Source organism: Phocoena sinus, chromosome 2 (genome assembly GCF_008692025.1).
Source record: "Phocoena sinus isolate mPhoSin1 chromosome 2, mPhoSin1.pri, whole genome shotgun sequence".
Classification (NCBI taxonomy): Eukaryota; Metazoa; Chordata; class Mammalia; order Artiodactyla; family Phocoenidae; genus Phocoena; species Phocoena sinus.
The window spans coordinates 42,540,982-42,685,160 of record NC_045764.1 but is presented as its reverse complement, the minus strand read 5'-3'; the positions used below and the strand labels follow the sequence as shown (position 1 = coordinate 42,685,160).

Below are 144,179 nucleotides of genomic sequence, written 5' to 3'. Positions count from 1 at the left end.
AAGCAACACAAAAGGGTCTGATACACACAGACACACATCATAACCACTGTCTGCTCCTTCCACCTCATGACTTTTGTGCAACCTCTATGGAGAGCAATTTAGTCATATCTTTCCAAATAAAAAATATACATACCACTTGACCAAGAAGCTCAGATTCTAGGGATTTGCCCCATGAATATTCTTGTTCATGTGTGAAATGTCGTATGTACAATGATGTTTACTGAAGAATTATTTGTAAGGGCAAACAATTGGGAGGAAAGATCTCAGTGTCAATCAATATGGAACCCATCAAATAAATAATGATATATCCAGAGAACAACGGAACTAGGATGATAATTAACTATATTCGATAAGTTGCATGAAAATGTCATTAACAAATCAGAATGGACACTCAATAGACAAGAAGAGCAGCCAGCTGGCATGCCCATAATGATGCATAAAATGTCAGTCATGAATGGCAAACCTTGTAGCAGTTAAAAAATGAAACTTCCCTATAGTCATAGATATAATTCCCTTTAGATCATCGTTCTGTTAAGAAATTCTAGCTGAAAGTTCAAACATCGTGCCCTCAATTCCCTTGGCTAAATTCTTCTGCCTTTGATGCTTATTTGAAGGGTGAATGGAAGGATATATTTAATATATTAGGCTTATTATGCAGTTATTAGTAGAGTGGTTTTTCTCCTGTCCAAATCTCCATTTTATTCTAGATATCTAAGCCCTTGATTGAATTAAAAGCAGGAGTCCTGTGTGTGAACAGCCAGACCTCACAGAGTTAAACTACTTCCACAGCAGGATCACTTCATCAAGCAAACTGATAAATCACACTCAGCGGGGTTTTTCCTTCTTCCTGATAGCTTTCTTCTCAACTTCAGTATGCAAACAAAATTGTATTAGCCTTAAGAAAAAGTATCCAGAATCTTGAGTCTTCCCCATGGAAACCAAGATCCTGGAGAGGTATGTCCAGACCCATGTAAAACAAACCTCCCCATCCAGCCTCCTGCATTCTCTGTCTTTAAAGGCAGAGAAAACTCACGAACCCAAACCACATCATGTTTTTTAAATCTCAAAAGGGGCTCACCTAGGATCCTATGCCTAGAATCATGGCTTAAATTCAAAGTGGAAAAAAAGCAATTCCTGGATTGGAGCTTCCTGGGGAGTTGGTTATCCCTGTAGGGTCTCTCCTGCACCTATTCAAGCAGCCATCCCGTCCTCTGGCCTCAACATGTGTTCAGCGAAGTGTAGGATATAAACATAGTACAATACACCCAAAGCAACCATCATAATTTAGACTGTCAAGGAAGCAAAAAGCAGTCCCTACCCAGAGTTCTGTCTGGCATTCTGCTTTCTTTGCCAGTAGGGAGATATCCCTGGGGATAAAAGGAAAACCTCCTATATCAGGGTTAATTCCAAGAGTGGTAAGGATTCAGCACAGTGTAGGAGTTAAACCTCTGTTCATTAAAACCATCGTTCTTCGACTGGATGTTTTATGAAGGACTGTGAACAATCCCATAAAACAAAAGCACTTGCCCTTCTCTTTTCCAACCTTGGAGATTACAGTTTGGATCCACAGTAGCTTAAAACAAAGCACATGGTGAGAAGGCTAGTTCATCACAATGACAAGGACTGCAGTAAAATTTCAAGGAGTTGAGCGCCATTCAGCTCTGTTGACAGGCTGAATCTGATGATAAAACTTGTTGATTCCCTAGTCTTCACTAGGGATTGTGGAGCCAAAGGGGCCATGGGGAGTTCTGGGGCTTAAGGGGGAAGCAAAGGGGCTTGTGGGGAAGTGAGTTCTCACAGCAAACAGGACAGGTGTGTGTGCTGACATCTCTTTGGAACATCGGTCTCCAGACAGGCTTGTCCTATTTCCCTGTCATGTCACTGAACCTTGCCCATAACTGAAACAGGGATGCTAAGTTCTCTTCATGAACTCTGGAAAGTCCAAAGTGTAGAAACACAGGTTAGTAATTTCCTGTCTAGATTTTGTAGTTAATGGAAGGGAAAACATGAGACAAGCGTTTTTTAAATTTTCTTTTATAAATAAAATACTATTTAAATTAGTAGCATCAAATTTCTCTTCCATTAGGACCCTTATTTTCCATTTGTCATTTAAAAAAAAATTTCAGGGCTTCCCTGGTGGCGCAGTGGTTGAGAGTCCGCCTGCTGATGCAGGGGACGCGGGTTCGTGCTCCGGTCCGGGAAGATCCCACGTGCCGCAGAGCAGCTGGGCCCGTGAGCCATGGCCGCTGAGCCTGCGCGTCCGGAGCCTGTGCTCCGCAACGGGAGAGGCCACAACAGTGAGAGGCCAGCGTACCAAAAAAAAAAAAAAAATTCAGATAAATAAAACACCTTTACCCCCACTCATTTCATTCCCTTCCCTTTACACATGCCCCATGACAATTACTCAAGTTTGGTATTTATTTTTCTCACATATGTCTCTACAATTGTATATGTATATACTACTGAACAATAACTAGTATTACTTTGCATGCTTTTAACTTTTAAAAAGTATATGTATTTCATTCGCGTTTGGTACTTACCCATACTGGTATGACTGCTCCAGTTTAACCTGGCACCATTTAATAATGCATTATATGAATCTACCACAATTATTGATCCCTTCTCCTGCTGGTGTGTAGTTAAGTTGTTTCCAACTTTTCACTATTACAATACTGCTACAATAAACATCAATGAACACCTTTGTGCTTGTCTCTGGCACATGTGAAATGGTTGTGGCATGTTTTGAATAAAACGGCACATTTTGGAGATCTTTTTGTGCCTGTGCATGTTGTTATCCCTCATCTTTTTAATGCTTAAACAGCATCCTAGCAAATGAACTCACTAAAATATATTTAAATGTGGATTGCTGAACATTTAGATTGCCCTTCCCTTTACTTTGAGATATTAACAACAATGCTACATGTCTCTATGAGCTCACGTGAGAGTTTCTCTATTGTATGGACCTATATTTGTGATTGCTTGGTCAAGAAGTGTGTGCTTTCAATTTTGCCACCTACTGCCAAATTGCTCTCCAAAATAGCTTTACTGATTTGCACCACAACCAGCAGTGCATGAGGATATCAACTACTCTACCACCTTACCGTCTCTTAGTACCATCATTCCTACAGGTTTTTGCAAGTTGATAGATTTGAAGTGACATCTCAAAATGTTTATTTTCATTTACATGATTACTTGTCAAGTTGAGCATCTTCTCATGTATTTCATCATCTGCTGATTGTGGGTCCATATCATTTGTTCCCTTTTCTTCTGGGGTGACCGTTATAAAAGTCTATTTCCGATAATCCCTATAGTCTAATAACTTTAGGAGAGGATAGTCCATTGAAAACTTAATTGAGAAAAGTCGAAGTAAATAACAAATAAAATGGCTAACAAGTAAAATAATCCTAAAATCTAGTAAGTAAATGAAATTAATGCATATCTGGTTCTCAGAGCTTTGGAAACTCGACAACGATGGCTGTTCTATAAGTGAGAGATATCTGCTCAGAAGCATGTAAGTCTCTGCTAGCAGTGGAAACCCAACGCTGCTTCATGCCCGCTTTGCATGAATAGGGGAATAGGGAAGGAACTAACATTGTCGAATATTGACTCTGTACACAGTGCTTAACAGATATCATCTCATTTAACCCTCACAAAAAAACTGTGAAAGAAGTATTATTTCCCCCCTTCGAGGATGAGGAAATAGAGACTCAGAGAGAATTAAAATGTTTACCTTGAGGTCATAAAGCTTGTAATCAGCAGAGCCAGCATTCGAACCCAGGTTTGTCTGCCTCCAAACCACATGCACTTTCCACTGTACCAGAGATTCATAATCCTTATGGATACTGTAGTTTGAAAAGAAGGATGGCATTTGGAATGGTAGCCATCCTTTCAGAAATAATTATTTAGGGAGCTTAACAATGCCCCAATTTTTCTGAATCTAGCCATCAGGGACCTTCAGAGGCACACTTTCCCCACCACACTTTCCCTAAAAGGAAACAGTGGCCATCACATTATTGTTCAAATATTGTACCCTCTGTGGGGAATTGATATGCATTCTCTTCTGTTTGCCTTACACTACTTGTCCTCCTGCTAGGAAAGGAGTGGTTAGTTTTTCAGGAAGCAATATTACCTGCTTCCTCAAGGGGGTTGATGACTTGACAAGGCATGCTAAGGAGGAGAGATGAATCAGGTTTGAAAGAATATAAAACAAGGTTTTTTTTCAGTGAGCACTAGAATTTATGCTAAAAATTTTTGAATTAAACACATACCCATAGAATATATTACACATTTTTTAAACTAGTGGTTTATTTCCCAACTACAGCTGTTGGGTGATTACAGAAGGAAGCCAAATTGAGCCCTGACAGTATGCAATTTGGGGAATCTTACAGGAATTTGTGAAGTAGTTTTCATAGCTCTTAAAATGTCTTGAACTCTGACAGACTTCCCAGGAGTTTTAGGGCAAAGCATTTTTTAAACTCCCAGTGGGGAGATGGCCAAGGTCCTCTGCATTGTACATCATCACCTGGATGTGATTTCAGCCAAAGCTCTGCTGGACAGTTCCCACTGCATCCTCCCACTTCCCACAAACACTTTTCCACTTTCTGCCTTCAGATTCTTTTGAAGTCAAGGAAGCTTGTTCAGTCTTTATACAGAGCCAGAAATTCAAGAGAGTTAATGCCTCTGGAGGCATTAACTCCAGAGGAGTTAATGGAGATTAACTCACCCAATAGGAGATAAAATCAGTAAGTAAATGTCCCACCTCTGGCCCTACAAAATGAAATTCTAAAGCATATTCTACATACCCATTTACCCATACCCATCGATTCAATAATGAATGCACTCTCTCTTGAATTTCCTTCCTTCCCTCTCTCATTCTCCGTACTTTCCCCATCCCCCCTCCCCGGAGCACTTCCCAAATAAACTACTTACACTCAAGTCCTTTTCTCAGGTTCTGCTTTTGAGGGTACCTAAAACAAGACCCCCAAATTCTCACATATATCTATGTATCATTTTAGATATAACCTCCTCCTCTAAGAAGCCTTCCCTGATTTCTTCTAAGTATTAAAAAAAAAAAGCATAGCTAAACTTCCATTTTATCACACCATATTTTAATTAGCTACTTATTTTTCCATGTCCCTCACTAGACAGTGAGCTTCCTGCAGATAGAGACTATATACAATTGCATGCTGAATCCCTAGCACAATATCTGGCACATAGTAGGCACTCAGTAAATATCTGATGGATAGATAGAGACAATAATGTGTAGGTACTGGGCAAAGTACTAGACAGTCATATACCAAGATGAACAATATTCAACATTCCCTTTGATCAAGAGGATTCAGTGCACTGGAAGTGACAGGTGTGTAAACAGATAAATTGCAAAGCATCATGTTTTGCTCTCCAGTGCAGATGTGAAACAAGCATTGCTTAAGCTCTACCTTGAAAGGCAGAGAAAGGCTCTCAGAAAGATATTTGAGCAAGGACTTGGAGAAACTTGGTGTGTCTTTATTAAATTAATAAAGACGGTTAAAATAAAATGACTCACATGTGTTGAGACTTTATTGGGTACCTGCTACTTGTACAAAGGCCTTTTCTGGCAGTATCTCATTTAACCTCCAGAGATAGATATTGAACAGTTCCATTTCCCAATTAAAGAGACTGGAGTTTGTGAGGTTAAGAATTTGTCTCAATTTGCACAAATAGCAAAAGGTAAAGCCAGGATTCTGGTTTATTTAATATCCAACATTTATTATAACAAAACTTGCTACTCTGGGGGTTACAATTCAAGATGGTGCTATAAGAGGATCCTGAACTCATCTCCTTCCCTAAATACACTGAGTCTACAGCCTCATATGAACCAACTTTCTCTGGAGAAAAAAAAACAACTAAAAACTGACTGAGCAACTCCTACACCTCAGGTGAATGAGAGAAGACCCACACTGAAGCAGGTGGAAGAGGCTGGGACACAATCTTGTCATAAACCCCAACACCAGTGCTTCCACCTACAGTTGGGAGAGAACCCAAAACCTGGAGCTTCTCCCTGAGGAGCAAAATTTGAACCTCACATAGGGCACCACCAACATTTAAGACCTGCCCCTTAGAGATGAGCCCCCGAAACATCTAGCTTTGAAAACAAACAAGGCTTGCATCCATAAGACTCACATGGCTACAGCAATCCGAGAAACAGCTCTTAAAGGACTCAAATGCTCAGACTCACCCACCTCAGGGCCTATTGCAGAAGTGGTTGATACAGGGCACCCAAATTTCTGTGGGAGAGGCTCACTGGCTTGTCTTAGAGTTCTGGCTAGGGGGCAGGCACCTGATCGGACACACATTTGGGGGCATGCTCTTCAGACAGAGACTGACGGGTGCCATCTCTATGCGCTCTCTCTGCCTTGCTCCCGCTGGAGAGAATCATCTTCTTTTTTATAACTCGAAGACTTTTTTCTCTCTTGCTCTTTCTCTTTTTACCCCCAGCAAGCACCATTTATATTCCTGTCCTCCCTCTGCCTTGCTCCATCCAGTGGATGCCATTTCTTTTTCTTCTTTTAAATTCTAGACATCTTTTTTTTTCTTTATTTCTTTCTTCCTCTCTTTTTCCTTTCTTCTGTCCCAGTGGGAGCCATTTCTACTCTCTCCCTCTACCTCACACTCCCTCTGCCATTCTCCAGACTACCCATATCTCTAGGAAAGGAGCTTTTACACACATCTGGTTCCCTGGTTTTACATCTGGTGACTGGGTTTTTGTGGCTGATGCCAGGGGACACTTTTACATCACCTGGCTCTGGTAGCCAGTAGGGCTTATGCTCATGGGCTCCACAAGACTGTAACCAATGGAGAAAGAGTTCTTAAATGGTTACCACCCCCAGGGCACAGCAAGAGGCAACAGACCTAGGAGTTTGGTCTTTCTATGGATAAAGCTTATTAGCTAATCATCATAGCTGCAGCCTGAGGGGCAGGCTTCCAATTAAACACACATCTAAAGGCTTACTGTAATCCCTTCCAGAGACTTTGGATGGTGAGCATTATCTTTATGCTCTTCCTCTGCCATGCTCCAGAGCATGAGAATCTCTCAAAGTGAGGTTTTACATGCATCTGGTGCCCCGGTTTTTACTCTAGTGCCCTTGTCTTTGAGGCTTCTGCTCAGGGGATGCTCCTTGATCATCTGACTCTGGTGGCCAGGGGAACTTGTGTTCCTGGGTCCTACAGGACTGTAACAATCAGAGAGATAGTTCTTGGGAGGCCACCACTTCCAGGGCACTGCACAGACAGCAGACTGAAACACCCCCAGTCTTTCTGTGAAGGAAGACTATTTGCTTGTCCTGGAGCTTCAGCCTAAGGGACAGGCTTCAGGTTTGGCAGACATCTAGGGACTAGAGACGTGCTCTCAGAGAACACAGGCTGGGGATGCCATCTTTGGGCTCTACAAGAATGTTGCTTATACAGTCATCTGGAGCCCCAACTTTTGCTACTTCTATCCAGGGGATACCTCAAGGTCACTCGGCTCTGGTGGGCAGTGGAGCTTATGCTTGTAAGTCCCACAAGACTGTATATATTGCATAGTTTGAAAGCTGCTACCTAAGGCTCTGGCTTCAAGGCAGTATGAATCTAGGTGTTGACTGAGCTCCTACCCTTTGGGACACTGCCAGGTCTTGGCATGCCCTCAACTACTCTGAGCCATTAAAAATGAAATAGGCTGCTTGGATAATCACAAAGGTTTGAGAGACAACCAAGACCTAGTGCGGAGTTGAATGATGTTTCATCTCCTACATGAGGCCACTCTTTCAAGACTGGGAGAAGTGGCTGTCTTATCTAACGCATAGAAATCAATACAGAGAATCAAGCAAAATGAAGGAACAAAGGAATATGTTCCAAAAGAAAAAGCAAGAGAAAACCTCAGAAAAAAAAATTTAATGAAACAGAAATTAGTAATTTATCTGATAAAGAGTTCAAAATAATGGTCATAAAGATGCTCACCGAATTTGGTAGAAGAATGGTGAACACAGTGAATGGTGAACATCTTCAAAAGAGATGGAAGATATAAGAAAGTACCAAATGGCAGTTACAGAGATGAATAATACAATAATTGAACTGAAAACTAAACTAAAAGGATTCAAGAGCAGATTAGAGGAAGCAGAAGAAAGGATCAGTGAACTTGAAGACAGAACAGTGGAACTCACCCAATAAAACTTGCTACTCTAGTGGGATAAAAGTCAAAAGATGGGTTATTCCCTATGTGCCAAGGACTTTCATGTGAATCCAGGCATGGGAAAAAACAAACAAACAAAGCCTCAGGGAAAAGGGGTGTGATGTCATTTTTGAAGAATGACAGGGCTTCCCTGGTGACGCAGTGGTTGAGGGTCCACCTGCCGATGCAGGGGACACGGGTTCATGCCCTGGTCCAGGAAGATCTCACATGCCGCGGAGCGGCTGGGCCCGTGGGCCATGGCCACTGAGCCTGCACGTCCGGAGCCTGTGTTCCACAACAGGAGAGGCCACAACAGTGAGAGGCCCACGTACAGAAAAAAAAAAAAAAAAAGAATGACAAACACTACCACATACCCCCACATAGCCTCAGCCACATGCTTACTCCACACCAAAGCTCACGTTTATCCTTCTGCAGTTGAAGAGTTACAGGTTCTGCCTCTCTATCTAGTTAGAATGGTGTGTACCAGCCTCTTTCCTCTCCCTCCTTTGATTCAACTTTTCTTGAAAAAAAAATGTATACACACACACACACACACACACACACACATACAGACACACACACACACATATATATATGTATGTGTATATATATGTGTGTATGTATGTGTGTATATATGATTCTACTTGGAATCACTTGTCATTTCTTCAAGCACTTCTCAATTGTTTTAAATCAATCCTCAGAACCTCCCAAAAGGTGCATCTGTGCACATCTCTCTCTCTCTCTCTCTCTCTCTCTCTCTCTCTCTCTCTGACACACACACACATGTGCCAAGGAAAGATCACCAACGATCACCTGAATTATATACATAAGGGTGATTTGGGGATATTACTCAGTAATTAGTAGATAATGTTAAAATTTTAAGGCTAAACTCTCAAGACTTCAAATTTCCTCTCAAAATGTGATCAACTCTACCATAGAAACAAATTATTTCAGTGCTTTCATTCTCAGTAGAGTCATAGTACTATTTTGGCAACTTCATACAGGTGAAATATGCTTAACATGATCTATTATAGAAGTCATTTCATAAAGGTGGGAAAGAGAGAAAGGGAGAAGAAGAAAGGAAGAAAGAAAGAGAGAGAGAAAGAAAGGGAGGAAGGGAGGAAGGAAGGAAGAAAAAGTAAGAAAGAAAGAGAAAAAGAGAGAGAGAGAGAGAAAGGAAGGGAGGAAGGGAGGAAGGGAGGAAGGAAGGAAGAAAAAGTAAGAAAGAAAGAGAAAAAGAGAGAGAGAGAGAGAGAAAGGAAGGAAGGAAGGAAGGGAGGGAAAGAGAGAAAGGGAAGAAGGGAGAGAGGGACAGAAATGGACAGAAGGAGGAAAGGGGGAAAGGGAAGGGGAAGGAGAGGTGAGGAAGCTACTTTTCTTCTAATGGGAATAAGTGTAGCTGCTGAATAAAGAAAAATAAATGGTAGGGAAATAAAATCCACTTTCCAGGTTTCTTTTCCATTAAAAGAAAACAGGAAGCTTCTTCCATTGCCTCTGTTGTGCAGTACACCAGGCAGGAGGGGAAATTCTGGAGGAGAAAAAATATCTTTGCTCTTATTTGAAATGCAGCATGGATAGATGAAGAAATTAAGATCTTCTAATGGCTCAGAAATAGCATAACTGATTAAGCAAGGATCCTGGGATGAAATGAGTAACTCCACTTTATATTATTTAAAGGAACTGACTCAGAAGAAGGGAGAGAGACTAATGACAGAGTGATGGGCAGTTATCAGTACCATATCAAAGGTCTGTTAATGGGATCTTGGAATGAGAATTGGGCTGTGAGTTGGTTTAGCTGAAGACCGTTAAGAACCTCTTCCAGTAAGACTCTAATCCCCACAGGACTGAAGAAAGTGACTGCACTGCATAAAACATGACCATGGTTTATGGCACACTTTCTTGCAAAGATCTCAGGCAGCCTCTGAGGAATTGACAAAGCTGTGATTCCATGTTAATTGATACAAAAGGCACTGCTTTCCAGATGACCTCACACCTAATTGAATAAGGCAGACACACTTACCACATGTGATCATGTTTATTGCATGCATTATCATCATTTAGCATTTATCACCCTTTACCAGTAGCCTGTAACAGTTAAGAGGGCTGATTCTAAGATCTGATAGACACAACCCTTAACAAAAAATTAGCTCTGTGAGTTTAATCATCTTTAAAATAGTGACGAAAAAACCAGTACCTTCCTCAAAAGGTTGTTGTGGGTGAGGAAGACTAATGCATGAAAAATAAAATATCTGGCACACAGTGAACATTTGTAAATATCAATATTATTTACATTTTCTGAAAGCAGTGTGGGTGGATTTATTAGCTAGACTCTGCTCCTTGGGCAAAATCAACTAATAATTTTCAAGCACCTATTTTGTACACAATACTTTCATATATGCTTTTTATTCCTCATAGCACTTCAGTGAGGTATGCATTATTATTCCTACTTAAAAGCTGAGAAAATCAATGCTCAGGTAAGATAAAATAATGTGCTGTTCATCACTTGACAATAAAGGCGTTTGACTTGAGCTCAGGTCTTCTGACTCCACAGCATGGACACTTATACTATATTATACATTACGGTGGTATGACTTCTTACGTACGTGAATTTTTATAGCCCATATCCATTCGTGTTTTAATAAGCCAGTTCTCCCAAAACCAAGCCCAGTTTTATCACATTTGCCAATTTCTGTGGTGTAAATACTTCCACTAAGGCCATTGTCAACAATAAGCTTGGAAAAATCTTCTATACTTAACAATCTGCTCTTACTAGCCATTATAAGCCAGCTCCAGCCCAAAATTGACCTTATTCTTTTATATAAAACTCATAGAAACAGAGAGTTGGAAAAGTGGTTTCCAGGGGCTAGTGAGAGGGGAGTAGACAGGAATAAGGAGAGGTTGGTAAAAGGGTACAAACTTTCAGTTGTAAGACAAATAAGGCACAAACTTTCAGTTATAAGATAAATAAGGTCTGAGGAGTTAATATATAATATGGTGACTATAATTGTTAACACTGTGTTGTATAATTGAAATTTGCTAAGAAAGTAGGATTTAAATATTCCCACAAAAAAGGGGGGGTAAATATGTGAAGTGATGGATGTGTTAATTAACTTGATGGAGGGAATCCTCTTGCAATGTATACATATATCAAATCATCACGATGTACACTTTAAATATCTTATAATTTCAATTGTCAGCTATACCTCATAAGGACCTACTATATAGCACAGGGAACTCTACTCAATACTTTGTAATGACCTATGCAGGAGTCAAAAAAGAGTGGACATACATATAATTGATTCACTTTGCTGTACACCTGAAACTAACACAACATTGTAAATCAACTATACTCCAATAAAAATTTTTTAAAACTGTACCTCAATAAAGCTAAAAAAATGGGGTAATAATTAAATATTATTAAATGTATGTGTGTGTGTATATCCATATCCAGTTAGCACTAAAATAAAACTTCAGACTAGTGGTTCTCATCCTTGACTCTACATTGTAGTCACCTGGCAAGCTTTTTCAAAGTCTTGATTGCCTAGGCTATACCCTGGCCTAGCTCTATCAAAATCTCTGGAGATGATAGGACAAAGTGCCCACAACTGAGGGAAGTTAAAGCTTGATCCTGTGCCTCTTTCTGCCTATTGCTGGCTGTGTTCTTTTGCTCTCAGGCTCCTGACTTTCTCAGACCTTGTGGGTGCAACCTTGGAGCCTACCTTGGAGAGGCAGAGTGTGTTAGAGGGGCCAAGCCCAGACTAGGGCAGAGCCAGCCTGTAAATCAGAGCCAGGAAACAGCAGGGAACAAGGCAGTATAACACAAGCAATGGCTCAGAAACAGGACTGGCAGCCGAGAGCAAAGGAGAAGTCCAATTCCAGACCAAGAAGAGGACCTAAGGAACTGAAGGGACACAGAAGCTAAGTAACAGACAATCAAATGGGAGTTGCCAAGGCTCAGGGTGGGAATCACACCAATTGGTTCTACCCTCTGCCCAGCCACTGCTCACAGTGTACCTGTGGGCAGCTCATTTAAATTCTCTTTGCCTCAGTTTCCTCTCCTATGAATGGGAGCGATGGTATCTTCATATAACGGAAGCTAACTCTGCCTCAACCAGAAAAGACTTTTTAAATTTTACTTTATCCTATTTTTCGAGCTCAGGTACACAGATTTGATCACCCACTTAAATACATGGCACACTTTTATCATTAGTCCATCTGTGGGTCTCTTTTTAATTTGTTTCTCACTTTATTTCTTGTTCTAATCCCATTCTCTTACCCTCATAAGCACCTTCCCTCCAGTATTTAGTATACATACTTCTAATCTACACCTATGTATATTGTGTTCCCTTTCTATCTATGGAAATTATAGCTTATGAGTGAACCCTTTAAATTTACGTAAGTAGTATCATAATAGTTTACTTGGGCTGCCGTAACAAAATACCACAGGTGCAGTGGCTTAAACAACAGACATTTCTCACAGTTCTGGAGGCTAGAAGTCCAAGATCAAGGTACCAGTGGGACTGGTTTCTTCGGAGGTCTCCTTGGCTTACAAATGGCTGCCTCTCACTGTGTCCTCACATGGTCTTTCCTCTGTGTGAGTACATATCTGGTATCTAAATTTCCTCTTCATAAAAGGACACCAGTCAGATTATATTGGGGCCTAACCCAAAAACTTCATTTTAACTTACCTCTTTTAAGACCTTGTCTTTAAATATGGTTACGTTCTGAGATCCTGGAGGTTAGGGCTTCAACATATGAATTTGGGAGGACAAACAAATTCAGTTTGTTATCAGTCCATAACAATTATTGTTTTATTATAGTAGATTTTTGCAGTCCTGGCACCCAATGAGCTACACACCTCCTCGGAACCATGTTCTGACTCCAGACTTGGCACATAACTTACTCTGGCTAATGGGACATTAGCCAACATGATCAAACAAAGGCTTGATAACTGTTTGTGCATTAGGGCTCGCCTTCTCTTGCTGCTGGCAAGTCCTCTGCTACCATGTGAGAAAGCCCAAGCCAGCCCACAAGTTGTTGCTGACGTGAGGCCCTCCCAGACATAAGGAGCCAACATCGGTGGCTAGATGGGCAGGTGAAGCCATCGCAGACAACCTAGTAACAATTCTTCCAATTGCCAACCAACTGCAGGGGAATGAGTGAGCCCAGAAGAGACCAGCAAAACTGCCCTGCTCATCCCAACCCCAAATGTTGACTCACAGCCTCCTGAGCTAATAAATAGTGGTTATAAGCCAATAAATTTGACATGGTTTATTAAGCAGCAACAGATCTCATAGCAGCTATGGATCTTATTCTATTTCTTACTTTTTTTCATTTAACATTATGTATTTGAGACGTTGCTATTTGTAGATCTGTTTCACTCCTTCTGGCTGCTATGTGGCATTCTGTCATATGCACATGTCATATTTTACATATCCATTCTCCTAGGGAGGAACAGTTGAGCTGCCTCCAATTTTTTACTCCACACACATTCTTGGAGATATCTCATTATCTGCCTGTGTGACAGTTTCTGTGGACACACTACTCAGAAGTGAAATTTCTGTGTTGCAAGGCATATGAATACTTAATTGCACTAAATATTGTTGCATTGGTCTTCAGAATAGCTATAGCAATTTACATTCCTTCCAGAAGTGAAGGAGGGTCAGCCAGGGGACTTTTATGTTTCATATTGGAGCAGGAATCATTCCCTGATGGCAGCTAGCTTTCAGCCTGCAAGAGAAAGTAAGTATAAGTCCTGAGCTGGAACAGAAAGGAATGGTCTAGAAACCAAAGCCCAGCTTCTACCATAGGCAGATCTTAACACTCTTCATACAATTTATAAAGTCTGTAAACTATAGACTTTAGTTAATAATAATGTTTCAATATTTGTTTATTCATTGTAATGGATGTTACAATTAATGTATAGTTTAGGGATACATGTAAAATTGTAAAACTATACAGACAAGCTAAAAATATATAGTGATTATTTAAAGGGAAGATTAGAGGTTGTGATCACAAGGGCCATGTAGGTATTTTCTGGGATGCCTATAATGCTGTATTTCCTGGCCTTATTGAATAAGGGGTAAGTGTGCGTTAAAAGAGATGTTTGGTTTAGTAATATTCATTAAGCTTTATTACTATATGTTAACATATACATGTACATTTTATGTACATTTATCACCATAAAAATATTTTTAAAGTAGAAATACACTGCAGTAACAAAGGAGATTTTCTCTGCCTGGTGAGATTATGGATATTTTTTCTTTTTCCTACATTTAAAAATATTTTCTAATTTTTTTGCAATGCACATGAATGCTATTCATTATGTAAGAAGCGTAAACTCTACTTATTAAAGAAGGAAAGAAAAGCAGACTGTTAAAGAGCATCTGGCCAGAAATAGCCTTTTTCTTTCCATTTACAGCTTTATGTTGTGCTAAAAGTTGACTAGAAATATACCAGTTAGGGTCATCCAATTGCATGCCAAATGGAAACGTAAGGTAGAGTATAATGCACAAAAAAACTAGAACTGCTACAATATAGTTTTCCATAAGTCATTCTAATGATGTAAAAGATCATTTTTTCATAATTCCCAGTTTGGAAATAGGCTCACAAATAACAAAACTACGATGACTTTGGAGAAAACACAATGACCCACAGAAAAGATGGCAAAAAATTTCTTACCGTTTCACAGCTTCCATTTAGAAGCAATTAAACATCTGGGCTGGTGCTTTCATTTGTGATGTCAAATACCACAGGGGAAGTTATAAGTGAAATAGACAACAGCCTAAGCTTGATTATGGACAGGCATTTCAAGGGAGCCACTCACAAGATGTTTATCCTTAGATAAGTCCAACATATGATTGTATGTGAACTTATGCAAGTCATATAAGCCTCCCTGGACCTCAGTGTCCTTATCTGTAAAATGAAGGCTTGGAAGAAATGACCTCTGAGGACCTGCTAGTATTAAAATGTTATGACTGAGTCTATCCAACATGCAGGAGGACAGGTCTTATGATAAAATCAATGCTGAAGATAATAGCATTGAATGTTCTATAACATTTTAATCTATAACAATACTTTTCAATCTATGTTCATTTTATCCTCAACAACTTCTCTTTTAAGTAGAAATAGATATATCATTACACCTACCTTGGAAATGAGAAAATTGAAACAAATATTGACATAATGCAATAGACAGCAAAAAATTTCAGTGTCTTCTGAAAATGTAGGAGCTGGTATTATACAGCTGTGGACTCTTGAGCATTCTGGTTCTCAAGCTTTGGGTGTTTTGTTTCTTTTTTATTCTCATCTGTAAAATGAGAGGTTGAACCAGACTAGATGATATCTATGATTCTTTTATTTTATGACTACAACAAATTCACATTCTAGTAAGTAGACGAGGTCCTGATTATGAAAATAGCCTTCCCCCAATCAATGGTCACCTTATATAGCTCAGAAAACTTCGATGTGTGTGGAAATGGCCTGGAAGTCACTTACTTGGATACTCTTCATGGCCCCTAACAACCAATATAGTGCACACCAGTCTCTTCTCTGTCACTGAACTGAGTCAACAGAGACCCACGCTCTGATTCCAACTCAAGATCGCTGAACCTCAGTTTTGTAATCTATAAACTTAAGGGCTTTATCAACAAATTGTGATTCTGGCAGTTTTTGATTCTGTGGCCTGGCCTTCATGACAGTGGGTCTCAAACTTTAAGGGGCATCAGAACCACATGCAGGGCTTGTTAAAACAGAGGGCTGGACGGCAACCCCAGAGTTTCTGATTCAGCACACCTGGGATGGGGCCCTAGAATTTGTATTTCTAACAAGTTCCCATGTGACGTTGATGCTGTTGGCCCAGGGACCACGTTTCGGGATGTTCATTGCTCTGAAAGGGATACAGCTCCAAGAGTAGGTGGACATAATAGTCAGCAAGTTTTTCATACTAAACGCTCCCTTTACTTTTCATCCATTGAAGAAGGCTGCCCTTCGTCCATGTGACTGTGCTTCAAATATTTGGAGATAATTTTCCTGCCCAGCTCCACCCTCTTATGGTCGTTTTCAAGCAGGCCATCATAAAAAGTTGTCTGGTAAAATTTAAACTATTTTCTCTAGCTTGGTGGAGCAGTAGTGATTGACCATGTCAGCAATAGCAATGTTTTTAAAAAATAAACGAAACACAAAGTAGTGAGGCTGGTTCATGTTGTTCTTAAATTTCTTCAAATTCTAGGACATATGTTCGAAAAATAGTCAGTATGCCACATTCTCATTGCATTATTAGCTGTTAATTTGAATATATCTTCTTTCCCCAGTTTGATTATGTAGGTTGGATTCCAAGCTCCACCACTAATTATGTCTTGACCCTGGGCAAATTTTTTAAATTCCCTGTGCCTCAGTTTCCTCATATGGTTGTTTTAAGGACCAGAATGAGTGTGCATGTGCACGCACGTGTGCACGCACGTGTGCACACACACACACACACAACATAGAACAGTGTCTGTGCAGAGTAAGCCCTATATGTATTTCCTCTTATTGTAAGTTGCTTAAGGAAAAGGACAATGTAAATAGATATGTTTAAATAAATGATTGTCTTATAAAGGAATTGATTTCTCTAAGTAACTAAATTCATTAATAAGAGAAGCTAATAACTCAGGCTTAAAAATCTACAACTGCTCACTTCCTAGGAAAATGGATTGACTTAACTTAGCAAAACTAGTGAATTCAGTGTTTGCTCATAAATACGTTGATAAGTTGATGATTTTCATGCTTATTTTTCATTTTGCCAACACCCTTGCCCTTCTTCTGATACCACCTACCACATCTGATCACTCCATACACAGGGCTACCAGATAAGTCCTCACAATCAGGCTTACCTCTCCCAAGGTAAGCCAACCAGAGTGCTGGCATGGAAATCTTGAAACTAGAATGGAGAAAGAAAGTCAGTCCTTGAGCGGTTTACTATAGGATGGGAAGCTCAGGCTGGATTTATATTCTATTTTCCTATGACATAGACAGGAGAAGTGAAGGAAACATTTGTACATAAAAAGGAGGAAGAAAGAAAATGGTACGTAGAGAGAATTGTATGTAAAAGAAATAGAAAGTCAATGCTAAAGAGCATCTGTGTTTCTGATCCCAGGTTTTCCTGAGAACTGATAACATTTTTATTCTCAAGTTCTGTGAGACACCCCCGTATCTTTAAAAGAAATCCCGTTTCGGGCTTCCCTGGTGGCACAGTAGTTGAGAATCTGCCTGCTAATGCAGGGGACACAGCTTCGTGCCCCAGTCCGGGAAGATCTCACATGCCGCGGAGCGGCTGGGCCCGTGAGCCATGGCCGCTGAGCCTGCGCGTCCGGAGCCTGTGCTCCGCAACGGGAGAGGCCACAACAGTGAGAGGCCCACGTACCACAAAAAAAAAAAAAAAAAAACCAAGAAATCCCATTTCTGCTTGATTCAGCTGGTGTGATTTTCATTCACTTGCACTTAAATGATCCTAAACAATAATATGTCCTCTCAAGGTGACCTCTGAAGGTCACCATTCATTTAGATGTAATTGAGGCTACACCCAGAACTCTCCAGTAAACTTGGGTTTTTAAATGACAGTAAAAACTACAGGCATAAATGTATTCCTCTGCGAGGTAATACCCAAGATGCTCAGTTCTCTAAAACGAAAAAAAAAAAAAAAAAGATTTAGTGAAATTGCAGGAGGTCAAAGTCTGAATCTTACATAAGGTCACAGTCATTAGAAGAAAAATTCATGAAAGAAACAGGTTTAACCCAGGCATAACTAGGCTCATACTCCAGTTCAGCCCTGAGATTCTGGCTTCAGGGTATAAAAAAAATAAAAATCTCAGCCTTCAATGAGTTCTGCAAATTCAAGGCCTGCCTTATCACATGAAGGAGCCAGACTGTAATAGACAACCTTGATCTGAGAGAGAGAGAAAAAAACTCTAAGATTAAAAAAAAAAAAAAAGAATATAAAAGATAAAGCTTTTTGGATCTTCTTGAAAAGTCTTAAGCCACATTTCTACTCTCTCGACAAAGCAATCAGAAGACAAGCTTCCAGGGTTAGACAGTGATGGATGAGAAAGATCTGCTGGTCAGTCTTGGAGCTGCTCCCGAGAATGGCAGTGTGTCATCGTTTTACAGGCCCAAGGCTGTGGCACTTTCCTCATTGTCTAGAATAGTGTTAGAATCTGCCCTAACACGCACTTCCTAGAACTAACAAACTGTAATCTGGGTTTAATGGTTTCTTTCTTATCTCCAAAGAAAATTTACCAAAAGTAATCAGGAAGACTTACCATCCAAGTCATTCTATAATTGATATTATGGCTGGAGCTAATATGGCTTTAGACTCCAATTTTCAAAGGGAAAAGAGGGCCACCCATCTGTTCTCTCTGATATGTTCTATCTCACTGCCCCGGCTGACTGAAAACCTGAACCCCAGAAGAGGCTGCAGAGGAAAAATTTCAAGAAAACACAGGAGCGTGAAGCTTTTGCTTAATCAAGGCCTCCTGGGTTGAGACCTTGCTGTCAGTCCCGAGGCATATAAATGAGTATTTAGGCAATATTAACCTTTCAGCTTCCATTATGATTAATATCATTTGTTCACTTATTCCCTCTTTGTTGGATCTCTGCCTTCACAAGTTGGACTTTAATTGACCCTTTTAATTGGCCTCTGTAGGATGTGAAAGTGCAAACTTTCCCACAGATTAAGAGAGAGAATAGTCTGTCCCAGGAAAGCATTCTAATGGAGAGAGAAAGACAGGGATCATGACAGGGTTGTAGTTGGAGCTTTCCTTTAATTTAAGACCCCCAGAAAATATACTGTCTTTCATCAGTTAGTTTAAAAAAAAATCATCACAGTGTGACCCTCTTGATATAACTGCTGAAGTGGCTAGAATATCAGGTGGTTTGTAAACCCTAAGATGCATATCGGTAGGAGGTCATAGCTACTCTTTTCATAAGAGTTCTCTTACTGACCTAATCAATTCTGCCTTAAAAGTGATGCTCCTACAGGGAAGAGACTGGTGAAGAAGTCTATGAAAACTTAACTCTTAAGCCTGCTTCCTAAAATCAAGGCTGAAGCCACGGCTCCACCAGCAACCACTTATATGACCTTGAACAAGTCATCAAATCTCTCTAGCTTTACTATCTCATTTAAAAACACAAAACAAAAAAACAAGAAAGAACCAATGCCTACCTGCAAGATGGACTGCTAAGTACGCATCCATTCATTCCTTCAACCAGCAATCACCTTATAATTCAAGGTGATAACTGCAATAGATGGGTTTGTATAAAATCCTGGGGCACAAAGAAGAAGCAATCGATTGCATCCAGAGGTGCTGGGACAGGATGCTCAGGGAAGGCAAGTTGGAACTTGGAAGATTCATCATGTCATCCATGCCTAGGGATCCATGTGAGAAAAGGTGGGAAGACAAAAGAACTTTGCGGGTTGAGAAAATAGGTCCGGGGCTCCGTGAATGGAGCCTCCCATGGCGGGGGAACTGTGGGAACAGAGGCTGGAAAGGGAGGCTGGGGCCAGATTATGCAGCCTTAAAATCAAATGGCAAACTGCATTGGGAAACACTTTCTAAATGGCAAAATGAACATAAACGTCTGCTATTATGATTACTTCTTTTCCTCTTTCCTTCCCTAATCTCCTTAAGTACTGCAGAGAATGCCAAATTCTCCCATCAGTGTTTCACAGAGAGAAGCTTTGAAACCTTCAGACTTGAGCTTGAAACTGGGCTCTGTATACATGCTGCAGTAAACCTCAATTTCCCCATCTTTAAGCTGGGCTTGATAACACCTACTCTGCAAAAATGTTATGGACGGTAGGAATCATTTACATAAAATGCCTGGCACATTCTAAGTGGTCAATAAATGGTAGCCATTAGCATATTTTTATTGGCAATAATGTATATGAAGTGCCAAGATCAATGCCTGGCAGAGAGGAGGTGTTAAAAAATCCCCTTCATTACTCCTGGAGGTGGGAAGGGCAGTTTCTTGATTAGCCTCATTTGAAAAGGGGTCAGAATTCCACTTCTCCCAACAATTCTCATCTGAAAATTTGCACCCTCAATCATTCAATGGATCATGGAAAAACTTCTCCAAAGTGTGTTTTTCAGGCAAAGTAGTTCTATGGTCTGAATATGTAATAGAAACACACACACACACACGCATGCACGCACGTACGCGCACGCGTGTACTTAAATACAAACACAGCTATACAGCATTTCCCAAACTTCTGTGACCACAGAACACATGCCTCTGTAGAGCTGAATTCAGTTGGAGAAAAGACAGGTTAGAGCTTGATAACATGCAGACATCTTATCCAAGAGGAGATAAAACCTGAACAACTTACGGTAGTAGTAGTGATACCCATAATTCAGTGTCTTCTATATGCTTAGAATGTTACATGCATTATCTCATTTAATTAATGTTCATTAAAGTCTTAAGATAATAATAGCCACACTTATACAACACTATGTGCCAGGAACTCCAAGCATTTTAATAATTGTTCAATTCTTGAATTAACCCTGTGAGGAAAGTATCATTACTATCTCCATTTTACAGGTGAGAAAATTAATGTGCAGAGAGATTAAGGGATTTGCCCAAGGTGACAACTTCTGAGGAGCTGAACCAGGAATCAAACCCAGGCAATCTGGCTCCAGAGTCCATGCTCTTAACCACTGCATCATGTATCCATCAATTCAGGGATCCGTTGCTAGACGTGCGAACTGAGGCACAGAAATAGAAGAGACACTTCTAGGGAAATCAAAAGATGCTCATGAGAGCCATGATGGATACTCAGATCATCCTCTGAAGTTCCTGGGCAAAGCTAAGAGGAGATGTAATTATTTCTGGAGAGTTGGTTATGATGTAGTAGAGGGTTTGGGACACACAGGGAGCCAGTCTCACCTCCACTGGACCCCGGGCAATTCACAAAAAAAGTGTTTATCAGACAACCCTCAACAAAAGAAGTCCCTTTTCCTGCCTGAACCAAACCCCTAGTTTGACATGGATCTTCTGGAGTCTAGTCATGGTACTAGTCTCAGCAACATGGCTTGATGCATGGGCCCCAAAGAGACCAGTGGCTTGCAGCCCAAAACTTCCCTTATTGGACAAAACCTGCTCAGGTAGCAGGGTCCACCTGCTGCTCCCTGCTGTGGTTTAGCCGCATCCTCGTTAAATCCATTCTAGTTCCGCTTCACTTACCGCTTTTCCATTTAACAGATGAGCCGATATGGCTCCTCCGTTGAATTTACAAAGCCGCAGATTCAGTCCTATGTCTGTGGCTGAAATACTTTAGACCACACAATCAACTCGGTGGGACTGGAGCTGGGTACCCTGTGCCATTGTCACTGACAGCACCTGCAGATGGCTTTGTTTTCCTCCCCCAGGCACAGTCACACTAATAGAACATCGAGGACTTTATTACTTTTCCAGCACACTTGCTCGTCTTCTAAGGGAAGAGAGGATTTATGGGAGCTCCGGGACCCCTCAGGCCCTGAGATCCGCCCCACCATCACTCAGCAGGTGCCAGTGCTCTGAAACCAACAGGACACCAGCCCAGGTAACTTATGCTCAGGCTGGAGGCTTCAAAACCTCTCCATGAAATAATTTACCTCCTATGGTTCAGTCAAATGATAAACTATCACACAGCCACACACAGACACACAAACACATACACACACAAAGATTACTAGAGAAACAATGCAGAAGTATAAGACAAAGTTATCAGACTGGCCCATATGCTCTGGATCCAACTGTGCAGAAGTGTTTATGCAAGTGGTATGTAATAGGCTACGTGAAAGCCAGTCTTGTATTCAAGTGTTGGGAAAAGCATTTTTTTAATTATTGCATATGCTTTTTTTATTTGATCAATTTGACCAACGTTGTATAAGATTTTGAACATAAAAGAATCACATATTCCACAAGAGCTTTTGTAAAGCAAGGAAGTTAATAGCCATTGATTATGTACTGCATGCCAAGGGATGTACATACAATATTGCGATTAACCCTTGAGACAAAATTACAAGGTGGGGAGTATTATCTCCTTTTTTCAGATAGCACAAAGTAACTTGCTGGTACATGACAATAACAGACAGAATTATGGCTCCAAATCTTTACTCCATCTCCAACAATAGGATCATACACGCATATCCTTGGCCATGTAAACTTTCATTGCCCCTTGGACTCTGAGTTCAGCCTATATGACTTGCTTTGGCTGACGGCATCTTAGCCCGTAGGATGCACACAGAGACTTTGAAAGTGCTTTTGCACTTGGACATGTTCTCTTCCACCTCTGCCATCACCAGCCAAGTCTTCTGGTTCTAAGAAGACACAAGAAGCAGAGCTACCCCAACGGAACCAAGCCCAAATCAGTCTACCCACTACCCACCCAACTCCCACACTGTCCCACAGACACACGAGCTAAATGAATCCCTATTTTTGTATGCTATTGAGATTTTGCAATTGGTTGTTACTTAGCATTATTGTGGCCGTGTTTAAATGAATCTGTGACTAAGTCAGGATTCAAACTCAGACCTCTCACTCCAAATCCACAGTCTTTTTGGTGCCATATTACCACATAGTCTAAAACTTTTAATAAAACCACACTCAATATATGGGAAATTGGGCTGAACCAAATTAGATTTAAACAAGTTCATCTTTGTCATCCTTTCTCTTTTCCCACTACGACCTCTCACACCTAATATCCAAATCAGGCTGGCGTACATCCTACAAATGACAATGAATTTTATCAAGCCTATTCCAATGCAAGTATTGCCCTGAAATTCTAAAGCTGGGCTAGACTTGTTTGCAAAGAAATTTTACATAGTAATGTCTGCTATTAGGTAAACAGAATCATAGCAGAGAAACGGTTGAACTGAGAAATAGCTAAATAAATTGTGGTACATCCAAACAATGGGTTATTATCCCTTTGTCTTATATATTAAAAAGCTAAATATGTATATGTGTATTTGCTCATTTTTGCATGAGCATAGATAAAAGTATGGAAAGATACATACCAAACTGTTACATTGGTTACCTCGGGGTGGGTGGGGAGCAGAGGTGTGAGTGAAAGATTATCAGCATTTAGTTTACACATCTTTATATTGTTTTGCTTGTTACAACAATCTTACATAACTTTCAAGCCATTATTTCTTTGAAAATATTTTCTCCTCTTTTCCCTCCTCTCCTGGTACTCCCATTATGCATACGATGCTGTGCTTGATGGTCTCCCACATTTCTTGGGGGGGGCATTTTTATTCATTCTTTTTTCTCTCTATTCTTCATCTTGCATAATATCTATTGATCTATCTTAAAGTTCATTAATTCTTTTTTCTGCCACTTCAAATCAACTCTTGAGCCCCTGTAGGAAAAATTTTTATTTCAGCTATGTAGTTTTCAACTCCAGAATTGTCACTTGATACTGAGTTATAACTTCTATTTTCTTTATTAATGTTCTCTATTTAGTGCCTTCCCTACTTCTTAACTCATGGTTTCCTTTAGTTCTGGGATCATATTTATAATGGCTATTTTGACAATGGTCGCTGTTAAGGCTGACATCTGGTCACTGTCACAAGCAGTTTTTATTTGTCTTTTTTTTTTTCCATATGTATGAGTCATACTTTCTATTTCTTTATATGCCTCATAATTTTTTGTTGGTAATTAGACATTTCAGATTATATATTGTAGCAACTCTGGATACTGGTAACCCCCTCCAAGTCTTGTTTTCATTATTTGCTTGTGTGAAATAAATTCATATTTTGTGGCAAGACAAGAAGAATTTAAACATAAAAATTTTTCTTTGCTCTTTGGCCTCCTCTCTCCCTTCACTGTGCATTCTGTATCTGCATTATGCATCGACCAAAACCTCCCCCATGAGCAGAAATACCTGCTCAGCCATAAAGAGTAACATTCTTCTAGCACCAACAAGACAACTCCTTAAAAGATAACATTCCGCCTTGATCTCGCAAGGGGCAGCTTAGATCTGGATTGTGTAAACTGTCAATAATACATCATTTGGGCTTCCCTGGTGGCTCAGTGGTTGAGGGTCCGCCTGCCGATGCAGGGGACACGGGTTCGTGCCCCGGTCCGGGAAGATCTCACATGCCGCGGAGCGGCTGGGCCCGTGAGCCATGGCCGCTGAGCCTGTGCGTCCGGAGCCTGTGCTCCGCAACGGGAGAGGCCACAACACTGAGAGGCCCGTGTACCGCAAAAAAAAAAAAAAAAGAATAAATAATACATCATTAAATGTACAACCTTCTGTCTCAAAAACCTTACATAACTGTGCCTTTACTTCTAACGGTTCTCAGAGCTTTCTGAGATGCTCTTCCTGGGTTATAATTTTTCTGAGACGCTCTTCCTGGGTTATAATTCTCAAATTTGGCTCAAATAAAATTTTCCATTTCTTTCCTAGATCGACTGATGAAATTTTCATCAATTCTGTATTGTTCAGTGACTGATTAGATTTTAGTGAAGTCCATCTCCCCCACAAACACAGGGTGTTAAGCCTTTGGTGTTGTTCTCAGGGAGGTGCAGTTTTGGGGATTCCCACAGCATGCTAAGATGACAATGGTGTTGGCAGGGCTCACTTATCTTTCCCTGACCTCACCCAGCTGTTAAACTCTACTAATTGCCTACTGATTGCTCTATTGCTTTCAACAATGCCCTGGGGCATAAATTGCTCTATGAACTAATCCAATCACACTGTGACTCCTCTGGAGGAAGAGTTTCTGATATACATGTTTGATATTTGCTCTGACCCCAGGAAGGCTCCTATCAGCTGTCTTATTCCCCAGTTCTCTACTGCAAAGTAGCCTGCCTATAACCTAAATGTGTCTTCATCAAAACCATGAATCTCTACCCAATTTCCTTTTACCACAACCTTCACTATTCTTGAGAGTGTCCTTAGGTTTGAACTTCTCCACACTCCATTGCAATTGAAGTCAGTTCTTTGGGGAAGAGATTAGGAGCTATCTGTTTTATGGCTTACTTCTCTCCCAGGAAAAATCTTAGAGCCACCTCTCTGCAGCCGGAGGTGAGGAAAAATAGCAGAGCAAAGCTTTACTCTGAGTGATAACCTGCTCTATTTGCTGACCACCTGGTTGGGGGTTGAGAGGGAGCTATAACCTAAAGTCCCCTCAGCTTGCCTCTCCTGGTACGGGACCACCATTCACAAACCCTGGCAAAGGCAACAAAGCCCCAGTATTCACAGCATAGCATGCCAAAGGTAGGACATTGTCCCACAAGTGGGGACTGGGACTTAGCCTCAGCATCAGGTAGTTGGGAAGCAAGATGTGAAATATAGAAGACCTTCTTTCCCTGGGAAGAAAGCCCTCCAACTGGAAGCAGGGGGAAAGGAAGCCTGTGTTCCTGGCTGCAGCACCAGGAGTGGAGTCTCCATTGGCTGAGCAGGAGTCGTGAGAAAGGGAGTGGTCTTGGTTCAAATACTACGAACTCCCTTTTTAAATCAAATTTTCATAGATTTTCTTGTAATGCTGGTTTTTTGCTTATTGTTTGTGCATAGGACCATTTCCAGAGGTTTTACATGGTTGGGTTTTTTTAAGTAATTTTCACCAGTTTCACGGGTGAGTGGATCAGTGGAGCCTCTTGTGCTGTTGTGTCAAAAGTCTCTGTCCAATCGATGGACCTTAGATAACATTTTTTTTTTTTGCGGTACGCGGGCCTCTCACTGTTGTGGCCTCTCCCGTTGCGGAGCACGGGCTCCGGACGCGCAGTCTCAGCGGCCGTGGTTCACAGGCCCAGCCACTCCGCGGCATGTGGGATCTGCCCGGACCAGGGCACGAACCCGTGTCCCCTGCATCGGCAGGCGGACTCTCAACCACTGCACCACCAGGGAAGCCCAGATAACATTTGTGATTAATGAAGATGTAAAGTGAAAAGCGAAAGATCTGGAAGAGGTTTTACTCCAAACCTGACCATTTATTGATGTAGAAGCTGAGGCCCAAAGTCAGTGGTTCATCCTGATCATCCTTTCATTATCTCTCCCCACAGCTGGGATAAGCTTGGGAGCCCAGGCAGACCCACAAGAGATGTGGCAGGTGCAGTCCTGGAGACAGATTAAGGGAGGATGATGGGAATCTTCATGATGTCCAGCTCATCCTCTCTAGTTCAACAAGGTGGCTCCCATGAAGGGGAGATTTTATTCACGTGACACAGAGACCCCAACGAGGCCAGCCAGATCAAACATCACTGTACAGCCAATACCCAGGTTTCCTTAGAATTATTACATTCAGTCTTTGCTCCTTTAATCTTATGTTACTAAAATAACTCTGCTTTGTTTGACAAAAATGCATCTGGATTACAGAATCTTAAAAGAGGATATGCCCAGATGGTAGCGGTATTTAAGGAAATATAGGTTTCCAATTTGAGAATTTGTAACCCCCTCTGATTTTATTTTATATGATTTTCCAAACCCCCCTTTTTGCCCATATACTGTTCAAGTTGCCAGGGGAGTTTTCTGGTGTAGTCATGGTAACCATGAAGCCTCATTATGCTACCCACCCTCTACACACACACACACACACACACACACACACACACACACACACACAGACACACACACACACACTTCACACACTTTACCCACCAACCATAACTTGCTCAAACTCCAAAAATCATTTATAGCCCGAAAATGAGTTTAAAATAACAAATCCCAAAGTTGTATGAACCACCACATGTTGTGTTTTTGTCACTCTGTCTAATTACTATTCGCACCATAGGTAAAAAATATAAATGGGATTCAGGAGCAGATTGCTTGTAGCTGAGGACTTCCTCCTTAATAGGGAGGAGAACGTGGGCGTTGTACATTCCCTGCTCTAAGAGGAAAGCTGAAATTGAAGATGACTTTAAGACGTGCTCCTTCCTTATTGTTTTCACTTTCCTTGCAGTCATAATTATTCTTGGCTAATAATGTTGGTTTTTAAAGCAGGTAATTAGTGTTTCCAACACTGTAATTGAATTTCCTGAAAGCAAAGGCCTGCGTTCTACAATCCAGGACCCAATTATTTGACCAAGAACTGAATCTCAGTGACAAGAGGCAAGAATTCCCCTGCATTTGCTTTAGTCAGGCCACACTTGGTGGGATGTCCAGAGCTCAGGAGATTGGCTTCAGGAGAACACTGATGAATAGGTCTATATTCAGGGGCAGGAGACCAAGTCAGTGATCAGATCTGTCAACCATGTCTTAAAATTAAGCCCTGGAGAAAGAGTCTTTGGTCTAGAGAAATGTGTGGGATTTGAAATCCCAAAGTCTGTGTTTTAGGTAAAATCATCTCTAAAGAGCAGAGAACTGCTCCTGAAAAAGGAATATCATTAACCAGAGAGATACATGCCCCATGCATTTGCCACCTCTCCAAAGCAAAAGATGGGGGAAGCGCCCTCACTATTTGTGCTGGGGCTCCCTCCTGCCCCTGCTCTCTATGGTCATGTGTTATGTGCAAGAAGCACAATCCAGGGGAGTGATGGGCTCCTTCCCCAGTGGGTCCAGGGCTTCCCCACAGGGTACGAACTCCCTGCACGTCACAGCTGAGCATTTGTGGGTCCTGGGAAGTTTTTCAGGTGTGCCCTGCTGTGGAGTCAAAGCAGCAAGTGAGGACTGAGGAAAGCTTGTCGAAGCCTGTGTGGATTGACTGTCCAGCAGCCATGATGGAAATAGGACACCAGGCCAAGAGGATTCGAGGTGATGCCTCGAGGTATTCAACCCACCCTTCAGAAGGGTGACAGTCGGGGCAGAGGGCAGGTGGACGAGGCCCCGGACTCCTCAGTGACTCACTGGGTGTGAAGTGGTAAAGACTTGACTGTCCATTTCTGACCCAGGGATGCAGTTTCCCATTTCCTTCTCTAGCATCTTCTCCAACAAGAAGGAGAGAAGAATATAGCATGCTTGATTTACATCCATCTGAAACTGCCTGTGTCCTCAGACAGGAATCCTGTCCCCCTCTGACCAGTTGGAATGCACGGAGCTGACCCGAGCCTATAATCTATGATTCTGCTAAGGAAAAAAAAGTGTTCCCTGTTTCATCTATTCAGTACAAATAACTCCCTCTGAAACCAAATGAATAGATAGGATACCACCAAGTATAGTAGGAAAATCAGGGTACATTAAGTCTGGCCTGAAGGAACCATGCTTTTCCAGAACGGTCCCCACCTAAAGATGAATCTACAATTTGGCACATTTTCAGTATCCCCCACTGGAGGACTCAGGATCTCTGAACACACTCTCCGCCTGTATTGCTAGAACTTCTCATGATGACCTTTTTCTTGCTTCTGTAGGCACCACCTGCTGTCCCCTTGTGACCTGGCCTCGTTCCACATCCTGGCCTCCTCCTCACCTTCTGTGCGCCTCTGTCCCCGTCATCTGATGCGTTCTCTCTCTCTCTCTCTCCTCTTCACCCTCTTTTATTCAGGCTAGGTTTCCCCAGAGAAAATCTTATATACAGTGTAAATTACATTTGAGAGCTCGATGCAAATGCAACAGCTATTTTTTTAAAGCAAGATTATGTAAATTGTGGGTAGTTTATTAGTTTGCTCGCTGAAATTTAAAATTATGAATTTGAAGTTCTTTAATATGAGTCAGGCCCAAAAAAGTAAATACATAATGATCAAATCATGAAAACATGTGATACTGAAGCAGTCTGTTGGTATCACAGACATCGCATCCTGACTCAACGAAACCCTAACACCAGAATTTTGGAAGAGACATAATTCTGCTGAACTTCACCCAGTCCTTTTACATCTCTTTTCCATGTAAGAATCCTGAAACTCCTTCAACCATTCTTTCTAGGGTGCATGGCCTACATCAAGCTTCTTATAAACTGGGTTTCATTTACAGTAACCACCCATGTTTCTTAGGATTTTCTTCAGGCTTTTAATATAGAATTTCCAAACACATTAAGAGTTTCTCCTGGAAAACTATAATTCAGAAAGATACATGAACAGCACTACTTACAATAGTCAAGACGTGGAAACAACCTAAATGTCCATCAACAGATGAATGATAAAGAAGGTTTGGTATATGTATATATATATATATACATATATATATATATTCCAAATGGAAAAATGAAATATATATTCACATATAATAAAATATATGTGTGTGTGTGTATATATATATATATACACAATGGAATTTACTTAGCCATAAAAAAGAATGAAATAATGCCATTTGCAGCTACATGGATGGACCTAGAGATTATCATACTAAATGAAGTAAGTCAGAAAGAGAAAGACAAGTACCATATGATGTCACTTATATGTGGAATCTAAAATATGACACAAATGAACTTATTTACAAAACAGAGACAGACTCACAGACATAGAGAACAGACATGTGGTTGCCAAGTGGGGGGAGGGATGGATTGGGAGTTTGGGGTTAGCAGATGCAACCTATTATATACAGAATGGGTAAACAACAAGGACCTACTGTATAACACAGGAAACTATATTCAATATCCTGTAATAAACCGTAATGGAAAAGAAAAAAAAGCATTTCTCCTGATTATTTCAAGAAACTCACAAGGGGTGCCACACATTTGCATATGTGTTTTCCTCGTGTTCTTCTGCCTGTTCTGGTTCCCCCATTTGGTGTTTAATGCCCCCCAACAAAGACTTTCCCCACTGTCACCATCACCGAGGATGCTGTGCACAGTCTGTCCTGCAGCCTCCTCTCCCATGGGGCTCCCATGCAAGTCCAGGGAGATGGCCAGTGACCGATCTCTGAGATGACATTCTCTTCCTGCCCTTCTTTCCCATGGGCCCAGTGCACACATCTGATCTCTCCTCCTCTCCAGACAAAAAGAATTCTGCCATGCATACCAATGCCAGAAAGGTCCGTTTCATGAAACACACCAGGCCTCACACTCAGATACACTTCCACATCCTTCACCCATCTGTCTTTTCTGGGGAACATTCTGGAAAAGCACAGTTCCTTCAGGCCAGACTTAATGTACCCTGACTTTCCTACTATACTTGCTGGTACCCTTTCTATCCATTTGGCTTCAGGCAGAGTTATTTGTACTGAATAGATAAAACATGCAACACAGTTTTTTCCTTAGAACTACAGATTCAAGTACAGTAAGGCAAAGGGGGCGAGGCAACTAACATTTACAGACATCAGATGAGAAAAAGGAGGCTCAGAGAAGTCCCCCACTTGCCCACGCTTACCCATCTAATAAATGATAGAACCAGGATTTGCTTCCATCAATATCTCTTTTCCTCTGTCTCCTCTCTCTTCCCCTGATGACTTTCTTTCATAGTTTTCATAGACGTGACTGAATGAAGTTCCCTGTCACCACTTTGTGTGTATCTTAGTTGAGATCTGACTATAAAACTAGATTCCATTTTCTCTGTGGCTACTTCCTTTTTCTTTTTTCTTTAAGTTAGCCCTGATCCCAGATCTCCCTCCGTATTACATTTACAGATCATCTGCCGCTTTTTCCTTCAGCAGAAGACGCCGGGAAGGAATAAGCAAAGTCCATCGTGTCACGTGTCTCCAAATGAAGCGTATCTAACCTCGCAAGCATTCTCTTCCTTGCATCCTACCAAGATTCAGACGCAGAAGATTCTATTTCTGTGTTTTGTTTCGTGAGCCTTCCCTGGTGGATATTGCTCGCATTGTAGAAAATTAGAACTTGGAGGAACCTTACAGCTATTTCTCCACCTCTTCTATCTTAAAGATGAAGAAATTGGGGTTAAGTAACCAACCCAAGACCTCCCAGCCCTTTCCTAGATCACGCAAGTTAGGAGTGGAACCAAGAAACTCTGGGCTCCCCAGTTGAGCTTCTCCTAGGATATCCAACTGCCTTTACAGGGATCAGATATGCTGAAAAGGTTTGCTCCCATAAGCTCAGCTAGGACAGTGGCTACCTGTGTTTAAACATCGTTAATGTCAGGAGCGGCCTCCCATACTTGGAAGATTTCAATTTTTAAAGAGACACATTATAAATATACAAACAACACTCCTGCATTCTCATTTATAACGCTTAATCTTCACAAATTCCCAGCCACCCCTAGAGGTTTCACCTGTATGAAACTACCCAGCAACAGTAAATGGGGCAAGACTGCTTAAAGAAGCATGGAGTAAATGTCAGTCGTCTGCTAGAATGATGTTAGGTATTTCCACATGGACATTTAATAAATGTTTGCTCGATCTGAATCTAGACAATTGCCCCCAACGATTAAGCAAGTCCTATTTCAGGCCTGAGCATATTACAAATGATTGAAGAACACTCTGGGCCCTTGAGAAACTATTCTGGAATCATCTCCATATTCAGACACATCCTGAAGAACAGAGGGAAATGTTCATCGTTTTGCAAAAGCTGTCTCGTTCCACTTGACAGAGCAGGACCAAAGGCTAACCACCCTCAGAGTACAAACCTGTTTTACATCTTCAAGGTAGCTACTGCCCTCTAGTGTTCTGGGAGTACAGCAAAAAGTATACCTGGTAGAATCTAAGCCAACTTCACAAAGTTTTTCAATTAATGATATGTCTCAGTCACCAGTCACCTTAGTAGGTCCTTAGAAAACAAGGATGCTGCATTGGGATTGACCAGGTGTGGCTCCCAAGGTTTCTATTCCGCCAACTCACAGTGGTACTTCCATGCTCGTTAAAATACTGAAATGCTTCCGTACCACTAGGCAGAAAGCCACTATCCTAAATTCCCTGAGTACACACACCGGCGCTCCAGAACCAGAGCCTTCCCCTGCACTCCCCAGGGTTCTCCACCACCCAATAACTAAAGCTTTACTGCTTGGCCAAGCAAAGACCTCCAAGACCCTGATCCAGAGACACGGCTGCAGTGTTAGGTCAGCATTCGAATCAATCCAGTGATGAAACATTCTGAATGTGACACTTAATTGCTCTTCTCCATTCAACTAACATGTTCATTCATCCATCCATTCATCATTTATCGACACCTGCTATGTCCCAGACACCATGTTAATCACAACGTATGGGGGGAAAAGGAAGATTCTATTAGATTGCTGTCCTGTGGAATCCTCTGAACTTAAAAAAGACATCTAATTTGGTTAATATTGTCCTAGTGGCCTGGAAACCTCTGCAGCCAATTACTAATCTACATCCAGGCTTCTTTGGGTGATTACACTATAGTATATGCCAGGTGATGAGGGGCCAGACTTTGCCTCCACCTCTTAATAGCTCTTTATCTTTCTAGATTTCAGGTTCCCCATCTCTAAAGGGAAGAAAACAACACTTAGATCACTAGATTATTGTGAGTATTAAGGGAGATAGTATTTAACACGGCTTGTGTCATAGAGTAAGCTTTCCATATGTGTTTGCTAATATTTGGATCACAAAATATTAACAGTTAAAAATTTATTAGCCAAATCAAATGTTTCTACTACTTTACTACACTAAAGAACAAAAAAGCTTAGGTCGTCAGAGCAATTCTACTTTCCAGAGACAGTGAGATGGAAAAAACACTTAAAGGAAAAGGGAAACTAAAGCATGAAAAATACGAAGAGAAAACAAAACTGACTTTGGTCATTTCACATTCACCGCATCGGTTTAATCATTCTGTAGGTGCATTCACTACATATGGTATTATTTACAGACTTATCCAGACAGCCCTAAATGGACATACAGCAAAGCTTTATCCAGCCAGCTGTCAAGTCATAGTAAACCAGGCAATGAGTCCCTTTGCCCATCATCTGCAGACTTCCCTTTCGTAGCTCATGGTCCATGGGACCGTAGTCCATGGGACCAAGGACTGGTCAGTGTAATTCACGACCGTGAAACAAACTGACTTTTCGTCATCTCCACTTGCAGGTGCTTCCAAAGAAAGAAGGCAGGCTTCTGAAGAAACAGCTCCTTCCTCCACAGGCTGTCTATCAGCACATTTCATCAATTACAATAGTACTGCTTTCTATGTATGTATTAGTATTGCTTTATGCAATAGTACTGCTTTCTATGTATGCCTTTCTATAAATTCCTTCTATACCTATGAAGAATTCTTTACAAATCTTAGAGCACTTCACAGGCCCACAACAGAGACTTGGCAAGATTGTCTTTATTAACTTTGTTCCCAGACACCCATTCAGGAGCAAATGCCATAGTGGACATTACTACGCAACTTCTCACATTTGAAAAGCTAGAAGTGCCCCCATCCAATCAAAGGACTGAGATAGCCATGTTTGTAGCAGTGACTATAAAAAATGTTCAAAACTACCGGTCAAATATTCAAGGAAGACTGTGTGAATGGACTCACATATGGATACTTTTGACCTCCCCCTCCCACAATGGCCCCTTATTAGCCCCCCTCCAGAGGGAATAAAACCTCTTAATCCCCCAGCATTTCTTATTGGAGCCCAGAGGCTTAGTTTGGACTTTCTAAATTTAACCTACTACTTTGGAATTTTTTTAAAAGATTCATAAGCATAAGTCAGATGGAAAGATGGACCAAAAAATCTTGAAGTTCTCTTCCTAACAACTCAACCTGCTTTACATACTTAACCTATCGTGTCAAGAAAAGAGAAGGAATAACAAAAGATATACTCTCTTAGTCTGTTAGGGCTGGGGACCTCTGGGAGTCAGACAGACCAAAAAGTTGGGACCAAGTGGAAATGCACAGATCAGCTGTTTTAATGTTTGCCCTATTCAAAATGCAGCAGAATTGACAAATCTGTGTTTAACTACATAATATTCCACACTTTTAAATTTCAAAATATCTTTTGGGTTTTATCACATAAAGTAAAAATAGCCTGAATCAAAACTGGCTAATTCATGGTGTGTGTATTAAACAATAAAATCATTTTACTATCTATATGTTGTGATGCGTATTTTTTAATGTATATAATAAAACTTGAGCTACCTTTCAAAATCATCAATTTAAATTACTAGACACGCATATGTCTATTCAGGACTACCAATAAAATGCTCTTGTCCTGCCTCCCTTGTTACAGCCTAGGTTCTAACATACATCTCAGCAATGTACCACCTATATTCTGATAGCAAATCTTCAGCCTATCATTTGATATTTCAACTGTAAAATATGTAGAATACAGGTTTCTGAAATTATCCTTATTAAAAATCATTAGTACAAATACTAGCAAATTAGCTATTTGCAATCCAGTCTAAACACTTGCTGAGTTTTCTTGACTCATCCAGACAAACTTCAAATTGGAAAGCAAGGCGTTATTATAAAACACACTTTAAGTAAGTAGAGTTTTGTCACTTCCAAAAATTTTTGAGGTTGGAAAAAATTTGCTGTCTGATTCTTCGGGAGAAACACTTTTATAAATGAGAGTCATTTATAACTTTGCTCATCAATTGCTTACCATTTTTTTCTGAGCTTTTTTTTTTTTTTTGCTGAACGCGGACCTCTCACTGTTGTGGCCTCTCCCATTGCAGAGCACAGGCTCCGGACGCGCAGGCTCAGTGGCCATGGCTCACGGGCCCAGCCGCTCTGCGGCATGTGGGATTTTCCCGGACCGGGGCACGAACCCGTGTCCCCTGCATCAGCAGGCAGACCCTCAACCACTGCGCCACCAGGGAAGCCCTCTGAGCTTTTTTAAAGTAATTCTTTGTGAGATAGTTCAAGGTCTAATTTTCCTGGAAAGCCATTTTTGTTGGCCTTTTGTTCACTCCCTATTGAAGTCACATATGCTGATTTAGAGAAATCTGAATTACAGAGATTATATATTGTAGGTGGGACGTAAACAAGACAGTTGCTTTTGAGTAGTTTGCTCTCCTGGGCAACAGTCACTGAGATTAAACAGATCTCCCTACCCAGTGAAAGGACCAAACGTGGAGACCACATTAACTTGGGGTAGGGGACAGCTCCTGAAAGACCTTTGCTTTCTAGAGGAATACGTATTTATGGCCTCTGAAATTTGAAGACATTTGAAGCCAGCAGGACTCTTTATTCCTCAGCTCATGGCTTGAACCTTCTGGAGGGTGTAGTATGGTCCTCCTCAGCAGATACCCTGTTCTTCCTGTAATTAGCAACTTTTATTTCTCCATTTACCTTTGTGGATAGCTCTTGTCTCTGTTTCAGTTCATCATTAATCTTTTTGGAAATCAAAAATTGTGTCAGTGCTGTCACAAGAGCCATGCATATAAATCTCCCCACCGTGTTTCTGCAAATTAAATAAAATGTGCTTTAAGCTTGCCTCAAACGCAAAGGCTCCGTGTGATTTATTTCCACACTGTTTTTAGGGCTGAGCCGAAGCATGACTCAGCTACCCACAAAAGCCCAAACTTTGAACAGGGGTACAATCACGTAGAGGTGGGGACCTTGGACAGCATGGGACACAAGTAGCCATTCTGTAAATACGTGTTGAATGAGATCTAAGCGGAGGAATTTTTGTACTCCGCCTTTCTCTTTTCAAAGGAAAACATCTTTTCACCCTTTTCAAAACACATTTCCACGCCAAGTTCAAGTTGCCTGTCAGCAGGTCAGATTCACACCTAGCCGTATCTTCATTGACACTCTTTAGTCACTGATGCACTGCCCCTAGTTGATTGTCTCTGAACTTGAGGAAGATGGTGATTGTTTTTCATGGACTGCCCTTTTTTGTGAATTTCTTTCTGATTGGGCAAGTTTGAAATTATCCAGGCAATAGAACTTCTCCAACAAGTCAAACTGGCAGATTGTTGGTGCTGCTCAAAATATGACGCAAGAACTGACATCATCACACCACCCGGGAGCTTGTTAAAAATGCAGATTCTCAGATCCCACCCCAGATGGGATGCAGCCTAGCAGTGTGGGTTTTAACACACCCTCCCAGGTGATTCTGACACATGCTAAGGTTTAAGAAGCATGGTCCACCTCTCCTTTCTCCCTTTCTCCATTAGCACCAAGATCCTTAATTTAGAGGAAGGCTGACAATGCTCCCAGGTAATCCCAGCCTCTGCTGCAACAAAGGGAGGTGGATGATATACATGTGGAAGCAACCAGAAGGGGCAGCCAAGAGAGCAGTTTCAAGGGAGGCTGGCTAAGCTGGGAGGTGCAGCCCCTTTGCCTCTTGCCCTTATTTCTGCTTCCTGATGAACTGTGGATGTAAGGACTGGTGCTCCAACAGCCATCTCAGTCCATGAGGCAGCCTTGACCATGGAAACAGCACTAAAAACTGAGGAGCCAAAAGGCAGGATTCTGTTCCCAATAATCAGATGACAAAGCAGTCACACTGGCCATGGCTTTCTCTCCTCCAGATTCCCTTCATATGAGAGAGAAATAAATCTTAACTTATTATAGACATATTCTAAACCTGCTTGTTTGAATTTTCAGTTATACGTCACCCAACCAAATCCTAACTAAATCCCAAATGTTGAGAGAGTGTTACTCAGCTGCCCCCTAGAAAAGCCAAACGTGGAGGTAGAAATGCCTTTCCAGGACTACTGGGAGCCTCGTCCCACTAACAAATGTCCTGGCTGAATTCCTTGCCCCCATCCCTCTTCCATCTAAAAGGTTCTTGCAAGTCGATTAAGCAAAAACTGATTAAGTTCTATAGAAAATGAGCAAGTGTGCCTTTTCCCTTACCTGGTATATAAAGAGAAGAGATTGGCACATTCCTTGAGGAAAAGAGAAGGTGGACAGGGACTTGACTGGTAAAGAAGAATCCTCTTACAAACAAAAGGTGCATTTTACTGATTGTAAGATCATTGCACTTTGGATTTGTTTTTTTGGAGGGGGGTTTGTTTTTGCCAATTTAATATCCATCTTGCCCACTCGCTGTAAGCAGAACAAAGCAGGAGGCAGGAACTTTTTTCACCTCTGTATCCCCAGAACTGAGTGTGGAGACTGGAACACAATAGGGACTCAGTAAGGATTTGTTTATTTTTGTTTCTTTGTTTTGTTTTTTTTAACATCTTTATTGGAGTATAATTGCTTTACAATGGTGTGTTAGTTTCTGCTTTATAACAAAGTGAATCAGTTATACATATACATATGTTCCCATATCTCTTCCCTCTTGTATCTCCCTCCCTCCCACCCTCCCTATCCCACCCCTCCAGGCGGTCACAAAGCACTGAGCTGATTTCCCTGTGCTATGCGGCTGCTTCCCACTAGCTATCTACCTTACGTTTGGTAGTGTATATATGTCCATGCCACTCTCTCGCTTTGTCACAGCTTACCCTTCCCCCTCCCCATATCCTCAAGTCCATTCTGTAGTAGGTCTGTGTCTTTATTTCCATCTTACCCCTAGGTTCTTCATGACCGTTCTTTTTTTTTTTCTTAGATTCCATATATATGTGTTAGCACACAGTATTTGTTTTTCTCTTTCTGACTTACTTCACTCTGTATGACAGACTCTAGGTACATCCACCTCACTACAAATAAATCAATTTCATTTCTTTTTATGGCTGAGGAATATTCCATTGTATATATGAGCCACATCTTCTTTAACCATTCACCCGTCAATGGACACTTAGATTGCTTCCATGTCCTGGCTACCGTAAATAGAGCTGCAATGAACATTTTGGTACATGACTCTTTTTGAATTATGGTTTTCTCAGGGTATATGCCCAGTAGTGGGATTGCCAGTAGTGGGATCCCAGCACTTATTGAAGAGGCTGTCTTTTCTCCACTGCATATTCTTGCCTCCTTTATCAAAGATAAGGTGACCATATGTGTGTGTTTATCTCTGGGCTTTCTATCCTGTTCCTCTGATCTATATTTCTGTTTTTGTGCCAGTACCATACTGTCTTGATTACTGTAGCTTTGTAGTATAGTCTGAAGTCAGGGAGCATGATTCCTCCAGCTCCACTTCTCGTTCTCAAGATTGCTTTGGCTATTCGGGGTCTTTTGTGTTTCCATACAAATTGTGAAATTTTTTTGTTCTAGTTCTGTGAAAAATGCCAGTGGTAGTTTGATAGGGATAGCATTGAATCTGTAGATTGCTTTGGAGGGCACAGTAATTTTCACAATGTTGATTCTTCCAATCCAAGAACATGGTATATCTCTCCATCGATTTGTATCATCTTTAATTTCTTTCATCAGTGTCTTATAATTTTCTGCATAAAGGTCTTTTGTCTCCTTAGGTAGGTTTATTCCTAGATATTTTATTCTTTTTGCTGCATTGTAAATGGGAAAGTTTTCTTAATTTCACATTCAGATTTTTCATCATTAGTGTATAGGAATGCAAGAGATTTCTGTGCATTAATTTTGTATCCTGCTACTTTACCAAATTCACTGATTAGCTCTAGTAGTTTTCTGGTAGCATGTTTAGGATTCTCCATGTAGAGTATCATGTCATCTGCAAACAGTGACAGCTTTACTTCTTCTTTTCTGATTTGGATTCCCTTTATTTCTTTTTCTTCTCTGATTGCTGTGGCTACAACTTCCAAAATTATGTTGAATAATAGTGGTGAGAGTGGGCAGCCTTGTCTTGTTCCTGATCTTAGTGGAAATGCTTTCAGTTTTTCACCATTGAGGACGATGTTGGCTGTGGGTTTGTTATATATGGCCTCTATTATGTTGAGGAAAGTTCCCTCTATGCCTACTTTCTGGAGGGTTTTTATTATAAGTGGGTGTTGAATTTTGTCAAAAGCTTTCTCTGCATCTATTGAGATGATCATATGGTTTTTCTCCTTCAATTTGTTAATATGGTGTATCACATTGATTGATTTGCATATATTGAAGAATCCTTGCATTCCTGGAATAAACCCCACTTGATCATGGTGTATGATCCTTTTAATGTGCTGTTGGATTCTGTTTGCTAGTATTTTGTTGAGGATTTTTGCATCTATGTTCATCAGTGATATTGGCCTGTAGTTTTCTTTCTTTGTGACATCTTTTTCTGGTTTTGGTATCAGGGTGATGGTGGCCTCACAAAATGAGTTTGGGAGTGTTCCTCCCTCTGCTATATTCTGGAAGAGTTTGAGAAGGATAGGTGTTAGCTTTTCTCTAAATATTTGATAGAATTCGCCTGTGAAGCCATCTGGTCCTGGGCTTTCATTTTTTGGAAGATTTTTAATCACAGTTTCAATTTCAGTGCTTGTGATTGGTCTGTTCATATTTTCTATTTCTTCCTGGTTCAGTCTCAGCAGGTTGTTCATTTCTAAGAATTTGTCCATTTCTTCCAAGGTTGTCCATTTTATTGGCATAGAGTTGCTAGCAGTAATCTCTCAGGATCCTTTGTATTTCTGCAGTGTCAATTGTTACTTCTCCTTTTTCATTTCTAATTCTATTGATTTGAGTGTTCTCCCTTTTTTTCTTGATGAGTCTGGCTAATGGTTTATCAATTTTGTTTATCTTCTCAAAGAACCAGCTTTTAGGTTTATTGATCTTTGTTATCATTTCCTTCATTCCTTTTTCATTTATTTCTGATCCGATCTTTATGATTTCTTTCCCTCTTCTAACTTTGGGTTTTTTTTGGTTCTTCTTTCTCTAATTGTTTTAGGTGCTAGGTTAGGTTGTTTATTTGAGATATTTCCTATTTCTTAAGGTAGGAATGTATTGCTATAAACTTCCCTCTTAGTACTGCTTTTGCTGCATCCCATAGGTTTTGGGTCGTCGTGTCTCCATTGTCATTTGTTTCTAGGTATTTCTTGATTTCCTCTTTGATTTCTTCAGTGATCTCTTGGTTATTAAGTAATATATTGTTTAGCCTCCAAGTGTTTGTATTTTTTACAGATATTTTTCTGTAATTGATATCTAGTCCCATAGCCTTGTGGTTGGAAATGATACTTGATACAATTTCAATTTTCTTAAATTTACCAGGCTTCATTTGTGACCCAAGATATGATCTATCCTGGAGAATTTTTTCCATGAGCACTTGAGAAAAATGTGTATTCTGTTGTTTTTGGATGGAATGTCCTATAAATATCAATTAAGCCCATCTTGTTTAATGTATCATTTAAAGCTTGTGTTTCCTTATTTATTTTTATTTTGGATGATCTGTCCATTGGTGAAAGTGGGTTGTTAAAGTCCCCTACTATGATTGTGTTACTGTTGATTTCCCCTTTTATGGTGGTTAGCATTGGCCTTATGTATTGAGGTGCTCCTATGTTGGGTGCATAAATATTTACAGTTGTTATATCTTTTTCTTGGATCGATCCCTTGATCATTATGTAGTGTCCTTCTTTGTCTCTTGTAATAGTCTTTACTTTAAAGTCTATCTTGTCTGATCTGAGAATTGCTACTCCAGCTTTCTTTTGATTTCCCTTTGCATGGAATATCTTTTTCCATCCCCTCACTTTCAGTCTGTATGTGTCCCTAGGTCTGAAATGGGTCTCTTGTAGACAGCGTATATATGGGTCTTCTTTTGGTACCCATTCAGCCAGTCTGTGTCTTTTAGTGGGAGTATTTAATCCATTTTCATTTAAGGTAATTATCGATATGTATGTTCCTATTACCATTTTCTTAATTGTTTTGGGTTTGTTATTGTAGGTCTTTTCCTTCTCTTGTGTTTCTTGCCTAGAGAAGTTCCTTCAGCATTTGTTGTAAAGCTGGTTTGGTGGTGCTGAACTCTCTCAGCTTTTGCTTGTCTGTAAAGGTTTTAATTTCTCCATAAAATCTGAGTGAGATCTTTGCTGGGTAGAGTAATCTTGGTTGTAGGTTTTTCTCCTTCATCACTTTAATTATGTCCTGCTACTCCCTTCTGGCTTGCAGAGTTTCTGCTGAAAGATCAGCTGTTAACCTTATGGGGCTTCCCTTGTGTGTTATTTGTTGTTTTTTGCTTGCTGCTTTTAATATGTTTTCTTTGTATTTAATTTTTGATAGTTTGATTACTATGTGTCTTGGCGTGTTTCTCCTTGGATTTATCCTGTATGGGACTCTCTGTGCTTCCTGGACTTGATTAACTATTTCCTTTCCCATATTAAGGAAGTTTTCAACTATAATCTCTTCAAATATTTTCTTAGTCCCTTTTTTTTTCTCTTCTTCTTCTGGGACCCCTATAATTCAAATGTTGGTGTGTTTAATGTTGTCCCAGAGGTCTCTGAGACTGTCCTGAATTCTTTTCATTCTTTTTTCTTTATTCTGCTCTGCAGTAGTTATTTCCACTATTTTATCTTCCAGGTCACTTATCTGTTCTTCTGCCTCAGTTATTCTGCTATTGACCCCTTCTAGAGTATTTTTAATTTCATTTATTGTGTTGTTCATTGTTGCTTGTTTCCTCTTTAGTTCTTCTAGGTCCTTGTAAATGTTTCTTGCATTTTCTGTATTCTGTGTCCAAGATTTGGGATCATCTTTACTATCATTATTCTGAATTCTTTTTCAGGTAGACTGCCTATTTCCTTTCATTTGTTAGGTCTGGTGGGTTTTTACCTTGCTCCTTCATCTGCTGTGTGTTTTTCTGTCTTCTCATTTTGCTTATCTTAGTGTGTTTGGGGTCTCCTTTTTGCAGGCTGCAGGTTTGTAGTTCCTGTTGTTTTTGATGTCTGTTCCCAGTGGCTAAAGTTGGTTCAGTGGGTTGTGTAGGCTTCCTGATGGAGGGTACTAGTGCCTATGTTCTAGTGGATGAGGCTGGATCTTGTCTTTCTGGTGGGCAGGTCCACGTCTGATGGTGTGTTTTGAGGTCTGTGGCCTTATGATTTTAGGCAGCCTCTCTGCTAATGGGTGGGCTTGTGTTCCTGTCTTGCTAGTTGTTTGGCATAGCGTGTCCAGCACTGTAGCTTGCTGGTCGTTGAGTGAAGCTGGGTCTTGGTGTTGAGATGGAGATCTCTGGGAGATTTCTGCCATTTGATATTACATGGAGCTCGGAGGTCTCTTGTGGACCAGTGTCCTGAAGTTGGCTCTCCCACTTCAGACACACAGTCCTGACTCCTGGCTGGGACACCAAGAGACTGTCCTTCACAAGGCTCAGAATAAAAGGGAGAAAAGGTAGAAAGAAAGAAAAATGATAAAATAAAATAAAGTAAGATAAAATAAAATAAAAAATTATTAAGCAACAAATTTTTTTAAAAAGTTAAAAAAAAAAAAAAAAAAACCGAACGGACAGAACCCTAGGACAAATGGTGAAAGCAAAGCTATACAGACAAAATCTCACACACAAGCATATACATACACACTCACAAAAAGAGGAAAAGGGGAAAAAGTAATATATCTTGCTCCCAAAGTCCACCTCCTCAATTTGGGATGATTCGTTGTCTCTTCAGGTATTCCACAGATGCAGGGTACATCAAGTTGATTGTGGAGGTTTAATCCGCTGCTCCTGAGGCTGCTGGGAGAGATTTCCCTTTCTCTTCTGTGCTCGCACAGCTCCCAGGGTTCAGCTTTGGATTTGGACCCGCCCCTGCGTGTAGGCTGCCGGAGGGTGTTTGTTCTTCACTCAGACAGGACGAGGTTAAAGGAGCAGCTGATTTGGGGGCTCTGGCTCAATCAGGCCGCGAGGAGGGAGGGGTGCGGATGCGGGGCGAGCCTGCGGCGGCAGAGGCCGGCATGACGTTGCACCATCCTGAGGCGCGCCTTGCGTTCTCCCGGGGAAGTTGTCCCTGGATCCCAGGACCCTGGCAGTGGCAGGTTGCACAGGCTCCCCGGAAAGGGGGGGGAGGTGTGTGTGGATAGTAACCTGTGCTCGCACACAGGCTTCTTGGTGGGGGCAGCAGCGGCCTTAGCGTCTCTTACCCGTCTCTGGGGTCTGCGCTTTTAGCTGCGGCTCACACCAGTCTCTGGAGCTTGTTTAAGCAGCGCTCTTAATCCCCTCTCCTCGCGCACCAGGAAACAAAGAGGGAAGAAAAAGTCTCTTGCCTCTTCTGCAGTTCCAGACCTTTTCCCGGACTCCCTCCCGGCTAGCCTTGGTGCACTACTCCCCTGCAGGCTCTGTTCGAGCCGCCAACCCCAGTCCTCTCCCTGTGCCCTGCCCGAAGCGCGAGACTCACCTCTCAGCCCCGCCCGCCCTGGCAGGTGAGCAGACAAGCCTCTCGGGCTGGTGAGTGCCGGTCAGCACCGATCCTCTGTGCGGGAATCTCTCCGCTTTGCCCTCCGCACCCCTGTTGCTGTGCTCTCCTCGGCGGTTCCGAAACCGCTTCTCCCCTCCGCCACCCGCTGTCTCCGCCCGCAAAGGGGCTTCCTAGTGTGTGGAAACTTTCCTCCTTCACGGCTCCCTCCCACTGGTGCAGGTCCCGTCCCTATTCTTTTGTCTCTGTTTATTCTCTTTTCTTTTGCCCTACCCAGGTACGTGGGGAGTTTCTTGCCTTTTGGGAGGTCTGAGGTCTTCTGCCAGTGTTCAGTAGGTGTTCTGTAGGAGTTGTTCCACGTGTAGATGTATTTTTGGTGTATCTGTGGGGAGGAAGGTGATCTCTGCGTCTTACTCTTCCACCATCTTCCTCCCATCAGGGTTTGTTGAATAAACAAATGAATGGCTGACTGAATGGATGCATACATACTAATCCTTTCGTGTTTATACTGGACCTTCAACTTACTCTATGTAACCCAATCATGTGAGCTTTCAATGAATGGTCACAGGTAAGTGTTGGTCACATTTTCCCTTTCCTCAAAGACTATGGGAGACCTTGTAGTAACATATCAGTGACTGAAAGATTAGTCCAGAACTAGACGGACAGCATCATCGTAGGACTTGTAACCCACTCTAAGAACTACATGTCACCTTGGTCACATCATTTAACCGCTCAAGGTCCCCCTATGCAAAATAAGGAAGATGAAGGAAATGATTGTCAACATTCCTCCCAGCTGATCCAATCAATCTAAGAATCCAGAATAGACTGTAGCATCTGGAAATAATCTCTAGTCTCAGTTCTTTAAGGTTTGCTTACAATTATTTTTATTATTATTTTTAATGAACTAATACAAGGTGCCAGGGAACCCTGGGAATGGGGTTATTTATTACATGACCTCTGGGTTGTGTGCTATAAACGTCACAAATAGGCACACCCCTTTCACTATTTATTTCCAGTAAAACAAAAGATCAAAAAATCAGCATCAAGGGATGACACAATACAGCTGAGACCATTAAAAGTAACTACTCCCAAACTGGGCATCATAAAATACATCATGAACTGCAAACAGATTTACTCAATGAGGGAGAGCCTCATCCCTTTAATTCTCCACGGATGCCATAGGGAATTTCTCAGGGTAGAACATGAAATGAAAAAGAAGCGCCTGCCCAGGAATGCTGTACATTATCCCCCAATGACCTGCCACAGAGACTATTTTTAAAGAAGCATTTATCTCAGCAAGAGTGACAGCACTTAAGAAGTGGCCAGGTCCCACTACCAGACAATCCTTTGTGGGAAGAGGCTGCGAGCACGGCTGTACCTTTACAAAGGCCTGAATGATTGATGGGATGCGAATTGCCCTTGATTGGTTAGGTTGTTGGTATAAAGGAGCCATAAAGATAATGCAGAAGTTAGAACTTAGGAATCAAATGGAGTTTACCCCATATCGTTGCAGCCATTCCAATGCTCAAAAATTAATCAGGTTTTAGATTTGCAAGATCCATCATAACTAGAAATGCAGACCCTCACTGCCTTGTAAACTTCTTAAGCAGTAATGGCTCATCGAATTGTATTATCCCATTGAAGAATAATGTTATAAGGGATGTGGTAATCCCAGTTTACACAATTCTGTTTTATGAACCTAGCCAGTGTATTTTGTATCACAAGCAAGTATATTACAGCTATATTACATTGGCTCTCTCATTACTGATGTAGCACTGATGTTAGGTAACTCCTGTAAAACACTGAGAGAAACACTAACACACAATGGTATATTTATATATTTGGGGGAATCAGGATGTCAAATCAGAGTTGATATGTCTTCCTTCCCTGCACAGAAAAAAAAAAAAAAAAAGGCCAGTAAAGAGGTGGGCAACATGAGAAGCAGAGAAAACCTTTTAACCATTAAAATTGATCTCAAATCCTGGGTAGAAATATGTTATAGAATATACTCTTTCCTCCTGTCTACCTTCTTCTACTCCAGAGAATAACCAAAAGATGGCCTGAAGTTATCACAGGACTTGGTGTTTCTCCAAAACAGAAAATACACTCAATGCAGCCATCATTTTCTTTAAATTTTTGAGGTTTCTGGTAGAGAAAGTGTGGCACTTTACAGAATTGAGAGGATCGCAAATCAATTCAAAGAACTAGTTCTTGGTGACTGGTGTTCACCTGGCCTCAGCAAGTTCACCTCTGGTGGCAGGGGTTTTACAGCTCACTGTCCCTTCCATGCAGGACAGTTCTGATGGATGAAACATTGTTCTTTTTCTATGGAGTCAAGACTTCAGTCTATTACTGACCTTTGCCAAACAGTTTGTCCTGGGTTCCTCACCCCACCCCCACCCCTACCCCCATTCATGTTTCAAACTGGATCTGAGGAAAGTGTTCTCTTGGAACACTGAAGGTAAACATATGTGACATCCACTACACTCCCTAACTCCCATGCCAACGACTGCTTCAAAAACCCTGAACCGAGACATATCAGGTAGATTTTTCATTGGACCTGACCATTATAACAAATACGGGTTGTGTTTTACTGCTAAATTTACACTTTGAAGATCTGTGGCTACACTTCCCCATCCCTCCCTCAATCCCCCACGTGGTCCACCGTGTTTTATTCTCGCCTACAAAGAGGGTGCCAGAGGTCACGGAAGACTTCCCGTGTTTCTTCTGGGTGAGCAGCAACGTCAAATGCCAGGATGGAAGATGGTGAGCTTGCGTTTCACCAGTGATCTGTGTAAGAAAGGAAAGTAACTCCTCCCCCCACATGAAGAAAAGCGCCTGGATGAAAGGAACTGTACAACGTGAGTTTGCTAAGTGCATCCTCTCGACACCAAGTTAAACGGCTGTAAGAAGTTGTGCTTGCACTTCATTCCATCAGCCCCAATTTTCTGGAAACTCAAACACCATGTCCTCTCAAAATATGGCTAAATGCTGGCAAATATGTGCAGATATCATTTCTGCAAATGAAACCCAAAGACAGTTATGTACAAAGTTAGTTTACAGAAAGCTATCTCATTAAGTTTCTTTGACGAGATCAAAATAGGAATAAATGTTATCCTTAAGCTCACCACCTAATCATCATGGAAAACTTAGGACCCTTCGAGGGGGTAAAGTAGATTTCTACAGATATTGCTCACATATTTGGTTTTCTATATCAGAGTATCTTCAATGCTATTGTGCCAATTTTCAAATGGAAACTATGATAAGTAATACTTTAAATGCAAAAATATATGTATCCTGTACTTCAGTATTCATAGGATGACTCAACTTTCCTGCCAAGTCAATTTGTCAGGTCCTCGGGCTCCGAGGAACTTTATGGAGGACATTGAGTGTTTCTCAAATTCATTTTGAAATGAATGAAAAAAGTCCTTGCACCTCACTTGTGGAAATACCCCTTACTTAGTTTGGAGGGAGTGATCCCTCCTCCCTCACCCTGGGCTGGGGACGCCATTAGCCAAGCACACAGTTCTGGGACTCTAAGGGAGGACAGCTCAGGACACCCTCAAATCAGTCACCTGAGTTACAAACATATAGACAGCTGAAATGGGTGCTAGACTAGGGGTCACAAATTCAACTTCTCTTCCTGTGCTATCCAGGTGTCCTCTGGACAGTGATGGACAGGAAGTGTCGGTGCAGTTGAGGTTCCTGGATGAGGTTCTTCCAACATTTCCTTTCCCCGTAGGTTGTTCACATCAGGACCTGTTCTCGAGTCTCTGGCAGTCGTAGAGCAATCAGGCCACCCCCAACGAGAGAAGTAGCAGCCAGAAGGATGGGGACCACTTTGGTGATCCCAACAAAAGAAGCAAAGATGGTGTTTCCCAAGATGGCACCAAATTTGCATAATCCATTGAGGATGCCAAAGGCTGTTGCCCTGTAAAAGAAGAAGAAAGTAAATCATTCTGGGAGATGCAAACTAGACCTCCTTAGATATGTGGGACTGGGTTCTTTCTTTCTCTTATTAAAGAAGTATGGTGAAGGTGTGGGAGGGAATTTTTCTTCCTAAATGTAAAAGTAACACATTCTTATTTTAGAAATGTGGAAGTACAGAATAACATAAAGATGCAGGAATATATAACTTCACCACTGAAAGTAATCACCATTATTAACATTTTGGAGTATCTCCTTCCCCAACTTGAAAGAATGAAGAAGGATGAAGCAGAAAGTGTAAGTGTTCCCTATTAATAACACTTCGACCCTCTTGTGGCAGAGACTGCTAGTTCTCCCTAAATAGCATTTCTCCAAACGTAAGACTACATTTCCCAGATTCCCTTGTTTCTGAGTCTGGCCATGTGACTAAGTTTAGGCCAACGGGATGTAAGTACTCCCAGCAGCTCCTGAGAAACTCCCTTAAGAGATGTCAAGAGTGGTCCTTTTGCTCTCTTCTTTTATCCTTTTTCCTCCCATCCTGCTTCTTGGAATATAAATGGTCTCATCTTGGACCATAGCTGAGGTCATGAAAGAGGAAGAAGAAGATAAAAAGAGTCTTTAGTGCCTATCTTCCTAAGTGTGCAGTTATTTGGGATCTGTGTCACCCATGGCAGAAGCTAATCTTAATTGTTATTAATCACACTTCCCAGTGATAACTACTGTTAACCATCAATCCTTTTCTGACTCCATCTATATACAGAGACAATATTCCCAGCACTAGTCCTCCTCAGATTAAGCAAAATATCTCTATTTCACACCACTAGTTTATGAAGAATATGGCTATATTTTTGTACTTTAAATTCTTTTTACATTTTTTCTGTAACTATACTACACTATACCTTTATCCATTTTCACCAGCCCCAATCCCAATCCTTTTGTTTTCTGAATTTTCTTAGATATTTTCACATGTGTATTTTTCCAAATAAACTTTAGACTCATTTTTTCAAGTTCCCAGAGTGTGGAAAAATCTCATGGAGTTTTGAATAGACTCTTTAAAAACTAGAGAATACTTGACATTTTTGTAAGATTAAACTTTCGAAGAGTTCAGTAAGATATATCTTGACATATAGTTGAGTCTTCTTTTATATCTCTCAGTAAAGCTTTATGGTTTTCTTCACATAAGTGTTTCACCTTTCTCATCAAATTGATTCCTATATATTTTATGATTTCTTCTATTATTAGATGGATTTCAATTTTAATTTTTTGATATATTTTAAAATCTATAAATTATTAAATTAGTTTTATTATTGACCACTTTACCAAATTATTTTATTGTTTCTGGTAGTCGCTTTAATTCTCTTAGGTTTCCTGGGTTTAAAATCACATACCATTGAACTAATGATAACTTTTCCTCCTCTTATTTCTTGTAAAACTTAGAAGTTCTTTGATTCACAGAAAAGGCTCCAAATTCACTATTCTGTGCTTTTCCATAGCTACCTCTATCCCAATACCTCTGTCATCAATCTTGGGAATATCATTAAGATTTGATGCAGAATTGCATTTACCTGCCTTCCACACCACTTCACATTCCTTTCTGGCCAAAGAGCCACTTATCTGCTGTCCTGAAAATTCCTCCTTCAAGAGGAGAAATAACTTTTAAGCAATGGCCTTGACCCTATGCCTTTAAACCAGGCCTCTTCCCATAGGGCATGCACAAAATAAAAGGAAACCCTGGGCATCCCTGCCCCATTCTCCACAAATGCCCTAGACCATCATGCCTCATACCCACCTTTATTTCTGCCCCACCCTTTGTTTGTCTAGTTCTGCACCTTTTCACTTCATTTCCCATTGGCAGGCCTGTTCTCACCTCCCTTTGGATTGCACGATACATATGGTTTAGTCCTAGTTCTTCTCTCTGGGACAAGGTTTGCCCTTATCCTTTGCATCTTGCCATCCACCCCACCCTACCAAGCCTTAGCCTTCCCACTCCCGGCCTATGCCAGCCCCCAGGCAGGAGAAACACAACAATCTAAAAGACATTTGGTCCATGGAACACCAAGAAGACCAAGTTGTGGCCATCATCAAAAAATCTACAAACAATAGCTGCTGGAGAGGGTGTGGAGAAAAGGGAACCCTCTTGCACTGTTGGTGGGAATGTAAATTGGTTCAGCCACTATGGAGAACAGTATGGAGGTTGCTTAAAAAACTAAAAACAGAACTACCATACGACCCAGCAATCCCACTACTGGGCATATACCCTGAGAAAACCAAAATTCAAAAAGAGTCATGTACCAAAATGTTAATTGCAGCTCTATTTACAATAGCCGGGACATGGAAGCAACCTAAGTGTCCATCATCGGATGAAAGGATAAAGAAGATGTGGCACATATATACAATGGAATATTCCTCAGCCATAAAAAGAAACGAAATTGAGTTATTTGTAGTGAGGTGGATGGACCTAGAGTCTGTCATACAGAGTGAAGTAAGTCAGAAAGAGAAAAACAAATACCGTATGCTAACACATATATATGGAATCTAAAAAAAAAAAAAAAGGTTCTGATGCACCTAGGGGCAAGACAGGAATAAAGACACAGATGTAGAGAATGGACTTGAGGACACGGGGAGGGGGAAGGGTAAGCTGGGATGAAGTGAGAGAGTGGCATGGACATATATACACTACCAAGTGTTATATAGATGGCTAGTGGTAAGCAGCCGCATAGCACAGGGAGATCAGCTCGGTGCTTTGCGACCACCTAGAGGGGTGGGATAAGGAGGATGGGAGGGCGATGCAAGAGGGAGGGGATATGGGAACATATGTATATGTATAACTGATTCACTTTGTTATAAAGCAGAAACTAATACACCATTGTAAAGCAATTATACTCCAACAAAGATGTTAAAAAAAACAAAACAAAAAACACCCTAAATGCAATGTGGTATATTGGGTTGGATCCTGAAACAGAAAAAAAAGGACATTAGTGGAAGAACTGGTGAAAACCAAATAAAGTCAGAGTCTAATAATGTACCAATGTTAATCTCTTAGTTCTGACAAATGTACCATAGTTATGTAAGATGCTAATATTAGGGGAAGCTAGGTGAAGTGTATGCAGAAACGTTCTGTACTGTCTTTTGGACCTTTCTGTAAACTTAAAATTATTCCAAAATAAAATGTTTAGCTAAAAAAATGGAAAAAAAAAAAAAAAAGAAGAAGAAGAAGCCCAAGATGGCCATGGTGGAGGATCTTGGGGCAGATGGACTTCTTTCTGGCCAAAGAAGTCCAAGAAAGTCCCAGAGGGAAGCCCAGAGAGGAACTGACCTCTGGTTGGTGGGATACAGCTCCACCGTGATCACATCCAGAGCATTCCAGGCAGCAATGCTTGTCCCACAGAACAGGCACTGCCAGCCAATCATCGCCGACTCACTGTTGCCAAAAAATAGGAAGAAGCAGCAGACAGCCGAGATGAGCATGGAGCCACCTGCAGAGGGAGATCAGGGCAGAAAGAAACATGAAGCCCGTGGCAGACAACACCTGAAAAAACAGATTCATCTCTACACAAAGAAAGATGTGGACCCCGTACATGGTACCCCAGCCACGGGATTAGAGACTTCTATGTGGGTCATATCACCAGAATTAGCCTCCAGGAAGGATTTCGAAAACCTCACCCTATGGTGCTGTCCAGCCCAGAATAACTGAGAACAAGGCAGAGGGTGTGGGTATTAGTAGAGAATTTATTATGCTCCAGACATTGTTCTGAGGTGCCCGAGATACATCAGTATCAAAAGACTCTACTCTCATGGAGCTCACGTTCCACTGAGAACACAGCTGCAAACGGGCAACAGAAGAACACCTGATCAAGGGCCATGCTGCTTATTTTCATGTATGCCCATCTCCACCCCAGATATCTGAGCTGCCCTTCTCAGCTCTGCTCTGTGCCCCGGGAAGCTAACCCCCATGGACTGCATACCTGGGGGTTCCTTGTCAGTTGTGAGGAGAAAGGGCTTGGCATACTTCTTCCTAATTCCCATCCTGCTTTATAAGCCCTTTATTGGCAAAGGCTGCTTCCCCCCAGGACGACAGTTCCTCCCGGACACCGCCTGCTCCTTGGTTCCAGCTCTCCCTGGGCTCGGTTACTGCTGTTTTCTCCCTTTGTCCCTGCAGCCCTGGAGGTAGAGCCTGCTGCCCACTTTTGCTAGTATCCGGGTGTCTCATCTGCCTCATTTGTTCCCATAACCCTGCCCACACCTCTAAAACCTGCCCCATCACACAGTCTCTTCCCTAGAACTCTCGGGTAAATTCCTTTTCCCACCAGGACCCTGGGTGATACAGCTAATGATAAGAGATCCCACTGAAAGAAGGCTATGTCAAATCCTACTGAAATCCAATACGTCCAGCCCAGAAGAGCTTGGGAAGCCTGGAGTGAGTGCAGGGCACAGAACAAGAGGATGTCTGGAAATGCAGTGGGACTAGTTAGCAGAAAAGAAGGAAGGAAGCAGGTCCCAAACAACCAGCTAGAAAACAGGGCAAGAGTCCCACCCAGGCATCAGAACCCTGGAGGAGGGAGGTCTTCAGGTTGCCAAGAAACCAGAAGGCTGGTCTGGCCTCACCCACAAGTGCCTCCTGTGGGGCCTCCACCTGGAATCTCACCCTCAGACCTGGACCTGCCGAGACTGGTGCCAAACCCTGCTGAAGAGCTGGGGAATGGTAACTGTCTGCTTTATGTCTATTGATTCTGAGAAGGGCTAGGGCTGTGACTGGGTAGCCTGGTAGCCTCTTTCCAACAGCAAGAAGAGAGCTAGAATGGGAGGAGACTGGCATCTAGTGGACCACAAGTGCCCTGAGAACTGTATCATCGACATGCATGCATCCCTCAAAGTGGCCAGCCATGGGGCTTGGCGTACAATGTTTGTTGAATACAAAATATTATCATCAAATAAATTCAGTGATAGGGAACTGACCCCTCAACTATGTTAGGTCTTCCCACTATAGGTCCCTCTGGTGCCCAGTTCTTCCACTCTCATCATTAGTTCTTATTCCCCTTGTGATGGAGAGGCCTGAGGTCAAATCCCAGCTCCCCCTGTGTGACCTTGAGTGAGGTCACAACCTCCCTGGGCTGTCTCACTTTCCCCATCACAGGGCTATGGTGAGGGTTAAATATGCTGATATTTACAAAACGCTTGGAAAAAAACCTGACCTATAATAAGCACTTCCTAAGTGTTAGTTAAATGAAATTTCTAGTTTACATCTGTCTCTCCCATTAGATCATTTTTCCCTTAAGCACAAGGGTGCTGTCTGTGTCAATTATTGCTGTATTCCCATTGCCAACCATACAGCCTGGCGGAGAATTATGCTGCATAAATTAATGTTTATTGAATGAAGAAATGAAGAGTAGCAGGCTCATCGGCAAAACTGTCTTCTCTGCTGTTAACAAGGCACGACTTCTGCCCAGGAAAGGGCACAGCAGCAGAGAAAGCAGGATAAATGATTCTCCAGCAGACTCGATAGGGGATTTGTCTAAGGGTCAGGGGAGAGGCAGTTTCAAAACAGTTCACCCACATCCCATCGTGACCTTTATTGAGCACCTAGTATTTACTGGGCCCTGAGAATATCACAGCGGATGCACTGTGTGCCAGACCTTTTACTAAAGATACAAAGGGGGCGCTGTCCGAGCTTTAAACCATCTGGCTCGGAAACAAAATACAGGCATTAATAAAAAAGCAAGATATAAAGAACAATAAATAGTAGTTCCAGATATCCAGTTTGGGGGGTATGGCTCTATTTAGCATTAGAGAAATCAATTTTTATCTGGGATACATTCATGATGACAAGAAGGGCTTCAACGGCGAAGAAGAGGCTGTCCACTCTCTCCCTGCCCTGCCTGCTCCCTGCGCCCCGCCCTCCCTCTGTCCCTGGTCGAGGGAGGCCGTCCATTCTTCTTCACAGATGCACCCACCCCACCCTTCATCGACCCTCATCTCCCAAGAACTTCCTCAGCTACTCCAGGACCTGACCACAGAATTCACTGTTCAACCCTGGGACTTAAAAGACCAGAGACAGAAATTTACTTTCTGGTATGAAGATTGCTCTTTTCTCCTCCAAAATTGTTGTGTTTTTTTCCCATAAAAATAGGCTTGTCAGAGCTGCTCCAAGTGATTTAGTTCAAGTGCCAAGTAAAAATGTTTGGGTTCGGTCACCTGCTTTTCTTCTCTACGTTGACTAGACAGGTTGGAGAGACTGCTCCAAACACACTATTTGTCTAGCTCATTACATATTAATATTTCCAAAATAAATTTTTTAAAAAAGGGCCAGTGACAGAATGGCAGAAGTGTCACACATCTACTCTCACAGTCCTTGTCTCACTGGAGCAAACAGAGGTATTATTTTAACCATTGTGCTTCCAACTCATCTAGGAAAGAGGTCATCTTCGCTGGCTCAGGTCAGTCCCACAGCATTACTAAGTGGCAACTCAGTGGCAGGCACCGTGCTGGGCACGAGTGTCACAGAAGTTAATAAGCCACCATCTTCCGTCATCAGGTTTCAGGTCTAACCAGGGCATCGCCGCTAACAGGGGACACAGCTCAATCTGCCATGCCTGAGAGATGACCGTCCTCACCACAAGATTAAAAAGCAGAAATCACAGGCATGTCTTGGGCTCACCATTCTAAATATTCATGCTACTACTTATTGACAAAATGATCATGTGATTTATCTTGTTTCCTTTGAGCTTTGCTGCTAGGACCTTGGAATTGATTTTTACTGATCAGCTATATCCCTGGGGCAGAACCCATGGCATGTTTATTAGCCTATGGTCTGCTTCCCCTTTCTTGGCCTTGACTCATATTCTAATGGGTGTACAATTTCCCTGGCCCTGGGTGTATATATTTTGTTTCTTGTTCACTATGCCTGGCATGTGTTTCAGTAACAAACTGCTGAGTGAAGCAAGGCAGACATGAGAACCTGCAATGCACCAAGCACTATGAGATGCTTTGGGTACATTATGCTCGATCTCACAAACCCCTACCAGCTCATTATAGGTCTCCTCATCTATAAGATAAGGCCCAGAGACGTAAAGGAATGTGTCCAGTCAAACAGCCTTTAGGTGATAGGATTCCAACATGAGCCTATCCAACTCCAAAGCCCAAAATGTTATCACTATTAAATAATCATAAGTAATAGTATTTATTTTAAATCATCAAATGAAACCAATGCTCATTTAAGAACATTTTACAGAGTGGGTACAGTGGATGTATTTAATATCCTATTAAGCGCTAATAACATAAGTAACTGTCGCAGAATTGCTGAGTCAGGAAATGAAGATGTGTCCCTGGCATGGACCAGACCTCCACGGGGCCCTGGGGTTTTACAGATGTGCCTCCTTGGTTCTACACCAGCAGATTCCATCTTACCTGTGTGGTTTCCTGTGTGAGATTTCCTTAAGAAAAATTCCACTGCTTTCATACACTTTAAGCCGCTGCCTTAGCCCACTAGAGCACAAATGCGGCGTCCCTAACAACTCACCGATCATCTTGAGCCTTCCGACTCTATCCATGAGAAGGGCAGATATGATGTTCCCAGGCAAGACAGACAGACTGCCAAGGAAGCTGACGAGGTAAATCAAGAAGTCGTTATCTTGCTCTAAGTCCATGTGGCAGCCCTCCTTCTGCTCCAGAAAGGTGACATTGATAAAATGACAGTTGATGAACTTATGCTGGTAGAGGTCTGCGGAGAGACGGAAACGTTTGGTTCACGTGAAATGGAGGGAGGCTGGGGAGATTTGGGGCAGAAACAGGGATAAAGTTATGCCCCTTCCTTGGGCAGGTGGCACCGCCCCCTGGCAATCAGACAGTCTAAAAATCCAGGTGATGCGTGGCCAGGTATGGATGAAGTGGGAAACCTTTAAAAATGTAACGACCTGTTCAAGCTCCTATAAGCAAGGGGAAATGAACATTCACTGAGGGACATGTTTAAGTACAGCATCTTTCAAGCCAGATAATAGTTCTGTTTGTATCAACAAGATGGCATTGAGGGCCACCGTACCTGGGCTACTCCTCTGAGGCTACCCAGTGTATACGAGGGAAATGACCAGAGAATCGGATCCAGATTGAACCAATCACTCCAAAGCCCATGCAGAAACCTGAACATGCTTCAGAATAAAAACCATTTGCTCCTTGGTTGTGGAGGAGGGAAAGGGATGACTAAGTAGAGTACAGTGGGTTTTTAGGGCAGTAAAAACACTCTGTATGATATTATGATGATGACTCTTATCCATGTGTCCAAGCCCATAGAAGGTACAACAGCAAGAATAAACATTAGGGCTTCCCTGGTGGCGCAGTGGTTAAGAATCCGCCTGCCAAGGCAGGGGAAATGGGTTCGAGCCCTGGTCTGGGAAGATCCCACATGTCACGGAGCAACTAAGCCCGTGCGCCACACCTACTGAGCCTGTGTTCTAGAGCCTGTGAGCCACAACTACTGAGCCCACGTGCCACAATTACTGAAGCCCACGCGCCTAGAGCCTGTGCTCCACAACAAAGGGAAGCCACCGCAATGAGAAGCTTGTGCACCTCAACGAAGACTAGCCTCCACTCGCAGCAACTAGAGAAAGCTAGTTTGGGTGATGATGATGCCTAGGTTCATTAATTATAACAAATGTACCGCTCTGGTGGGGGATGATGATAATGGAGGAGGCTATGGCATGGGAGCAGGCAGCATATGGAAATCCCTGTATCTTTCTTCCAATTTTGTTGTGAACCTAAAACTTCTCTAAAAAAATAATGTCTTAAAAAATAAGAATAACCATTTGCTTCGGAACCAGTTCCATGTTTTCTGATACCTTCTAACATCAGCTATTCTAGCAAAAAGGTCACTATATAGGCTCTCAGGAAACCTAGGTTTGGGAACTGGCTCTGTGGCTGACCCACTTTAACCTCCCTGAGCTTCTACCTATGAAGTTAGAGGAAAACACCTAATGATCTCCACTGCTTCCCAGCTCTGACATTTCATGACTGCAAGTGTTTGCAAAAGACCTCAATAGACATTTCTCCAAAGAAGATATACAGATTGCCAACAAACACACGGAAGGATGCTCAACATCACTAATCATTAGAGAAATGCAAATCAAAACCACAATGAGGTATCACCTCATACCAGTCAGAATGGCCATCATCAAAAAATCTACAAACAATAAATGCTGGAGAGGGTGTAGAGAAAAGGGAACCCCTTTGCACTGTTGGTGGGAATGAAAATTGATTACAGCCACTATGGAGAACAGTATGGAGTTCCTTAAAAAACTAAAAATAGAATTACCATATGGCCCAGCAATCCCACTCCTGGGCATATATCCCGAGAAAACCATAATTCAAAAAGTGTCATGTACCACAATGTTCATTGCAGCTCTATTTACAATAGCCAGGACATGGAAGCAACCTAAGTGTCCGTCGACAGATGAATGGATAAAGAAGATGTGGCACATATATACAATGGAATATTACTCAGCCATAAAAAGGAACGAAATTGGGTCATTTGTTGAGACGTGGATGGTTCTAGAGACTCATACAGAGCGAAGTAAGCCATAAAGAGAAAAACAAATATCGTATGTTAACACACATATGTGGAATCTAAAAAAAAATGGTACAGATGAACTTATTTGTAGGGCAGGAATAGAGACGTAGATGTAGAGGACAGACATGTGGACACAGGGGGGAAGGGGAGGGTGGGACAAATTGGGAGGTTGGGTTTGACATAAATACACTACCATATGTAAAATACATAGCTAGTGGGAACCTGCTGTATAGCACAGGGAGCTCAGCTCAGTGCTCTGTGATGACCTAGATGCGGGGGGAAGTTGGGGAGGGAGGTCCAAGAGGGAGTGGATATAGGTATGCATATAGCTGATTCACTTCACTGTACAGTAGAAACTAACACAACATTGTAAAGCAATTTTACTCAAATAAAATAAAAAGAGTGTTCAAGCAAAGAGGCATCAATGAAACTTGAAAGAAGAAAATAAAAGATATGCCAAAGAGTAAGTGTATAGAACGCACTGATATTTTTTTAAGTTCAGGATAAACATAAATTAGGAAGATAAATCCCATAATTGACTATTTAAAGACCAAGGGATATTTAGAGACCAGATATTGAACCTTTTGAGGCTGATATCATGGAGGAAAAAGATGTTCTTGCATAAACTGTGCCTTGGTGCCAATGCCAGGGAGAAAGCATTGATCTGGACATAATGCAAGTATCTCAGTGGAAAGCTCACAGACTTCAGAGCTAAACAAATTATGAGATGAACCAAAGTTCCTCCAACTTGCTAGCTGTGGCCTTGGACAAGTTGCTTAAGCCCCTGTTTCCTTAGTTGTAAGATGGGAATGATAGTACATTTCTTACTTGAGGCAATATTGGTGAAGCCCCTGGTAAAACTCAATTAGTTTCCTTATAACCCAACTCCACTTGGTATTAATTTATAATGAGAGCAGTAAAAATAATGAGGAGTGAGAGAGTGGTGGAATTTTGTGATTTTTTTTTAATCATGCAAATCTGAAATGGTGTAATTTTAAAATATTCTTATCATCTCATTTCACGCACGAAGCTTGAAAAGATGCAGTTTTCCCTTTTCATTTATTATTGTGAGAACATATGTCTTGAATTTTGTTTCAAATTATGCTAGGTCTTCAAGAATGCACTCCAGGTATAAAACGCAGCCCTCCTGGAATGCTGTTTTTTTCTTTTTTTTTAAAAATATGGGTCATACTTTGTTCCTACCAAAGATCCTTAGCATATAGCATCAGTCTCGTTGAGATCAGAACACTTGTCCAGTACTTTTATTTCCATTTTACATGTGATCAAACTGAGACACAGATAAACTAAATGCCTTGGTAAAGGCTGTGCAAACTTCTTTGTTGCACAAAGAAGCCCCAATGTGGGGCTGGAACCCATTTCTCCACATGAAGATTCAGCATGAACATCTGTGAATACTTTACTACTCCTAAAGCTTATGACTGAGCAGTTTGATTCTAGACAACAAGCCCACCCTGTTCGTGCCCTTACCTGTGTTATAAAAGATGGTCGATTCAATGGTGCAGTTTTTGAAATAGGTATCAGTCGATGTAACGTCTTCAAAATAGCACTCGTCAAATAAAGTGTCCTCAAAGAGTACATGTTTAAAGTACATCTTTGTGAACCTGTGGGAAAAAATTAGCCCCTGAATGATTCATCCAGGAAAAAAAAAAAAAAGGAGACTTGAGACTCAGATGGAAAACACAGAAAGGCAGAAAAAAGGAGAACTGCAAACCCAAAGGTGCTGGAACGTTATTTTCAACCCAGACTAGTTCCCCATTTCTTCACTGTGTGTTTATAAATGGGGAGGGGCCTCAGGACAGTGGAAGCTGATGTCTAGTCCAGGTACACAGCCTGTGGTTCCCATATGCAGGTTCATGGACCTCCTACATCAGAATCACAGAAATGTGAAACAGTGTGAAATGAAAATGTTAATAACATCTCACTATAGGAGTTTTAAAAACATGAATACCCCTCAGATGGTCTTAGAAGGTTTAAAGGCAGTAGATGTGTGAGGACCTCAGAATCTTTGTTGAACCAAAAAAAGTGGGGAAATGGGCACTTTCATCCACATTGTTGGTAGAATATAATTGGTGCAGCCTCTTTGGAGAGTAGTTTTGCAAAATTTAAAATGTACAATCCCTTTGACCTAGGAATACCACCTCTAAAAACTCATCGTACACATACTTGCTCACGCATTCAAAGAGACACATTCACTGATCTTCATTGCAACATTGCTGATAACAGCAATGGATTACTAGATAGATAGATAACAGATAGATAGATGATAGATAGAGAGATAGAGAGATAATAGATAGATACCATACAGTAGAATACCACATAGCCATTATAATTATTAGGTAGATCTGTATGTCTTAATATGGAAACCATCTTCAAGATATATTGTTAACTGAAAAAATTAAATACAATATGGCGTTTATTGCATGTGACCATTCATGTAAGAAAGGATATGGCACATATGCCTGTAAATGCATAGCATATACCTGGAGAGTGACACAAGACACTGGCAGATGTGGTTGGCCCTGAGGAGGTACAATGGGGGTTGGGCATGAGACAAACGTAATTTTTTCTTTATATCAAGTGTACATAATACTTTTTTACTTAAAAATAAAACAGTCAATAAGAGGTAAAAACCCCTAGATGATTACGAGGTGCAGCCACATTTAGGAGCTGCAAGACGCCAACTCCTACATAAACTTAAAAGAAAAGAACAATATTACATTTAAAAACATACACTGACATACATTAACATCATCCCCTATTGGTTATATTTACCAAGCTTGGTTAAACTTTTAAGCAAGAAACCTTTGGCTATATCTTCATTTATGAAGAATTACAACCCGTTCATTCATCTGTCTATTCATTTATGTAGATATTCAGTCTTCAGCAAATACTTACATAACTTTAGGTGTTATGAGTACAGAGGAGAAAGACATGGTCCCTGCCCTCAAATCTAATGGGAAAAAAATAAGCAAACAGGCAACTACAAGTCAGTGGGAATCACAGTGACAAAGGTAGCACAGGGTGCTGAGGGTCATTGTTCCTCTTTACAGCCACCAGATCATTCAATCCATGACCACATGCAATGCGCAGTGCCCTTTACCCTTTATGCTCTGTTGTGTTCTGCTGAGAACGCTAACCTAGAGCCACCTCTCATTAGCTTCTGCCAAAAGGCCTCCCACCCAATAAGAAAGCCTGGGTCAGTGCTTCTCAAAGAGAAGTCCCCAGACCCCTTGCATCAGAATAAAATGGAAGGTTATTGTGAAAGACACAGTTTTCTACATTCCATCCTGGACCTCTTGAACTAAGATCACCAGAGGAAGATGCCAGATTATTATACTTTAGAAAATGTGAGAGTCACTGATCTAGGAAGCCAAAGTGTTTTCAACAATTTTTCTTACGTTTAAATTTGCTGCAGACTTTTAAACAGCAGCCTCCAAAAGTTATCACTGGACTCTTCATATTTCCATGGAAAAACTAATCCGTAAGCCTTTGTTACAGGAAGATGGCTCTGATGTCAAAATTAATGTAATTTGTATGCTGAATGTATTTATTCAGGAAAGCTATTCCTGGAGACTGTCTCAGGTCTTTGCCCTTCTTAATATATCCTTCTCTTTAATACAGTGATAGGCTGGTGATGTGGCCTTCGGTGGTATTTTAATGTTCTACCAAAAGTGGGTGAGAAAGCAGAGCCATAAATCATAATAGGTCTGACACAGACAGACCTTAAAATGTATCTCCAAGTAAGTTATAAAAAGCCAAAATCATAAAAGAAGAGATAAAAGGAGAAAGGGCCAAGGCATATTTTATGAGTCTTTTACATAAATCATCTCCTCCAATCTCTAATTTATATACTAAACTGGTCCAAGATTCTTCATTCAGGAGATTTCAAAGGCTGAAAGAAAAGTTAACAAAAGTATCTTGTGGAACTTTTCCTTTAAGGAAGCAGAAGCTATTGGCGAAAGAAATAAAAGGGTGGACTTAGGACATGGCCATCTTATATCTCCAAACAGTTGAAATATTATTTCATGGAGAAGCAGATTTATAGGATGGGAAATACTGGTGCTAATGTCAACCAAACAGACTCTCTAAGGACATATGTTCTTGTGCCTCAGAATATAAGATTGATACCAGAGTTGAATAAGAACAGTATAAGGGGGTTTCCCTGGTGGCGCAACGGTTGAGAGTCCACCTGCCGATGCAGGGGACACGGGTTCGTGCCCCGGTCCGGGAGGATCCCACATGCCGCGGAGCGGCTGAGCCTGTGAGCCATGGCCACTGAGCCTGCACATCCGGAGCCTGTGCTCCGCAACGGGAGAAACCACAACAGTGAGAGGCCCGCGTACCGCAAAAAAAAAAAAAAAAAAAAAAAGAACAGTATAAGCGAAATATACACCAATCTCAAGTAGATGCAAAAATCCTAAATAGAACCTTAGTTCCATGGGTTTTAGCAAACGTATGATGAGATGTATCCATCGTCATGGTCTCATGCAGACTATTTTCCCTGCCCTAAAAATCCTCTATGCTCTGCTTATTTATCCATCCCTCTCCCCTAACCTCTGACAGCCACTGATCTTCATAGTTTTGCCTTTTCCAGAATGTCATATAGTTGAAATTATACAGAGGTAGCCTTTTTTAGAGGGGTTTCTTTCACTTAAGAATGTGCATTTCAGGTTCCTCAATGTCTTTTTATGACTTCATAGCTTACTTCTTTGGCCCTGAATAATACTCCATGGTCAGTATGTACCACAGTTTATTTATCCATTCACCTACTCAAGGACATCTTGGATCATCACTGGATAGATAATATGGTAGTTCTGGCAGAGGGTATATGGGAAATCTCTGTGTCTTCCTCTCAATTTTGCTGTGAACCTAAACTGTTCTAAAAATAGTCTTAACAAAATAATAAGTTGAAACCCAATTTGAAATATTTGCACAAGTATTTTGTAAAAAATAAAGGACATGTACGTTGCCTCCAAGTTTTGGCAATTATGAATAAAACTGCTATAAACATCTAAACAAACACAAAATTAGTAACTCAAATTTGTCAATGTATTGATTGCCATTTTAAAAAATTCACACTGGGGGCTTCCCTGGTGGCGCAGTGGTTGAGAATCTGCCTGCCAACAGGGGACACGGGTTCGAGCCCTGGTTTGGAAAGTTCCCACATGCCGCGGAGCAACTAGGCCCGTGAGCCACAACTACTGAGCCTGCACGTCTGGAGCCTGTGCTCCGCAACAAGAGAAGCCGCGACAGTGAGAGGCCTGCGCACCGCGATGAAGGGTGGCCCCCCGCTTGCTGCAACTAGAGAAAGCCCTCGCACAGAAACGAAGACCCAACATACCCAAAAGTAAATAAATAAATTTATTAAAATAAAAAAGATCACACTGAATGATTAAGATATATCCCAGGAATCAAGTATGGTTGAATACTGAAAAACAAATATTATTTTAATATATCATATTAATAGGTCCAGGGAGAAAACAATATGATGATCATAATAGATGCAGAAAAACGTTTGACAGATTCAATACACTTTCATGATAAAAACTCTCAGCATACTTAAAACAAAAAAGAATTTCCTTAACTTTATAAAGGAGGCCAATCAAAAACATATAGCAAATGTCATACTTAAAAGGAAGACACCCCAAATGCCCCTGCTGAAGTCAGGATACCCATTAGCATGGCTTCTATCCACCACCAAACCGGATGTCATAATCAGCACAATCAGCTACACCTCAATTAAAAGTAGTTAAAAGAAGTAAATAGCCTCAAAGTAACAAAACCAGTTGAAACATTTATAGTATGAGAATTACACATTCACATCTATAACCTAGTATGATATTTACCTAAACTTTAAAGCACACAAAAGAATGCTGTACGATGTTTACTGATACATAAATATATTGGAAAAGTATAAAAACACACATGAATGTAAAACACCAAATTTATGACGGTGGTGATCATCACTCCTCAGGAGGAAGAAGAAGAGCATCAAGAAGGGCAACGGAGTGAGTGACGTTTAATCTATATTAAAATCTGAAGTCAATGTAGCATCGTTTATGGTTTTACAAAGCTAGGTGCTCTGAATAGGGCTGTTGGTGTTATTCTCTATTCTCCACGTATTGGATATATTTCATGATGGAATGAAAAGGAAAAGAAAGGAGACAAAACAATTGTTATGGGCAGGTGATAGGCTGGTATAACAATAACAAGGGGAAACTATTAGAACTAATAAAAGAGCTCGGTTAGAGACAAAACAAACATCCCCAAATCAACAGGATTTCTATTGATCTGCAATAACCTGGGTAAATGTCTGATGGAGGAACAGCAATCCCATTTTCAGTAGCCAATTAGTTGTAAAATATTCAGGAAGAGGCTCTATAAGACCTATGCCGGACCTAGATTAAATTACAAAATTTTGCTGAGATATTTTATTAACTCTGAAGCCTGATGGACATTACATATTAATATTATGACTTTCAGATGTGGAATCAGAGGCTTAAACAGGTCGGTCAGAGGTGGCTCAGCTGTTTACTGACCCATCAAGGCTTGGAACCCAAGTCCCTCAAGCCTTGGCTACTTCCTCAGACCTGAAGCCAAAAGGTACATTTAACACATTTCCCACCCTTGCCAGCTTCACAGAGATTTACTGTCCTGAAACACACCCACTACAGATGAGGAAAATTCCTACTGATGCCCCACTAAAAAATGCTTTTAACAGTGTGGGTAGCATTTCATTGTGATGTGTGAAATCAACCTTCTCTCTTCTAGATACGCATTTGCTTTCTTTCTCTCTGCTCTCCCTGCTAAAAGTAATCTTCCCCCATGTGTGATAGTCAATAAAGTAAATAATTTTATTTAAATTTTTAATCAGCAAAGAGTGGATAAAGTCTGAGGGGGAATACTGGTACGAATGGGGACAATGCCCCATCCAAGCTAAAGAACTTAAAGAATTTAACTCTCCAAAGAGGCTCAAGCTTTTCCAAAGGTGGCATGTTTTCTAGTTTATGACCAGCAGATGGCAGCATAACTCAAGAAAAGAAACCAGGTTCAATTCCTCAGGTTAGTTTCAAAAGTTCCTAATCTTTTTCCAAGGAGAAAAACACCATTTTTGTTCAAATAAATTGCTGGGGTAAAAATTATGAGCTTCAAGTGACAGTGGTATCCCCTGGTTAAAAAACTGAATTACATATATATGACAAATTAAAATGAACTCATTGCAACTTCTGAAGGAATTTATACTTTAATAATCACACAAAAACATTTGTATGCATTTGAAACACAGAAACATGGCAGAACACCTGTGTGTGCAGAATATTTACATCCACTCCCAGACAATCACTGGCCTGCTTATGCATTTGCAGACCCTTAACAATAACTCTATTGTTCCCTGGGGTCCTGCTTCCACAGATGAGGCCACCGCCTTCCTCAAGCCTTAAGCTTTGGGAGGCTGGGATCTTTTAAAAGGACAGAGTGGAGCAGAAGTTCCCATTTTCTGTGTAGCTAAGTCTTAGAACTCCAAAACCTACTTTTAAAAATCCTAACAGCTCTGGCATTGCAATTAACTTTTTAATGTAGAAAGCACCATGTAAAACAGGGCCTTTGTGGGAATGCAGAGTTTCCCAGTGAGACGGTATTTGTAGTTGTCAAGGTCATAGGTTGGAGTCCGAATGCATGAATTGGTGAGAGATATTTCTAATCTATTTACGTTAGCTGTGTGATGTGGGCAAGCAACTCAACCTCTCTAAGCTTGTTTCCCGACCTGTAAGAGAGAAAGCACATTTCTTGCCTCCTGGAGTTTTTGTGAGGATTAAACGAGATAATCTCTGAAAGGCACTTAAGGAAGCACCTGGCACACAGAAGTGTCATTACCATCGTTATTATTACTAACACCACAATAGAGTATCACTGAACATTGGAAACTTCATAGATAAGGTCTCTTTTAGTGAATTCGTCTCTGCAGGGAATAACAACATATCATGGGTGACATCTAGCCATCCATAATGTCCCTTAGTTTTCAACATTTCCAAAGCGTTCTAATAAAGAAGGGCAACATTTCTTCCTTGGCAATGCCAACGCAAGATCTCTGGGCTTATACTGAAGAGCCCTGATGGTGAGAAATACTGGGGAGAGTTGCCATCCACCAACCACTAGCCTTCGAGCTGCCATCCCTGGAGTGGCCACTCTCAGCAGATTCCAGGAACTGAAGTGTCCCCAAAGAGAGCATGTGCATACATGGGCACGTGAAAGTGGAGATGTTTGTGACTGAGCCTCGGCATTTTAAAAAATCATCTGAAAATCTGAATTCCAGGTCCACGGATAGTCGGTCCTAACTTTCCTGTCCCAAAGGCCTTATATTTGTAGAAATAACATTCCCCTTTTTTTGGTCACACTTCCTTTCTCATCCTAAATAACAGTGAACATTTGCTAAGGTCTGGCCGCTAAGAACATATGGACTAGACTGCCCAAGCCAACTTCCTTGGACTTCACCCAGACATACACTTCTTTCTCACAGTCACGGGCAAGGCCACTTAGACACACAGGTGGGTGCAGGCTGGGGAAGTAGAACCGAGTCGGAGGAGAAAATTCATGGTGATAATTCTTGCACAGACACATTAACCTGGGGGCAGTTTATACCACTGACACTGGGCTGTGGTGTTTCTGGTGTATCATGCCCTCGCCTGACCCAGTGAACTTGCTAAGGATAATTCAAGGAGGGAAACAGCAGAGGTGAAAATGCTCAGTTTAGTGGAGCATGTGGCCTGGAGGAAACTCTGTCCTGCCCTGACCCATTTGGGGCCTTCAGAGGGCAACCTCAAAGCGGTGTTCTGAAAGCCCAACAGGCTGGACTATCCACCTCAGGGTCCCAGGAGTAGGAAGAGGAGGAGTCAAACAGATTGAGGAGGATGTGGGCGGGACTTTTCTAACACTCCACTCATTTTTGCCCCAAAGCACAACAACATTCTTGATGACAATGGGCCATGCCAATCGACGCTTGGAGGTAATGTTAGGCGAAAGAATAACATAAGATAGTGTTATATTGGCCTCTGGATTTGCTTCTGAAGAAGCATCCAGAATCAAAGAAAAAGCTCAACAGCCAGGCTGTGAGTTGGTGCAGGACCTCACTGGTGAGAGCTCTGGGACCTCTCTCCAGGCAGGCATCACTGAGGGTCTCTCTGCGCATCACCGTTAAAGATGCGAGGTCTCAGGAGAGATCATTTGGTTGACCCTCCTTGGATGAATCAACCTTAGGCAGGATGACAGGGGACGGCACAGTACAGACAGAGCCACCAGGGGCACTGTCGAGTCTCTGGCAGCCATGGTAAGCTGTGATGCTCCACCAGCCTTGGAGCTCAATCCTCGCCATACTGAATTCTTATCTTCCCAATGGCTCTCTCCCCAAGACAGTCCCCACACACAGTCCCCTTGATCTGAGGAAAGCCCATGGTCTCCCACTTACTTGTCATTCACAAGTTTCCCACGTTGGTGAATCTGATTTTCCATTGTGAAGTTGATTGTGACACCATACACGTGCTCATCGTGAAACACCTTCATTTTGGACTTGTATGCTTCATCTTGAAAATACCGGATCATATCAGGGAACCAAACTGTCAGTCCATAGTAACTGTAATACAGAAGACAGAATATTTGAACAGCAACACCATCAGAGACTGCATTCAGGACTTGATGTAAATCAAGCCCATTTTAAATGTATCAGTATGGTTCATTAGAAATATCTAATAATATAACTCATCATATTAATAGATCTAAGGGAAAAAAATCATGACTACATCCATAAGTGCCAAAAACGTATTTGATAAAAAATGACATTCATTCCCAATAAAAACAATAGATTAGGAATTCATGGATGCTTCCTTAGCATGTAAAAAAATATATATCTCAGCTCAAAAGTCAGGATCTTTCTTAATGAGGAAACACTGCAGTCATTACCACTAACATAAGAAACAAGACCAGGATATGCATTATCAGCACTACTGTTTAACACTATGTTGCAGGTCTTAGCTAACTCAGCTACTCATGAGAAAGAACATAGGAATATAAAGTTGCAAAGCAAGAGGTAAAACTATCTGGAGGGCAGACAGCAGAGGCAAGAAGAACTACAATCCTACAGCCTGTGGAACGAAAACCGCATTCACAGGAAGATATACAAGATGAAAAGGCAGAGGGCTATGTACCAGATGAAGGAACAAGATAAAACCCCAGAAAAACAACGACATGAAATGGAGATAGGCAATCTTCCAGAAAAAGAATTCACAATAATGATAGTAAAGATGATCCAGGACCTCAGAAAAAGAATGGAGGCAAAGACTGAGAAGATGCAAGAAATGTTTAACAAAGACTTAGAAGAATTAATGAACAAACAAACAAAGATGAACAATATAATAACTGAAATGAAAAATACGCTAGAGGGAATCAATAGCAGAATAACTGAGGCATAAGAACGGATAAGTGACCTGGAAGACAGAATGGTGGAATTCACTGCTGTGGAAGAGAATAAAGAGAAAAGAATGAAAAGAAATGAAGACAGCCTAAGAGACCTCTGGGACAACATTAAATACAACAACATTCACATTATAGGGGTCCCAGAAGGAGAAGAGAGAGAGAAAGGACCCGAGAAAATATTTGAAGAGATTATATTTGAAAACTTCAGGGAAGGAAGATAGACAAGATGAAGCGGGAAGTTTATAGCTATACATCCTACCTCAAGAAACAAGAAAAATCTCAAATAAACAATCTAACCTTATACCTAAAGGAACTAGAGAAAGAAGAACAAACAAAACCCAAAGTTAGCAGAAGCAAAGAAATCATAAAGATCAGAGCAGAAATAAATGAAATAGAAACAAAAACAATAGCAAAGATCAATAAAACTAAAAGCTGATTCTTTGAGAAGATACACAAAATTGATAAACCATTAGCCAGACTCATCAAGAAAAAGAGGGAGAGGACTCAAATCAATAAAATTAGAAATGAAAAAGGAGAAGTTAAAACAGACACCACAGAAATACAAAGCATCCTATGAGACTACTATAAGCAACTCTGTGCCAATAAAATGGAAAACCCGGAAGAAATGGACAAATTCTTAGAAAGGTATAACCTTCCAAGACTGAACCAGGAGGAAATAGAAAATATGAACAAACCAATCACAAGTAATGAAATTGAAACTGTGATTAAAAATTTTCCAACGAACAAAAGTCAGGGACCAGACGGCTTCACAGGCAAATTCTATCAAACATTTAGACAACAGCTGACACCCATCCTTCTCAAACTCTTCCAAAAAATTGCGGATGAAGGAACACTCCAAAACTCATTCTATATGTCCACCATCAAACTCATTCTATATGCCCACCATCACCCTGATACCAAAACCAGACAAATATACTACAAAAAAAGAAAATTACAGACCAATATCACTGATGAATATAGATACAAAAACCCTCAACAAAATACTAGCAAACAGAATCCAAAAACACATTTAAAGGATCATACACCATGATCAAGTGGGATTTATCCCAGGGATGCAAGGATTCTTCAATATACGTAAATCAAACAATGTGATATACCATATTAACAAACTGAAGAATAAAAACCATATGATCATCTCAATAGATGCAGAAAAAGCTTTTGACAAAATTCAACACCCATTTATGATAAAAACTCTCCAGAAAGTGGGCACAGAGGGAGCCTACCTCAACATGATAAAGGTCATATACGACAAGTCCACAGCAAACATCATTCTCAATGGTGAAAAACTGAAAGCATTTCCTCTAAGATCAGGAACAAGACAAGGATGTCCACTTGCACCACTATTATTCAACATACGTTTGGAAGTCCTAGCCACAGCAATCAGAGAAGAAAAAGAAATAAAAGAATACAAATTGGAAAAGAAGAAGTAAAACTGTCACTGTTTGCAGATCACATGATACTACACATAGAAAATCCTAAAGACACCACCAGAAAACTACGAGAGCTAATCAGTGAATTTGGTAAAGTTGCAGGATACAAAATTAATACACAGAAATCTCTTGCATTCCTGTACACTAATGATGAAAAATCTGTAAGAGAAATTAAGGAATCACTCCCATTTACCAGTGCAACAAAAAGAATAAAATACCTAGGAATAAATCTACCGGAGGAGACAAAAGACCTCTATGCAGGAAACTATAAGACACGGATGAAAGAAGTTAAAGATGATGCCAACAGATGGAGAGATATACCATGTTCTTGGATGGGAAGAATCAATATTGTGAAAATGACTATACTGCCCAAAGCAATCTACAGATTCAATGCAATCCCTATCAAATTACCAATGGCATTTTTTATGGAACTGGAACAAAAAATCTTAAAATTTGTATGGAGACACAAAAGACCCCAAATAGCCAAAGCAGTCTTGAGGGAAAAAAACAGAGCTGGAGGAATCAGACTCCCTGACTTCAGACTATACTACAAAGCTACAGTAATCAAGACAATATGGTACCGGCACAAAAACAGAAACATAGATCAATGGAACAAGATAGAAAGCCCAGAGATAAACCCACACACCTATGGTCAACTAATCTATGACAAAGGAGGCAAGGATATACAATGGAGAAAAGACAGTCTCTTCAATAAGTGGTGCTGGGAAAACTGGACAGCTACATGTAAAATAATGAAATTAGAACACTCCCTAACATCATACACAAAAATAAACTCAAAATGGATTAGAGACCTAAATGTAAGACCAGACACTATAAAACTCTTAGAGGAAAACATAGGAGGAACACTCTTTGACATAAATCATAGCAAGATCTTTTTTGATCCACCTCCTAGAGTAATGGAAATAAAAACAAAAATAAACAAATGGGACCTAATGAAACTTAAAAGCTTTTGCACAGCAAAGGAAACCATAAACAAGACGAAAAGACAACCCTCAGAACAGGAGAAAATATTTGCAAATGAATCATCGGACTAATTGATCTCCAAAATATATAAACAGCTCATGCGGCTCAATATTAAAAAAACAAACAACCCAATACAAAAATGGGAAGAAGACCTAAATAGACATTTCTCCAAAGAAGACATACAGATGGCCAAGAAGCACAAAAAGCTGCTCAACATCACTAATTATTAGAGAAATGCAAGTCAAAACTACAATGAGGTATCACCTCACACCAGTTAGAATGGGCATCATCAGAAAATCTACAAACAACAAATGCTGGAGAGGGTGTGAAGAAAAGGGAACCCTCTTGCACTGTTACTGGGAATGTAAATTGATATAGCCACTATGAAGAAGAGTATGGAGGTTCCTTAAAGAACTAAAAATAGAATTACCATATGACCCAGCAACCCCACTACCGGGCATATACACAGAGAAAACCATAATTCAAAAAGACACATGTACCCCAATGTTCATTGCAGCACTATTTACAGTAGCCAGGTCATGGAAACAACCTAAATGCCCATCAACAGATGACTGGATAAAAAAGATGTTGCACATATCTACAATGGAATACTACTCAGCCATAAAAAGTAACGAAATTGGGTCATTTGTAGACCTAGATGCATCTAGAGACAGTCATACAGAGTGAAATAAGTCAGAAAAAGAAAAACGAATATTGTTTATTAATGCATATATGTGGAACCTAGAAAATGGTACAGATGAACCTCATTGCAGAGCAGAAATTGAGACACAGAAGTAGAGAAAAAACGTATGGACACCAAGGGGGGAAGCGGCAGGGGTTGTGGGGGGTTGTGATGAACTGGAAGATTGGGTTTGACATGTATACACTGATGTGTATAAAATGGATGACTAATAAGAAAAAAATACATAAAAGTTGAGTAGAAATATAAAGAAAGTTCCTAGAAAAAAAAAAAAGAGGTAAAACTGTCTCTATTTGCAGATGACATGATTTTATACCTGAAAAAAACTCAAAATCATCAACTCCAAGAAATGGCCATTAAACATATAAAACTGATGCTCAATCCCACTCATAAGAAAAGTGCAAATTAAAACCACTCTGTTACCATTTTCGCCTACCAGACTGTGAAAACTTTGAAGTTTGCCAAAACTCTGCTGGTGAGGCTATAGGTAAGCAGGTGCTCTCATACATTGCTGGAAAAAGGACAACATTTTACAATACCATGCAGAGGAGAATTAGTCAATGTCTAAAATAATTACTGATGGATTTACGTCCTTTTGACTCCAAAATCCCCTTTCTAGGAATCTATTCCACTGATTAACTTGTCCAATACAAAGTAGCCTACAGTTACTCATTGTGGCATTGTCTGCAATAATGTAAGTCTGAAAACTTCCCAACAGTCTAGCAACAAGGCCCTGTGTTGAATGACATGCTGTTGTGTACTGTGGAGAGCTATGCACACATTCTAATGCTGCTGTAAAGAAGAATGGGAAAAAAAATCTCGACTTACTGGTATGATAGATTGCCAGAATGTATTTTTGAATGCAAAAAGCAGTTGCAAAGCTGCTTTTTGCAGTTCCTTTGCATAAGAAAACGATGAAGAAACTTGTAAATATACGTGTATTTGCTTAAATTTTCAAAAAGAAACACTGGAATGATAAATAGGAAAATAAAATATAATTACACAGAGAAGGCAGAAGGGAATAAGTAGAGGGGGAAGGAAGGGAGTCCAGATTTCTCTGTGGTTCCAAGATTTGAAATGCATCACGTATTCGACAAAATTAAATTAGACATAAGCAAATATAAGTAAAATATATCTTAAAAATATCAGTGAATTGGATCTTGGGTTTACCATTTTTAGCTTCTGAAATATTCTCTCCTAGTTTAGATGGAACAGGTGGAGGGAGCAGGGTCCAACTTCCTCTCTACCTGGACCTGTTTGGGTCTCCATCAATAGCTATTGGAAGATATTTGGTAAGATATTGGAAAAAGTAGGTCTCCCCATGTTCCTCCCATAATCCAAGAGGTCACTAAAGCCAATTTAATTCCCTGGGTTGAGGGAGTGTGCCTTTGGGCATGGGCAGTAGTGAACAAAGTAATTTCATAGATGGAAGTTTAAAATCTCAGTGAAAGGTCCTAGCTAATAATAGCAATTTATTGAGCACTTAGGATGTGTCAGAAACAATTGCAAGCACTTTATATGTACAGTAAAACAGCCTCTTAATGCTGTAAGTGGGCCCCAAAACTTGCATAGAAAGAAGGGTCATGTTATCTGGAAGTGAATGAAATGACTGGGGTGAAAGTCTACTGTTCAAGAGAGGAGCCAGCTAAAAACCAATTATGTTATATTTATTTTTTTTATTGCCAGGCACATTATTGCAAAGTTTCACTGTTTTCTCCATTTAATATTCACAAGGACACTGATGTCAGCACTCATTCCCTGCTTCTTCCTTGGGAACAGGAAATTGACTTTGTTTGGGTATCAATGCTCAGGAAAGCTGATGGTATCATCAGCTGAGAGGCAAATCCTGATTAGTCTAAAATCACTGGGAAATCACATCCCCTTCACCAGTGGCTAGTTTAGCCCTAAGCATGTGACACACATCTGGCTAATCTGGTGGGGGAGTCTGCTGGGGGCTTCTGAGAAAAGCTTCCTTGCTGTTAAAAAGTGAAGCTGAGACAAAGGCAGCCATCTTTCTCGTTGGGACATTTTCCTGTATCTACAGGATGCCCAGAGCAACTCAGGCATCTGGCCATTGTATGAAAACTAGCATGAGGCTGAGACTTCATCTGGAAGTTGCCTCCCTGTGGAATTCTTGTTACAAAGGATCAGAGATAGAGGACCTTCAAGATGGTGGAGGAGTAAGACATGGAGATCACCTTCTGCCCCACAAATACATCAAGAATACATCTACATGTGGAACAACTCCTACAGAACACCTACTGAATGCTGGCAGAAGACCAATGACTTTCCAAAAGGCTAGAAACTCCCCCACATACCTGTCCATGTGGCTGACAGGGTCTTGGTGCTCTGGCCAGGTGTCAGGCCTGAGCCTCTTATGTGGGAGAGCCAAGTTCAGGACACTGGGTGACCAGAGACCTCTTGCCCCCATGTAACATCATCACCGAGCACTCTCCCGGAGATCTCTGTCTCAATGCTAAGACCCAGCTCCACTCAATGACCAGCAAACTCCAGTGCTGGACACCCACACCAAACAACTAGCAACACAGGAACACAACCCCACCCATTAGCAGAGAAGCTGCCTAAAATCATACTAAGTTCACAGACGCCACAAAACACACCACCATATGTGGTCCTGCCCACCAGAAAGACAAGATCCAGCCTCATCCACCAGAACATAGTCACCAGTCCCGTCCAGCAGGAAGCGTACACAAGCCACTGAACCAACCTTACACGCTGGGGGCAGACACCAAAAACAATGGGAACTACAAACCTGCAGCCTGTGAAAAGGAGATCCCAAACACAGAAAGTTAAGCAAAATGAGAAGACAGAGAAACACACAGCAGAGGAAGGAACAAGGTAAAAACCCACCAGACCAAACAAATGAAGAGGAAATAGGCAGTCTACCTGAAAAGGAATTCAGAATAATGAGAGTAAAGATGATCCAAAATCTTGGAAATAGACTGGAGAAAATACAGGAAGCATTCAACAAGGACTTACAAACACTTAAGAGCAAACAAACAAAGATGAAAATCACAGTAAATGAAATTAAAAATTCTCTAGAAGGAATCAATAGCAGAATAACTGAGGCAGAAGAACAGATAAATGACCTGGAAGATAAAAATAGTGGAAATAACTACCACAGAGCAGAATAAAGAAAAGGAATGAAAAGAATTGAGGACAGTCTCAGAGGCCTCTGGGACAACATGAAATGCACCAACATTCGAATTATAGGGGTCCCAGAAGAAGAAGAGGAAAAGAAAGGGACTGAGAAAATATTTGAAGAGATTATAGTTGAAGACTTCCCTAATATGGGAAAGGAAATAGTCAATCAAGTCCAGGAAGTGCAGAAAGTCCCATACAGGATAAATCCAAGGAGAAAAATGCCAAGACACATATTAATCAGACTATCAAAATTAAATACAAAAAAATATATTAAAAGCAGTAAATAACACCCAAGGGAATCCCTATAAGGTTAACAGCTGATCTTTCAGCAGAAACTCTGCAAGCCAAAAGGAAGTGGCAGAACATATTTAAAGTGATGAAAGGGAAAAACCTACAATCAAGATAATCCATCAAGGATCTCATTCAGATTTGATGGAGAAATTAAAACCTTTACAGACAAGCAAAAGCTAAGAGAATTTAGCACCACCAAACCAGCTTTACAACAAATGCTGAAGGAACTTCTCTAGGCAGGAAACACAAGACAAGGAAAAGACCTACAGTAACAAACTCAACACAATTAAGAAAATGGTAATAGGAACATACATATTGATAATTACCTTAAATGTAAATGGATTAAATGCTCCAACCAAAAGACATAGACTGGCTGAATGGATACAAAAACAAGACCCATATATATGCTGTCTACAAGAGACCCATTTCAGACCTAGGGACACATACAGACTGAAAGTGAGGGGATGGAAAATGATAATCCATGAAAATGGAAATCAAAAGAAAGCTGGAGTAGCAATTCTCATATCAGACAAAATAGACTTTAAAGTAAAGACTATTACAAGAGACAAAGAAGGACACTACATAATGATCAAGGGATCAAGAAAAAGACAAAACAATTGTAAATATTTATGCACCGCATATAGGAGCACTTCAATACATAAGGCCAATGCTAACAGCCATAAAAGGGGAAATCAACAGTAGCACAATTATAGTAGGAGACTTTAACACTCCACTTTCACCAGTGGACAGATCAACCGAAATGAAAATAAGTAGGAAAACACAAGCTTTAAATGATACATTAAACAAGATGGACTTAATTGATATTTATAGGACATTCCATCCAAAAACAACAGAATACACTTTCTTCTCGAGTGCTCATGGAACATTCTCCAGGATAGATCATACCTTGGATCACAAATCAAGCCTTAGTAAATGGAAGAAAACTGAAATCATATCAAGTATACTTTCTGACCACAACACTATCAGTCTAGATATCAATTACAGGAAAAAAACTGTAAAAAGTACAAACACATGGAAGCTAAACAATATGCTACTAAACAACAAATAGATCACTGAAAAATCAAAGAGGAAAGCAAAAATTACCTAGAAACAAATGACAATGAAAACACGATGACCCCAAACCTATGGGATGCAGCAAAAGCAGTTCTAAGAGGGAAGTTTATAGCAATACAATCCTACCTCAAGAAACAAGAAAAATCTCAAATACACAACCTAACCTTACACCTAAAGCAATTAGAGAAAGACCAAAAAACCCCCAAAGTTAGCAGAAGGAAAGAAATCATAAAGATCAGATCAGAAATAAATGAAGGAAATGATAGAAAAGATCAATAAAACTAAAAGCTGGTTTTGAGAAGTTAAACAAAATTGATAAACCATTAGCCAGAACCATCAAGGAAAAAAGGGAGAAGACTCAACAGAATTAGAAATGAAAAAGAAGTAACAACTGACACTGCAGAAATACAAAGGATCATTAGAGATTATTACAAGCAACTATATGCCAATAAAATGGACAACCTGGAAGAAATGGACAAATTCTTAGAAAAGCACAACCTTCTGAGACTGAAACAGGAAGAAATAGAAAATAGGAACAGAAAAATCACAAACACTGAAATTGAAACTGTGAATAAAAATCTTCCAACAAACAAAAGTCCAGGACCACATGGCTTCACATGCAAATTCTATCAAACATTTAGACAAGAGCTAACACCTATCATTCTCAAACTCTTCCAAAATATAGCAGAAGGAAGAACAGTCATTCTACGAGGCCACCATCACCCTAAAACCAAAACCAGACAAAGATGTCACAAAAAAAGAATACTACAGGCCAATATAATTGATGAACATAGATGCAAAAATCCTCAACAAAATACCAGCAAACAGAATACACCAGCACATTAAAAGGATCATACACCATGATCAAGTGGTGTTTACCCCAGGAATGCAAGGATTCTTCAATATACATAAAACAATCAACGTGATACACCATATTAACAAAATTGAAGGATAAAAACCATATGATCATCTTAGTAGATGCAGAAAAAGCTTTTGAAAAAATTCAACACACATTTATGAGAAAAACTCTCCAGAAAGTGGGCATAGAGGCAACTTACCTCAACATAATAAAGGCCATATATTACAAACCCACAGCCAACATCGTTCTCAATGGTGAAAAACTGAAACCATTTCCACTAAGATCAGGAACAAAACAAGTTTGCCCACTTTCACCACTATTATTCAACATAGTTTTGGAAGTTGTAGCCACAGCAATCAGAGACGAAAAAGAAATAAAAGGAATCCAAATCAGAAGAGAAGAAGTAAAACTGTCCTGTTTGCAGATGACATGATACTATACACAGAGAATTCTAAAGATGCTCCCAGAAAACTACTAGAGCTAATCAGTGAATTTGGTAAAGTAGCAGGATACAAAATTAATGCACAGAAATCTCTTGCATTCCTATACACTAATGATGAAATATCTGAAAGAGAAATTAAGGAATCACTCCCATTTACCATTGCAACAAAAAGAATAAAATACCTAGGAATAAACCTACCTGAGGAGACAAAAGACATCTATGCAGGAAACTATAAGACACTGATGAAAGAAATTAAAGATGATACCAACAGATGGAGAGATATACCATGATCTTGGATTGGAAGAACCAACATTGTGAAAATGACTATACTATCCAAAGCAATATATAGATTTAATGCAATCCCTATCAAACTACCAACAGCATTTTTCACAGAACTAGAACAAAGAATTTCACAATTTGTATGGAAACACAAAAGACCCTGAATAGCCAAAGCAATCTTGAGAAAGATAAATGCAGCTGGAGGAATCAGGCTCCCAGATTTCAGACTATAGTACAAAGCTACAAGACAGTATGGTACTGATACAAAAACAGAAATATAGATCAATGGAACAGGATAGAAAGACCAGAGATAAACCCACACATATATGGTCACCTTATCTTTGATAAAGGAGGCAAGAATATACAGTGGAGAAAAGACAGCCTTCTTCAATAAGTGGTGCTGGGAAAACTGGACAGCTACATGTAAAAGAATGAAATTAGAACACTTCCTAACACAATACACAAAAATAAACTCAAAATGGATTAAAGACCTAAATGTAAGGCCAGACACTACCAAACTCTTAGAGAAAAACATAGGCAGAATACTCTATGACATAAATCACAGCAAGATCCTTTTTGACCCACCTCCTGGAGAAATGGAAATAAAAGCAAGAATAAACAAATAGTACCTAGTGAAACTTAAGACAACCCTCAGAATGGTAGAAAATACTTGCAAATGAAGCAACTGACAAAGGATTAATCTTCAAAATATACAAGTAACTCATATAGCTCAATATCAAGAAAACAAACAACCCAATCCAAAAATGGTCAGAAGACCTAAATAGACATTTCTACAAAGAAGATATACAGATTGCCAACAAACATATGAAAAGCTGCTCAACATCACTAATCATTAGAGAAATGCAAATGAAAACTACAATGAGGTATCACCTCACACCAGTGAGAATGGCCATCATCAAAAACTCTACAAACAATAACTGCTGGAGAGGGTGTGGAGAAAAGGGAACCCTCTTGCACTGTTGGTGGGAATGTAAATTGATGCAGCTACTATGGAGAACAGTATGGACGTTCCTTAAAAAACTAAAAATAGAACTACCATACGACCCAGCAATCCCACTCCTGGGCATATGCCCTGAGAAAACCATAATTCAAAAAGAGTCATGTACCACAATGTTCATTGCGGCACTATTTACAATAGCCAGGATATGGAAGCAACCTAAGTGTCCATTGACAGATGAATGGATAAAGAAGATGTGACACATATATACAATGGAATATTACTCAGCCATTAAAAGAAATGAAATTGAGTTATTTGTAGTGAAGTGGGTGGACCTAGAGTCTGTCATACAGAGTGAAGTAAGTCAGAAAGAGAAAGACAAATAGTGTATGCTAACACATATATATGGAATCTAAAAAAAAAAAAATCGTTCTGAAAAACCTAGCAGCATGATAGGAATAAAGACACAGATGTAGGGAATGTACTTGAGGACACAGAGAGGGGGAAGGGTAAGCTGGGATGAAGTGAGAGAGTGGCATTGACATATATGCACTACCACATGTAAAACAGATAGCTAGTGGCAAGCAGCCGCATAGTACAGGGAGATCATCTCGGTGCTTTGTGACCACCTAGAGGGGTGGGATAGGGAGTGTGGGAGGGAGACGCAAGAGGGAGGAGATATGGGGATATATGTATATGTATAGCTGATTAACTTTGTTATACAGCAGCAACTAACACAACAATGTAAAGCAATTATACTCCAATAAAGATATAAAAGAATAATAATAATAAAAAAATTTTAATAAAATACAAAATTTTTAAAAAAGGATCAGAAATTTCCTAGTTGTAGAAGCCACTAGAGTTGGTTGCCTGTTACTTAGAGCCAAAATCATCCAATCTGACACAGACTCTGTAAGTTAGAACCAACTGTAACCCTCAGTGTATAGATGAGGCACCTGAAGCACGAGGAAATTAATGAACTTAAGGAAGACAGGGCTTACCTTAAAGCCATGGTGAACCAGACCACGGCCAGAATCAGTGTGTTCATCCTGTAGGGCCCCATCACACAGTACAGAGCGTTTTCCCAGACCTATAACACACAGAAGAGATGGGTTGTTAAAGGCAGAAACTTGTGACTTGGAAGAGCTCATTTTTAATATTTTCTATTAAATTGCCTAGGAATCCATTATCTTCCAGAAGCAGCAATTCTGCTCAAATAACAAGGAAAGCCTCTTCTCTTCTTACTGGCTGGTCTCAACTTCTAACAGTCCTATAGCATCTGGGAACACAACAATGCTCCATGCATGTGACAAAAAGCACACGGAGTGGAGATGTCAAGGCAGTGAATAGCCTTGAGCAGTGAGTTCTGCTCCCCGCCAGTGGGAATGGGTGATATTCTAAACATTGAACCACCTTTTACACCAAGAAGGTTATCCAGGCTCAGGAGACTCTGGCCATTGACTGCCTCAGTGTTCAATAGTTGATTCACCTCACAGGAGCCTTGCCCTTCAAGAAGGCTTTCTCAGAAATCACCAACAAATCTCAAAGGGGTCATTTCTTTAACACACTCCTTTCTTCCTATGGATTATTTAATGAGAAGGTGCTAGAGAGAAAGGTTTTTACTCAGACTAGACATTGCACCTACATTCAAAATCTCTGCCTTGGAAAGGAAGAACAAAGAAAAGAAACGAAGGTTTATAGTTTGTGGCTCAAGGGCTCACAGATAAGCATGGGCTAGGACCCGAAAGTCCCTATCCAAGGTAGCTTCCTGCCCACCACACTGTCTTGGGTTGATGGGGGTGTTCAGGATCTCTATTCTTCACCCACTGACGTTACAGATTTCCATAGAGCCTCCCTCTCAACAACCCCAGGTCCCCAGCTGTACCTGCTTGAAAGTGGTCTTGAATCTGACTAGCCAGCGCTGGTACCAAGTCCCTGTTGAACTTTGGATCTCAATGAATTCATCCATTTGCTTGGGAGTTTTAATGTTGGAAACCTGTAAAGCAAAGATTGGCTAGAGAATCTTAACCCCACGTTGACTTTTCAATTTTTAGTTTAGTGTAACTGACTTTATTAACTTACTTAGGGCTAGAGGAGCTTTCGGTGACCCTACAGTTCAGTAATTCTTAGCCAAAATTGTACATAGCATCTCTTAGGGATCTTTCTCAGGTGGCTATGTCCCACTGCAGACAAAATGAATCAGAGTTTTTTCACTCAATTATGGCTTTGGGAAATACACTGAAATCCTGTTTATATCTGATTTGCCCATAGTAGAGTTGACTCCACCTTAAAATTCGCAAGTCTGTCCTTAATGGATATTAACATCACAGAAGTCTAGAACCCATACAGGCAAGAGTGTGTGTGTGTGTTTGTGTGTGTGTGTTAGGAAAGGGGGTTTGCTATGCAAGACATTTTTAAAACACAGCAGAATAAAAGACATTATGTCCTCCTTCTGCACAGCAAAGGAAATCATCAACAAAATGAAAAGGCAACTTACTGAATGGGAGAAGATACTTGCAAATCATATATCTGATAAGAGACTAATATCCAAAATATAAAAAGAACTCATGCAACTCAATAGCAAAAAAAAAAAAAAAAAGATCCAATTAAAAAATGGACAGAGGATCTGAATAGACAGATTTCCAAAGAAGACATACAGATGGCCAACAGGTACGTGAAAAAAATGCTCAACATCACTAATCATCAGGGAACTGCAAATCAAAACTACAATGAGATATCACCTCACACCTGCTAGAATGGTTATTATCAAAAAGACAAGAAATAACAAGCGTTGACAAGGATGTGGGGAAAAGGAAATCCTTCTGCGTTGTTGGTGGGGATGTAAATTGGTGCAGCCACTATGGGAAGTAGTATAGAGGTTCCCCCCAAAATTAAAAATGGAACTACCATATGATCCAGCAATTCCAATTCTGGGTATTTATCTGAAGGAAGTGAAAACACTAACTCGAAAAGATATCTGCATTCCCATGTTCACTGCAGTATTATTTATAAAAGTGAAGATATGGAAACTAAGTGGCCATCAACAGGTGAATGGATAACAATGTGACACACACCCACCCACGCAAACACACACACAATGGAATACTACCCAGCCACAAAAAATTAAAAAAAAAAATCTTGCCATTTGCGACAACATAGATGGACATCGAGGGCATTACATAAGTGAAATAAGTCAGACAGAGAAAGACAAATACCCTATGATCCCATTTATATTCGGAATCAAACAAACAAACAAAACAAAACAGAAAACCAATCTCATAGATACAGCGAACAGACTGGTGGTTCCCAGAGGGGAGAGGGGGTGGGGGTGGATAAAATAGGAGAAAGGCATCAGAGGTACAAATTTTCAGTTATAAAATAAGTCATGGGGATGTACGTAGAGCATGGTGACTATAGTTAATAATACAGTATTCATCACTTGAAAGCTGCTAAGAAAGTAAATCTTAAAAGTCCTCATCACAAGAAAAAAAATGTTTGTAAATGTGTGGTGACAGATGGTAACGAGACTTATTGTGGTGATCATTTTGCAATGTATACAAATAACTGAATCATTATGTGGTACACCTGCAACTAATGTAATGCTATCTGTCAATTATACCTTAATTTTTAGAAAGAGAGAGAAATTATGTCTTCCTTGCTACCCCTGGTTTTCCTGGAGGAAATCAAAGAGATAGGGAATGGAAATAAGGCTGTATATCTCAGGGCTCCACCAAGGGCCCCGGAAAGTGTTAATTTGTCCAATGTCAGCAGGTAGCCCCAGGGAGCAATCCTGACTCATTACGACAGCGATTTTCAGTTTAATCAATGTTTAAGACAACCACTGCATTCTATAACTAACCATCATGTTAAGGAGATTCCTGACCACACAAACTCTTAGCCAAGTTATCAAGGTCCGTGCACGCAGACCAATTCAGAGGAAAATAAAAGAGTGTACTCAAAAAATTCAAAACCAGCTTCTATCACCTCCTCCAACAAACCTTTCTTTCTAGGGAGAAAAGGCTTTAGTCGTAAGTGTCTCCATCTCTTTCTTCAGCCAAGGGACTGAGAATGTGAGGAGACAGAGAGAGAGATGAGGCTGGATATCCACAGGGGAAAATACAGTCCCTGGATTAGGGACAATTGTTTCTTTAATTCCCAAGCCCTGAGCCTGGGATGGCTCGGCTTTGTTTTTCTAAACACTGAAAACAGTGGTTCTTCTCTTGGGAGGGCCGGATACCCTTTTGAGAACCTGGTAAAAGCATAGGTGCTCTTCCTAAAAATCACAGGTATATAAGCATGCCAGAGCCTCCTGGGCTGGTCCTGCCATTCCTGGGTGTGTGGCCTTTGCAAATGCTCTTCTGCCCAGGCCCACACAGGGACACAGGAGAGAGAACGCAGCAGGCCCTCCAGTGTGACTCTTGGCTGGAACTGGTCTTTGTGTTATTAGGTATCCCAGGGAGACCAAGAACACAGCTGCGGCCGAAAGAGGCCGAGGAGAAGGTTGACCCCAAGTCAGGAAGCACGTTAAGAATCTCACTAAATGGGACTTCCCGGAGGTCCAGTGGTTAAGACTCTGTGCTTGCACCACAGGCGGCGCGGGTTCAATCCCTGGTCAGGGAACTAAGATCCCACGTGCCTGAGGTGCGGGTGGGGGAGGGGGGAAGGAAATGCAAATTCTGTCTTTGCTTTGCTCCTGAGGAAAATAACACCCTATTCCCTAGGGATCTTGGGAGTGGGTGTGTTGACAACTTGCAAGCATAATTACTCTAATTTACAATCAACTAGGACACTTGGCTTTGCTTCAGTCTAAAGTAGAATACAGTCTGTGCGGTCTGTGCTCACCCCAGCCTTGCAGAGCATGGGTTCTCAGGTGAATACTTCAACTCACCCCCTTTCCAAAGGTGTTTCAGTGGACACCTGCCAGGGGGCTGTTCAGAAGCTTGTGAGGTAGCGACAGGGGCTGGTGAAAGCCAGGGCTCTGTAGGGGAGGGGAAAGTATTCCTCTACCCTCTTAGGCTCCCTGGCTGGGTCTGGAAGTTAAACTGGCAAAGAGAGATTAACAGGAGTAAAGCATCCACATTTTACTGAGTTTTTACATGTCCGTGGGAGCCTTCACAAGAGAATGAAGCCCCAAAGAAGTGACCAGCCCAGGAAGTTTTTATACCTTGTAGAAACAGTAGATTTGTGAAGAACTGACAAGACAAAGGGATTTGGGCTAGGGTGAAGAAATGGTGAAGAAGTAATTAGGACGATAAGGGTTAGTTTAACAAGGTTTGTTGATACGCCCTTCTTGGCCCTAAGTTCCCCATCTCTGCTGAGAACAATGTCTTCTTTCCTCCTGGTGCCTGGAGAGTACCTTCCATGTGGGAGATTTATGGCCTGTTTCAGGAAAGAAGGGGGAGCAGGGGGAGGTCAGAGTGACATTTCTACTTCTGCTGTTTTCTCAAACTCCTTCAGCTTACCATATTCAATATGCCAAGGTGCCATATCTTGGGGTATCATGTCCTGAACCCCATCAGCTCCAAGGTGGATGTAAGGAGGGCCACATCCAGGGCTCACCATGAACACTACGAGCCTGGCCTACCCTAAGCTCTTCCTCCAGGCCCCTGAGCATGTTTACTGTGAGTACCGTCTACAGAGGGGAGCGCACAGGATCATAGCAGATGACCCCATTCGGCAGGGCTGAGTATCACTCCTGACTCCAGCCACTGCCCAGCTGTCTGAGGTCAGGAACACTTTCAGGCTGTTTTTCTTTTCTTTTCTTTCTTTTTTTTTTTTTTTTTCGGTACGCGGGCCTCTCACTGCCGTGGCCTCTCCCGTCGCGGAGCACAGGCTCCGGACGCCCAGACTCAGCGGCCATGGCGCACGGACCCATCCGCCCCGCGACACGCGGGATCCTCCCAGACCGGGGCACAAACCCGCGTCCCCCGCATCGACAGGCAGACTCCCAACCACCGCGCCACCAGGGAAGCCCCCTTTTCTTTTTTTTTTTTTTCCTGGCCCATCCAGTCATCCTCTTCTACAAAATTACTATGATCATCAAGTCAGTTTGGAAATACTGAGCCCGTGACCTTTTAAATTCCCTTTTCCTGAGAAAGGGTGAAATCTACTAAAAGCAGAGGTTATACCCAAAGACTCAGTAACATCTCCTAGGAATAAGCAGGAGCTTGGAGAGAAGGCTATAGAATGGGTGGGGGTGGGAGGCAGGACTGAACCAAGCATACCCAGACCCCAGGGGACAGGGCACTCCTGCTAGCATCTGGGGTCCAGACCTGCAGTCCAGCTGCAGCAATGAAAACCCATCACAGGGAGCGGCGGGGATGGGAGGTTGGGAGAACCACCAGTTCCCTTATCATCTTTCATTTGGAGTAGCTCTACTAATTGTGCTTCTTCTTCCTTTATTTTTAAGTGTGGGAAATTTTTAATAAGAAAGGTAATTGAGGAAGGATTAAGAAAATGAACAAGCTAAAAGTTCTATTTTCAATTACATTTCGTTTATCCAACCGGAAAGTCTATAAATATTGTTAATGGTGCTTCTTAATAAATGTTTGTGATAAAAGGACTGGTCCCATATTTTAGATAATTTTAGGAGTGTTGGAATTGGGGAAATAGGCCACTGGACAACTTTCTATAAAATCTATTATTTGAGTTTATTTACTAAAAAATATGACATAAAATATTTGGATAATAGTTAACATCTGTGTAGTATTTACTCTAAGCCAGGCACAGTTTAGGTGCTTGATTTTAATCCTTACCATAACTGCATTCATAGACGTTGCTACCCCTCTTTTCCCAATGAAGAAAATAAGGCACAGACAGTACCTTGCCTAAGGCCACACAGCTAGAACATGTTAAAATCAGGATTTGGACCCAAACTGGTCTGGCTGCAGGTTGTAGATTCTTAGCTGCTATGGGGTCCTGCCTGAGAATCAGGGGTTTCAAGTAACAGGTTAACAAGAAAAAGTGTTTTACTCCAGACTCAAATTATGGAAGCCAAAGAAGTAAAAGCAGTGAATTGGAGTAGGTGGGAGTTAACTCAGGAAGGCTTCCTTGAAGAAATGGATTTGGAGTTGGTCTAAAAGGGGGTCATGCAGACAGGTGCACAGGGACCCTGCCGTGGGTATTCCTCGTGGCTGGCCACAGCTTGGTGGAAAGAGCACAGTTCATGGTAACTAACAGGACCTCCCCGTGGAAACTGCCATTGGCTAGTTTTTCATTTTTTAAACTAGTGAGAAAGAAAATCCAGGCTAACAGCCAATGCTGGTAAGGATGCTGAGAAACAGGTATCCTATCATTGGAGGTATCACAGATCATTGCAACCCTACTGAAATGTAATTTGCAATGCATCTCAAGAGCTATAAAAATACTCATGCTGTTTGAGCCACTCATTTTATTTCTAGGAGTCTACTCTTAGAAAACAAACCCAGAACATGAAAGGAACTATGTGCAGGAAAAGGTTCATTGCAGCAATATTTGCAGGAACAAGGTAATAAAACAGGGCATATGCATCTCTAACATTGGGGACATGTTTACGAAAACTGTGTTAATGTTTCTAATATTAAAGTCCGTTAAAAGGATGATTCTGAATACTATGAGACACATATAGAATGCCGATAAGTACTCCTAAATAATCTATATGCATTGATAGATGTAAATATATGTACATATGGTTATCCCCATATGAATATAGCTAGTTTTTCCCTTTGCCACATTTGAACACTTAGCAGTACCAAGAAGGTATCCATCAAAATGCAAAGAATAATTATGATGCAGTAATAGGAATGTCAGGGGCTTTATTCCCCTTTTGACAAATTTTCTGGGATATGCTTATATAATAAAATTATTTTTTAGCAAACCAAAGCAGTGAAGAGGAGAGGCCCCCTCCTGTTGGCATAGGTGACCATGCACTCACCGTGAACACCTTCTCTGGGGCCCCCTTAGCCCTCATGTTGGTGTCGTGAACGTGCTTGAGAATCATCCAGGCTTCATCGTGTTTGCCCATCTGGTAAAACCAAGGAGAGAGACATGAACAGTCTTTTGCTGATTAGGGGTGGAAAACCCTACAAGCCCAACAGGTGCTGATACCCAAGTCTGAGGCGATTGGCCATGGATGTGTTACTATCTAGGGCTTGTGAAAGACTAGGAAAAGTTTCTGTCACAGCCCATCTTGGAAGGATAGTGAGGTTGTACCTTCAAGGTGTAAATGCTGGGTACTGTTATCATTATAGGCTGTGAGTAACTACTCGTAGTTTAAGGTTGAATAGACTGCAGGGTGGTAGCCATGTTCCTCCCTGGCAGGACAAAGCAAAGACACAACATGCGATGGGTTGAACTATGTCCCCAACCCTAAAAATATGTTGAAGTTCTAGCTGCCAGTACCCCAGAATGTGACCTTATTTGGAAGCAGGGTTGCTGCAGATGTAATTAATTAAGATGAGGTCATACTGGGGTAGGGTGCACCCCTAATCCAACATGACTGGTGTCCCTATAAGAAGAAGCCCATGGGAAGACCCAGAGACACATAGAGAGAACACCGTGTGGTGACAAAGGCAGAGCCTGGAGTGAAACAGCTGCAAGCCAAGGAATGCCAAAAAATGCAAGCAACCCACCAGAAGTTGAAAGAGGCAAGTAAAGCTTGCCCTAAGGGCTTCCAAGGGAGTGTGGCCCTGCCAACACCTTGGTTGGGGACTTTTAGCCAACAGACCTGTGAGACAATAAATTTCTCTTACTATGAGCCCCTCGGTTTGTGTGCCTTTGTTAGAGCAGCCCTAGGAAACTCATACACAATGAAGGGTAGCTTTTGAGATAAGCATGGATAAAAAAACTTTTTGCTGCATCTGGAACCTGATCAATGGGATGAAAGAAGAAATTCAACAAGGACGGTCAGTCTGCAGAAAGCCAGAAGGAGGCTTATAAGTAGACTCTGAGAATTGGGGCTGTAAATAGCCTTCAAGTCCTATCGCCCCTCCACCAGCCCTGCCTGTCTGACCACCGCAAGCACGAGAGCCTCACCACCACCACCACCAAGCTGGAAACCTCACAGGACTCCGGGAGCAGCTTTCTGGAGGAGAGAGGTCCTGCAAAGCCAAGAGTCTTGAAGGGCTTGGGAGCAGTGACAGATTTACAACCCAGCTCACAGCCGTAACATGGAAAAACTGCATGCAGCTTTGAAGAGCCTCATAATCAGGACCTCTGGGGAGAGTGGGTGCCAGAAGCATCCTCAGCAGAGCCCCCTCCAGCTCCACCCAGCCTCCGGGAGCAGTGCTGCTGCTCTGTGCTTAGTGAGCTCCTGAGTCCCTCCGGCTCTGGCTGTCCTTGAATCCCAGGCATGCAACCATCACGATGGATTTAATGATGGGCCAGGTCAGCCAACATGGGACCGAGGGGCTGGAGCAGCAGGGCTAGCTCCTGTCGCTGTTCCATTGCCCTCACACGGGTTGGGGGCGCTGACTCACCTCTAGCAGAAACCTCGGGCTCTCTGGCATGAACTTCAGGGCCACCATGGACACAGTGCAGGGCAGAGCGCAGACGATGACAAACACTCTCCAGCTGTGGAAGTGGTAATTGGTGCCCATGCTGAAGCCCCAGCCTGTGAAGAAGCAGTCAGAGGATCTCTGACACACGGTCTTAGAGTGACCTTCAAGAACTGGTTTTCAAACCATGGGGGACAAGAGCATCACCTGGGGAGCAGGTTAGCATGCAGACTCCCTGGCTGTGCCCCCAAAGCCTCTGATTCTGAAAGGCGCTGGGAATCTGCATCTTGTCAACCCCAGAGGCAGGCCTGGCCTGACACTTATGGGGCCTTGGGTAGGAGTACAAATAGAGGCACCATCCCATATTTCTATATATTCATTAAAATTTCAGTTAAACTGTTAGATAACAGATGCTCCATCCTCCTGCTCAACAAATAAGGAGCTGGAAGGCCAAGCCCTGACCTGCCCAAGACCCACCTTTACAGGACCCCCTTCTGTCCCCCGACCAGCCCCTCCTGTAGAATGAGGGGCCTCATGCCAACACGTGTGGTCACACCACACACACCACCGTGGTAAGAGTGGGTGTCCTTGTCATGATCCCTTAAGTTTAGTGGGGAGTCCTAGGTCCTGAGTAGCCAGAGCATGATCTGGATGGAGTGGGGTTGTGGCCTTAGGGATGCACGTTGCCTCATGGGAAGAGGTACAGCTGGAGGAAAGCCAGAGCAGGGCCTTATGTGACCCAGAGTTTTGATGGGGCATTAGTCTTACCTAAGTCAAAGGGCAATACCAGCTCTAGGTGATTCCAATGCACAGGGTTCAGGACCACACTTTGAAAAAACTGTCAGTGATAATACTAATTTTTTTTAAAGAAACTGAGCTTCTACATTCAGATGAATTCTACCATCATTGAAATGGAGAGGTGAATAGCTCCTACTCAGCTTTCATTATTCAAAACATTTCTAAAATTCATTTTCAGAAATTGCCTTCAGGATCTACAAAACATTCCTTCAAATATCTTCATAAGAAGAAAATTTCCCTCTTGCAAAGGACGATAACACAATGAAAAGTGCCTGGACTTTTGCAGTCACGTAGATCAGAGTTCAAATCCTGGCTTTCTCACATCGTGATTGTTATGTTGGTGGGTTTTCACAGCTGTAGAAGGCAGGTAATGGTACTTCCACAGATTTGCTGTGTGTGAAAGCTCCTGGCAACCAAAAGTAATTCACCTGCTTTGAGGGCAGATTTGATTTGTTTCGAAATAGTTACATGACAGTTAGTGCCAAAGATGTTGAGTAAAATAGATGAATATCAGCCAAAGGATTATTTTCTTTTAAAGCCACGGTTATGAAATAGACTGGTTCTCTCATGTCACTCAAAACGATCTCTGAAGACAATTCCAACAGCATTTCTGCAAAAGGCCAAACTTTATAAATAAATATATTGATTTCTAAAGTTCAAACGGTGAACATTATTCGGCTGTAAAATCTCTATTCCATTTACTTGAAAATACACTATATGGCCAACTCCGGAGGTGGGCAGTTTATGTCTTGAATTCTCGCTTACCATCGCGGTTCAATTTGTTCTACTTGCAGGGGACTCCTAACCAATATCTGCTGTTTCTGCAGATATTTCGAACTCTATTTGCACAATGGAATGACTGGCCGGAGGGAATCCCAGGTGAAAAACACATGGGGCTGTGGCTGCTTTTACACAATGGCCACAGAACATAATACACATAAGACATCCAACATTCTCAATCACAATCAAATCTCTTTTTTGCACAGCCTGTCCTGTTCTCCTTCCATCTCACAGGAGTTTTTTCTTTTATAAATTTATTTATTTATTTTTGGCTGCTTTGGGTCTTCGTTGCTGCGCACGGGCTTTCTGTAGTTGCGGTGAGCGGCGGCTGCTCTTCGTTGCGGTGCATGGGTTTCTCATTGCGGTGGCTTCTCTTGTTGCGGAGGAGGGGCTCTAGGCGCATGGGCTTCAGTAGTTGCGGCGTGTGGGCTCAGTAGCTGTGATGCACGGGTTTAGCTGTTCCGAGGCATGTGGGATCTTCCTGGGCCAGGTCTCGAACCCGTGTCCCCTGCATTGGCAGGCGGATTCTTAACCACTGCTCCACCAGGGAAGTCCCTGTTTGTTCATTTTAATTTTAATTAAGAAGTCTTTCCTCTCTTGAGAGTGACAACAGAGAGAAGAAGGCAAAACCATAGTAAGATTTCCACATCCTCAGCTCATGTCCAAAAACCACTGTGGCATAATCAGAAATAAAGCTGACCAAAGCTACATAGCAGTCAAACTCAGGTGGGTAACAAGAGAAGAAGGGCAGAAGCAGGTATGTTTAGAAAGTATTCTGCCTCAGAGATATTTTTTTTCTTAATGAAAATATATGCAAATTATCCAAAATCCATTATTCCCTCATGCCTCTCTGGTTTTTGTGGTGATTTTAGTAATCTGCACTTATCACATTCATTAGACACACCTTTGGGGCCTTAAATCAATTAAAATTAAACAGTGAACTGCTTCCAAATATATAAGACTACTATTAATTTGGAGACAGGGATTGTTCTGGTCACTGATCTTTTAGCTTGCCCTACTTTTCTCCATCAGGATTTCTCAAACAGCTGGTGCTGCTGACTACAGTGGGAATTAATCTTCCATAATATATCCATTTTGAGGGGGCTATGCCCATGAGTTCCCAGAAAAACATTCTGAGGTCTGTAACTTTCTTTCTCAATGACTCAGTCACCCAAATTGCTGGTGCCAAGACCTCCCATCACTTCATTCCCGCAAAACCAGTTAAATGGTTTGCACAAGCTACGTACAAACATCAAGTCTCCTTTCCGGATCACCCTTGCATTTGTCCCTGCTGAGTGGAGGGGGTTTTAGAGGATTAATGTCTTAGGTCTGTTGGGAAATATCATCAAATGTCTCTGTTCACTGTGGACAGAACATCTGGTCCTGGTAAAATGAGGTTTAAAATAAATAATCACTCCTGTTGCACTGTGATTCTAGTCCGCCATATTTCTAGGATGGGTTGCCCTCAAGTTAATGCCTGTTTCAATTAAGCCTAATCATCCAAGAGGCTGGTATTTTTAAATGGAATATAAAAGCCATAGATTTCCTATAGGCATACAAATAGGAAAATATCCTATCCATTTGGAGTAAGATACTTAACCACAAGCCCTGCTATCAGCCAGGAGCTATGTGGCCCCTCTGCCATGGGCATCCCACTTAGTCTTGGTCAATGTGTCCCCAGCCTGAATTCTTTTATTGCTTTTTTAGAAACCAGACACCCAGACATTGTGTGTTTGTGTGTGCAAAGTGAAGTGAAAAAATGATGCAGTTTGTAGTGACTATTGTGGGCTGCTCCCCTCACAACATCCTTCCCATCCTTCCTCTCCACTGGGTTGCAGACTTGTGGTTTGGGTGGGACTGACCCCATCCCCAGTGCCAGGGATGGAGAAGAAAGTATATGAAACGCCCAGGACCTGGCATCCTCTGGGGTTTAGTGATTGGCTGAGGTGAGCACATGACTTAAGTTGATCCAATCAGAGGGAAGCCAAGGACCTTTGCTCATTGGTTGGTTGTGAGGGCAGCTCCCTTGTGGAACAAGCAGTCTAAAAATAGGGCTAGAATTGCTAATGCGGCTTGGAGGGAAACCAGCCCAAATACTAGAATCGTCTCCAAAATTTTCTCACCATTATTTGCCTCCCAAGAACTGCTGGATCTTAGGGCTGGCACAGATCGGATCTCTACAGTCTATTCTCTTTGCTTCCTTCTCTCCATTTTATAGATAAAGGAACCAAGGCTGGACAAGCTAGGTGACCTGTCCCAAGTTACATAGAACCACTATTTTGACTCAGCTTTTATCCAGAGTCTATTTGTTTCCCCCCACCCCAACAAAATTGTCTAACTCAACTTATATGTAGAAGTAGTTTCTTAGTGTTAACACGTTTGGATCAATTAACAGGGGAAATGATATTATAGCAAGAATTGTGGGGACAAAAGCAACTCCTTGGACCCATATAACCAACGGCCTGGATAATTAATGTATGCATTTTGGGGAAGGGTAGAATGCAGAGCCTGATATCAGGAGTAATACAATTTTGTATCTAAAATTATGTAGAATTACCTATGGTAACAAAATATCTGGAAAACCCTTCAACTCTTTATTTCATTATTTTTGTTCGTATTTCTTCTCTGTTTCTGATACAAAAATCCAGTGGGATATGGCAAAGGTAACATGATGGTCCCAAACCCATTTCCTCTACCTTGTGGGCACACAGCTAGGTCACATTTCCTAGTGTCCTTTGCTGTAGTGTGTGGTCATATTACAGATTTGGGGCCAATGGGATGTGAGCAAAGAAGATGTGATCGAATTCCTAGCCTGCCCTTCAAAAGCACCCACATACAACTGTCCACGCTCTTTCACCGAACCAACATGTAGGTTACCTGTTGAAGAGGGTAGATCACATGCTGGAGGGAACCTGAGCCCTGGGATTACTGATAGAGCAGAGCTGCCTGCAGATCAGAAACACCAGCCGGGCTTTGCAGGAGGGGAAAACTTCTTTGGTATTAAACCACTAAGATTTCAGGGTTTATCAGGTTCTCAGGGTAATACACCCAGCATCCCCTTAACTAATAAAATAGGGATTGTCTACACCAAAGCTTCTTCTTAAAAAGATAATACAGAAGCCTCCATTAACCCAGAACACACATCAGAGAGGGTCAGATTTAAAACAAGCATACCAGGAGAAAAAGGAACCCTGCTACACTCTTGGTGGGGATGTAAATTGGTGAAGTCACTATGGAGAACATTATGGAGGTTCCTTAAAGAACTAAAAATAGAGTTACTATATGATCCAGCAATCCCACCTGTGGGCATATTTCTGGACAAAACTCTAATTCAAAAAGATGCATGCACCCCTATGTTCATAGCAGCACTATTTACAACAGCCAAGACATGGAAGCAACCTAAACGTCCATGGACAGATGAATGGATGAAGAAGATGTGGTACATATATAAGATGGAATATTACTCAGCGATTGAAAAGAATGAAATACTGCCATTTGCAGCGACATGGATGGACCCAGAGATTGTCATACTAAGTGAAATAAGACAGACAAAGACAATTATCATATGATATCACTTATATGTGGAATCTAAAAACTGATACAAATGAACTTCCAAAACAGAAATAAACCCACAGACGTAGAAAAAACTTATGGTTACCAAAGGGGAAATAGGGGGGAGTGATAAATTAGAAGTCTGGGATTAACATATACACACTACTGAATATAAAATAACCAATAAGGACCTACTGTATAGCACAGGAACTATATTCAATATTGGGTTGGCCAAAAAGTTCGTTTGGGGTTTTCTGTAAAATGTTATGGAAAAACCTAAATGAACTTTTTGGCCACCCAATATTTTGTAATAACCTATAAGGGAAAAGAATCTGAAAAGAAGAATTGAGCTGCACAGTGGAAGATGGCAGTGTGGGAAGACAAGGAGTTCGCATCTTCCCACAACTAGGGCGCCTGCCAGACGCTGGTGGGGGACCTCAATGCCTAAGGAGATGGGAGGAACCCCTGAGTGACTGAGTAGGATGTGGGGGGAGTGAGGGGGAAGGAGAAGTGGAGGCCAGACAGGACCTGTGCCCCTGAGGGGTGGCTGGGAGGGGGTAGGGGTTCACATGCCTGGAGGGACCCTTGGGGGCTTGGAGGATCGAGGTGAGCATGCCTAGCATTTCCCCTGCCCAATCGGTCCCTGGGAATCCTGAAGGGCTCCCAAACTGGTTACTCCACCCTCCAAGGCCCCCTCCAGGCCGCACTGGTCCTAGGGGCATAGAAGGGAAATGTGGGGGGTGGTGCAAAAGAGGAGAGGCAGACGGAGGGGGAACCCTCCAGGACTGGAGGATCAGGGGAGGCATGGCAGCTGTTTCCCTCAAGCCCTGGGATGCCTGCTGGGCTCCCAGGTCTGGTCCTCCATTTTCTGAGGCCCCCTCTGGCTGTTGGGGTCCTAGGGACATAGGAGGGAAGGAGTGGGGGAAGAAGAAGAGAGGCCAATGAGGTGGGGCCCTCAAGGATCAGAGGATGGGGAGAATGCACCTAGCGTTTCCCCCACCCACTCGGGCCCAGTGAGCCTGCTGGGGTCCTGGACCTGGTCCTCAGACCTCCAAGGCCAGAGGCACTCCTGGGCCCCTCCTGCTGCGTTGAGCCTAAGCCCCATCCCCCACCCCCCAGGGCCTTTTCCAGTCCTAAGCATAGGCCACACCCACCACCTAAACCCTGCCCCTGCCTAAGCCCCACCCCCCCCACAGCCGAGGCCTTTTCTGGCTTTTTTTTTTCCTCCTCTTTTTTACTATTTAGGGTCTGTTTTACCTTCCAGTTGTTGCTTCATCTATATATATATTTTTTTTCTTTCTAACATATGTTAGTTTTTATTTTTTACTCTATGTTATTGTTCTCATTTTTTTTCTTTCTTCTTTTTCCTTCTTTCTTTTTTTTTTTCTTTTTATTTTGCCTCCCCACATGGCTTGCAGGATCTTGGTTCACAAGCTGGGGGTTGGGCCAGAGCTCCTGTGGTGGGAGCTCTGAGTCTGAACCACTGGACGAACAGAGAACCTCAGATCCCAGGGAATATTCATTGGAATGAGGTCTCCAGGAGGTCCTCATCTTGGTACCAAAACCCAGCTCTACCCAACAGCCTACAAACTCCAGTGCTGGAAGCCTCAGATGAAACAACCAGAAAGACAGGAACACAATCCCACCCATCAAAAAAAGAAAAAAAAATTACACGACAAAAAAAATATGTCAAGATAAAGGAGCAAGTCTTGTAGGATAAAAACTTACAAGAGTAAATAAATGAAGAAGAAATAGGAAACCTACCTGAAAAAAGGATTCAGAGTAGTGATAGTAAACATGATCCAAAATCTCATAAACAGAATGGAGGCACAGATTGAGAAAATACAAGAAATGTTTAACAAAGATCTAGAAGAACTAAAGAACAAACAAACAGAGATGAACAACACAATACTGAAATCAAAAATACACTAGAACGGCTTCCCTGGTGGCGCAGCGGTTGGGAGTCTGCCTGCCAACGCGGGGGACGCGGGTTCGTGCCCCGGTCTGGGAGGGTCCCACGTGCTGCGGAGCAGCTGGGCCCGTGAACCATGGCCGCTGGGCCTGCGTGTCCAGAGCCTGTGTTCCACAGCGGGAGGGGCCACAGCGGTGAGAGGCCCATGTAATGCAAAAAATTAAAATAAAATAATACACTAGAAGGACTCAATAACAGCATAACTGAGGCAGAATAACGAATAAGTGAGCTGGAAGACAGAATGGTGGAATTCACTGCACAAAACAGAATAAAGAAAAAAATGAAAAGAAGTGAAGACAGCTTAAGAGACCTCTGGGACAACACTAAACGTACCAACATTTCAATTATAGGGCTCCCAGAAGAAGAATATAAAAAGAAAGGGTCTGAGGAAATATTTAAAGAGATTATAGTGGAAAACTTCCCTAACATGGGAAAGGAAATAGTCACCCAAGTCCAGGAAGTGTAGAGAGTCCCATACAGAATAAATCCGAGGAGAAACACACCAAGACACATATTAATCAAACTAACAAAAATTAAATTCAAAGAAAAAATATTAAAAGCAGCAAGGAAAAAGCAAAAAATAACATACAAAGGAATCTCCATAGGATTATCAACTGATTTTTCAACAGAAACTCTGCAGGCCAGAAAGAAGTGGGAGGATATACTTAGTGATGAAAGAGAAAAACCTACAACCAAGATTACTCTACCCAGCAAGGATCTCATTCAGGTTCGATAGAAAAATCAAAAAGCTTTTCAGACAAGCAAAAGCTAAGAGAATTCAGCACCACCAAACCAGTTTTACAACAAATGCTAAAGGAACTTCCCTAGGTGGGAAACACAAGAGAAGAAAAGGACCTGCAAAAACAAACACAAAACAATTAAGAAAATGGTAATAGGAACATACATATTGATAATAACCTTGAATGTAAATGGATTAAATGCTCCAAACAAAAGACACAGGCTGGCTGACTGGATACAAAAACAAGACCCATATATATGCTGTCTACAAGAGACCCAATTCAGACCTAGGGACACATACAGACTAAAAGTGAGGGGATCGAAAAAGATATTCCATGCAAATGGAAATCAAAAGAAAGCTGCAGTAGCAATATTCATATCAGATAAAATAGACTTTAAAATAAAGAATGTTACAAGAGACGAGGAAGGACACTACATAATGAACAAGGGATCAATCCAAGAAGAAGATATAACAATTATAAACATATATGCACCCAACATAGGAGCACCTCAATACATAAGGCAACTGCTAACAGCTCTAAAAGAGGAAATTGACAGTAACACAATAATAGTAGGCGACTTTAACACCTCACTTACACCAATGGTTAGATCATCCAAACAGAAAATAAATAAGGAAACACAAGCTTTAAATGACACAATAGACCAGATAGATTTAATTGATATTTATAGGACATTCCACCCATAAGTGGCAGAATACACTTTCTTCTCAAGTGCACATGGAACATGTTCCAGGATAGATCACATCTTGGGTCACAAATCAAGCCTCAGAAAATTTAGGAAAATTGAAATCATATCAAGCATTTTTTCTGACCACAACGCTATGAGATTGGAAATCAATTACAGGAAAAAAACTGTAAAAAACACAAATACATGGAGACTAAACAGTGCACTACTAAATAACCAAGAGATCACTGAAAAAATCAAAGAAGAAATTTAAAAATACATAGAAACAAGTGACAATGAAAACATGATGACCCAAAACCTATGGGATGCTGCAAAAGCAGTTCAAGGAGGGAAGTTTATAGCAATTCAATTTCACCTCAAGAAACAAGAAAAACTCAAATAAATTATCTAACCTTACACCTAAAGCTACAAGAGAAAGATGAACAAAGAAAACCTAAAGTCAGTAGAAGGAAAGAAATCATAAAGATCAGAGCAGAAATGAATGAAATAGAAATGAAGAAAACAATAGCAAAGATCAATAAAACTAAAAGTTTGTTCTTTGAGAAGATAAACAAAATTGATAAAACTTTAGTCAGACTCAACAAGAAAAAAAGGGAGAGGGTGCAAATCAGTAAAATTAGAAATGAAAAAGGAGAAATCACAACTGACACCACAGAAATACAAGGGATTATAAGAGACTACTACAAACAACTATAGGCCAATAAAACAGACAACCACAAAGAAATGGACAAATTCTTGGAAAGGTAAAATTTCCCAAAACTGAACCAGGAAGAATTAGAAATATAAACAGACCTATCACAAGTAATGAAATTGAAACTGTAATTTAAAATCTTCCAAAAAACAAAAGTCCAGGACCAGATGGCTTCACAGGTGAATTCTATCAAATATTTAGAGAAGAGCTAACACCTACCCTTCTCAAACTCTTCCAAAAAACTGCAGAGGGAGGAACACTCCCTAATTCATTCTATGAAGCCACCATCACCCTGATACCAAAACCAGACAAAAATATCACAGACCAATATCACTGATGAACATAGATGCAAAAATCTGAACAAAATACTAGCAAACAGAATCCAACAACACATTAAAAGGATCATACACCATGATCAAGTGGGATTTATCCCAGGAATGCAAGAATTCTTCAATATATGCTAATCAATCAATGTGATACACCATATTGACAAATTAAGGAATAAAAACCATATGATCATCTCAATAGATGCAGTAAAAGCTTTTGACAAAATCCAACACCAATTTATGATAAAGACCCTCCAGGAAATGGGCATAAACAGAACCTACCTCAACATAATAAAGGCCATATATGACAAACCCACAGCACACATCATACTCAATGGTGAAAAATTGAAAGCATTTCCACTAAGATTAAGAACAAGACAAGGATGTCCACTCTCGCCACTCTTATTCAACATAGTTTTGGAAGGCCTAGCCATGGTAATCAGAGAAGAATGAGAAATAAAAAGAATACAAATTGGAAAAGAATAAGTAAAACTGTCACTGTTTGCAGATGACATGATACTATACACAGAAATTCCTAAAGATGCTACTAGAAAACTACCAGAGCTAATCAGTGAATTTGGTAAGGTTGCAGGATACAAAATTAAGGCACAGAAATCTCTCGCATTCCTATACACTAACAATGAAAAATCAGAGAAATTAAGGAAACAATCGCATTTACCATGGCAACAAAAAGAATAAAATAACTAGGAATAAACCTACCTAAGAAGGAAAAAGACTTATACTCAGAAAACTATAAAACACTGATGAAAGAAATCAAAGATAACATAAACAAATGGAGAAATATACCATGTTCATGGATTGGAAGAATCAATATTGTGAAAATGACTATACTACCCAAAGCAATCTACAGATTCAGTGCAATCCCTATCAAACTACCAATGGCATCCTTCACAGAATTAGAACAAAAAACTTTACAATTTGTATGGAAACACAAAAGACCCCGAATAGCCAAAGCAATCCTGAGAAAGAAAAATGGAGGTGGAGGAATCAGGCTCCCCAACTTCAAACTATACTACAAAGCTACAGTAATCAAGACAGTATGATACTGGCACAAAAGCAGAAATATAGATCAATGTTACAGGATAGAAAGCCCAGAGATAAACCCACTCACCTGTGGTCACCTAATCTATGACAAAGGAGGCAAGAACATACAATGGAGAAAAGGCAGCCTCTTCAATAAGTGGTGCTGGGAAAACTGGACAGCTACATGTAAAAGGATGAAATTAGAACACTCCCTAACACCATACAGAAATATAAACTCAAAATGGATTAAAGACCTAAATGTAAGGCCAGACACTATAAAACTCTTAGAGGAAAACATAGGAAAAACACTCTTTGACATAAACCACAGCAAGATCTTTTTTAACCCACCTCCTAGAGTGATGAAAATAAAAACAAAAATAAACAAATGGACCTAATTAAAATTAAAAGCTTTTGCACAGCAAAGGAAACCGTACACAAGAGGAAAAGATAACCCTAGAATGTGAGAAAAAATTTGCAAATGAAGCAATGGACAAATGTATAATCTCCAAAATATACAAACAGCTCATACAGCTCAATATCAAAAAAACAAACAACCCAATTAAAAAATGGGCGGAAGACCTAAATAGACATTTCACCAAAGAAAACATACAGATGGCCAAGAGGCACATGAACAGATGCTCAACATCACTAATTATTAGAGAAATGCAGTTCAAAACTACAGTGAAGTATCACCTCACACTGGTCAGAATGGCCATCATCAAAAAATCTACAAACAGTAAACGCTGGAGCGGGTGTGGAGAAAAGGGAATCCTCTTGCACTGTCGGTAGGAATGTAAGTTGATAGAGCCACTATGGAGAACAGTATGGGAGTTCCTTAAAAAACTAAAAATAGAACTACCATATGACCCAGCAATCCCACTACTGGGCATATACCCTGAGAAAACCATAATTCAAAAGGACACATGTACCCCAATGTTCACTGAAGCACCATTTACAATAGCCAGGACATGGAAACAACCTAAATGTCCAACGACAGATGAATGGTTAAAGAAGATGTGGTACGTATATACAATGAAATATTACTCAGCCATAAATATGGAAAGTGACTGGATCATTTGTAGAGATGTAGATGGACCTAGAGTCTGTCATACAGAGTGAAATAAGCCAGAAAGAGAAAAACAAATATCATATATTAATGCATATATGTGGAATCTAGAAAAATGTTAGAGATGAAATTATTTGTAGGGTAGGGATTGAGACGTAGATGTAGAGAACAGACATGTGGACACAGAGGGGGAAGAGGAGGGTGGGACAAATTGGGAGATTAGGTTTGACATAAATACACTACCATGTGTAAAATAGATAGCTAGCGGGAACCTGCTGTATAGCACAGGGAGCTCAGCTCAGTGCTCTGTGACAACCTAGATGGGTGGGTTAGGAAGGGTGGGAGGGAGGTCCAAGAGGGAGGGGATATAGATATACATATAGCTGATACACTTCATTGTACAGCAGAAACTAACACAATATTGTAAAGCAATTTTACTCCAATAAATAAAGAAATAAGAATAACTATCTCTTTGCTGTACATCTGAAACTAACACAACATTGTAAGTCAACTATACTTCAATAAATACACACACACCAAGGAAGGGAATGGGTAGAGAATTGTTGGTCAGTTTCAGGGGCAGTTTCTGTTCCTCCCTATGGTCTGCAGGATTCTGGATGATGGCAAAGCCTACACCCATAATCAGTGGTTCACCAAACATAATTTTGAAGGGTAATGATGATATTACCCAGGATACTCAAAAGGCATAATCAAATTCAAAACTGCTGCCTTCTCCCTACTTTACTCTTAATAAAATCCAATAGTGAAAGTTAATGTTGCCAAGTCCCTGCCCAGAAAATCCAGTTTTTGCAATTATCCAAGATAATAAAATTGTCTCAGCTGAAACCAAGACCTTGTCTGTAAGGGCTGCTCCACGTTTGCAGCTGAAAGAGTGACAGCAGGCACTAAAATGGAAGGTATATGAGAGCACCACACTGCGAGGGAGGGGGCATCATGATCCAAGGTCAGGCCAAGGCCAAGTCATCAATTTGGCCAAGTCACCAACTTCTTGGCTTCTGTTACAACATCTATAAAATGGGGTTACTGAGCCTAACTTGCTGTGAGGAGGAGGGGTGGAGGAGATGAAGGTTGAAGTCCTTTCAAAGAAAAGGAAGGAAAGGAGAGAAGGAGGGAGGAAGTGAGGGAGGGTAGACTGCATTATTTCCAGGAAGACATGTGTACTGAAATTAGCCATGTGTCTCCAGTGTTAGAATTGTTTTAGAAAGATCAAGGTCATACATAGGAACTGCCAGTGAGTGTGGGAATAAGGCTGAGGACAGGGAATGTTGTTCGGATGCAGGTGTCATAGTAACAAGGGCCCCTGGGTTCTTTTAAGCCAGTGCACTCACCATAGTGTGGAATGATGCTCCAGGCCATGGCAGATGCATAGATGCCTCCAGTCATCCAGAAGATGCCTAACCAACTGAGATGCTCTCCTCGTTTCTCCCGGGACAAGAATTCAGAAAAATAGGCAAAAACAATGGGCAGAGAACCCCCAATACTGCAGAGAGAAAATGACAGAAAGTAAGAACCAAGTCAGACACTAAAAATGGTCGTAGCAGGAACCCAATTGCCTTGTCCCACCCTTAGGCTCAGTGGTGAAATAACCCAGTGAATTCGAAAGACCGGCCAAGGCAGTGTCGGATTATTTTGACCTTATGACTGACTTTACAACCTAACCCCTTTCTAAGGTTCAACTTTAACACAGTATCTTGGAAGTCAAACAAAAACTCAGTTCAAAGTTTTCTGGAGGTACCACTCAGAGTCAGGGTATCAGGATGGATGATGGACCACTGTCTTGGGGTTGGTGTGGGGGGAGGTCCAGCTGAACCTCTGTAATTACGCACCCTATGCCTGAGATGAGTCTGCAGAAGAGGAAGGCTCCATATCCCTGTACGAAGGAAGAGAGGGAGGCGAAGGAGGCGTTGACGGCCAGGGACATGCTGAGAACTCGCTTCCTCCCCAGCTTATCAGCCAGGCCCCCCAGGATGAAGGCTCCCCCCATCATTCCTAGGTAGACTATCAGCCCTGTGAGGAGGAGAAAGAGAGAGGAGAGGGTGGAGAGAGAATACAAGCGATTAGAGACCATGCAACATTTTAGAAAATCTGATGCCCATTTTAATGCATCCTAGAAATTCTGTGTCACAGACATAAAAGGTGGAATGTGACAGATGTTGGTGGCCAATTAGAAATGTTGGACAAATGTGACTTCTTAGGAATGGTATTCAAAAAATAATAGTCTCACCAGGTTTACATATTAAAATAGATCAACCATAGCTGAGTTTGATGTATCTTTTTTCAGATGCATAAGCTTCAGATGAGGGAAATTCTGTCGTTTTATTTTTAAGCAAAAAACTGTTGGTGGGCTTCCCTGGTGGCGCAGTGGTTGAGAATCTGCCTGCCAATGCAGGGGACACAGGTTCGAGCCCTGGTCTGGGAAGATCCCACATGCCGCGGAGGAACTGGGCCCGTGAGCCACAACTACTGAGCCTGCGCGTCTGGAGCTTGTGCTCCGCAACAAGAGAGGCCGCGACAGTGAGAGGCCCGCGCACCGCATTGAAGAGTGGCCCCTGCTCGCCACAACTAGAGGAAGCCCTCGCACAGAAACGAAGACCTAACACAGACAAAAATAAATAAATAAATAAATATTAAAAAAAAAAAAGTGTTGGTGCCACAAAAGTCCTTGTGGGGTTATGGTTAGAGGAATTTTCCAGGGAAAATTGTGGCCAAGCAGGTATGGGGAGAAATGGGAAGGAAAAACATGGTGCAAGTGAAAACAGCAATTCCCAACAAGACAGCTTATTTTATTAAACACCCAAGAAGGACCTTTTCCAAGCCACAGCCAACGTTCAGATTTCTTAGGGGAATGTGGAAGAGAGTCGCAATGAGCTATCCTTTCTTCAACACATGTAACTACTATGTGCTTTGTAATAGAATCAGTTAATTTATGATATCATTTAAATACAGTGCTGTACACACATTTATGGAATTCCAATGAAGCCAGCAAGCATCCTCATAGAGGTGGCAAATCTCCAGAAGCACATGGATAATTCTTTCCTACTAAATATTGAGTACTTACTAATTATCAACGACTGTGCTAGTACATCATTTACTAAACCCAAGAAGCAAATTTTGGAGAATGTCTTTCATGCAGTGGAAATACTGAATACGAATTAGGTAAGTGTTCTTTTGCTCAGCCTTGACTGTAAATCAAACGAAGAACATCATTTGTCTTTCACAGAAAGGAAGCTTCTCCTGACCTGCGGATGCTTTATTTATGCAGATGTGTGCTGGGAAGGGCCCACGTAAAGCAAAGAGCTTCATTAGCTGGTTAATCAACTGGCAGGTAGGTCCCCAAAAGGAGCAATTCAACTATGCTCTGCTTTATCTTCCCAGTGGCAGATTTCCTTCTTTTATTATTTTTATTCCATGAGATGAAAAGAAATGATAACTTTGGTGCTGTCAATGGTTTTCACTAACTAGGATTCCCTTCCCTTGTGTGAATTGTAACTTTTCACCTCTACATCGCTCAAAGTCATGAAATATGTTATTTCATTTTTCTTTTCCGTATATGTCACTTCATGAAATATGCCTGAGTCTATAAGCATTCATTAAATGCCTCTTATTAGGTAAGTGCTATTTTTGTTAATGGGGATACAGCAGGGTACAAACACATGAAAATCCCTGCCTTCATGGCACTTACATTCTAGTTGGGGAAAAGAGATTATAAATGAGTAAAAGATACAGTAAGTGGGATGCTGATAAGTGTTATAGAGAAAAGTAACACAGAGGCAGGGAAAAGGAGAGTCAGGGTGGGAGGTGACAGTTCTAAATAAGATGGTTCAGGAAGCCCTCAGGGAAATGGGACATTTTGGCAAAGATCTGCAGGGAGTCAAACATGGGGATGTCTAGGGGAAATTGCTGGACCTGTGCTCCTGGACCCAAGGTTTCTCTCCATTACAATTTTACCAGTTTCTCAGCCCATAGCTCAGAAAATGCAGTGAGCAATTTCCCACTGTATTAGGTCACTGACACTTGTGTTTGAGAAAATGAGTCAAGACTTGCAAACCCAACTCAGGCCTGGGTCATGCTGTACTGTAATAACGTCTGGGTTAGTCTTCCCGTTAGCCTGTGCGTTTATCTGCCTGATCCAGCCCTGACTGGCCAAGGGCTTTCAGCATCTGGTTCCCAGCAGACTTAATCTTGCCCGGTTCTTGGCCATCGGGTGTTAAGTGGGATTGCCTTACTCACTGATGAGGGTGTCTTAAAACCATCTTCTGTTGCCATGACCTATCTCCAGCAAGAATGAATTCGGTCAGGTGCTTGGGTGAGCCTCAGGCTGTAGCTTCCCTATTATTCACACCAAGTGGTACTAGTTTGCAAGACTGGCTTTGTGTTTGGTCCCCATGCTAGTTTCCTACCAGCATCTGATGCCCCAACCAATTGGAAAAGTCCCAAACCCTGTGTGTGTCCACCCAGGCTTTCCCCAGGAAAGAACTGGGTTCTACTTCCTCAAACTTAGACAACCCACCTAACACCTTGACCACGGCCAAGGGCCCCACATCTGAGATGCCCTGCCCTTCCTCCCCACTCCCAGTTAGACCCCTGGGAGCTCACCACCAGTCCAGTTCACACTGGAGTTTCACACAATTCCTTATACTTGGTAATTCAGACTTCTAGACCAGAGCAGAGAGGGAACTTTTTTCCCCAGTTAGGTCTGTTAGGCTTCCAGCATTTTTTGGCCTCCGTTTAGTGCAACTCCCTGCCAAGAATTTCCAACATCCCATTCAGCCAACAGAAAACTTGTGTTTCTCTCATGATACTTGGTCAGTAAACATTTGGAATAAAAAAAAAAAAACATATTGAAAGGGAAGAAGGAAGAAGGGGGAAAAGGGAGGGAGGAGGGAAGTCCCACTCAAATTGCAGCTCCATGAGCAAAATAGATGCCATGGTTGCTTTAGGCCACTGAGTCATACAGCAATAAATAATGGGACAGTAAGTGCTGAACAAACTTAAGGAGCCTAATATATCATATAATAGCAGCAAAATGGCAAACACGGGGTGAGCACTAACCACTAGACAGGCTCTGTGATAAGCATTTCACAGGCATTGTTGATCCCCTTTCATGTTTACAACAATCCAGTGAGGGAGATACTGTTATTATCCTTATTTTATACAGGAGGAAACTGATCCACAGAGAGATAAAGTAGCTCCCCAATGTCAACAACTGATGGAAATATCAAGATTTGGGACCAGTACTTCTGACCTCAGAGTCCCTGCTTCAACTACTATATTTCACTGCTCTTTATGGATAAGCATTGGTCAGACTTCGTAGCTCTGCATCAGTTCATTCTTTCTTCATTGCTTGTCCCCAGGATGGCTTGCTCAGTGGGGCATGGTTCTTTCCATTCAAGGAGATAAACCACAAAATCTGTGATTATTTCCTGGTGAGAAACAGTGCTCCAATAAAGGTATATGTCAGGTATTTTAAAATCACAGAGGAGGAGCACAGCCTGGATACACCTCACACAACATGGGAAGGCTTCCAAGAGAAAGACATTGAGCTGTTGTCGAAGGACACATAGAAGTCAGTCAGGTCTCCATCTTGGTGACGGGGGTGTATCGCAGGCAGCAGCAGACAGCACGTGCAAAGACAGGGAGGCTGAAAGAACAACTGATGTGTTTGGGCAACTCCCTGCAAGTAGTTCAGTGTGAGTAGAACACAGTACTCGTGGGACACCTGGTAAGGGATTGGGGCTGGAGGTTAGGACAGAGGCCAGATCATAAATGGCTCAGAGGGTGTGTGTGCATGTATGAATGTGTGTGTGTGTGTGTGTGTGTGTGAGAGAGAGAGAGAGAGAGGGAGCACATGCATGCACATGTATTAGTGCGTGCACATGTGGTGTTTGCATGCCTATATGTGGGCCTACAAATTGGGGGAAGAGAAGATAAGAATCAGAGGAATGGTCAGGACATTTGCTAAGAACCAATCTGCACGCCCCATACCCTGGTCCCACCCCAGAGAAAAACACTAGCGTCCAATAAATGTTCTATTTTTTTCTTACTTCAATAAAGCTATCTTCAGCACTTCTCGAATTTCACTATGTACAAAAACCATGGAGGTATCTTTTTAAAATCAGATTCTGATTCTCCAGTTTGGTAGGTCTGAGTTGGGGCCTGAGAGTCCGCATTTCTAACAAGACTTGTGCTGCTGGTCCACAGACCATACTCTGAGTGGCAAGAGGCTAGAGCACACCCAGTTTCAGGACAAGACAGGGAGGGGAAGTGGTAAGAATCCTGACTTTGGAATCCAAAGATCTCATTCACTGGTTGTGTAATTTGGGAGAAAATCCTCTCACCCTGTAAGGGCCTGACCTTCACATCTGTAAACTGATTATTGAGATAGCTAATCTCCAAGCTGCCTTCCCATTTGTTTGTTTCTAAAAAGTATAAATCATGAAGGATGAAATTCTGTGGAATTTCTCAGGAAGAAGATTGTCAGACTAAAAAAAACAAACCCAGACACAGATGCTTGATTAACTTTTGTGATAGTCACACAAGACATGTTTATGGATCAGATGCGGCCCTAAGTGGCTTCTGGGCCACCAGTCTGCAATCCCAGCAGTGAACTTTGTGCCAGTTATTGAGCTGTTATCTCTCAGCTCCAAAGCCATCCTTCTAGCCCCTAGTTTGTCCACAAACTAATACAAGTACTTTGCAGGCAGCTCCCTGCTAGGCCCTGCCAGTAGGGGGCACTAGAGGGAGGCTTCAAGGAGGGGACCTCTGCTTTTCGCTCCTGTCGTTTCACCTGTGCAACACTTTTTCTCTCTGGCCGCAGCAATTCCCTTCCACAGCAGCAGCAGCTGAATCCAAAAAGCAGAACCAGACACATCCCGCCTCCCCTCCCCTCCCCTTCCAGAGCAGCACCAGCCAGCCTGGGCCCTCTCTCCAGAGATCTGAGCTAGCTCCATAGGGCCCCCTTTCCCTGAGCTTCTAAGTTATCATAATTCTAACTTATATTCCCCCAGGTCCTAAGGGTGGCAGCTGCTCCTTGCCTTCACTACCACAGTATACTTTTTACAAACATTTCACTTACCCAGTTAATAATTTTTTACATTAAATTCTCTGTTTCAATAATTGCCATGATTTCTGTCTCCTGACTACACCCTGACTGATCCAGACACATAAGCAAATGGATGAATCTTAGAGATTAGACATTGAGTTCAATCCCTTAGCTGTACTCGATGAGGAGACTGAATACCAGAGGTCAGGGACTCTCTTGGAAGCTCTCTGCTGGCCGGGGATCTGCTGACACTACACTCTGGTCTCCTAGCTCCAGGCCGGGTGCTTTTGCTACCAAACCTCACTGTCCAAGGCAAAGGAAGACCTAGAAAGAACAAGAAGGGCTTCTCAAAATGCTGTCGTAGAGGGATCAGAATATGCGGCCTCCAAATGTGCCACTTTGACATAAGGATTATTTTGAGCTGAAGACAGTTAGAAAGAGCAGACCCAAAACCCTCCCTCACATTTGCCTAAAAGCAGGCTTAGACTCTAAATCACCAGAGACTCTTATCAACATAGTGCTGCACAAAGAGGAATCTACATAACAAACCTCACTAAAGCAACTCTATATTAGTTTGCCCCACAGATTGATTTACCTTCCCACAGTTTGCCACTCTAGGAAGCCTAAAACCCTGTTTGTTTGTCTTGTCACTTCTCTACAAATGTATTGTTCTTTGTGAAGATGCTATCTAAGCCCAGATTCTAACCATCCTTAGAGTTACTCACAAGTATATGCACTGTGCATGGCAATAAAGTCTGTTTTTCTCTTGTTAATCTGTCTTTTGTCAGTTTAATTCGAAGGGTCCCCAGCCACCAAACCTAGGAGGATAGAGGGAAAAAGTTTTTCCTCCCCTGTACTGTTTTGGGACGCCATGAAAAGGAAGAATGGAAGAAAGATGAGCCTATCCAAGGAAAATTACTTTAGCATGAAGCTGATAAGGGACTAGTGAGAAAGCTAGGAAGTCTACCCTCCTTCAATGCTATTCAACAAGCTCAGTGGCATCTTGAGGCAATGTCCCCCCTAATAACACCACGGTTTTTGAGGTAATTAAAAACCATGATTTAGAGTCTAAGTCTGCTTTTAGGCAAATGTGGGGTAGGGCAGAGAGCTTTTTTTTTTTTCAACTCTGCTCTTTCTCAACTGTCTTCAGCTCAAAATAATCCTTATATCAAAGTGGCACATTTGGAGGCCACATATTCTGACCCCCTACGACAGCATTTTGAAAAGCTCTTCTTGTTCTATCTAGTTCCTCTTTTGCCTTGGACAGTGAAGTTTGGTAGCAAAAGCACTCTGCTACTTGCAGAGCAGGGGCATGGAGGTGAAAGGAGGGGGATGTGGTGGGGTGAGAAGGGCTTTCAACTGGTGGTAACACCACAAATAAAATGGAGAAGAGGGAGGAACCCACACTGATAGGTGCCCATAAAAGGAAGAGCCCAGTCTTGAGACACAAGACTTGAGCTTGTCATGGTCACAGTCCTGGCTCCATGGGTTACCAGCAGCATGACCATGGGCTCCCCACTCAGCTTCTCTGATCATTGCTCCTTCTTTGTAAAATTCAGATACTAGTGATCATCTTGCAGAGCTGTTAGGATTATGTAGGACGTTGCGTTGAAAGTACGTAGCAGGATGCCTGGCTCGAAAGTAAATACATGACTGATCAAAGTTGCTACTGTTGTTATGAGCAATGCAGCTTAGAATGGGCTGGTACCTGAGAAAGCCACAGGATTGGAAAAATGACAATAAGTTGGTGGTATTTTAAAATCAAATCAACCATATATAAGAATTTGAGAAAAGAGGATCAAGACAAGCCTAAGAAACTTATTTATACGAGTTTTTTTTAAAAACTCATGTATTTATTCCCTTCAAATGTACCTCCCTCTATCCTTACCTGAAAAGGAAGCCAACTTCCAACAAAAAGCTTTTTTGGACTAAAGTTTTTTTAAGTTTCTTCTAACAAGACTTTGGTGGCAGTGGTGTGGGGGGGGGTACTTTTTTCCCCTAACTCTTCTGTTTCTTAAGTTCCCAGATTAAATGTCATCTCCTGAGAGAGGCACCCCTGATGTCCCAAACTAGGACTCAACAAACTTTTTCTGTAAAGGGCCAGAGAATAAATATTTTACTTGCAAATAATTTACTCTGCAGAAGTCTGTGGTCTCTGTGACACATTCTTCTTCCTTTTTTCTTTATAATCCTTTAAAAATGTAAAACAAAAATACGGTAAGTCTCCTCCACACAAACAAGTTCCATTCCAAAAGCGTGTTTGTAAGTCCAATTTGTTCATAAGTCCAACAAAGTTAGCCTAGGGACCCAACTAACACAATCGGCTATATAGTACTGTACTGTAATAGGTTTATAGTAATACTTTTCACGCAAATAATTCATAAAAAACAAACACAAAAAATAAAGAAAACACTTTTAATCTTACAGGACAGAACCTTGAGAAGTACAGCAGTACGGTACAACAGCTGGCATCCAGGGGCTGGCATTGAGTGAACAGGCAAGAAGGGTTACTGACTGGAGGAGGGGGAGGAGGTGGGAGATGGTAGAGCTGAAGGATTGTCAGCAACAGGAGACGGAGGGCAAGCTGCAACTTCACACACGTTCGAGAACTTGAACGTTCGTATGTAGGGGACTTACTGTAGGCCACAGACCTGTAGTCCATAGTTTTCTGACTCCTGTCCTGTTCCATATGAAATTCTGTCATCTCTGCTGGTCTTTCGGCACCATACTACCATTCCTTCATATAACATATGTCTATTTGTTATTATGTATTTATTGGCTCAACGTTTGTCAGATGCCTTTGACTGCCATGTCCCAGAGGAGGGGGAGGGAGGAGGGGACCTGTCAGTTCTGTCCGAGTGGAGTTCCCACTGTGTCTCTAGCACCCAGCGCAGAGAATGACACCTTGTAAGCACTCCATTAATATTTTTTCAAGAAATAAACAAAATAATATTAAAATAATTCACACCCACTGTAGAAAACTCTGAAAAATACATTAAAAATGTATAAAAGGTAAAGTCAAAACTATCATACCACCACTCAAAGACAGCTGTTATTAGCGTACTTTATTCTTTGTGTTTGTATTTGTACACATACAATTACATGGTGGAGACCATTCTGTCTTGGAAGTTCCATAACCTATTTTTTCCACTTGATAAGTAACTCAGCAAAGAACATCTTTGTGCATATGTCCTTGTCTGCATTGCTAGTTATCTGCTCAGAATTGATTCCTAGAAATGAAATCATGAGGTCAAAGGGTTTCTTGAGACCCAGCGCTGAATTTCCTTCCAGAGAGCTGGTATGTAACACAAACCTCTTGCCGTCTCTAGAGATGCTCTTCACACAGACAGAATACACCCGCAGCACCAGGGGCAGCACGTTGAGGAGATAAACAATCAGAATGTGCTGGCTTATATGTGATGGGAAAGAAGAGGCTCCTGCAGGATAATCTTCTTTATCTAGCAATTAACCAAGGACAAAGAAAGCATTTCTCACATTTTTTTCACTTGAATACATAGAAATTAAATGCATTAATATCCTAGGAAACTTCTGAGCTCCCTTTCTCTGCAGCCACTCCAGTATTTATTTGACTGCATGCATGTGCCTTGCAAGAATAAAAATCAGCATCTCCAGATGGAACCATTTCTATTCCACTTCTTTATTATTCATCCAAATATACTTTCTTGAAGGGTAATGTTCTCTTGGACTAGGGTCTGGGAGTCACAGATCTATAAAGTTTACTGCTTTATCACGTGGTAAACGTGATAAAGGTTGAACACATAAGTGAACCCCTGGGAGAAGTCTCACTTTGGTACTAAGTCATGGAAGAACATCAGGGTATCTATCTGCATACCCCTATGAAATCAGATGCCTTGGGTAGTTTGGCCAAGTGCTTTGTTTATATAACATCTGGATGCTTGGAAACTTCTGGGATAAGTAAATACTTCCTTTTGGGTCTAAAGCATTTAGCACAGAAAAGGTTTGGTTTTAACAGTATTGTCTAGTGGAAACCAACCTGGCAGTCACTGTATTGGACTCTTCTAGTACTTTATGTGTCCGATAAACTCAAGTGAATGAATCTTTGGAAGTAGGTTAACTTTCCCAGTCTACTGAAAGTTGGAGCTCTCCAAAAGGTCACATAAGATATTTGGACACAAGTGTGGAGAAGAGAAAGGAAGGGACAAAGGAATTAGCATCTTTTAAGACCCTACCATGTGTTAGATACTATGCTAGGTGATATATAGAATAATTTTAATTTGTCATTCCAACCCTGTGAGGGAAGTATTAATGTTCTCATTTAATAGATGAGGTTAGGAGTTTTCCTCTCTGACCACAATTATTGAAATATCTGAGTAAACTGTTCTAATGTCTGATAGAAGAAATCCACGTTTACAGTTGGGTGATTCATCAATGCCCCAAATTATGGAGTAGCTCATGAGAAAAGGTGCACTAATACTATTCAAGGACACCAGGGTTGGAGGTATTTGTCACTCTGCCTGAGGATGCAATACATTCACTCATGCTTGGTCCTTCAGCTCGAGAGAAGCCACAATGTTATGGAAGAGCAGAATCATCCTTCCTGGAAGGTCTAGGTTCAGCTTGTGGCCAATAGATCCAGAGGTAGGGGTCTGCAGATGGATTGGGGAATCAGAGACAGGGCCACTTGCTTCAGCAACATAGTGTAAGGATAGGGTCTTAAACCAGGAAGAGGTTCTTTCTCCAGCAATACTTAAAGGAAATTAGAGACCCTGTAAGGCAGCCCAGAGACTTTATCAACCCAGGAGACGCATAACCAAGCTCAAGCCACAAGGCAATATTCTGAGCCAAGCAGTGAGCCTGGAAGTATACCCAGACCCCAGATCTCTAGCCATGTCTTTGGTGAGTAGAAGATAGGCCTACAGTCATTGTGGAAGCAACTGTAACAGAAAACTTTCAGGACACTAGTGAGGTTTCTGCCCTGGGCTAGCCCTGGGGCAAAGGGGTATCTGGCATGTCCCTTAATCTTCTCTCAGGATGTTGTGAGAACCCTGAAATTGCCTTGTCCACATACCACCACACTAGAGCCATCTTAGAAAAGCAGAGATTTCCTTTTGGTACCTCTCAGTGCAGGTAAGAAGAGGTGTCACCTGGACTAAAACCAGTAGAGGTGTGACATCTCTGATAGCTCTCCTAGACACCGTGGGCATCTCAGATATGACCATTACCCAGTGAGCCTCGGCAATCCCTCAACCATTCCACTAAAGCCCAAGTTGAGGCTGCCATTGTGGTCACTTCTAGAGGATGGAATGATGTATCTGATGACATCTAGGACCAGTCCAGGAGAATCACGGTAGTGCTAATTAATTGCAGAGTATGGCTCAGAGTTAATAGCTGAGACAGGAGTAGTTGACATAAAATCAAGAATGGAAACCAAAATCTTTACAAGGAAATTTGCTCAGCCCCATGCTCTATGTATCAGCGAGTGTGGGAAAGGGGCATAGAGATTAAATAAGTCCAGCCCAGTTCTCCGCTTTCAAAAACACTCACAATATAACAGAAATAAATAGGTGGAAACAAATGAAGTGGTAGAGCAGGGCAGGGGCCAGAGAAAGGCCACAGCAAGAACTCTGGCAAGCTGATGACTAGAAAGAGGGTGGGGGCCAAGCTTTGCTATCTTAGAACAAGCAGATGGTTGGGGGTGGTAAAGGAATGGTTGGATGGGGACAGCAGGACTGAGCCTCACACAGGGATCAGAAGGTGATGAGGCTGGTTATTGGCAGAGGTCAAACTCACGACCTTACAAAACTTGGATGCCTTTTGGTACAATGACTCTGAACAGGCTACCTTGTCTTCAAAGAACATTATCTTCTATATTAGCATAGAGTTGATTTAAAGCCAGACTGGAAAAGATCTGTCTTTCTCTCTGGGACACCTAGACATCTGGCTCTGACTCATGGCTAAGATAAGAGTAATGAGATTTGTGATGTGCTGTTTAAAGTCTGAAACTCCCCTGGTGATCCCTAGAGCCAATTTGTTTACTCATGGTTTTCAGTGTCATAACTGGTTAGTCAACCTGGCTCTACCACACAATCAGAGGGACAAGAAAATGCCTCTGGGAACTTCTGCGTTGAGGTCTCCTAAAGTGAAGATTTCTTGCACAGATCTTGGTGGTTTTATCTGGAGACAAGCCCATATGAGAACAAGAAGGACCTTGGGGAGTGTGCCTGAATGTCTTTTGAATGTCCAGTTCTTGTCTACAATCTCTTTCTCTCTTTCTCCCTTTAAATAAGAGCCTATGTGACTATACTCAGAGGAGTCTTGTGAGTCCTCTCAAATATCCAAACTGATGAAATCTTTTCACCTCTTAGCCCAAGGATTTCAAAATCAGATGCCTACAGGGGCCAAGCAGTAAATGCAAATGAGTGAAGTTGAGCAGGCATATTTAATGGAGAATGGTAGGAATGGGGGAATACTGGCCCATCTAAAGGGAGCAGCCATACTTAACTTCAGCCAGTTGTTGTGTTATCGAATATATACTCTATTCCTAGAGTTTCAAAAAGAGCCGGAAATCTGATTTCTAAATAAAATTCCTTGCTTTTTAAAACACTCTACTAACAAAACAATTATTTTCATCCATTGTTTGCAAACCCTATGTGACAGAGATCGGCACAGGTTTTAATATTAGTATGTTAGGAAAGTGGGTATTCACACTTTTGTTGAAATAAAATGTATCTCGTGGGTCAGATCTCAATTTTTTTATTCCTTTGACAATTACTCTTAATTTTCTCTTTACCTTTGTATCAGGTATTGAGTACCCCCTGGATAGTGATGTTCTATGCTCTTTCCTGTCTGTCTTCACATTACTTGTTTCTCCATCTGGCATGCTCTTTGTTCAGATCTTTGCATGGCTGGCTCCTTCCAAAGCTTCCATGACCACCCATCCACACCATCCACAGTGGTGTCTCCCTCTGACAGGTGGAATCACAAAGCTCAGTTAGAAGGCCATTATATCCCAAGTGAGTGACACTGACAGCTTGGAGTGGAGTGATTGGTGGCAGTGGAAATGGTAAGAAGTGGCTGGATTCTGGTTGTATTTTAAAGGTTGAGTCAAGAGAATGGATGGTATATAAAGCAGAGATTGCATCAGCTCTCCAAAGAAGTGAGTGGCAATAGAGAGGAGCTTCCTTGGCTGAGTACTGAAATGTTCCAGTGTTTAAGGGTCAGGAAGATATAGAGAAACCAGCAATGAAAAATGAGAAGGAGTGGCCAGTGGAACAGCAGGGAAACTGGAGGCAGGGGTAGCCTAGACATCCAATAAAGAAAGTGTTTCAAGGAGGCGGGAGGGCTAAACTCTTACAGTTGCTGCTGACAGGTCCGGAATGTGGAGGACTGAGATTGGACCACTCGATTGACCAAGTGGGGGTCACTAGTGATCTAGACAAGAACAGTTTTCTGAAGTGTTGGGGACTAAATTCTGCTCAAAATTGAGCAAAAATGGAAAGTGAGGACTTGGATTTAGTGAGTTTTACTGAAAACAGAAGAGATGTGTGTGAAGTCAGGATTAGAGAAACTGTATCATGTTTGTGTGCTGATGGGAATGACTTGAGATAGACAGAAAAATAGATGAGGGAGAGGAAGGTGAGAATTATGAAAGTGGTACCCTGGGGAAGTGAGAATGGATGAGAATCTAGCCTGAGAGTAGACAGGTGAGCCTCGCAGCTCCTCCACAGCAACAGGAATAAGATGTAAGCCCAGGGGCAGTTAGGAACGTAAGTGTGGAGGTAGGCACTGTGGGAGTTCTTTTCTGGTTGCTTCTGTTTTCTCAGTGAAAGAGGAACTGAGTTCATTATGCTGAGGGTAAAGATGGGGAGGAGGCACTGGGAACTGGAAAACAGAGGATGAGGCATGAAATTGTCATCAAGGAGATTGGGAAAGTGAGTAATTCAAGGGAATGAAGGATGATGGCTGGCAGCACAAGGGCGCCCTTGAGGTTACTGACAATAAATTTAAAGTGAGACCAGTGGACGACATGGTGTGTATCTCACCAGCCGTGTTCAGCTACAGGGTACAGGGACAGACTGATGAAGAGTGAGGTGTAACCAGAGCTGAGGGACACGACGGAAAAGAGAGGCACAAGGAAGTTGATGGCGGTTATGATTCTGGCTCACAGAATTTAAGTTCAGTGAAGAATGGGATGAGGACAAAAGCGTGGTGAGTGACAGACCAAAAGGCTGTAGGTCTCATGAGGTTGAACAATTGTGGAAGCTGGAGGACTGGATAGAGTGAGCTAGAAAGACAGAAGAAGGGGTGCTTGACATTGGGATTGTGGAGGGGTTGGAGTAATCGATAACAATAAGACCTAGGGTAAGACCAGGACAGCAGGTGATTAGGAGGGGGGGATATCATTGCAGAAGACTTTAAGGAAAGAAACTAGGATATTGGAAAGTGCTTACTGAAATCACCAAGAATTATAATGGAAATAGTGACAGTAAACCTGGCACTAAATTCCTCAAGGAATGAGGGGGCATGACACAGGGGGCCAGTAGATGACTGCAACAAGGATGCATGCTAGGTGATACCCTCTGAGGGCAGGAGATGCAAATGAGGAATGTTTTAAGGAGGAGGAAGGGAGAATGGTCTGGAAATGTCATGGGGGAGCCAGGAGGAGCAATGGTACAGGGGTGTGGAATATGAAAAAGGAAACAGCCACCCACTAAGACTGCAGGGCTAAGTAACATCCTCAGAGGAGAATACATTTCAGTTGTAGCAAAAAGGCAAATGACATTAAGGGAAGAGGTGGGAGATGAGATAGGGAAAAAAAAAGGATGCACAGTGCCATAGGGGGATGAAAGTCTGGGTGATAATGAACATCTTGGGAGACATGGACCTCTCATGGTAACCAACACGTACAGTGACAAAGGGTGTAAACATGCTCCCGAAGGTCTCAAAACCAATTTTGGTAGCACGGTTGGTAGTATTAAGGGGAAAAGAAGTATTGAAGGACCTACCTAGAGCACCCTGAGTTCTGGATCACCCCCTGCTCCTGCCAATGGAAGAATGGAGTTTAGAAAGGTGTGGGGGGGTGGTAGAATCATCTCATTTATTGTCTGTTTCCCCCTAAAACGTTACCTCCATGAGGGAGGCACTTGTATGTCATTCATCAATGAGCCACTCAATAAATAATTGATTCCTTAAAGAGTTATTCAATAAGATAAAAAATATATATATACAAAGCAAGATCATACTTATTGGGTCCTTATTGGGCACTTTGATGAGCCCTTGATGTACACTATCTTATCACCCCTCACAATAGTTCTGTGAGGAAGGTACTAATAATATCTTAATCTTATAGATAATGAAACCAAAGTTCAGGGAGGCTAAGTGACTTGTCTAAGCTGGTAGAGGTAGTTAGTGATAGAGCCAAAATATTAAGTCAGACTGTCCACCTTTAAAGTGTTTACACATATGGTAGACTCTGTTGGTCACATTCCCAACAGGACGTTTTCTCTCTTCTTCCTTATTAAAGGAAGCGTGGTTTTGTTAGGTATTAAAATGTGTTCAGAGAAATTCACACACACACACAAACACACACACACACACACACACACACACACACACCCCTAGGGGATGAAGCATAGTTAACTTAAGATGGTCCTCTGAATCCAACTCTTAATTGAGGGAGAGCAATAAGACATACAGGGATGTCTGTCAAAGGCTACTAGGCAATGTTTTTGTGCAATAAAAGAGAGAACATTGCAGAAGAGGCACTTTCTTGCCACCATCGCTCTCACTTCCTGCTTGGAAAGCCATCATGGGAGGATGTAGAGCATAGAGCTATGGTGGTCAGCTTACGACCATGACAGAAAGGCCAGAAGAATGTCCTTGCCTAATCAGTAAGCCATTGACCCAACCCTGGAACCACCTACTTTAAGAATTCTTGATAAGTAAAGAATAAACATCTTCATGATTCAAAGTCATTGTTACCGGCAGTTGAATACATCCTAGACACATATCGCCTCCTAAAAAAGAAAGCATACAGATGACAGATCATCTGATTGATTTACATAGTCATTCCTTAAGAACAAAAGGCAAGACAACTCTGTGTAGAGGAAAGACCCTTGTGCCAGTTGTCAGGGGCCCAGGTCCTGCTCTCAGAGCTTACGACCTTGAAGAACTCGCTTCCTCCTTGGGGCTCAGTTTTCTCCAGTTAGAAATGAAAGGCATGTTAGGAGTTCTCCTTTATCCCTTTCACTTCTAATATTAGACGATTCTATAATGTTGTAAGTAATGGCTTATGCCTTATAATCTGTTGTTACATCTCCTTTGAAGGATAAGACTTTCCTTTCTAGGACCCAAGGAGAGGTGAGGCAGAGAGGCCAAGGAAAGGATGCGACTTCTTTAGGCTATTTGCTGCACGTCCCCAGTGGAGACTGATATATGCCCCTGAGTCAGCAAAATCTCTGGTGTTGAAACAGATGATGCTCACTCTGCACATTTGAGCAGCCTGGGCCCGTCCGAACGGAGAAAAGAGTGTTCACATTCAATCTGTTCAGTGGACCCCAGGGGGCATGTCAAAGGCTATTACATTTCCAAGACCATCTATCTGACTCTCCCTTCCCTCCTCCCTGCGCTGCTAATATCTGAGACTTCTCTGGAAACGAAATCAATCCTTTCCAAAGAAAAACCCAACTCATCTGGGCTTGTGCTACACAAGGGTTATAAATACAGAGAGATTTTACACCTGCTGGCCTGCAAAGGGCCATGATAGCTGTATAGTCATGAACTCCACATTGGACAAGAATGTTCCATTGTCTGATGTGGTTCCTGGCAGAAGGAGGGTGGGGAAGTCCTTTGTGCCTCTGCTGCTCTGGTCTAAAAAGGTGATGGAGCATTCCTTGGGACCCTTTTCATGGGTGGATGGCAGTGTTGCTCTTCAGCAATATGACAGCCTATTCTGGGCTCACAATCTATGCCTCAGATCACTGCAAGTCCCTGGTGAAATCGGCACCTGGCCTTTCTGGTCCAGCTGGCTGGGACGTGGACTACATCATACTCTCACCTACAGAGATAAGCTGTAACTGACTCTAGCACTCTGATGGAGGCCCAGTGCCTACTTGGCAACTGTATCTTATCAGAGTCATGCATTTAGTGTAAAGGTTGCTCAAGGTTACTTATGTAACGGTCACCTAGAGATATCTTCCATAGATGGGACAGCAAGGTAAAGGAGCAGCAGTAGACTTTGCAGGCAGACATAACTGGTTTCAACTACTAGAGCCATCACTAACTAGTTTTGACAAGTTACATTAACCTCTTAGAGACTAAGTTTTCTCATTTGTAAAACAGTGAAAATAATGCTTCCCTTGTAGGTTGTTATAAGGATCAGAAATGTCACATATAAAATGCTTAGTATAAAAGAGTTTATCAAACTGTAATTTTTGGTGGTGGTAGTAATATAATTATTATAATTTGATTTTAATTTAAAAGAAAGGTAACAGAGGTTGTACCAGCCCTGGTAAATAATGAACCCTTAAGCATTAGTTCTTTGCTTTTTATGAAGAAATCCATACATGAAAAAATAAACCTTCCAACCTCATTACTATAAAGTAACCCACAGTGAACACAAGTGGCAATGAGTGACAACGCAAGACAAGAAAACTACCTTAGGAACCATATGCATCACTTACGGTCTTCAAGCAGCACTTCCTTCATCCTATAAACTTGGGATTACCACTCTGACCACCTCACAGTTTCACTTCAAGATCAAATGTGAGTATCTATGAAAATCATTGATAATCTCTTGGATATCAAAATCCATTGATAATCTTGTTTGCAAATGTAAACAAGATTTTTGGGTACAGCCCCATTTTCCTTACACTGGTCAAGGTGTATGCAAATATCCCATCCATCACCACAAACTCAAGAAGGAAGCCACCTGGGGAGAATTCCTAGGTAGCACAATAAAAAAACCCTGACAACTCAGTAGCTCCTAATAACCCTGAGTCTCTGTGTAAACTACCTAGTTTTCTAGCCCGGCTGCAAAACAGAATCACCAGGCAGCTGTGAAAAAGTGCCTATGCCATACCTCACTCACAGAGTCCCTGACAGCATTATTCTACAGCAAGACCTGTTTTTGTTTTGTTTTGTTTTTTAAATAATATTTATTTATTTATTTGGCTGAGCTGGGTCTTAGTTGCAGCACATGGGATCTTCGTTGCCTCGTGCAGGATCTTCATTGCAGCATGCGGGATCTTTAGTTGCAGCATTCAGGCTCTAGTTCCCTGACCAGGGATCGAACCAGGGCCCCCTGCATTGGGAGTGAGGAGTCTTAACCACTGGACCATCAGGGAAGTCCCAGGGCCTGTTTTTTTTTTTAACAGCTCCTCAGGTGACTCAAATGGGCAGATAGAGGGGAGAACCCCTCACCTGGAGCAGTGGTTCTCAACTGGAGGTGACTTTGTCCCTCCAGGGGATATTCTGCAATATCTGGAGACATGCCCAACCCTGCAACTTCCCCTCCATTCCCAGTAAATGTAACAGTTTACTTAAGGATTTCTCCCATTCATTCCTGCTGTATTTTCCATGGCCTGAAGATTATATTTTCAAATATGTGAATTAACAGCCCTATGAGCTTTATCTAATTCACTAAAGTTTTCCATGGTGGGGACAAATATAGGGGAATACATATAAATAAGTAACTAGCACATTTTTATTCCCCAAATTAATAAATCATTAGTTACCAAACATCTTTTATTTGGGTCTCAAGGAGTGTGCTTACAACTGTGGAGAAAAACAAAAGCAAAAACAAAAAACCTTCAAGTCTTTGAAGGTCTCATGGCCAAAGACGTTCTGCAAGCAGTGCAGACAGAATGTACTGAGACATCTCTGCTACAATGAAAGTTCAAACAAGTTAGAAGCTGAACATCATCAGGTTGTTGGATCAGAAGATCCAACAGATGGATCAGATGGATCAGAAGAGCAGAATGAGTATTAACTGAGGACATACTGTGTGCAGACCCTGAGCTGGACAGTTAGAAGGGTGATCTCATTCAATTCTCCCAACAGGAGCTAAGTACTCCTCTCCCCCTCCCCCTCCCCCTCTTTTTCCAGACAATGCTATTTACTCCATGTAAAACTAAAACCTACACACATAGAGCTCCAAATAGCTTAGATTCAATCTTCACGAAAATCAGAGTAGAAATCCAGGATCCATAAGTTCGAATAAGTGGTTAATAGTTTTTGACACAAATGCTTTCAGACTGAGGTAGGCTCTATCCTTCAATGTAGGACTAAGTTGAAAGGCACAAAATTAAAAAACAGCTGTAGACAAATGGGAAAAGTGCCTCACTCAAAGCTAAATCCGTACTTAACATGTAGCCCGCATCATAAAACTGACGGTTTTGTTTCAAGAAGGTCTCCTTGCAAGATTTTTCTTAACCCCAATGGTTAATTGTGAAATAACTTTTAATCTTGAAATTACGATGCTGGTTTTTTGGTTTCTTGGTTAGCTGGTGGGTTGGTTGGTTGTATAGGAAATTGTTTTTCTTCCTTTATGTTTGTTACAGAAAATTGAATTTACTCATCAGCTTTGTCATAGTCAACCCTCTGACTATGAATTCACTGATTTTATTGCAATAAACACAGCCAGCTGTGTAAAAATGTCAATCTCTTGAAGTTAGGAAGGGTTGTCTTCTTTGCATAAGTCATCGGTTTTCTTTCTTGCATATATTAAATAAGGAAAAAAAAGGTGCTTATAGCAGAAATATTTTGAAGCTCTATATTAAAAAAATCTCAATTTTTCAAAACACTCAAACAGCTTCTACTGTTTCCTCGATGTAGTAGTCCAGGAATTGCATATTTCTCCCTTGGAGTACTCCAGTAAACTTCTGTCAGATCTCCCACCTTAGTCTCTCTCCCTGACAATCCATTTTTCGTCAATGTGGGGATTTTGCCAGTTGCTAAATATGTCTACTCCGGTTAAGCACTCCAGAACTGGGGAAATAACCACAGGGTGGATTTGGGGACCTACCGGGCCCTCTGTGAGATGGGCCTGAGCCACAACTCCATTGATCACCTGGCCTCCATTAGTCCCTAATCTGACTGATAGAACACAGTGATGTTTTGAATCTCCTGGAATTAGTGCCAGTCCAGATCCAGTGTCTGGTAATCCTCAAAAGGTCTGATTATTTCCTTTTCTCCAACGTGCAGTCACGCTGGTAAAAAGCCAAAGGTCCCTTGGGGAAGACTGGGAGAAAGATGAACCAGTATAAATTTTTGGCAGCGGCCTGGGATCCTTCCTCAAGGGGACCCAGCCTCCCCTTCACTCATGGATTTTGGGTCTATAAACTGGTTCAAATCTGGGAATCAGTTGAGGGGCAGTGACTTTTTATGAGACAGGTTAGACTTTTGTTCACTTGACCTGGAATTTTTCTGCTCATACAGATCAAATAAAAATTTAGTAGGCTTCCTATGTATTTCACTTCTGGGAATACCACAGTCTCTTAGAGTCAGGTACTGCTTTGACTCTGCTGTCCATTACAGTAATCACGTCCACCTTGACTTTGGTGGTTAAGTACTGTCACTTGGCCCCTGCCACCCAGGGTCCAATTACTCTGCATTTAGGTTTCTCACTTCAGTGACTGAAGTCCCCACTGCGAGGTCTGGCTTACATCTAAGAGTGATCACAGAGCTCTTCAAGGATGCTGGGGGTCCCCTCACAAATTTATTTCTCATAGTCATGGTGAAAGGTGTGTCCTGTGTAACCCCCCAAGGCAGGTGAGTAGGTTTTAAATGACAAATTCACTCTAACATTCCAATCTCCCTAAGCCTTTGAATCTCTTCCTCTACATTAAACCAAGGCAGGTCTGGCATTCAAGTTCATTTACTGTGGGCCAACTTTTGGTCCATGTTTTAGTCAACCAACCAACCAAACTAGTAGAGCCCTTTCTAACTCCCCGAGCTTCAACATTAAATGCAGAAATCTCTGTTTATCAGGTCCATATCAATTAATGGGGCCCAATCCAAATTTATATTCCTTCCACCATTACCCCACCCCCCTAATATCCATTCCCACACATATTCCCTGAACTTCTGTGTAAATTAGAAAAACCAAGTAGTTCTTTTGCAGTGTAGCAGAACTCCTCATGGGTCACATTTTGACCCTCACTTTTAGGGACCTGCAGGGACTTGAGTTTAGTTGTAAGTCCAGAAGAAAAGAGGGGTGGGGGTCCTGAGGAGAATCAACAATGTCTTGCAAGGCAGGTGCCTTAAGGGGAGGCCATTACAGCTTCCTCATCAACGCAAGGTTAATCCCCTCAAGACGAGTGGAGGGCCTGCTTCTATTGGCGAAGAGAACTGATCAAAATTTAGGAGTTCAATGTCCCCATCTGCAACAGGGTCTTCCCACACATCCCCATGCCAACTTCCAGGATCCTATTTCTTCCTTATCAATGCCTTTACTTTAACAGTAGACCTGCTGTGAGGCTGGGAATTCAACCTGCACGGTAATTCAGCCACTCAGAGGATGAGATACTGGGTTTGGTTGTCAGCAATCTCAGGAGATAAAGGTATCCTTCAGGGCAGACATAGAAGATTTTGGGTCATTTATGCAGTGCTTGTGCTGGGAATTCAAGTCCTCAGTTCATTAATTTCTTTTCCCACTTTGTCAATGATATTAGGAGCAACCAGCCAATCTCATATTCGTTACTTTGACAGCAGTTAGTTTGACAAAAATGCTCACCTAGATCCTTGCCTCTTGTAAGTATTTGAATAGGAGTATCCAATGATGATATCTTGTGTATCCCTATTGCCACATCATGTTGTGAACAGGAAGTGCTCTCTTTACTATGGGAAATAGAGTCAATAGTGTCTTTAAATCTAACCAGATTAGAGAACTGATTCCAGAAGCTCCAGAACCAATTCAGTAAACTCATTCTTAAGATTCTGTTCCTCTAGAACCACTCCCAGTACCAAAATCACAGGAGTAGAGTCATCATCCTAAACCACCTTGTCACTCCCTTCCTCAAAGCCATTTAATAGCTCCCCATTTAATAGCTCTTGCATTGCCTGTGGAACCAAGTCCACACTCCTAAATATGGCAATCAGTGTAGACTCTATTAAGGGAGGTCTTGGCTTTCATTCTATTCTGAAGAATCCCATGATCTAAAAAATATAAATAAGGACAACTGATATAATCCAACACAAAAAGATTATATGAAAATTCTTAGTGGTGGATTTCACCATCATGAGTATTTGTTTCCATGAGGCTAAGTAAGTATTTATTGAGCACGTATTTTGTGCCAGACTCTGGGGTACAGGTGGCCCCTCCTTTCAGGAACTGACACTCTGAATTCAGGGCTAAAGAAAAAGTGGCTCATAAATCAAGTGCTCTGCCCTGATGTTCACTTCGAACTTGCATATAAAACAATTAAAGGATAATCTTTCATGACAGCAGAGTAATACATCCATCTCCTAGCTGCTATGGAAATTCAACACGCAATTTATTCTAATGAATCCACTCCATCTGACATTGCTCCATGTCCTCCCTTAGCTCATAATGACACCAAGCCCCAGGGGTCCCCTGTTACGTTCTAAATCACTATCTGAAGCGTAGGACTCCCTGAGCCTTCCTGCTGCAGATAGCAAGAAAAACTAACAGCCAACAAAATACCCACTGAGCCACTAGACCCTCCCAGGAAGTCAAAATTCTGAAGGCAAAAGGGGAACTCTTACCTAAAAATGAGGCTCTCTTTCTTTTGATCAGCATGAAGGTAGGAATCACCCACAGTTGCAGCCTAAGGGGTATTTTTACAATTACGAGAAAACTTTGGTGGCAATTTACCAAATGCAGGCAGAGAAGGATGCTGTTGCTTTGTTCCATGTGTCATCAATACTAAGTGGTATCCTAGCTATAAGGAAGCAATGATTAGGGATGCCAACAATTTGATGTCATTTGAAAAAGCAAATGTCATGCCAGACAGTCCTAAACTTCCTATCTTTAAGTCATTTTAAATGATTTTTTTCTACATATAGCTAGAAAATACATGAATAATATTGATACCTGAAGGGGATTAAAAAGAAACATATTGATAGATTCATTCATCAACCACCTAAAATCATGGAAGACTCTGAGAGGAAGAATTCAGATCAGCACAAGGTCACACAACCACTAAACAGCAGAGCAGATATAAAAACAAGCCACTTAACTCTACAACCTGCCAACCTCAAGTTCTACCCCTCACACTGTCTCTGTTTTCTTCATATTTGAATAACAGGGATAAGACTGAAAATTGCATTGCATAATTGCATAGTGCTGTTTGGTATTTTATATTTCTCGTATGAACTCTATTTTCACCATTAGAATAAAACACACTGAGTGCTGGGACCTGCCTGTCTTGCATTGCCATAGAGGGAATACAGGCATGCGGAAATGTCCAGCAATTCTTTTAAAAGTAAGAATAAAGAGTCTAATTAACAAATGAATGCATTCTTTTTGTCTTAAAGGGGACCAACCACTTTATAAGAAGCAGGGCTGACCCTTCAATGCTAACAACATTTTCACAGGACTTCTTCTTCCCCAACTGAGACAGTTCTAGACAAGTGACTCACTAAAACACAACCCTTCAAGGAAGCAAACTTTCATCTTTCTAAAACCTCAGCAAAGTGGCACAGCGGTACCCAGATATTTTTGTTACCCAGCCTGGGGATGCTTCTTTTATTTTCTGAATGGTTCATCCATTTCCAGGAAGAAAATAACAAAATAATCTATAATTTGAGGCCCGTATTTGGGGGTAGGAAGAGTTCTCCTTCTGAATTTTTTCCCTGGAACATCAACTAGGAGTCAAGTCCAGAAGCATATCACTTTCAGTTTCCTTTTTTTTTTTTTTTTTGCTGAGCTGCAGGTCTTGAGGGATCTCAGTTCCCCCACAAGGGATTGAACCCAGGCCACGGCAGTGAAAGCACCGAGTCCTAACCACTAGACCACCAAGGAACTCCCCCAGTTTCTTTTTAAAATAAAAGAGAGTTAAGAGAATGAGAAGACAGGTCGCAGACTGGTAGAAAATATTTGCAAAAGATACATCTGATAAAGGACTGTTATCCAAAACCTACAAAGAACTCTTAAAACTCAACAATAAGAAAACAAAATACTTCTTTAAAAATGGGTCAAAGACCTTAATAAACACTTCACCAAAGAAGGTATACAGATGGCAAATAAATATATGGAAAGATGCTCCACACCATATGTCATCAGAGTAATGCAAATTAAAACAACGGGATAGGGCTTCTCTGGTGGCGCAGTGGTTGAGAGTCCGCCTGCCGATGCAGGGGACGCGGGTTCATGCCCCGGTCCGGGAAGATCCCACATGCCGCAGAGCGACTGGGCCCGTGAGCCACGGCCGCTGAGCCTGCGCGTCCGGAGCCTGTGCTCCGCAACGGGAGAGGCCACAACAGTGAGAGGCCCGCGTACCGCAAAGAAAAAAAAGAAAAAAGAAAAAAAAACGGGATATCACTTCACACCTATCAGAATGACCAAATCCAGAACACTGAAGACGCCAAATACTGGCGAGGATGTGGAGCAACAGGAACTCTCGTTCATTGCTGGTGGGAAAGCAAAATGGCGCAGCCACTTTAGGAGACTTCGGCAGTTTCTTACAAAACCAAACTTTTTCTTACCATGCAATCCAGCAATCACACTCCTTGATACTTTCCCAAAGGAATTGAAAACTATGTCCATACAAAAACCTGCACGTGGACATTTATAGCAGTTTTATTCATAATTGTCAAAACTTGGAAGCAACCAAGATGTCCTTCAGTAGGTGACTGGACAAATAATCTGTGGTACATCCAGACAATGGAATATTATTCAACACTAAAAAGACATGAGCTATTAATCCATGAAAAGACATGGAGGAAACTTAAATGCATATTACTAAGCAAAAGAAAGCAATTTGAAAAGGCTACATACTATATGAGTCCAATTATATGAAATTCTGGAAAAGAAAAAACCTTATGCAGACAGTAAAAAAAAAAAAAATCAGTTGTTTCCAGGGGTTGGGGAAGGGGGGAGAGATGAATAGGCAGAGCACAAAGAATTTTAGGGCAGTGAAAATTCTCTGTATGATACTGTAATGATGGATATATGTCATTACACATTTGTCTGGCCCATTGAATGTGTAACAGCAAGATTGAACCCTATAGTAAAAATAAACTATGGACTTTGGGTGATTATGATGTGTCAATGTAGGTTCATCAACGGTAACAATGTACATCTACTAGAGGATGTTGATAATAGGAGGAGACGATGTATGTGTGTGGGGAAGGGGCATAAAGAAAACCTCTGTACCTTCCTCTCAATTTGTCTGTGAACCTAAAACTTCTCAAAAAAATATTGTCTTAAAAAAAAAAAAAACAGCTAGGAAGGGGAAAGAAAGAACTGGGTTAGCACTTGAACAGAAAAGGCCTTTTCACCAGCCAAGGTAGGGAAGCTTGACCTTAAAAGCCTATTATAAATAACTTTGGGTTAAAGAAATATGCAATGTCACCTGAGAAAATCTAGTCCTGAATTTGGATGAGTCATCATTATCAAGCAATCAGCTTAGTAATAATAACAACCTCAACAATAATAACTAAAATGAGCACCTATTATGGGCAGGCACTGTTTCAGGCAAGTTAAATGCATTAAATCCATTTAGCCCTCAAAAACCCTATGAGGTAAGATACCATTAGTATCTCCATTTTGCAGAGAAGGAAACCAAGGCACAGAGAAGCTAAGTAATTCCCAAAGTCACCCTCCTAAGAATTGACAGAGCAAGGGCTCATACCCAGGCCACCTGGCTGCAGGGTCCAGGCTGCTCCCTTGTCTCACTGCAACTATAATTCACTGTAAATGCTGAAGGGAGACTGTCATAATACAAAGTAACAAGAACAAACAGTAGTTTAGGGGCATGGAGAGCTGATTGCTTTACCAGCTTTATCTCACTGAATCTTCACAACAGATGTATCATTACCCTATTCCATATATTGGAAAACTGATAATTAAAGAAGTGATGACTTGCCCAAGGTCATTGGAAAATAAATGATATAGCCAGTTGCCAAACCCTAGTGGCCAGACACCAGTGTCCACACCACTATTCCCCACACCATGCTATGTCTCTGTTGGAAGCAATCCATGGTGCTCAAGTAATCTATGGGATGCTTGATGACTGGAAAGAAGTCTGCCCCATGGCATGACCTCCTTCCTAAAGACCATGTGTGAAAGAAAGGCGGTATGGTATAGCAGAATGAACACAGACCCTGAAATCAGAAAGATCTGGGTTGAAATCCCAGCTCCAGCAATTACTATGTGACATTAAATACAGCTCTCTGAGCCTGTTTTCTGATGTGTACAAATGGGATAAAAATCCTATAAGCACCATGGTGACTACGAAGCTGACATGAGACAGCACATGGAAAAGCCAGCCTCACGAGACCCTCCAAACACCCACCTCCCTGGATCCATAAAGGGGGCCCCACAAGTGCATCGGGAGTCCATCTCTGCTCAGGGGTCTGCCTGCCCCTCTTGGGCTGAGTCATAGCATCTTCATGATAAACACTGAAGGTAAAATTGCACAAATGTTGGCTCTCCAGATTGGGACCATGTTCCCTCAACTCCTAGCATTTGCCCTGGGAGCCAGCAAGAGCTGTTACCATGCTGTTAATGAGGTTACTGGGCACCAGGTGGCAGAGAGAACAAGAGGGAGTGAAAGCGTTACTAACATACCAATTTGGACTAATAGGGGCCCAAGGTTTCAGTTGAGAATGTCACAAAACAAAATAATGGTCTTGGAAATATTTAGATCAATTGGGGATGGTTTGGTTTGATCAGGAGGTTGGGGTTTGTTTTGTTTTGGTTTTTGCCCTTTTTAAAAAATCTGTTGAAACTTAGAGAAACACAGCAGAATTTTGTTGATAAAAAAATAATAAAAATAATTTTTAAAAAATAAAATTTTGTTGGTGTTTAAAAACTCTGGGTGACGTCTTGCTTATTGAGTCATTTCTTTTGTTTGCATATACTTGGTCTCTTCTGGTTTCTGGATGGCCATATCTGACAGAGTTCTCATCATTTTAAATGTCTCTTTAATTAAGCAAGAATGGATAAAACCATTTGTGTGTGTGTGTGTTTGTGAGTAGTATATTTCACTTATCATAATTCAAGTTTCATCCATGTTTTAGCATGTGTCAGAATTTACTTCTTTAAGGCTGATTTTGGGGGGGGTATTTATATTCATTAAGGATATTGGCCCGTATTTTTCTTTTTTTTTTTTTTTCAAATTTTATTGAAGTATAGTTGATTTGCAGTGTTGTGTTAATTTCTTCTGTACAGGAAAGTGACTCTGTTATATATATATTCTTTTCATATTTTTTTCCATTATGGTTTATCACAGGATATTGAATACTGTTCCCTGTGCTATACAGTAGGATCTTGCTGTTTATCCATCCTATATATAATAGTTTGCCTCTGCTAATCCCAAACTCCCATTCCTTCCCTCCCCTACTCCCCTTCCTTGGCAACCACAAGTCTGATCTCTATACCTGTGAGCCTGTAAAACCATTTTTAAGAGCCTCCAGGGACAATTCTCTATGCAGATATTTTCTTTATATTATATCCCAATCTTATTTATTGTGGCTCGAAATCAGGGGCCAACAAACTATAGCCCATAAGCTAAATTCAGCCTACTGCCTTTTCTTGTAAATAAAGTTTTATTGGAACCAGTTGTGCCCATTAGTTTACAAATGGTCTATGGCTGCTTTTGTGCTAGAGGCAAAGTTGAGTAGTGGTGACAGAGGCCATCTGGAGCTTTAGAGAAAATGTTTGTCAATCCCTGCTCTAAAGCAGGCATTGGGACCAGAATGGCACAAAGTGTTTCATAGCAGGTATCCCTACCATAATCAAATAATTCTCTATGTTCGTTAATGCTTGTTTGTCCTACTTTATGTAAGTTCTTTGAGAGTCAAGGACTACATCTACCTTGTTCAATATTTTCTCCCCAGGGCCTGAGCACAAAGACCAAAACATGGTACACAAGTAAGAGATATCTTTTGAGTGAATGAACTAAGCTGTTAGATGGATTTTGAGTTCTTGTGGGTCATAACTATGTCTCCGTCTTGAGGAAGAACCTGACTCACAGTAAGTTCTCTGTAGCTGTATATTTGCTAAACAATCAATTGCATGGACTCTGAAATTAGAGAATGAATATGTTTTGCAGGACATTTAATGACCAAGACTATTTTGTCTATATTTTGATGAATCTCTTCTATGTCACACAATTTATGCCCATCCTCTCTCTAACTTCACAGAATCCTCTGTGCCGCAAGCCCTGATATCTGATGTTTGGCTCTGATGGTGCTAGTCTCATCAATGATTTGCAAAGCTGCTCCTCCATCCCATGGAATCCATCTGTGCTTCACAGCATGATCCCCAACAGCCTGAAGGGGCTCTGTGGGTGGCTCAGCCCAGTATTCATCGCCAAGGCACATGGGCATTCAGCCCACTAACACTTATACACAAGAGAAACCAGGAGCAGATGCTATCAGGTTCTGGAAAGACATAGAGAGAAGTACTGAGTGGAAGAGACCCCTGGCTTGCCACACACAAAATGAATTTGTCATTTGGATATGGAAGATGGTTTAACACGAAAAAGAGAGAAATCAGACTCTCAAGGAGGCAACAAGACTTGGAAAAAAGAACATAACCTTCAAAAATTGTGAATCACTATGTTGTACACCCGTAACATACAATATTGTACATTAATTATACTTCAATTTGAAAAAAAAAAGACTTGGAAAGAAGAACTAAGAGCTTGGGACTCAGACAGATCTGGGTAGGCACCCAAGCTCCAATACTTACTAGCTTTGTAAACCTGTGCCTATTAATTTCTCTGAGATAAAAATACCTTAGTGACAAAATGGATGTAAAATGATAGTGTTGCAAGGACACTATGATAGATTTAAGATACCTAACAGTGATAGGTGCTATACAAATTTTACTGCTCTTTCCCCTTCAGATTTTAATGCCACAAAGAGAATGACCTTTGAAAATTTCTACTTACCAAGCATTCCTTTCTTGGAACTAGACAGACACATGTCCTTCTCTGCACTGGGCAGGGCAAAACTCACCACAAACACTTCCACGCCATCAGCCATCAGGGCCAAACCCAAAACAAAAAAGAGGGTCCACTGGAAGCGTCCGTGGCCACACTCATCAATGATGGTCTCGTACTGGTGGGCCAGCTGCTCTTCTTCTTCCATCCTCTCGGCCATCAGGTCTGCCTGGCCCCGAAGACCATCCACCCTGGAGGGCGCCATCTTGGTCTGCTTGGCCTTGATGTCATCTGGGTGAGGGATGCCCTGGTACTCGCCCTCATAGATCTCATCCTCTTCATCATGGCCTTCTGTAACATCACTCTGTGCATCTTCTTCTGGATTGGATTCATTACCACGATAATAGCCATCACTGGGGGCATAGCCCTCATAGTTGTCATGATATTTGTAGTCATCCATTCCTTGGTTCTGGGACTGCCTGCTTGCCTCTTGAGCTATATCCCTTGCACTGTGAAAGAGGTTTGGGCTGTTTCAATAAACATCATCCATTCTGTGTACAGAGGTTGAAATGTAGACTTCTTGGGTGAATGTGACACCTGTATTCTTTGCCTTGGTCTCAAAGGCAACCTAAGTATCCATGTGCACTCAATGTCTATTGGAAGTCTTTGGAAAGTTTCAAATTCTGGTCTGGTCTCCTGCAGCAATCCAAGGGTATTGTGTTGGAGACGTTGATTAGAAATGGGTCCAGCTGTTCTCCTTGACAAGGAGTCTGCAGGACTTGGCAACTTGCTGACTGGCCTGGTTTGTTCTGCTACTGAAGGTTATACCCTGGAGTACAGAGAAAGGAAAGAGAAGAATGTTATGAAATGTGGAAATTCTGACAAAATACTCTCAGAATTAAACAAATAAGTTTATTAGTGCCAGTGCTTCATGTGTAATGTGGAGGAAATCTTGGTTAGACATCAGATTCATACCAAATGAAGGAGCCTTAAACCGGTGAAAAAGAGCAGTGGTCAGAGAGGCCCTTGGAAGCATTGATTAACCCATGAAAGGGATCAAGTCTTATACAAGAATGAAATATAAAGCGAGCAAGAGATTTTCAATATAAGACGATTTTGTGTTATGGGTTTTCTGTTAGAGTAGATCAAGCTTTTGGCAACAGGGCAGGTTTATTACGGCTCAGCTTCTGTTATGAGGAGGCCAGCTTTTCTAACTTTGGCATGAAGTGGCTGTACAATCTTACATCTAGAAATGTATGGCAAAGAAATATCCAGGGCCATTTTTCCCAGGGCTCAGCTTACTTTTGAAACTCAGCATTGTGGTTCCAGGGCCACTCTGACCTTGTACTTGTCTTAAATAGGCAAGAATAGTTGCTAAAGACCCAGAACCAGAGAGCTTGTGCCTGAAATTTGATTCTGCCACATAATGGCCATGTGATCATGCACATATTTTTCTAAGCCTCAATTTTCTCATCTGTAAGATGGAGATAATAATAGTACTTAACCCGTAAGGCTGTGCATAAAGTACTTAGAACAGTGTCTGACCTGCTTGGTAAACACTGTTTAAGCATTGATGTTATTTTGCTCTTTTTTTTTCTAGCTCCAGTTCTGGAAACCAAGACCCAGTATTGTCAGAGCCAAGACCCTACCTTATATCCCAATTCCAATCAGTGGGTCCATCTGTTGATTTCCATGCCCAACAGACCCTGTCCTAATTACATCCCTAGAATTCCAGTTCTCACAAGGTCTGGAGTCACCATTTAACAATGCCTCCTGGGTACCAGAAACTGTGTTAAATGTGTCACATCCCTTATCCCTAATTCCTACAACAATCAGAAAAAGAAAGAAAATGTGTTTGCCTCCTTATCTTACAGATAAAGAAACTGTGTCTCAGGTGGAGTTAGATCAAGGTCACAGAACCAGGACTCAACCAGGTCCACTGATCCCCAAAGTCAGTTCTTTCCATGGCTGTCGTGCTTCCCAAATGCTGTTCCAAGGGCCTGTCACACTAGATCCCCCGGGGAGTTTAGAAAACAGATTCTAGAATGCATGCAGAGGGACTGGTTCAAACTCAGAAAGTGAGTTTTCACACGGTTCCCCGAGTGGCTCTGAGGCCCAGCTTCTTACTGAGCAGCCCCCCCGGGTGGAGGCCAGACCCCTCCTGGACACCTTAACTCACTTCAACTCTCCCCACTGCCAGACCCTCGGACTAAGATGGATGCTCAGATCTCTTCATCAGGGCTGCCAGAAATCCACTCCCCAGCTCAACCCACCTGCTGTGAAGTACATACTCGTTCCCTCAACCTTTCCAGGCCTCCCTGTCACACCCGAAACCCACATTGTCCTTTCACCAAGCTCAGCAGACACCACTCCACAGAGGACTGGACACACTTGCCCTCGCCATGCCCACAGGGTATCCCTGGACCCCCTGCCCTACACCTGTCTGCCTGGCTCTCCTCGCCCTCAGCCCTGGACAGACTCCAGCTCTGGAACTCATTTGACTCCGAAAACACAAGGGATATCTACTGGGGGATGCCAGACACTAGTGGTTCTCAAATGCAGGGTGGGCCAGAGCCAGTCAGGGCATGAGGGGCTCATTAGAAATGCAAATCTCAGCACCCCTCCCCCAAAGACTCTGAACCCGCAGAGCTGGGATGGGGCCTGGACATCTGCAACTTCGGCAAACATCATAAGGAATCCAGTGGACTACGCTTTGAGAAACAGTGAGGTAAAAAGTCGGCAAGAAATATTTACTGAGAACTGATTCTCACTTCATCCTTTCAGATTTTTCACCATCCCCAGTAAATAAATTTGTATTAGGCCATGCTGGCCTGAACCATGTCAAATTAATATTCTAAATCTGTTTTTATTATATGCATTTAGGACCACAGGAGGAATATAAATCACATGTAAACAGCATGAGAGCTTTGCAGAGTGCTATAAAAAATGGAGAAAGAACGCGCCAACTGCCTGAGATCTGGTGTGTTATTTCCATCCTGGGGGTTCTGCAAAAAATGTCATGAACTAAAAATGATAGATTTGCAATTCCAAAAGCACATGTGGGAAATACCACTCGGGGCAAAGGTCCTGGGACTTGCTTTGTGGAAAGAAGCAGATCTTTGTCAAAACAAATTCCACTCGTCTGATCCAGTTAAATGAACTGCTGTGAATGTCAGGTGTCGTGGAGTCGGGAAGACTCACTGTCAAGTGCTGTGGGGTTTTTTTCTCTTTCATTGAGAAATGCCAACTCATTTTTTCAGCAAAGTATTTTCTAGAGAGTACAGTTATTAATCCCTTATGGGTTGAATTGGGACCCCACCCCCCTAAAAAAAAGGTATATTGAAACCCTAACTTCCAGTACCTCATAATGTGACCTTATTTGCAACTATGTCTTTATAAGGGTAATCAAGTTAAGATGAGGTCATTAGGGTGGGCTCTAATGCAATATGACTGGTGACTTATAAAAAGGGGAAATTTGGATGCAGAGACAGACACACATAGAGAAAAGATGATGTGGAGACACAGGGAGGGCACCATTGACAAGACAAGGGATGTCTGAGGCCACCAGAAGCAAGGAGAGAGGCCTGGAACAGATTCTCCTTCACAGCCCTCGGAAGGAATCAACTCTCATCAGGATCAATCAAAACCAACACCTTGCCTTTGGATTTCTAGACTTCACAACTGTGAAACGATACATTTCTTTCTTTAAGCCACCCAGTTTGTATTCCTTTGTTATGGCAGCACCAGGAAACTCATATATTCAAAAACATCAGCAAGTCTAATGATTATGAGCTAAACAGCAATAATAAAACAACCAGAAGAGCAGCTGTTAACTGCGGACTAAGATGAGCATGTTACAAGCATTACCTCATTTATCCTCACAGCCAATAGTGAAGCAATGTTATGCTCTCCATTTCACAGATGAAGAAACTGAGGGCTAAGAGGGTTAAAGAATGTGCCCGACGTAGCACAGAGAATCAATTTCAGGGCTTGGATTTGAAGCCAGCTTCAGAGAGAATGTTGGGGATGATGTACAGTGGAAGAAACTTAGGAGTCCAAGGAGACAAGTCAGGGTCAGACAAGGAGCTGCCTGCAGAGCTAGGACTGACATTGGGCTTCTGACTCCCAGGTTGAAGTTTGTTTGCCCATCCTCAACAAACATTCCCCAGGATCTTTGGTGCTTAAGGCATTGTATTAGTTATGACATGACTTGATCCCCATTCTCAAGAGGTCTACCCCTCATGAGAGAGTCAAACAACACAAAGCATCATGCAGTCATAAAAATTAAATGTTAATATTAACTCTCATTAATATTATCTTTCATTTATTGGGCACTTGCCTTGTGGCTTTGAGCCAAGTACAATGCTAAGTTTATCGTGTGCTCTACATATTCCAACTGGGACAAGAACCCTATGAGGCAGGGGCTGTTTTTATACTCAGTTTACAATAAACAAGTCTGAGGCTGAAGAGGTTGGACAGATGACCAGGGTCACAGGTTGTAGGTTCTCCAAGGAGGTTCAGAGAAGGGAAGGATCGCTCTGAGCTGAGTTCTGCTGAAATAGCATCTTAGAGATTGGGGGATTTTCAAGGGCAGGAAAGGGCTCAGACAAGCAAACAACAGAGAGGAGGGCACTACAGGCTGGAGAACAGGGAGAAGCAAAGGCACAGAGGTAGGAATGGCTTCACTTGTTTTGGCAGCAATGAAGCATCTGCCCACAGCAGAGGATCCAAGAAGGGGCGATTATGGGAGACAGACTGGGGAGGGAAATAGCAATCAGTCTGAATGCCCTGCTCAGGGACTGAGAATTTTCCTTTGAGCAAGGGAAGCCCTGAAATTGTTGTTGAAGTGAGTAAAGTAGCGTCATGCAGATCAGGGATCTGGAAAGATTTTCCCGGTGGGAACGCGTGTCCTGGTTTTCAAGTGAAAACCTAGAGACAACAAAACCAGGTAGAAGTTTTTGTGTGTGTGTGTGTGTGTGTGTGTGTGTGTGTGTGTGTGTGTGTGTGTGTAACTGAAGATATTGCATGCCGCAACGAAGATGCCTCATGCTGCAACTAAGACCCAGTGCAGCCAAAATAAATAAATTTAAAAAAGAAAGACAGACAGACAAGTCTTTTTTCAGGCTGATCTGCCTTTTTGGAGGGTGGTAGGCTATATAGCAGAATGGCTCAAGAACACAACCCCTAGTGTTAAGGCCCCAGGTTCAAATCCTGACTCTGCCACTTCCTGCTACCTGTGCACAAGCTACTGGCGACTCTGTGCCTCAGTTTCCTCACCTGTAAAATGGTCGTAATACTAGTACCTACGCTGAGGATCGGGGAAGATAACCCACGAAGAGTGCTTAGCACAGTGCCTGGCACGGATGTGATCAATATAAATTGGATTTTTTATTATGATCGTTGTTGTTGTTATGATTATTATCTGAGGATTGATAAGGAAAATGTAGCCAGGATCTCAGCTTGAGCCTTGCCTAACTCCACTTGAGACCTGGGGCCCATCTGGACTGGGCTGAGGAACAAAACACAGAGAAAAACAAACTGACATTTAGTTTGAAAACCACTGCTTCTCCAAAATGACCCAGCACAAATCTCTTAAGCATCCTCCTTTAACTCTTACATTCTGTTAACCTCTGCGTCTATGCTATCTGATTCAAAATCACCGCGTGGCAAACACTTGTTCATGATTAAATATCACATAGAACGAAGCTAAAAATAATGTTATAATCAAATGATGTAATGCTTCCCAAAATGTGTTCTGCAGAACATTAGGTCTTTTAATATGCTCATTTAAGGGGAAAAAAAAGAATTTCAAGAGCAAATAAGTTTAGGAAATGTTGCATACTCTCTTCACCATTTTCTTTCAGAGATTCATAACGCACATGGCTATGTTAAAAGCTGTGAGAAGACCTGAATAAAAACCTATTTCACACCACAATGAGCTACCACCACACACCCATCAGAATAGTTACAATCAACAGACAGACGATAGCGAGTGCTGACTAGGATATTATGAACTAGAACCCTCAGACATTGTTGGTAGGAATAAGACATGGTTCAGCCACTTTGGAAAACAGTTTGGCACGTTCTTAAAACGTTAAACGTACACTTACCGAACAATTCCAACCTAAGAGAAATAAAAACACATGCCCACACAAAGACTAATACGTGAATGTAAATAACAACATAATTTACAATGGCCCCAAACTGAGAACAATACAAATGTCCATCAACTAATGAATGGATGAACAGAAGGTGGTATATCCATGCAATGGAAGAATAACCAGCAAGAAAAAGGAACAAACTATGGGTGCATACTACAACATGGAGGAACGTCAAAACCATTACACCAAGTAAAAGAAGGCAAACACAAAGGGTCGTGTAGCGTATGACTCCATTATATGACATTCTCCAGAACAGGCAAATCCATAGAGACGGAAAGCAGATAAGTGGTTGCCTGGGGCCAGGCTGGGAGTGGGGAATGACTGTAAGTAAATTTGAGAGAAGTGCTGTGAGTGGTCTAAAACTGGATTATAGTGATGGTTGTCGCACAATTCTATACATTTACTAAAAATCATTTACTCTAATGAGTGGATTTTATGCCATGCATATTTTAATAATAAATTATTATTTTAAATAATTTTATCATTTATATTATATAATAAAGCTGCTGTTCTTCCCCTCTTTCTTCCCCCCAAAATCTATTTAACTGGTGGAAACCAGTGTTACCCGTGATTATGGACCTCTTTTTCCCTGGAACCCGTATTAACATTAGGCTCTTCTAAATAGTGAAGTACTGATTTAGAGTCTAAGCTTTATTCAACCTAGGATTTTGTCATGTCTTGAAAGCCAATTTGGCCAGCATCACGGAGTCTATTTGCATGCAGGACCCATTAGAAGTGAGAATTAGAGAAAACAGCCTGGTCGTAGCCCAATGGGCCACAGGTGGAGGGAAAGATAATTCTGAGATTTTCCACCAGATTCGATCAAATCTTGGTGGTATATCAAGAGCCCAGAATGTGGCAAGTTGGGTGCAAACAATAATGGAAGATGGTCCCCTTAGCAAAGATGCCAGTAGATTCAGACCCACTCCGAGAAAGCTGAGCGCACTCGTTGGCCTCCTTGGCAGGAGTCAGTAGCAGCTGTGGCTTCAGCGGCAATTGGCCTTGATGAGACATTCACCCCAAAGAGTCAGGGCAGAAGAACATGGCAGATAACCTACACTTAGAAAGGCTAGTGCACCAACACAGGAGATGGCCTTGGGTACTCCTGAAACTATTTGGCAGGAATTAAGGAGGAACTGAGGCATAGAGGGGCAAAGCCTGAGAAGATCGTATTTAGAACCTTAGTGTAATTCTATTTCACATGAAGAAGAGATAGGAAGGTCAGCAAACTCAGATAGGCACTAATGAGATAGCCGATGTGTCAGTTAGCTTTGCAGACACCTCTTACTTCAGTTCCCAGCCTAATTGTGCAGGTCATGCTAATAATGAGTCCAAAGATAGGACAAGAGGGCTCAGTACGAGATATTGTCAGTTGTTTAAGAGAAAGACCACTGGACCACTAGATAGAGGATGTGAACTACAGCCCTATGCCTGCCATCGAGTCAGGGTGGGACCCTGGATGCAGCCCTCAGTTCCATGCGTCTAAATGACAGGCTGTACTGGATGACTTCTTAAGGTCCTTTCCAGCTCTCTGATTCAATATTTTCTTCTATATCTGTGACAATGCTTTGAACCATCTAAGTAATATATAAAACATTATTATTATTATTTTAATATCTGGGATAGTGTCCATTTTAAGCTAAGAGCAACAATTTCCAAACTGATTAACCATTTTCTGGCAATGTGATGACTCTTTATTCTTAAACATTTAGAATTACTCCAAGAGGTCCCATGGCATTCTGCACATATCTCTATAATCACATTATACTGTGACTGTTTATGTGTCTCTCTGCCAGGAGATTGTGAGTAATTCTAGGATAGGTAAAACATGGGATTTTACTAATTTTTTAATCTCTAGAACCAAATACAGAGTCTTTAAACATAGAAGTTCCTTGAAAATCCTTGCTCGATAAAGGAGGTTAATAGCTATTCAGTGCCTGCTTGAAAGCAAGTCAAAATGGCATCTGGGCCAGAGTGTCCCTGCCCTGGCTGTAAATAGACCAATTGGTTTATCTTTATTTACCAAAAAAAAGTCGGATCAGCTGACATCCTGAAGACGCCACCTTTTACAAGGAGTCATTCACTCTTTTACTTCCCTACTGGCCCTTCATTGACACCGAGGTCCCGGCTTGGTGCAATGGTCCTAAGGACTACTTGAGTTATTTGTTATCAACTTTCAGACTATAAAATATGTTTTAACCACCTGCTATGCTTCCTGAAATACACTGCTTGATGTTTCTGGAGTAGGTTACATCTACCGTGAGCCAAAAATAACAAGGCTTAATCTGGCTAGTATCGGAAGATGTGTTCTCTGAGGCTTCCAACCTCAGATGTCCCACTTAACACAGTGTGGGCTCATTAGTGTGACATTAAAAGTACTTCTCTCTTCTTAGCTGAAGCACCCAGCTGTTCTATTGTGTTAAAACAGAAAGCCAGTTTCCAAGGTGTATTAGTTATTAAACAAGACCCAAACTACATCGTCTTTTTGTTGGAGGAAAAAACAAATACTTTAAAGGAAGGCCAGCCTTAATTTGACTGTTCAGAATGGTTCTTTATTTTAAACTACAAAAGTAAAATAACAATTTATGGAGAAGTACATCAATCAAAGCATCATTTAGAACATCAAGCCCAGAAAACAACCCATATGTTAAGTAATAGGGGCTAGGTAAATGCAGCTACATACTTATATAGTTAAATACTATGGGTTTTGAAGGACTTATTAAGAAAAAAAATGATCACACTATAATAGTAGGTGAAAATATAGGTAAATCATATATTACATCATTATACCAATAGTTTCTGTAATATTATATATTGTAAATATGTATTTATTTATCCTACACAAATGTATTTGGTGGGATGATCTGTTAAGATGTTAATGTTGACCTAGTAATCCCTGAAATACTAATTCTCTCCCTCTCTGCTCCTCTGTGTTCTAATGCCAGGTCAGGGTTTTTCACAGTGCGGTCCTCAAATCACCTACAGGAGGATCACTCGGTACCAATTAAACACAGATTCTTGGACCCCATTCCAAACCTTCTGACACAGAAGGGGGAAAGAAATCTGTTTTATTAGCAAGCTCTCCAGGTAATTCTTGTGATCACTCAAAGTCAAGAACCTCTGGTTGATGCTCTTCTTACCCCAAGAAGCAGTTAATTTCTTTTTTTTTTTTAACAAGTTTACTGGAGTATAATTGCTTTACAATGGTGTGTTAGTTTCTGCAGTTTCTGCTTTAAAACAAAGTGAATCAGCTATACATATACATATATCCCCATATCTCCTCCCTCTTGTGTCTCCCTCCCACCTTCCCTATCCCACCCCTCCAGGTGGTCACAAAGCACCGAGCTGATCTCCCTGTGCTATGCAGCTGCTTCCCGCCAGCTATCCGTTTTACATTTGGTAGTGTATATATGTCCATGCCACTCTCACTTCGTCCCAGCTTACCCTTCCCCCGCCCCGTGTCCTCAAGTCCATTCTCTATATCTGCCTCTTTATTCCTGTCCTGCCCCTAGGTTCTTCAGAACCTTTTTTTTTTTTTTTTAAGATTCCATATATATGTGCTAGCATGAGACCCTTGTTGCTGCTCCTGGGACTGCAGGGTTAATAGCCTCCATGGGCACCCACAGCCTGCACTTCACCCAGAGTGCTGCCTGCAGGAGGGACAGGGCTCTGTCTTCTCTCAGGGAACTCACAACCCCCTTCTCTAGCTTGGAAAAAAAAGAAAAAGCAAAGCAGTTAATTCCTTTGTGATTCAAGGGCAAATCCACAGAAGCCCTCAACCAAGTCTTCAGAAAATTAGACCCTTCCAGGAGCTAAGCTAGAAGGGAAGGGGAAGAGGAGCTGGTGCTTTGACTTCTAGGGGAGGTACACAAGCCCTGAGAGAGGGGGACTCGTAGGTGGCAGAAAGCCTGTTCCCATAGGCAGCACTGAGTAGCAGAAAGAACCAGAACCACTGTGGCTACAGCCAATGGACCAAGAGCCAAGCATCCCCGCCATTTGGGGGACCACTTAATTGGTCCAATGGAGTGGGGAAGGGAGCCCTAAAAAAAGACTAATTGCCATCTTATCAACCCTACTGTAATTTGATTATGAGCAACATTTTTAATGGTATTTCTTGCCTAGCAGTGATATTGTAAAGCAAATTCTTGCCCCCTGCGTATATCTGCAGATTCCAGCTCTGCTCCTTACAAGCTCTGAGAATCTGAGCAAGCTGTTTAACCTTCAAGCTTCAGTTTCCTCATGTGTGAAATGAAGAGAATATGGGTTCCTATTCATTGGGTTGTTATGAGAATTAAATGAGTTAATACGTTCAAAAAGCTCAGTACAGTGCCTATCACCAAGGAAGAGCTCAATAAAAATAGCCATTATTATATAAATGACTGACACACAGGATATGCATTTCTACATACTCACTAACCTCTGTAGCAATGCCTAACAGAGCCAGAAGGACAATAAGAGCCTTTGCCTCATCCCACAAGCAGCAAATCTGCAGCCTTTGAGGCACGGTTCTCTAGTTTTTTTTTTTTTTTACATCTTTATTGGAGTATAATTGCTTTACAATGGTGTGTTAGTTTCTGCTTTATAACAAAGTGAAACAGTTATACATATACATATGTTCCCATATCTCTTCCCTCTTGCATCTCTCTCCCTCCCACCCTCCCTATCCTACCCCTCCAGGCGGTCACAAAGCACTGAGCTGATCTTCCTGTGCTATGCGGCTGCTTCCCACTAGCTATCTACCTTACTACGTTTGGTAGTGTATATATGTCCATGCCTCTCTCTCATTTTGCCACAGCTTACCCTTCCCCCTCCCCATATCCTCAAGTCCATTCTCTAGTAGGTCTGTGTCTTTATTTCTGTTTTACCCCTAGGTTCTTCATGACATTTTTTTTTCTTAAATTCCATATATATGTGTTAGCATATGGTATTTGTCTTTCTCTTTCTGACTTACTTCACTCTGTATGACAGACTCTAGGTCTATCCACCTCATTACAAATAGCTCAATTTCGTTTCTTTTTATGGCTGAGTAATATTCCATTGTATATATGTGCCACATCTTCTTTATCCATTCATCCGATGATGGGCACTTAGGTTGTTTCCATCTCCGGGCTATTGTAAATAGAGCTGCAATGAACATTTTGGTACATGACTCTTTTTGAATTATGGTTTTCTCAGGGTATATGCCCAGTAGTGGCATTGCTGGGTCATATGGTAGTTCTATTTGTAGATTTTTAAGGAACCTCCATACTGTTCTCCATAGTGGCTGTACCAATTCACATTCCCACCAGCAGTGCAAGAGTGTTCCCGTTTCTCCACACCCTCTCCAGCACTTACTATTTCTAGATTTTTTGATGATGGCCATTCTGACTGGTGTGAGATGATATCTCATTGTAGTTTTGATTTGCATTTCTCTAATGATTAATGATGTTGAGCATTCTTTCATGTGTTTGTTGGCAGTCTGCATATCTTCTTTGGAGAAATGTCTATTTAGGTCTTCTGCCCATTTTTGGATTGGGTTGTTTCTTTTTTTGTTATTGAGCTGCATGAGCTGCTTATTAATTTTGGAGATTAATCCTTTGTCATTTGCTTCATTTGTAAATATTTTCTCCCATTCTGAGGGTTGTCTTTTGGTCTTGTTTATGGTTTCCTTTGCTATGCAAAAGCTTTGAAGTTTCATTAGGTCCCATTTGTTTATTTTTGTTTTTATTTCCATTTCTCTAGGAGGTGGGTCAAAAAGCATCTTGCTGTGATTTATGTCATCCCAGTCTGCTGGAGCCCTGCCCTGAATCCTTACCCCTGGGCCAGTGTCCTGACCACCTCTCCCCATCACTCTGTACCAGCTCCTCTCTCTGGAGACCCCAACCCTGACAAACATCCCTGTAATCACCAGATATTTTGCTCCTGTTGGGGTTCAGGGTGGGCCCCCCAAAATACACCACAATGGCATATTGATTACTTTGAATTACAGTTACTTAAAAAACAACCAATGCTGGAGGGTCACTCTGATCCTCCTTTCTATCTCTCTGAAAGCAGGAAATAAATCTCTCATGTAAAAAGTACACTCCCTATATCTGGAGGTAGAAGAATACCCTTATTGCCAGAGACAGGGAATTCAGGCTGAGAAGCCTACGTAAAACAACCTTGTCACTACTCCAAGCCCAAACTCTAGGTTCTTCACTAATTCAGCACCCAAAACCTAAGTCTTTATGTCCTGTATATTCCTCACAAATGCATTGTTTCCTTGTCTAAAAAGTATAAAGGCCGCCTGCTTTGGCCACTTCTTAGGTCGCATTTCTACCAGACTCCCTTATGCACAAATTAAAATTTGTTTCTTTTTTTCCTGTTCATCTGTCGTGTGTCACTTTTATTATTAGTCCAGCCACAAGGACTCAAGAGGGATTGAGGGGGAAATTTCCCCTTCCCCGACACTTCCAAATGACTGATGCCCAAGGCCAATTTCCCAGAATGGGTGATGCTACATTTCTTGGTATCTGACATGATTTCAAGATATGTTCGAGCATCGCATTAAATAACATTGAATCACATAAAGAAAAAGTGCATTTTTAATGTTCTTTCAATCCCTTTCAATTGTCAAAGGAAAAGTCTCCTTTGGGGGGCCAGCACAGCTCTACCTCCTAGTTGCTGACTTGCTAACTGCCCTTTTTAACAAAGTGAAAACAAGCCTTAGATTCCAAGCTTTTAGCAAGGCACGGTATCTGGCTAAACATCAACAACATAACATTGTATTGCTTTCACTGTGTTTGTTTTTACAGTTACCCTATATTTACAAGAGTGGTATAGTTTCCTTCCTAAATAAATGTATTCCTTTAATAAGAGTGAGTTGACTGTTCTTTAAAAATTAAGTAAGAGTATGATCTTTGCCAGGGATATGGTAAAAGTCTTGAGGATCATGCATGAATGATGCAAGCTTGACAAATACCACCCAGACAGAAAACACTGCCTTCAAGGCAGAATGAAAGCAACATTTTCTTATCTGAGTACTTCAGATCTATCATCTCATTTCAACTTCACCACACTATGAGATAGTTACGAAACAGAGCAGGACCCTATAGTCATTCCCCTCTGCCCTCCACCTGCCTTTTGCCTGTGGAAAAACTTTAGCCAAAGAATAAGTTTAATCAGAGAAGTGAGAAAATGCAGAAACAAAGGAAAACAGTAGAAGGAGACCAAATAATAGTTTAGTCATGAAGCAAACTCAAGGATCTTTAGTTCCTCCTCAAGGGCTATAGACAATATTCTGAGCCATATCCTGTGTGCTTGTAGATACTGAAACTCCCACCAGGTGGAAGAAGTTAGCTACACGATGACCAGACTGTAGCCATGATGTAAGCTGCCACAATTCCGAGAACTGGCCTCAAAGAAATGGAACAAACCGACCCTGGAACTGAAGGCTAACTGTACTTAAAGCAATCAAGATGACGCTGGTCAGGCCACTGATGACCGATCTCAAGATGACGGTCAGAGCTGACTGTGCTGTTTCTGCATCTAGCCCCTCCCTCTGCCTATAAAAGCTCTTGTGCCCTGGTTGTCAGCGGGGGACGGAGGCGGGTAGTCGGCCTTTGGACAGGAGTCTGCCCTCCCCACCCCCACAGTTGCCGGCCTCCAAAATAAAGAAAACTTTCCTTTCCACCAACCTTGCCTCTTTATTGGCTTTTGAGCAGCGAGCAGCCGGATCCCACTTTGGGTTATAGTTATGCTTGTTTTTCTATTCCATAGATAAGAAAACAGACTCAGAGAGGTCAAGTCACTTGCCAGGGTCACACAGCTAGTAAGTTTGAGAGTCAGGATTCAAACTCTCAATCTTTACTAAGCTTCCTCCCCCACACCCTTGTTGCCTCTCCTGCTGCCAGATGGGTACCTCTCAGAAACCAATGCTAGCTTGAAGAAAAATTAAATGTTGACTACCACTGAGAGGGCCTGTCTGCCAGATAACACAGACCCTCCAAACCAGGCCCTGGGATCCTCTATTCCTCCACAATCCCACTTTACCTTACAGTCAAATACACTCAACAAAGACTGTACACTGTAAGCAACAACTGAAAACATCCCTGTATGTTCACTTGGGAACAGATGTGCCCTAAGTCAATTCACAGACAGACAAAATTACACAGCAAATTTGGGTAACATAGGGGCAGAAAAATGTTCTCTTCTTCCCTAGGTTCTTTGGCTGGCCTAATAGTTAAATTGCCACAGTACAAGTGAACAGGAGAAAAACAGATTTAACTTTATACATACAGGAGTCTCAAAAAAATACGAGACTCAAAGAGATGACTAACACAGGCAGCTTTTATACCTTCTAGACAAAGAAACAACAAATTTATGAAAAATTGCCAAGACAAAGGGGATTGGACTTCAGGTAGTAAATTAGTAAAGAAGTAACAAGTTTCGTTTATACAGACTTCTTGGCTCTAAATTCCCTATCTCTTGTGACAAGGATGCTCTCTACCCTCCTGTTACAGGGTAGGAACCTTTCATGAGGGAGATTTATTTCCTGATTTCAGGGGAACAAAGGAAGATCATAGTGTTCTTCTTGTACCGACTGTTTCTTAAGTAACTTTAATTCAACATAATCAATATGCTAAAGTGGAATCTTTTGGCATGGCATATTCTGCTTCCTTTCAGCAATGTCAGATTTTCTAATGATGGGATCTCCATGGAGGCCAGTGAGTCCAGAGGAAGTTAAGGGAGACTTTGGGAGGATAGCTGGAGATATATGTGGAAAGGAAGGTAGAGCCAGATTAGGAAGGACCTTGAGTGACAACAGAGGGTGTTGAACTCATTGACACCTCGAAGTTTGAGGAGTGAAGAAGCACAGGTACATTTTAGACTAACCTGGAGGAAAGGAAAGGAATGGGGTCAAGCTTTTTGCTTTTTGGAAAATTTTTGTTTTGTTTTTTTCTGAGAAGCAATATTTCCTTTGGAACGAAAAGTAAGAGCTATTAAAATGGAGCCCTCTGTGCTGCCCACATCTACCTGGAAACTCATAGAACACAGCACAGGCTTATCTAAGGGAACATTTAAAGATCGGTCCCACTGCTGGTGGACTTCCATCTCCCAGAGCAAGAAGAGATATTAGAACCTGCTGGGCATTTAAAATACACTTTATTTTCCTTCTCAAAATAGATTTGATTCAAAAATAGTTCTACTGGTTGAAAGTGCAGCTTAAAGATAAGAAACAAATTGTTTAGAGCACTATGCCAATAACAGAATTGAATATAAGCTTGAAGACTGCAGTGGCCATCATCAAGAAAGCCAAACACCCAGGACCCCCTTCTTGTGTGGTTTACAGATTTTGCCCGCTGAGCCTACTAGACTTTACATCTTGACACTATGCCAAAGAAATAAGGTCTGGAGACAAGTCTTCATCCAACTGACACTACCTCAGAGCATCCCTCACCTGAATCACTCCAACATGGTCAGCACACTTCCTCACAGCCTAACATCTCCTAGTGGTTTCTTCAAACCACTGTCCTCAAATTTGGCCTTGAAGGACCCTCGCTAAACAATGCCCACTCCACCTCCCCAGCTGTATTTTCTCCTTTTCT

At 41.6% G+C, this 144,179-nt stretch overlaps 1 protein-coding gene and 1 non-coding gene across 4 annotated transcripts; both read right to left on the bottom strand.

Annotated features, from left to right (window-relative positions):
- Positions 1-46,766: 46,766 nt before the first annotated feature.
- SV2B (synaptic vesicle glycoprotein 2B) lies at positions 46,767-129,002 on the bottom strand. Of its 3 annotated transcripts, XM_032623500.1 has the most exons (12): positions 128,462-129,002; positions 100,183-100,363; positions 99,685-99,836; positions 86,646-86,779; positions 85,103-85,192; positions 79,076-79,186; positions 78,192-78,280; positions 65,984-66,148; positions 57,991-58,124; positions 54,463-54,663; positions 50,263-50,422; positions 46,767-46,950 (listed from the first exon to the last, which is right to left on the bottom strand). In XM_032623500.1, the coding sequence occupies exons 1-12, from the start codon at positions 128,910-128,912 to the stop codon at positions 46,767-46,769; spliced, it is 2,052 nt and encodes a 683-aa protein (XP_032479391.1). In that variant the 5' UTR covers positions 128,913-129,002. The 3 variants fall into 3 exon arrangements, with proteins under 3 accessions (XP_032479391.1, XP_032479392.1, XP_032479393.1); XM_032623501.1 differs by lacking the exon at positions 54,463-54,663 and having other exon boundaries at positions 128,462-128,912; XM_032623502.1 differs by lacking the exons at positions 99,685-99,836; positions 100,183-100,363 and having other exon boundaries at positions 128,462-128,912.
- On the bottom strand, positions 117,652-117,724 carry TRNAG-CCC. Its single transcript has one exon. It is a non-coding gene; the product is annotated as a tRNA-Gly (tRNA).
- Positions 129,003-144,179: the final 15,177 nt, after the last annotated feature.

What these genes read in the sequence shown, in the direction of transcription:
- SV2B (XM_032623500.1), bottom strand. Translation starts at nt 128,912, where the DNA reads ATGGATGACTACAAATATCATGACAACTATGAGGGCTATGCCCCCAGT. An exon ending in GGGAAACTTGTGAATGACAA is followed by an intron (nt 58,125 to 65,983) that starts GTAAGTGGGAGA and finishes TTTTTCCCACAG; the next exon opens with GTTCACAAAGATGTACTTTA. An exon ending in GACCATCTTTTATAACACAG is followed by an intron (nt 54,664 to 57,990) that starts GTAAGGGCACGA and finishes GTCTCTCCGCAG; the next exon opens with ACCTCTACCAGCATAAGTTC.